Here is a 144,179-nt window from a genome sequence, read left to right as displayed (position 1 = left end):
AGTAGTAAGAAAATAATATTTCACCTTGAATATATGTATGGGATAAGTCAAAAAATTCCATATACATCTTTAGTTCTCATATGCTATAATTTTACATCAGTGTATACACATTAATAACTAGTAGACGGTCACTTTAGACTTAGCAACAGATAGATTTTGAATAGTTTTGTTGATGGAGGAGCCTCTGGATCATGTTCAGTCTGGGAGAATTTTCTCCACTTTTCAACCACCGTGTTTTCTATCTCTATACTTTTTCTTATGACCTTTTATTATGAAAGATTTTTTGCAAACACTACAGAAGAGATCAAAGGGGTTTTGGAACACTGGGTGACAGGTGAACCCTACAAACTATCAGCAAAGTCTTATCATACAACTGTTGCAGACCCACTTCATTGGGCTTTATACTTGTTCTCCTTCTCTACTGTGGAACCAAATATTACAAATCATGCCTTTGACTCCTCTTTAACCAGATCTGTCAATTAGTTATTAGAATTGACAGTTACGGAAATCAAAATCTCAGCTAACAAACACACTGAGGTTTTTGGTGGTGGTGGTAGTGATGGCTTTGATCTTGTTTTGCTTTCTTTTTGCCTCTGAAATTAAAAAGCACCGTTATGGACCCAGACTTACAGCCCGCAAATATGACGATGGACAAATAAGGCATCCCCTGGGACCTCATCCCCACATTGTCACTGTGTCTCCAGTCTCCTTGTTTGTGTCTCAAACAAATAGCTCTGGCTCTGACACCCTCGCCCAGAGCAGCACTAGAGTATCCTTTCTACTTGAGAGGCGTAATTCATCATCTGCCAGGGTCTGGTGCAAATGATTACTCACCAGCCCTCACTGATGCCTAGTGGACTGCTGAGGGCAGCAGGGAGTAATGAGCAGATCAAGCACTGGAAGGCAGGAGGCCGGGTCCTAGCCCTGTCTGCCTCTGCCTCCCTGTTTCACCTGGGCAAGTCCCTGCCTGCTGTCTGGGCCTCACCTTTCCCATCTGAACTGGATGTTGCTTGTGGAGCCTAGCAGCTTTAGGGGAACACAGGACTCTCCTAAAAGGGACTTGGGTTAGAAATTGGCCTCGTAGCCTCCGAGAGTTTTGTGGGCCTCGTGGAGTAGTGCCTGCAGAAGCAGGGGTGGGGAGTGGTTCAAGAGAATGGAAGAGCAAGTCCACCCAGAAGACTGAAGCGAGAAAGCATGCTTAGGCACGAGCCCTTCCATGACCGTGATTGGTTAAAAGCAGAGGATGCTAGGAACTGAGAGTGCCTCCCAGCTTTGCCAGAAGTCACGGCTCAGCTTCCCTCAGCAAGGCCCCCACCCACCCAGGCAGAGGAATACAGTTTGACTGCAGGAGTCATGGTTTTGTTTCTATAAATGGGATCAGACTTCACCTAAAGTCCTGCAACCTGCTCTTTAAAGTAATGACTATGGACATTATTCATTTTTTATTATAAACATCTTTCCGTATTTGTATATAGATCTACCTCACGCATTTTAAAGACTGAGTAGTACTCCATTAAGTGGATGCATATAATTTGTTTACATAATCTGCTCTTCTTTGACATCTGAGATATATCCAAGTCCTTCCAAAACGACAGTGACAATCCTTATACATATATTTGTGTGCAATTCTGTTAGCATTTTCTAGGATATGTGAATATCTTTCTTCATATGTGAACACCTTTTTTTATATATCTCTGAGCATATGTGTAGTATTTCTAAGAATATATCCCTTGAAGTAGAATTGCTGAATCAAAGGAGATGAATCTTTTTAAAATTTACTGTCAAATCGTCCTCCTGAAGAACTTACCAATTTATGTATTCTCACTAGTGAGAGTATCTGCTTCCTTCATATCCACTTTATTTTCAGTTTTTAAACTTTTTAATTTTTGCCAATTTGTTAGGTGGGAGGGGGACTTTAAAAAAAAAAATGCATTTTACCTGGTTATTGGTGACGTTGAGCATCTTTTTATATCTTTGTTGATAGTTTTATTTCTTCCTCAGTGATTTGCCCATTAAGAGTCTTTGCTGGTTTCTCTTTAGAGTTGTCTTTTTTCATATTGGTTTGGAGGAGCTATTTATACAATTATTACTTTATTAATACTTTCTGTTTTATATACTACAACATTTTTCTCCTGGTCTGTCACTTACCTATTAATTTTATCTTTGCCCATTTTTCTCTTGACTTTTTCAAATTTTCCCATTGATTTGTAAAGACATTTCTGTCTCAAGGATATCTAACTTTGTCATAAATCTTACAAATATGTCTCTGCGTTCCAATTCATTTGGACTTTGTTGAGTCAGAGGAAATTTTATGTTTATTTAGACACATATACCTTTGTATATTATAAGTCTTTAGAAAAGTTTTTCCCACTGTAAGATGAGATATTCACCAATATCTTCATTAGGTTTTCCTAGCTGTGATTCTCTAATCCATCTGGAATTTATTTTGTTGTGTGGTATGCCATAGGCATCTCACTTATTTTTTTCCAAAATAGTTGGTCAAATTTCCCAATATCTTTCATCGAATTAGTCATCCTTTCCTCTTTGGTTTGTAATCCCAACTTACTCATATATTTTTATTTGGACTTAAAAGAGGTAGAAATGATTATTATCAACAATCTTGACTTCATTTGCAGGGGCGAGATGAATTGTTATTTGTTTTGGATGGGAAAGGAGAGTGGTGTGGAATAAAATCAGGGGGAGGCAATTAAGATTGTCATGGAATTTGTTGTGAAAAAGGAAAGTCTGAGGAAGGAATGGCGAAAAAAGAAAACCCCTGAGTCATAGAAAGAATATGTTATCAAAAAAAAAAAAAAAATGATGGCCACAGGGAAAGCATAGCTGAAAGAGTTTTAAAAAAGAAGATGATGCAAACAGAATTGAGTTGGTTATACTGGGCTCCCAGCTGAAGGGAAAAGATCCGCAGTCAGTCCCCTTGCATTATAGCCTACATGGGGGTCAGAAAGCCTGCCATAGCGTGCTTGTTAGGTCAGTTTGTTAATTAATTAGCAAACATAAAGAACTGGCATTGTGGCTGTATTAAATAGCTTTAAAGTAATACACGTTCATTATTAAATCTTTTTAATAGAGAGAAAATAGAGAAGAATAGAATAATGCTAGCTACCTTCTATTAAGCACCTACTATGGTCCAGCACTTTATTAGCGGCTTTACATGTATTTTATTTTTTAAAGAAGAAAATTAAAACCTTTTGAGATTAACCACTATTAACACTGCTGTATTTCCTTCCAGTCGTGTTCTTCTGATGTTATGTAACAGTAGATAACAGCTCCGGAGCCCTTACTCCCATGCTCAGAACTAATAAAATATTTTTTCAGACCTTGTAACAATCCCAAGAGATAGGCTCTGTTATCATTTTAATCTTACAGATAAGGAAATGGGGACTAGAAGGGTTAAAAAACGTACCTGTTCTGTATACCCAGTTTTGTAGATTATTTTTTATCACTTAAGCTTATGTCAGGAATATTTTCCCACATCATTAACTATCCCAAAGAAGTGTGATCACTTAATAGTTGCATAGTATTCCATTACATGCGCATGTCATCATTTATTTAACCATTTCAGTATTTCTGTTCAAATACTAGTGATGATTTTTTTATAGGATAAATACTGATGTTGTGAACACCCTTGTACTTAAAGCTGTACATATTAAACACTCAGATTCTAAAATAAATAACAGTGGAATACCCAATTCAATTTTTTTCGGGTTCTTACTACATATTTTCAAATTGCCTTCCAGAAAGGTTCTACCATTTTATACTCCACCAGCAATAAATGAAAGCATCCATTTTATGCCCTCGCCAAAACTAAGTATTATTAATTTTAAATCCTAACCAATTTAAATGGGTAAACAATTATAAATCATAATTTTAGTTCATTTTTGTCATAAAGGAGAAACAAAACAGACTGATTCTTCCAAAATTTTTAATTCAGCCTCTCTCATATGCCAGGCACTCTTCTGGGGGATAAGGATGAAACAGTGAACAAGACAATCCCAACCCCTGCCTTCTTGGGACTCGCAACGTAGCATAAGAGGTACATTCAACACATCATGAATGAATTCCTGTTGTAAGTTCTATCATAAGCACTTACTAGCTCTTAGTGTTTATCAGCCCCTTTTAAAGTAAAGACTAAGAATTCATTTAATCCTCACAACAACCCTCTGGGGTAGGTACTATTCTTAGTCCCATTTTACAGATGAGAAAATGGAATCACCAAGAGGTCAAGCAACTCAAGGTCATACAACAATAAGTAGCAAAGGCAAGATTCAAACTCAGCCAATCTGGTTCCAGTGCCCACCATGCTGCCTCCTCTCTCCTGGAAGGCAGAAGAAGTACAGGGTGTGCTGAGACATTAAAAAGAGTGAAAAGAAGATACAGGAAAATAGGAAAATTAAAATGGATTCAAATAGCAGTAAAAGGATCAAAAATGGAAGTTCATTTGGGTCCTAAGTATTACCATGAGGTGCTAAACTGTATCTTTCCTCTCTTTTGTTCAGAGGAGTAGGTAAAGACGACCCATGGCAAAAATCAGCATTGTACATACATTGGACAATAAGCCTGGAACAGTCTAAAGGCAGGGGAAAGGAATGATCTAAATTCCCCTGCTATGAGGCAGCAGAGGAGGGAAGAACAGAGAGGCCGCTGCCTTCCTAGACTTCAAGAAATAGGAAATATAAAGGACTCAATCCTAGCAGCATTCCAAACTGAGCAGATGAGGAGGAAATGGAAACTTGTACTTTTCCTGCATGTCTGGCCAAGTGATCTCCCAGCTTGGCCTGAGGCTACCACCCCCACTATTGGACCTGTGCTTTTTCAAGGGACCAGGGAGCAACATTCCTGTGGGCTGCAGCGCCATCTAGCAGATGTGACGGAGAAATGACACCAGAACCACTTGGGACATTCTGGAGTCCTTCAAAAGACAAGCACCCACTGTGCTAAGTGTTGAGGTCATCGTGAACAAACAAGTGTCTGTCCTTGAGAAGTTCCATCCATCTGGGGAGACAACCACAGGTTCTAGAGGAGATTTATGCAAGCATTTAGGGAACAGGGAGGAGTGAGGCTGACCTTCTCTGGGGTTCTTGAGAAGGTTACACAGAGGAAGCAGCATTCAAACCAGGTCTCAAAAGATGAGTAATTATTTGTCAAGCAGTAAAAGATGGAAGAAACTTCCAGGCAGTGGGACTGGAGACTCAAAGGCCCAGAGGTGTGAAAGACTTTAGTGCATTTAGGGAAGGTTGGAACATTCAAATCATAAGCCAACAGCAACTTTACAGACCAGCTGGTTTAACTGCTTTGTTTTTAGGCAAGGAAGGGAACTTACGCAGTCATACCACAAGTTAGGAGTGTCCACAATGGAACTCATGTATCCTGATTCTTGGTCCAGTGTCCCTTACACTGAACCCCGGGAGAACAAGGCCTGAAACCATCTCTAATGATGCCTGGTAGGGTCCAATGTTAAGGCTGTGCACTTAGAAATTAGACCTTGTACTCAAGAAGACATGTTAGGTTTAAAACCCACCCTCACCAGTAGCTATGTGTCTTTTGTCAAGCCTCTTATTCTTTCAAAGTCTCAGTTTCCATATCTGTCAGATGGGAATTATAATCATCCTTACCTCGTACAGTTGTTGTGAGAGTGAAAAGAATCAATCCATATTAAATGCTTGGCACAATGTCCAGCATATACTAAATGCTCAATAATTGGATATCAAAGACTGATTTTAATTGTAAAATGACAAAAATTGTCACTTTTTATTATAATATTACTGGTATTTTTCTTATTTAAAATTATGTATTATTAATTGATTATTTACTCGTTTTAATGTTTCTTAAGTATTGAGAACTTACTGAAGCTATTCTGTCTGGGTAAGAACAAACACAGAAGCCACGATCCTGTTTTCAAAACTTGCAGGAACAGAAGGAGTGGAGGTGGTCTGAAGGGCCCCGGTGGCTGAGCCAGACACAGTGGTTGAGATCTGCAAGATGACAGATTTTACTTCAATGTAAAGAACTTTCCCACCCTTCGGGCAGCTTTGGGAGGAAGGTTTCTGCTTGTTATTGGAGATGCTCATGCTGAGACCAGATGACCGTTGGTCAGGGCCGCGCCCTACCTTGCGTAGGGCAGGAAGTCATCTAGTCCATTCCACTATCTGATGCCTTAAACATCTAATTGAGCTCTGCTTTTCAGGGGAATATGATTTGGTAGGTCATCTGGGAAGATAACTGTCTGTTTATAAATTTCAAAGTCATGAGCAATGCTCAAAGAAGTCAGGATCCAAAATGCATAACCTTGTTTTTCAGAGTAATTCATTTGATTTTAGCTGGAAATGTGAGGAAGAGGCTGACATGCCCATGTCAGACTGGAGACAAGGGGAATGGGCCAGAGGGGCAGAAGGCAGCTCAGCCTTATTCCCCAAGCACTGCCTAGAGAATGTGTCTTCATTCTGAGAAGACAGGAAGGGCTTTTGCAATCCTGATAGCCATATAGGGTGTAAAGGTATCGCCTTTAAATCATTACATAACTGAATACGTCAAACACTCGCTATTCAAACATTTATTCATGGCCTGCTGTGTACAAAGCAGTTGGAATATTAAAGTAAATCCAAAAATCAGAGTCTAGATGAAGCAAGGAGGAGTATACTCTGAAAAGGTAATAAGACCTGCGCACGGAATAACTGCAATCCAAAGCCAAAAGGTCTGGTGTTAGAAAACAGACACATGGGGTTGCATGACTCTCTCAAGAGGCAGCACTGGAGGAAGCTTTTATGGAGAAAGTGAGCTGAGTTGGGCCTTTAGTAACACATAGAATTTGGACCAAAATGATAGGAAGAAAGAACTTCTCAGGGAAAACAGCAGTGGGGGCAAAAGCATGAGAGCCTGAAAGTATGGGCTGTGGTGGGGGGGGAAGGAATAGAGCCCCACTTTGACAGACTAGAGCATAGGGAGTGTGAAGAGATGGTGTGATATAACATCAGAGACGTAATCATCCAGCAATTCCAATCCCAGGGATGTACCCAAGAAAATTGAAAACATGCCTCCACATGAAAACTTGTACATCAGTGCTCATAGAAGCATCACTCACAATAGCCAAAAGTGGAAACAACCCAAATGTCTATCGGCTGATGAATGGATAAGTAACATGTAGTACATCTGCACAACGGAATATTACTCAGCATCTGGCAATAAAAAGAAAGTACTGACACATGCTACAACGTGGATAAACCTTGGAAATGTGCTAAATGAAAGAAGCCAGACACACACAAAAAACCCCACATATTATATGATTCCATTTATATGAAAGGCCCAGAACAAGCAAATCTATAGAGACAGAAAGATTGGTGGTTGACTAGGGCCAAGGAGAATGGGAGGATTAAGAGTGATGGCTGAAGGGTATGGGGTTTCGTTGAGGGATGATAAAAATGTTCTAAAATTGATTATGGTGATGGCTGCATAATTCCATTAATATACTAAAACCATTATACACTTTAAATGAGTGACATGTGTGGTATGTGAACTATATTTCAATAAAGCTACTTTTTTTTTTTTTTTTAATGATCCTGAATACAGAAGTGCTATAGCTGTGTTCTAGCAGCTGCCATTGCCAGGTAGAAAACAAAGCCACAGAGCCTGGCCACTTCCCCGCACCCGCCCAGAGCTCACCTCCCTGTCCTCCCAGAGCTAGCAGTGGGCCCCAGAAGAAACTGCAGTAAGGGTCAGGTTACAAAGCAGAATGCATACAGTTCTGAGAAGTGGAAAGGCAGATCCTGAGCAGCAGACTCACACTGGGGCTGAGCCCAGTGACAAGGGTGAGGATATAGAGGCGAGGCAGCTGAGGTCTGGCAGTGACCATTACTGGGAGGAGAATAAAGCCACAAATACACCAGTAGCTTTTCCCAGTCCACCCTGCCCCCACCCTTCACAGCTGCAGGGTCAGCACTGGGATTTCAGGGGCTCAGAACCCCATTGCTCACCACATTCTTCCAGAGGTGGTGGAATGTGAGGGTGGTGACCTGAGAGGTGACCTGGTCACAGAGGAGACACCCACTTCCCCAGGGAATACAAGGGATCTCCCACCACCCAGCAGAGATCTGAAAAGCCAGTGGAAGCAGTACATGAGAAAATAAAATGCTCCAGCACCACTTACTGGAAAACAAATGAAAGACCTCTTCTTATCAACCTGCTGCAGAATTCACTCCCACAGATGCGTAAGCAGAGAACTACTCTATTAAATAACATGAACAACCAACGTAATAAGGCAGCTCAGAAAGAAAATTAAAAATCTCCAAAAAATAAACTTAAAGGTATGGAAATATGTGACTTAAATGACAGAGAATTCAAGATTGCCGTTCTGAAAACCTCAATGAGATGTAAGAAAACTCATATAGGCAGTTAATGGACTCAAAAATAAAACCAACAAACAAAATCAATACTTTACCAAAGAGATTGAAATTTTAAAAAAAGAACCAAATAGAAATTCTGGAGCTGCAGAATTCAATAAAGAGATGAAGAATGAAATAGCCAGCTTAGGAAACACAGCTGACCAGATGGAGGAAAGAATTAGTGATATGAAAGATAGAAATCTGGAAATGATGCAGATAGAAGAGAGAGAGACTTGAGAGCTAAAAGAAATGAAAGAACTTTACAAAAAGTATCTGACTCCATCAGAATGAGCACTATAAGAATAATGGGCATACCAGGAGGAGAAGAGAGGGTTAAGAAAACAGAGAGCTTGTTCAAACAAATAGTCCACCAGAACTTCCCAAACCTATGGAAAGAACTGAACCCTCAAATCCAAGAAGCAAACAGAACACTTAACTATCTCAATCCAAAAAGACCTTCTTCAAGGCATATTATATAAAAACTGTCAAAAAGTAATGACAAAGAAAGAATTCTCAAGGCAGCCAGGGAAAAAAGATGGTAAAAAAAAAAAAAAAAAATCCTATTATAAAGAAAAGCCCATTAGATTATTATCAGATTTTTCAGCAGAAACTCTATAAGCTAGGAGAGAATGGAATCAAATATTAAAACTATTAAAAGAGAGAAATTACCAGCCAAGAATAATTTATCCAGAAAAGTTGTCCTTTAAATATGAAGGAGTAATAAAGAACTTTCCAGACATACAGAAGCTGAGGGAATTTTCCACCAAAAGGCCTGCGTTACAGAAAATACTGAAGGGGGTTATTCTCCCTGAAACAAAAAACAAAAGTATACAAAACTATGAGTAAGATGACTAACAGACAGACAGAAGTAGGAAATGGCAACCCCTATTCAGAGTAGGGCATGATATATGTAAACACACATGAAGGTTAAAGGACGAAAAAGGAAGGAAGGAAGGAAGGAAGGACGGAAGGGAAGGAAAAAAGAAAGAAAAGAAAAAGGGATGAAGAAGATAATTGTTATTGCAACTAGAAATGAACTCACAGCATATATAGGGATAATTTGTGACAACAAAAACATAAAAGGGAGGGTGTAAAGAACTGAATTTGCAAAGGGGAATGGAGATAAGATGCATGCAGTGAAAAAGGACTACTGTATATATGAAACTTTCTTTTACATAAACTTAATTAATGGTAACCACTCAAAAAGAAAAAAAGAAAGAAAGAAAAAAAGACCTAAAACTGAGATACATAACATAAAAAAAGAGGAAACAGAGGGAAAAAATCATAGAACATTACCAAACTGAAATAAACAGAAACCCAAAGTCAAAGAAACAATGGAGGCCCTGAGCTACCAGAAAATGAAAGATAAAATAGCTATAGGAAATCCTCATATCAATAATCACCCTAAATGTAAATGGTCTGAACTCAACAATAAAAAGACACAGAGTAGCATTTTGAATCAAAAAACAAAACCCAACCATATGCTGCCTTCAAGAGACACATCTCAGTCTCAAGGACAAATATAGACTCAAAGTGAAAGAGTAGAAAATGACACTCAAAACAAATGGCAGAGAAAAACGGGTATAGCTTGCTTATATCTGATGAAGTAGACTTCAAGATAAAAAAGGTAACAAGAGACAAAGATGGACATTTCATGATGATAAAGGGGACAATACATTAAGAAGACGTAACACTTATCAATATATATGCTCCCCATCAGGGAGCACTAAAATATATAAAGCCCTACTAACAGAACTAAAGGGAGAAACTTGCAAAAACATAATTATAGTAGGGGACCTAAATACCCCATTGATAGCTATGGATAGATCATCCAAACAGAAAATCAATAAGGAAATAGCAGCCTTAAATGACACATTAGAACAAATGGACATAATTGACATTTATAGAGCTTTTCCTCCCAGAACATCAGATTACACATTCTTCGCTCATATACATGGAACATTCTCAAGGATAGACTGTATGTTTGGACAGAAAACTAGTCTCAACAAATTTAAGAAGACTGAAATCATACCAAGCATATTCTCTGAATGCTTTAAAATTGAGATCAATGGCAAAAGGAAATCAGGAAAAACCACAAATATGTAGAGATTAAACAATATGCTACTAAAGAATGACTAGATCAAAGAAGAAATAAAGGACAGATCAAAAGATAAATAGAAACAAATGAGAATGAAAATACAACATATCAAAAAATTTTGGATGCTCCAAAAGTGGTAATAAGAAGGAAATTTATATCATTACAGGCCTATCTCAAAAAATAAGAAAAATCCCAAATAAACAACCTAACATTACATCTTAAATAACTAGAAAAAGGAGACCAAATGAAGCCCAAAGTCAGACAAAGGAAGGAAATAATAAAAACTAGATTAGAATTAAATAAAATAGAGAACAAAAAGACAATAGAAACAAATTAATGCAATGGGGCGGCCGGATGGCTCAGTTGGTTAGAGTGCGAGCTTGCGAGCTCTGAACAACAGGGTTGCTGATTCAATTCCCACATGGGCCATTGAGCTGTGCCCTCCACAACTAGATTGAAGACAACGAGCTGCTGCTGAGCTTCCAGAGGGGCTGCCGGATGGCTCAGTTGGTTAGAGCATGAGCTCTCAACAACAAGGATGTCGATTCAACTACCACATGGGATGATGGGCTGTGCCCCCTGCAACTAAAAGATTGAAAACAGTGACTGGACTAGGAGCTGAGCTGCGCCCTCCACAACTAGATTGAAGGACAACTACTTGGAGCTGATGGGCCCTGGAGAAACTCACTGTCCCCCAATATTTCCCAATAAAATTTATATATAAAAAAATTTAATGAAACAAAGAGTTGCTTCTTTGTAAAGATTAATAAAGTTGACAAACCCCTGGCTAGACTCACTAAGAAAAAAAGAGAAAAGGCACAAATAAGCAAAATCAGAAATGGAAGAGGAGAAATTGTGACAGATACCACAGAAATAGAAAAAATCATAGAAGAATACTATGAAAGACTATATGCCACAAAAGTCAATAACCTAGAAGAAATGAACAAGCTCTTAGAACTATATAACTTTTCTAGACTGAATCACAAAGAACTAAAAAAATTTAAATAGACTGATCAACAGTAAGGAAACTGAAACTATCATCCAAATCTTCTCCAAAAACAAAATTCCCAGACCAGATGGCTTCACTAGTGAATTCTACCAAAGATTCAAAGATGATTTAATACCTGTCCTTCTCAAACTCTTGCAAAAAAAACGAAGAAGAGGCAATACTTCCTAACTCATTTTATGAGGCCAACATTACACAGCTACCAAACACTTGTAAAGACAACACACACAAAAGAAAACTACAGAACAATATCTGATGAATACAGATGCAAAAATACTAGCAAATCGAATACAATAATACATTTAAAAGATTATACATCACAACTCAGTGGGATTCATTCCAGGAACATAAGGATGATTCAACATGTGCAAATCAATAGTTCAACATACACAAAATGATGCACCACATCAACAAACTAAAGGATAAAATCATATGATCATATCAACATATGCAGAAAAGGATTGACAAGATACAACATCCATTTATGATTAAAGCACTTAATAAAATGAGTATATAAGGAAAGTACCTCAACAAAATAAAGGCCATATATGACAAACCCTCAGTTAATATCATTCTTAATGATGAAAAACTGAAAGTTTTCCCTCCATGATGAGGAACAAGACAAGGATGCCCCTCTCACCACTGTTATTCAACTAGTGTTGGAAGTCCTAGCCAGAGCAATCAGTCAAGAGAAGGAAATGAAAGGTATCCAAATTGGGAATGAGGAATTTGAATTGTCACTTTTTGCAAACGACATGATTCTTTATATAGAAAATCCTAAAGATTCCACCAAAAAAACTATTAGAAACAATAAACAAATACAGTAAAGTTGCAGGATACAAAATCAATGTACAAAAATCCATTGCATCCCTATAAACTAACAATGAAATAGAATTTCAGAAAAAGAACTGAAAAAAATGATTCGTTTTGCAATTGCAACAAAAAGAATAAAATACCTGGTAAGGACAACACAAGAATAAACTTAACAAAGGATGTTAAGGACACTGAAAACTATCAGACAATATTAAAATAAATTGAAGAAGACACAAAGAAATGGGAAGATAGTCCATGTTCATGGATTGGCAGAATCAACATGGTTAAAATGGCTATATTACCCAAAGCAATATACAGATTTAACGCAATCTCCATCAAAATCCCGAAGGCATTTTTTAAAGAAATAGAATGAAAAATCATCAGATTTGTATGGAATCACAAAAGACCCCAAATAGCCTAAGCAATCCTAAGAATAAAAGAAAAAGGCTGGAGGTATCATACTTCCTGACTTCAAATTATACTATAAGGTGAAAATAATCAAAACATCATGGTATTGGCAGAAAAACAGGCACACAAACCAATGGAACAGAATTGAGAACCCAGAAATAAACCCACATATATATGGGCAGATAATTTTCAACAAAGGGGCAAAAACATACAATAGAGAAAAGAAAACCTCTTCAATAAATGGTGCTAGGAAACTTGGATAGCCACAAGAAAAGAATAAAACTAGACTGCTATCTGTCACCATATACCAAAATTAATTGAAAATGGATCAAAGGCCTAAATATAAGACCTGAAACAATAAATTGCATAAAAGAAAGCATAGGTACTAAATTTATGCCCTTGGGTTTAGGAAAGACTTTATGAATTTGACCTCAAAGGCAAGGGAAGTAAAAGCAAAAATAAATGAACAGACTGCATGAAACAAAAGCTTCTGCACAGCAAAAGAAACCGTCAACAAAGCAAAGAGGCAACCAACCGAATGAGAGAAGATATTTTCAAACAACACCTCCAAAAAGGGGCTAATATCCAAAATATATAAAGAACTTATACAACTCAACAACAAAAAAACAAACAGTCCAATTTAAAAATGGGCAGAGGACATGAACACTTCTCCCAAGAAGACAAATGGCCAACAGATATATGAAAAAATGCTCAGCTTCACTAGCTATTAGGGAAAGTAAATCAAAACCACAATGAGATACCACCTCACACCTGTTAGAATGGCTATTATCAACAAGAGAAGTAATAACAAGTGTTGGAGAGGTTGTGGAGAAAAAGGAACCCTCATACATTGCTGGTGGGAATGGAAATTGGCACAGCCACTATGGAAAACAGTATGGAGATTCCTCAAAAAATTATAGAATAGACTTACCATATGACCCAGCAATCCCTCTTCTAGGTATCTACCCAAAAAATATTTACCTATAAGGATATATGTACCTCTATGTTCACTGCAGCATTATTCACAGTGGCCAAGACATGTAAACAACCAAAGTGTCCTTCAATAGATAATTGGATAAAGAAGTTGTGGGATACACACACACACACACACACACACACACACACACACACACAATGGAATACTATTCTGCCATGAGAAAAGATGAAATAATGCCATTTATGACAATGTGGATGGATCTTGAGATTATCATGCTAAGTGAAATAAGTCAGACAGAAAAAGTCAAGAACCATATGATTTCACTCATATGTGGGATATAAAACTGAAAGCAACAAAAGAACAAGACAAACAAAGAAACAAGCAAAACTCAGACACAGACAACAGTTTAGTGGGTACCAGAGGGTAAGGGGGGGGAGGAGGGTGGTAGAAGAGGGAAAATAGGGTCCAATATATGGTGAACACACAATGCAATATATAGGTGATGTATTATAGAATTGTACACTTGAAACCTATATAATTTTAGTAGCCAGTGTCACCCCAGTAAATCTAATTTTAAAAATAATAGTTTAAAAATGGTCCTTCTAATTTTAAAAACAATAGTTTAAAAATGGTCCTTCCCTACAATCAGTGTGAGAAACAATGAGATGGACCACAGAGAATGCCTAGTCTGACCCCTGTTCCGGTAAAGAAGGGGACATTAAGGCCCAGAGAAGAAAGGATTTGTCCAGTGTCCCTCAGTGAGTCAATGACAGAGCTGGGACTAGAACACAAGACTCTGTCTACTGCCTCAGTGTCCTCCCCTCACAGGGTATAATACTGTTGCTTTTCCACTCTTAGAAACACATCCATCAAGCAAAATTCCTAGCCACACTGCCTGAACCTAGCCGGAAAAACAGGAAAAGATACATGGAATTGTTTTCTAATCTCACAGTTGGAATGAAGGCCATAAGGGATACATCCCCTTTGTAGTATTACAATCCGATGGTCATCCAACAAGCAACCTTTGAACATCCTTGATGACAGGGAGCTCAGTACCTCCAAAATATCCCTTTCATCTTTGAGCAGCTTTGCGGTAAACAGAATTCTATCTCCCTTTAGCTTTCTCATTATGAAAGGAGATCTAAGGGGTATATTTTAGCCAAACCTCTGTGAGAGGTCTTAAAAGGAGCTGCAATTGTGTTTGCATCTCTTTCCCTCACTGAATCAAGAGTTTCTAAGGGCAGGGGCCAGGTTTGATTTTATATCCCTGTCTCCTGAAATATGGCCAGACACAGAGAAGGAAATTCTGAAAGTTTGGCGTAGGAATGAATGAGTGAACCAAGGAGAGAAACCATAGGATCTGCTGCTTCTAACCAAGGCCTTCCCCCTGGAGAGTTTCTCTTTTCTCGGTTTCAGTGGCATGAGCCTATCTTGATCCTCTGTGCATTTCTGGGGCCCCTCCACTGCTTTCACCCTGTCTTCTGCCCCATGAATGATGGCATTTTGGAACATTAAACTTCAGATTTTCTAGCCTTCCCACTGTCAGAGAATTCCTCTAGTCTCAGCTCACTCCAGGACTCTCCAGCATACTTGCCACTCGGATGAGCTTGGATGGCAGTTCTAAGTGCCCCGGACATCCCAACTGAACATCCCCCCATCACTACAGCTGTTCAAAACGGACTCGTCATGCATTTAGCAAGAGCGGCACCCGCCTTGGACTCTCCTGCCTCTTGTTAGTAGCAAATATGGCAGAAAAATATTTTGATCAATTAACAAGTACATTTTCATTCTCTCTCTCTCTTTCTTTTTTTTTTTTTTTTAATACACATCCTTTGCTCATTAAAAGAAAATCAGGAGGCTAAGACATTCAGGACTTATTGCCTCCAAACAAAGCTGGCATCGCTGAAAAGTAGTGGGAAAGCAAAGAATCAAATTCTTGGCTTTTGAAGTGGGCTTTTGAAATTCATAGCAAAGAAGTCTTGGAAGCCAAGATTCTGGTTTGGAAGAGGCAGGCGGCTTTTTCAGATAGAATCGGGTTGTGAGTTCTAGAAACATGGTTTTGGGCATGAAAAGCAGCGCCTAAGGAATTGGGGCTTTAATTCCAGCCATTTGTGGGTTTTCCTTTTCCCTTGAAACACAACCTCATCACAACAGCTCAGGACTCCCACACCTTTACTCCTTCCCTCTTGCCCTGTGCCCCGGAGCCCTTATCCCTCCAGGCCTGCGATACTGTAAGGACTTACGGAACATCATGGGGTCACCTCACGCTCCCCTAGCCATGTACACAGCCTCCCAAGGTGATCTTTCTGAAATCCTCCCTCAGAGCCCACCCTCCAGTGTTTCCTCTTTGCCCTCTAGAAACAATTGATATCAACTCAATAAATACTTATCACCTGCTAGATGCTAGACATTGCACTAGATTGGGGTCAGCCAACTATGACCCCTGCGCCAACTCAGGCCCGCTGCCTGTTTTTGTAAATAAAATTTTATTGGCACACAACCCCCTCACTCATTTACATATTATCTATGACAGCGTTCATGCAAAGAGGGCAGAGTCAAGTAGTTATGACAGGGGCTATATGGCCCCAAAAGCCTCAAATATTTATTACCAGGCCCTTTACAGAAAAAACTACACTGACTTCTGTTTAGATACTGAGGCTACCATGGTCAGCTAAATAGACAGGGTCCACTGCTGTTACAGGCCAAGGCCTTCCACACCCCTCCTTTGCCTGCCACTCCTGCCCTTTCTCCCATCACACTCTCTGCATGAGTCCTCTGAGGGTACTCTGGTTCCTAGGTTTTTGGAATTCATCTAGCAGTAAAAATAATTTTTCTAATGACAGAGGATGGACGTAAGTTTGTCAAGTAGGTACATTTAAAAAAATCCACCTACCATCTAATATCACTCTTATTTTATAAGGGGGGGAACGTTTTAACATTAGGAAGTAGCAAGGATATCTCTAAAAATGAAGCATTCCTCAAGCTGCATTATTTTTATGAAATTCATTCTACTGGCTTTATTTTTCTCATTTTGCTATGAACGATAAACACACTTCACGAATCCTCAAAGGTTTGTGGTCAGCCCCTTAGGAACTTTGGATCGAATCCAAGCAAACTGGTTTGCTTTGTATGACGCAAACTGGTTATGAATCTGCCCAGGCCATTTCGCATCCAGAACACACTTCCTCCTCCTCTCCTGCTCACCGCTCAAGGCCCAGCTCCGAAGGGGTAGAAGTGGAACGTTCCCTCCCGCCTCAACCTAAAGGCCCAGTGGCTCAAACGGGCAACCAGGCTGTTGGCAGCACAGATGAGTGCTATGGCTGTATCTCTGTCAGCCACAGAGCACAGCGACAGGGGTGCCAGGAGGGCTGCCTAGAGTGTGGCCCTTCCATTGGCACATGCAGGTGAACCCATTTGACGGGCATGCTGACAGCTCCATGGCAGAGGTTCTCACCCAAGTGCCAGAGAAGTAAGTACTAGCTTCCTGACTGGCCTCTCACATGACCCAGGAAGCCATGAGGGCCCCGGGTGGCCGCAGCCAGCTCCCAATCAGCAGGTGGTGGCAGCAGCCCCAGGACACTGGATACTCGTTGCTCACATGAAGCTTCTGGAATCTACTTAAAATAAGTTATAGTTCACCACGAAGATAATCCCAGCAAAGCCTGGTGCCAAGCACACTTTTCTGCCTGACTTTCATTCAGGGACAAACATTCTCCAAAAGCCCCACTCACCCAGCCTCGTTGCGTGTGGGTGACTGTGTGTGTGTGTGACCACTCGTGAAAGTCTTCCACCACGCCTGAGATATGAACATTAAGCATCCTATCATTTTGCAAGCAGGGGTCGGGTTAGCAGCTCTCTAAACACCCTCCACATTAGAAGTTAGAGGTTTCATTATCTTTTTGAGCTGGTCTATAGCCAAGTTGTTCCCATTCTTTGTCATTCCCATTTAATCCATTTGTGAGACCAGGAGGAGGGGAGGTTAAATTTCCAAGGGGAAATTAGAGACCCTGAGACAAAATTGGAAAGAAATTTTGAGATCACCTGGCCCAAACCCCTCACACTACTAAGAGGGAAGCTGAGGCCCAGAAGGGAAAGAAAATTGCTCTCAAGACCCCACCGGTAGAACTGGAACTAGAAATAAGACCTCCTTGGTCAGTCCAAACCTCTTCATCTATATACCGAAATGTCCAGTTTATCATTTCCCGTAATCCAGAATGAAGGTCATTTTCCTTCTAGAAAATGAGAGGATGGGTACCAGCTCAGACATAGGACATGGTGAAGAAAGGGGAGGCTGCGGTGAAGGGGAAGAATGTCCAATGCAGCAGATAGTTACATACCACGTACTCAATCTTCATAGTAACATTTCCATTAAAGGCGGAGAGAACAAGGTCCCCACAATTTAAGTAAATACACCAAAAATTTGTTCTTTTAACACCTTCGCATTCAGACCAGATGGGGAAGTTGAGGTCCCAAGAAGGGGCAGGCACAAAGTGAAGGTCACACACAGTCAGGAGGAGGGTGGGGTGAGGGGCGTGGCCTCAGAATCCAGTTTAGCTATTTCCTTGGCAGTAGGTCAGACCATCAGCCAGCCCTGTCCTGAGGCTACCAGCCAATCTTGAACTTGGGGCTTCATCTCAGCTTTCCCTACAGAGAGTCAGCTGTTCTTTCAGGCCAGTTGGTGCCAGGTTGATATTGTATTTCTGTCTTTGGTGCCAGAGCCAGGGACACTCTTTCTCCCAGCCTGTGGCAATCCCCCACGGCGTGATTTCTGTGTGGCCGCCCAGGGAACAGCTGGCTCAGGAGTTGGCAGGCTGAGGCTCTGAGTCAGGCCTGGCAAGCTCCCTGAGGATCACCTGCCTGCCAGAAGGGCTAGGTTACTGACCTCTGGCCATGTGTCACAGTGGGACATGCTGACCTCTCCCCGTGACTTAAGCACATGGGTTGGGCCGTCTGGGGCAGGTAGAGCAGGAACTCTGAAAGTAATTCAGGAAGTACCCTTTCCTGAGGTGTCTTCATAGCAGAGAGGCACCGGTCCCAGCTCTTGCCCTCATGCAAGGGGAGTGGACAGTCTTGGCCTTGGAACCCCCCGTTCCAGACCTGTCTCCAGCATACCCATCTTGTGGGGCCTGTCTAGGAAACCAGCAGGTCAGCTTGGCAAAGGGTGAAGTGAAGGAAGATGCCCTTCCCCAAAGAAAGAATCAAGAGCATCAGAAAATAACAACCTGCCCATGGCCCAGATCCCCCAACTTCTATGGGCTGAAAGACCTTGAAGATCTAGCCCAAGTCCTTCATGGTACAGGAAAGAAAAAAGAGACCCAGAGAGGGAAAGAAGCTTGCCAGGGGTCACACAGCACCTTAGAGCAGGCACTGAAATCTGGTTCTGCAGCCCAGCCCTGTTCTCAGCCCACAGGTGCTTTCAGAGCATGGAGGTGACAGATCTCACTCAGGCCCCCAAAGCATCATGAGGGAAACATCACCAGGAGCTACCAGGTGCTCTCACAGGGTGAGTGTCAAGTGCAGTTGTAGTCATTGCATTTTACAGCATCAGGCATTGCACAAAGCACTTAGATACAGTGCCTTTTTAATACGTTCAGCAATTATTATCATCATTTGCATGGAAATTAACCCAAAGACCCTCATGACTGTCTAGTCATCGCTGGTCCTTGTTTCCCCCTCACTATTAAGGCCAGTGCATACAGCAGTAAAGCCAGCCATCTCTAGAGGACCGCTGCAACAGGAAAGGAGGGAGCTGTAAACAGAATTCCGGGGAACCAAGGTCCTAAGGGCCACAGTATAGACTTAGAACTATCAAACTGGGAGGAGGTGGGGAGGGTGGGTGGACAGAAGGAGGAAATGTATAAAGGGCAACACCAGCTCGAGATAGACGTTAAAGGGGAAACTGCTTTCCAGACCATCCCAGCTCCCAGCCCTGTGGTCCTGTGGTCACCCTCCCAGTGCTGTGGTGAGAGTGACTCATGGGGCTACCACAGCAGGTGGGATTCCCCCGAAAATGAAACCAGGGCCAGATGCGTTGGTGGGAGCTTTGTGCAAGAAGCTCCTCTGCTGTGTCATTCTCCCTGCACGGTGCCGGTGCCATCTGTTTGGGTGATGCCCTAGAGATGATAGGGGCGGGGGCGGGGTGTCTCCTTGCAGACCCACCCTGTGGTTTCCACCAACTCACAGAAGACACATTCAGCTGCTTGAATGTACAAATGGGAGTAAGGAGTGGGAGGGGGCCTTTGTGAAGTCTTTGAATAAGTCCATGTGGGAAATCCCAACTCTTCAACTTATAAATGATGACCATGGGCAGTCCCACGTCTATATGTGGGTCTTAGTTTGCCTGTCCATAAAGTGAAGGCGTTAGACCGATAACTCCATTGTTATGCCCCCAACATGAAGAAGGGCGGGACATTAGTAGACACGTTTTAGAAAGCAGATGATCCAGTATGCGCACAAGATGGCCCAGAGGATTCCCCCTGAGTCTTTTTGGTCCATGTTTAGTCTAGCTCTGCGACCTTAAGTGAGTGTCCCCTCTGTGATTTCCCTTCTCTAGCTCCCTCTCTCTAGTCCCTTAGTTTCTTCCCTTTAAGGTTTTTTCCTCTTATGAGTGGGGGGCATTATAGGGGGCTTGGCAGCCCATGGATAGAAGGCGAAAAACGAAGGCAGGTCCTTCTCTATCAAACCACAGGGCAAAACATCTGCAAAATAAATGTATGAGTAAAATCAGCTACCTCTTAGTTACAACTGCTGTGTTATTCTACTTAAAGGACCACTTGGTCTTTCCAAAGGAAGCAAACCATGTGAAAAAAAAATATATATATATATATATATATTCTGAAAATTAAGTTCACGAACTTGTTGCAACGATGTTGCTCACCTTTTTTGGTATCAGAGGGATTATTCATTATGAATTTGTACCAACTGGACAAACAGTTAACCAAGTTTACTATTTGGAAGTGCTGAAAAGCCTGTGTGAAAAAGTTAGACAACCTGAACTTTTCACCAACAATTCATGGCTCTTGCAACAGGACAATGCACCAGCTCACTCAGCACTGTCTATGAGGGAGTTTTTAGCCAGGAAACAAATAACTGTATTGGAACGCTCTCCCTACTGACTTGATCTGGGCCCCAATGACTTCTTTCTTGACCTGAAGATAAAGGAAATATTGAAAGGAAGACATTTTGATGACATTCAGGACATCAAGGGTAATACGACGACAGCTCTGATGGCCATTCCAGTAAAAGAGTTCCAAAATTGCTTTAAAGGGTGGACTAGGTGCTGGCATCTGTGCATAGCTTCCCAAGGGGAGTACTTCGAAGGTGACCATAGTGGTATTCAGCAATGAGGTATGTAGCGCTTTTTCTAGGATGAGTTCGTGAACTTAATTGTCCGACCTCACATATCCTCAAGGAAGAATCTGCTGAAAACAGGATTGTCAAAAGTCAATTTGCCAAATAAATGACCGATTCCCTGCCTTATTGAGAATGCTCTTCACATGACGTAATTTCACGACCGTGATAGCAAAATCATCTATGTCCTCGTTAGGGGGGCTTAGCCCCAAGATAACGCAGACTCTGCCAAGGTCACCAACTGACTTCAAGGATTGCTCTGGGAGTCATTTCCATTCCAGCCAATGGGAAGGGGAGAAACACATGGTTTAGCCCAGGTGCGAGGTGCCCATCACCACCACTCACATTCCATGGCCTGGCTCCAAGTCGCATGTCTGCCTACGTACAAAGGGGACTGAGCGTAGAGTCCCTGCACAGGCAGCCTCTCCCCAGTGACAACTCTGGAAGCCCTGCAAAGGAAGCACTTATCCCCACTGGGCAGCCAGCTGTCCCTGCCACATATATGATTCAGACAGCAGCCTCTTCTCAAATGCTCCATCCTACGTAGCCACGTGTGGGCCTGTTCTTACACACAGCTATCGCCTCTGTTTGGGCAGACTTACATCCCGTACCTGCCCCTGCCCCAGACGTGGACCATGTGAGTGGGTGGACTTTTCCTTAAACACCACCCACATGTGTCCTCGTGCTCAGCTCCAGCTTTGGCATTTTATCTGCCTGGCCTCAGCCTGCGTTTCCACCCAGGCTCTGAGTCTGCCTTGGCATCTCCTCTGGCCCTTCCAGTCCATGAATGGGTTTCTCCTTCAACACAATCTACTCTTTTCTCTATTTTTAAAGATTTTTTTCCCCATCCACCTTGAAAGGGAAGGTCTATAGAGCTCTAGGAAACACAGACTGAAGGCAGAAAGCTTAGCCCTGAGTGGCTACCCAGAGAGGCCACATTTTGAGTTTTTCGTGGTGACAAAGGAAGAGGGAGCCCTTGCTCTTTGAAACTGGGAAAGCTGTCCTGGCCTTTCTTTGCCCTCACCACAGAAAACTCCCTAAACAAATCATTAATATATAGGAAAGACAAACAAAAAACAATGTGGAGACTTCTGTTTCTAGCCAAGATGGAATAACAGGGATTGACTTATCCTCCTGCCTGAAACAAGAAGAAGAAGAAAGGGAGGGAGGGAGGGAGGGAGGGAGGGAGGGAGGGAGGGAGGGAGGGAGGGAGGGAGGGAGAGAAGGAGGGAGGGGGAGGGAAGGAAAGTGGGAAGGAGGGAAGGGGGAGAGAGAGAGAGAGAGATGGAAGGGGGCAAGAGAGAGAGAGACAGAGAGAAGAAAGAAACAATCAAGACACAAAACAGTGGTTTTCAGGACACTTGCAGTCACACTACAGAGGACAACCATGCCTGAGAGACCAGAGCAAATGAGATGAGCCTTATGGTTGCCCCAACTCACTACCTTATAAGAATTCTCTACCTGTGGCATATGAGGGGGAATTGAGACAGAGTTGGCAATCTCCCTGAGTTGAAGAGATGGAGCTGAGAGTCCAGGGGATAAAAGCAACCAGAATTCATAATACAGAGCACCAGAGAAGAGATCTCTGGACAGAGAGAGAACCTCAGAAATCTGCATAGGACTCTCCAGGGACCCATCAACCACATCATGACGAAACTATCGGAGGTGGAAGAAAGAACCACCCAAAAGGATTAGAGGAAACAGAGCCTAGCACTCACGTAAGGGTAGGAACAGTGCCCACAGCCACCAGTCAGACTGGAAAAACTCATAATTCACAGGGCATAGAGTACAGCACTCAAGAAGGTCTTGCCTCAGTAGTGAGGAATAACCAGCCCTAAACTGCACTGCTTTAGACTCACCTAGCAAATCACAAAGGGGAGACCTGAAGGAATCACGCTGTTTCCAAGTCTTAACTGCATCCCCGAACAAAATTCAAGACTTATAAGAATACAAATACCCAACACCAACAAGATAAAATTCACAATGTGTAATATCCAATCAACTCTTACCAGGCATGCAAAAAAAAAGGAGGAAAACATGACTCATAATGAGGTCAATCAATCAAAATGAACTCAGAACTAACACAAATGTTAGAATCAGCAGAGAGGGACCTCAAAGAGTTATTCTAACTGTACTCCCAAGGTTCAAACAGTTAAGTAGACATGGAGCATACACAAGAAGACCCAAATCAGACTTCTAGAAATCAAAACACAATGCCTGAGATGAAAAATACACTGATGGGTTAATAGTAGATTGGAGAGTACAGAAAAATAAAAAAATAAATAAAAAAAGATTTGTAAACTTGAAGGCATAGCAATAGAATCTATGCAAAATGAAACAGTGAGGAAAAAGAACTTATAAAATAAGAAGAGCATCAGTGAACTATGGGACAACTTCCGGTAAAGATGGACCAGCTTCCCTTGAGCGTTCATTCTTTCAGCCTTCGCCTTTTAGACCCTCAAAGGCTAGAGAATCACCATTGAGGACGGCTTCGTCCTCCCAGTGATGCTCTTACTCAAAGGGTTTTTAGTGTGTGTGCGTGTGTGTGTGTGTGTGTGTGTGTTACATTTTTAATGTTTTCTTTAAGTGAAATACACCTACAAATAAGTACACATATCATGAGTGTACAGCTCACTTCTTTTCAAAAATATTTATAAAAACTTTTCATTTGGGAATAATATTAGATTTGCAGAAAAATTGCAGAGATAGCACAGAGGTTTCTTGTGTACCATTCCTCCAGTTTTGCCTCATGTTAACATCTTACATAACTGCAGTGTATTTGTCAAAATTTAATTGGTACATTACTATTAATGAAACTACCAACTTTATTCAGATTTTGTCAGCTTTTTCCATTAACGTCCTTATTCTGGTCCAGGATCCAATCCAAGACACTATGTTGGATCTGTTCCTTAAAAGATTTAAAGTTGAAACCCTAAACCCAAGAGTTGCCTTATGGGGAGTCAGACATCAGTGGCCCTGTGGTACCACTACTTACGACCCACACTTTATACCCACAAGATCAGACACAGACTAGGGTTCTGTCTTGGAAATCCCCTAATATGCATTACCAGAGTAGCATGAGCTCATCGGAAAAAGCAAAAACAAAAACAAAAAAACCCTAATTTACATGGAAAGTAAGACTACAAAAAAATAAATAAATACAACAACAAATACAGCAACTAGAGCACTATGTACTATATGAAACAGGAAAATAGACTAAGAATTTAAAATAAATATAATAAACATTTACATTATGAGATATGGACAACAAATTGATTTTAAAAATCAAGTGGAAATATTCACATTACATCAGCAAAATGATAGGATAGATTCAACTAAAGAAGAGTTGAACTAAAAGATTAGATTGAGGGATCCTCCAAGATGGCAACAGGAAAAAAAAGTCCTAAGAAATAGGGACATTCGAAGTAGAAGTTCCAGCATGCAAATAATAGGAGTTCTAACAAGAGAGAGAAAAACAAAAATAGAAAGGATAAAATATTTAGACAAATAAAAGGACATTTTCTAGAATTAAAGGTGAAAGCCCTCACATAGAAAGTGGACAAAGAATAAAAGCCCACATCTAAACACATTACAGTAATATTTTCTAAATTGTCCCAAAGACAAAGGTGAAATTCTAGAAGATTCCACAGAATGCAAAATATCTACCTAGAGAAAGAGCAGAGAAATGCCTAGAGAAAAAGTATCTACAAAGATTGACAATAGTCTTTTCAAAAGAAGCACTGGATACAAAAAGACAATAAAAAGTAATATTTTTAAAAAGAAAAAGAAAATGGGGGAGGGGGTTGTCACTTTGTGGGGGTTGAAATGTCTGGTTATTGCATTGTTTTGTGCACCTGAAACTAATAAAAAGAAAAAAACGAAAGAAAGAAAAAGAAAATACTTTGGAAGTTTGGACTTTATATCAGAAATTGGCATTAAAATATGAGGGATAGGGGCCAGCCCGGTGGCTCAGGAGGTTGGAGCTCCGTGCTCCTAACTCCAAAGGCTGCCGGTTCGATTCCCACATGGGCCAGTGGGCTCTCAACCACAAGGCTGCCGGTTCAACCCATTGAGTCCCGCAAGGGATGGTGGGCAGCGCCCCCTGCAACTAAGATTGAACACAGCACCTTGAGCTGAACTGGCACCTTGAGCTGAGCTGCTGCTGAGCTCCCAGATGGCTCAGTTGGTTGAAGCGCGTCCTCTCAACCACAAGGTTGCCGGTTCAATTCCCGCAAGGGATGGTGGGCTGCGCCCCCTGCAACTAGCAACTAGCAATGCAACTGGACCTGGAGCTGAGCTGCGCCCTCCACAACTAAGACTGAAAGGACAACAACTTGACTTGGAAAAAAAAAAAGGCCTGGAAGTCTACACTGTTCCCCAATAAATTGCTGTTCCCCTTCTCTGATAAAATCTTTAAAAAAAAAAATATGAGGGATAATAAAATATATTCTCAGGCATACAAGGTACCTAAAGTGTTACCACACAAAGACACACTGAAAAAAATTTTGGAGAAAGTACTCAAAACTTAAGAGATATAAATGCAGGAAATTTTAAAAATCTAGAGTGATTGAGAAAAAAAGAACAGAAGACAGCATTTTCACATAATAATCATATAGGGAGAGGGGTGGGGAAGAGACTGAAGGACATGAAAACAGACCAAAGTAATTGTTTTTTTAGGGAAGAGACTTAAATACTGATAAGTTTAAACATTAACAGGAGAAAATATTAATCTTAATATTTAAACGAAAATATTCATCTTAAATTTAAAGCAATCATCAGATGTAGAAAATTAGATATAAGTTTTAAACCATCAAATAATAATTCAATATATCCAACAGAAAGCAAGAATAAAGAATAAAAATAAATAAAAGAAGGTATATAAATAGAAAATATGAAACAAGATGGCCAAATAAAGCCAAATATAAAATATCATAAATGGGCCAAACGCTCCAATTAGAAGACACAAACTCTCAGACGGCACTTCTTAAGAAGACCCACAATATGCTATCTACAAGAGACCATTTAAACAATAAGATACAAAAGGGTGAAAATAAAAGAATGAAAGCCTCTGCGCTAACGAATTTGAAAACCTATATGAAATTGATAAATTCTAAAACATATAAAATGCTAAGGCGAGGGTCACTTTTGGAAACTGAGGCAATCCATTCCATATTGATCTCCCAAGACCCCAGCCCACAAATTCCATCTCCCATTTCCCATGTAGTGTCCTCTGAAGCTGAGTTTTAAATTCTCGTCTATAAAACTGATGTCATAAGAAACTTACAACAAGAAATGTGTTTATCCTTGGGATGAATTACAAGCACATGCCATCATGGGGACAACTGTCCTCTTAATCCCTTCACTTGAAGACCAGGAAGCAGTCATGTCTTTTAAGGACAATTGTGATCTCTTGCTCCTACAATGGCTCAAGACTTCAAGTTTTAACACTGGATGGTAATCAATTCTCAAACCAGGATGAGTTTAACGCTGGGACAGTGAAAGTACAAAATAAGCGTGAAACACCTTTTTGTACCAAAAGTAAGGATATGCTCAAAGAATAATGAGAACATTCCAAAAGAACACAGGAGCCAGAATGAAGGGGTTTCCGATAATCAAATTCAGTAGAGTCTAGTCATCAAAACCCATGGAATAAAATAAAAAACTATTGACTACAATAAGAATCCATGAGACTATACTAATATAAACTAATAAATGAAAACACAAATAAATGGAAGGGAGAGGAAAGTCCTTCTTTGTAGTTGAATGACAATTATTAAGTATAGAAAGAATTAAAAAACAAATACTATAGATTTGGAATATGAAGGAAAAAGAAAGCTTTGATAGCATGAAAGACAATGGTAAAAGGGACCCAGCATGCATGCTGATTGGAAAACAAAACACGCACCCTGTTATCAGAAGATAACTACTTCCCAACTCTACGTTGAGAAAAATCCCTTTTCCTATTGAGCCATCACAGCGTTTTCACTTGCTGCCCCTCCCAGTGACTAGCACAACTCCACCCCAATTTAAACAAAAAATTGATGGACAGACCTCCACGATGGGGAAAGAAGGCAACGTGGAATTGTGGGATTCATATTTACCTAGACTGAGAAATGGAAACTGGCTATGTGATTTTTCTGCTGTGAGACCTTGGAAATCTCACATTCTTTATGCTCCAATTGTCTCATGTGTACCATTATTTTCTCTATTTCACTGGGTAGTGATTAGAATCTAATTATTCACATGAGAACATGCTTGTAAACCACCACGCCAGCAGACACTGCCCATATCACAGAATTAACAGAACTTCTTAAGAAAGGGCTGGGGGAAGGGACGACCCGGTCCACCTGCTAGAGACTAAATCAAGGTCTGAATCATGTTTTAAACTTGAATAATGCACTGAACCCCTTTTTGTTAAATAAATAAATAAATAAATAAATAAATAAATAAATAAATAAATAAATAAAAAGATAAAATCTCAGACTGCAAGCAGTGACTTCAATTGCTCTTATTGTAATGTTTCTTATACCTGAAGAAACCTAAGACTGGGTTTCGATTTCTTATGCTTCCTACGTATATAATATATAGGGAGAGCATCTTTTAAAGAAGCATGTGAATAACGGCATCTAGTGTACATCTGAAGCTGAATAATAATGAATGTCAACTATAATTTAATATATATGTATATATACATATATACACATATACACATATAGATATATAGATATCTTGACATGGGTAGTGGAGTACAGCATAGGGAATAGAGTCAATGGAATTGCAACAGCTACGTACGATGTCAGAGGGGTGGTAGATTGCGGGAGGGAGGTTATCCCTTTGTGAGGGGTGTAAATGTCTAACTAGTACATTGCTTTGTACACCTGAAACTAATAAATAATGATGATAATAATAGTAATGGCCTCTAGGAGCAGTGAGCCAGGAAGTTCTGGATCGAAGGCCTGAGGAAAAGGAGAAGTGGAAGGGCAGCCTTCTGAAAGCGATTAGCTAACGTCCTCTTTTTCCTCTCTCCCTGGGAGAATACAATTAGCTGTATGAAGATCAACATACTTGCTATGGGCTGAACTGTGTCTCCCCAAAACTTGTATGCTGAAGTCCTAACCCCCAGTATCTCAGACTGTGACTGCATTTAGGAACAGCCTATGAAGCGGTAATCAAGGTAAAACACCGTCATTAGGGTGGGCTGTCTTCCCAACTGAAGACGAGATTAGATCACAGAGGAGCACACAGGGAAGTTCATTGTATGTCAGTTACACATCAATAAAGCAGTTTTTGAGGGGAAAAAACAGAAAACTTCCCTTTGCTTTTTCATATGTTTCACATGGTCTTCAATATACACACATTGCTTTGAAATGAGGGAGATGTTTTTATTTATTTATTTATTTATTTATTTATTTATTTATTTATTTATTTATTTTTAAAGCTTGTAAGAGTTTATGTGAGCCAAGAGGAAGATGTTTTTAAATCGAGAAATCTAAGTAAAGAACTGGGATGCTGTCTCCCACAGGGTTGTATGTGTCTTTGGGTCAGTTACGGCATTCAATTACTTTATCAATATAGTTCTCTTCTGCCTTTGATGTTAAAAGGGCTCCCACTCTCCGCTTCTCTTCTCCCACCCTGCCCCTCCTTCTTACTCTATTTCCTCTCTCTCTCTCTCTCCTTTTCTCTTTGGCTCTCATTCTTGCTCTCTCTCAGAAAACCCTTTTTCTTCACCAGGCAGGCAGTTTTAGGAGACATGACAACACTCATAATAATGATAAACGATCATTTCTGTCACTGAATAGCATTTTATAATTTATAACACGCTTTCTCATATCTGTCTGTTGATGCTCACCAGAATCCTTGGGTGTGGTAATAGGAAAATAAAAGGCAACCGTAACCGCTTCTGCCTTCTAAGGAGGGTGGTAAATTTCCTATCAGCGGGAAAATCTATTTGCTGCCCCTTCCACTTTCAGACACTGTTCGTGCAGACAGCAGATCAAAGATTCAGCCAGTTCTTTCACTCCAGCTCCCTCCCTTCAGCAGTGTGACGGCCTCTTCGTTTTAATGGAATGAGTCACTGGCTAAGCCAAGACAGGTCCAGAGCTGAGTTGGGGGTTGTGACTGGCAGTATTGGTTGCCTACCCAAAATTTATTCTTCTTACTTACAAAGGACCCTCATTTTGTTGGAGGTGGCAATGTGCCCAGGTGAAAAATTAGATTTCCCAGCCTCCCTTCCAAGTAAGAGTGGCCACGTGACTAACTTCTTTCAAATGAAATGAAGGAATACACTGTAATATAGACATTCTGGAAATGCTTTATGAAAAGGGGACTGACTCAGTTGGCAAGTTCCTTGTTAGCCTTCCCTCTTCCTCTTCCTGAAACATGAATGTAATGGCTGGTGCTGCAGCCGCCATTTTGCAGTCCTGAGGTGACCTTGATTGAGGACAATAGGCTTGTGCTAAGTAAGGATTGCAAAACAGAAAGACAAGAGGAGATGAGGACATTGATAAGATCATACTAGCCCTAATTCTAGGCTTTTTTTACATGAGAGAAATATTTAAATCTTTTTTAAAGCATTGTTTTACCAATGTCTGTTGCAGTAAAACATATTAATAGTTCCTAAATAATAGAGAGTTAATGAGCTAAGTTATTCTGTTTTGAATAGCTGAAGTGAGAGACAGGAAATTTCTGGGATGAACCATGCAGAAGAGTGCTCTAAAAAGGAGAAACAAGCAACATGGTGCTGCAAACCTCTCTGTTTCCTCGAGTTTTCTATAAAGTCTACACATATGTAGATGTCTTGTGTGCAAGTGAGGGGAAGTCAAGGAAAGAGGGTGTGTTTCCTCATCAATGTGTGAGCCAGGGACAGCACCTGTGAGACAGCAAGTTGATCCATCCACCAAGTTAACTCAAAATAAACAAGATCTGGGAGCTAGAGAATGAGGAAACATTAACATTTCTCTTTTATACCAGAGAGACTGCTAGAGAAGCTTATCGCACTACACGTGGGGTGAGTTCTGGCCAATACCAATTGCACCCCATAAAACAGGTGCTACATTTGTATTAGGATTGCAGGAAGCAGGAAGAAGTAACCCCATTTTACAAATTAGGAAACCGAGGTGAAGTGACAGCTGGCGTCAAAGTGGCTGTTCCAAAGCAAGGCTTGCCTGTTTTTTCTTATACCAGAGCTACACGCAGGATTCATGAAAAGCAGTAAGGGAGACAAGAGAACAGTCACCTACGCCCTGGATCGACCATGGGAATCCTACAGGCCAACGGTAACAAAGCTACAGCCAGATTCCCTTCCCATAAACACATTTACGTACACATACTGCCTTCTCTGTCCCCGGGGAGGGATATATAGGAAAGCCAAGTCCATACAGTGCTATCCTATGTAACAGAAGGGATTGGCCACATTAAGTTCTAAGGCCCAATTCTGCTCTAATCTTCTATGAGCCTATGTACAATATTATCATTAATGTCAGAGTAAATCTAGTAAGAGCTACATAAAAATAAATTCAGCTTTACTTAAATATGTGCTACCTGACAATGGTGAATCCACTATGTCACAAATCACAACTCTCAGGAGAACAGTGTGGATACGCAATCAGATGAGCCATGAATTCACAGCTGGTCATCCGTGTACTGTACGCTCCTTAAGTCCTTCCCTTCCTGCCGTGCTACACATCAGCACATTTCTAGCTCCTCCCACAAGGGACATGGGTACGTTTACGTTAGAAACCCTGCTTTAAACCTTGAAAAGCATTCCCTTTAAATAAAAATTGAACAGACACAATGGGAATTTTTAAAATATATTCTGGTACTGTCCCTTCAGCTACAAGAGCATGTGACATGAAGCTGGTTAACATCAGCAGGGCCGTGGGAAGATCTTATCAGATAAATCAGGTAGCTTATTAAACACCCCAGGGCCTTCTCATCATAAATGCAGCCATGCCCCCTTGGAGTAATGGGGATGGAGTCCATTGTGAGCGCTAAGCTCTTCAGTCTGGCATGTAATAAGCATGAACAACCAGAGATGGATGGGAGCATTTATGAGTCCTCATGAACCCAGGTAGAGTGTGATTTCAAAGGTTCCTTTGGGATCATGGAGGCCTTGTCTATAAAATATGTCTGGATTCGCTGGGCTCTTCTTCATCCTCAGGATCTTGTCTTCAGCTAGACTAGACTCCCATGAACTGGGTAAGGGGAGAGTCTAGAACATTCTAGAACATTCACCTGTGAATATGTCATTGCGTTATTTGCTGAATTAACCTCTAAATGATCATTTGGTCCCAGTCTTTGGCAGCCTATATTATTGTTGTTCAATCAGGAAAGGCTTCCTTGAAAGTGGAAAGCAGTTTAAACACATCAGACCTGTAAACAGAGCTACTACTTGACATTTATAGTGGCCCAAAGAAGGCAGGCATTCCCAAAGAGCAGTGAGCTTGCCATCACAGGAGGTATCCAAGTCAGAGAAGATTTCATGTTCAAATTGGAGGTGGGAGGGGTGGCCTAAAGGACTTCAGTTTTCTTTTCAGTCCTAAAAGTTGGGGATTCTGTGACATATAGGACCAAATGCTACTCAATGTGAAAAGTACTACTTGTTACTTAAGGCTTATTACACGCCAGGCACTGTGCTAAATACTTTACACAAAGTCTTTCCTTTAACCCTGACAAAAAATAAAAGTCAGCTCTGTATCCCTTTCACATGATACTATACCTGAGTGTTCGCAGGCTCAGAGGCAGCTGAGCAATGAGATCACACAGTTGCTAAGTGCTAGGCTGGGTCTCAGCCCACAGAGCTTGTGCTTCCTGCTCTCAAGGGTGCTTCTTTCTCACAGGGCAGGGGTTGCAGCAACTGGATCACACAGGAACCCGGCTGGAGCCCCATCTGGGATCGTCCCTCCTCCTCTGGCAACCATTTTCCGAGTTTTGTACACAAAGACAGAGGAGATTCAGGGTAATAGAGCTGTTTGAAGACTGGGGCAAGGTTGGTGGTGGGGGTGGGAGGGTCTCTTAAAGGTCAAAGGGTTGCTCCACTGAGAATTCAACAGGATAGTGAGAGGGTAGAACGCTGAAGCTTTGGTTTCCTAAAAGGGACACTCCAGGGAAGGGAGTGTTTCTGCTCCTTTGAGCTACAGCCATAGTTCCTCTGAGAGACTTTAGCTGGGCAGGATGCTTGAGGCCAGAGCCAGCCCCTGTTCCCCTCCTGACAATGCCAAGCCCCCCAAGGCAGAGAGCCATCATCTCTTAAGACTGGGCTGCTGCCCCGAGAGATCCCCAACCTGTCCATGGCCTGAGCCCTCCTGACGAGCCTGGGGTTCTCTGGCTACTCTCAGATCCTGAGATTAAAATCAGTAGAAGGGAAAATAAAAACGTAAGAGACTTGGCTTTCTCTCTCTCTCTCTTTCAAAAGGCAGCCCCCAGCAGTGTTCATTCTCAGAGAGGCCCTGGGAAGAAGGATGGCCACTTTCCTTTCTCCCAGAGATAATTGAAGAGAAGTAAGAAAGTACCTGTGTTTAAAGGCAAAATGACGACAATTAATCTCTAAGCACTGGGCCTCGCCATTAAATTCTTCTGAGAAACAACTTTAGGAGTTTAACGACAATCTAGAGAATGAAATTGAATTAAGAGGAATAGTAATTAAATCAGGAAAGAAGTTTTTGCAAAGGGGATGGTAAAGGAAATTAAAACCAGTAATGCTGAAAAATGTGGTGAGCAGAGCTGGGAGAGGAGAGGGCTTGGTGGGGAAGAGCAAAGAGCAGGCAGAGCATTTGGCACTGAATTTGGAAATGAATTTGGAAATTGTTCTCCGTGGGAGACCAGGTGTCTGACTCTTCCAATTTGGGTCTAAGTACCGTATGCCCAACTCCTAATGGGACAAGCTCTCCTTTAGGAAAATAAAACAATCCAGTCAAATGAAGTATTAAAATGCCACAGACTTTAAGTAGAGAGTGACCAACTGTCCCCGTTTGCCCAGGACCATCCTGCTTTCAGAACTCCAAGTGCTATGTCCCAGGAAACCCCTCAGTCAAAGGCAAACCGAGATGGTTGATCCCCCTAACATCAGATAGCCCTGGTTCCCAGCTCTGCTGGGCAGTTCGCTCCACGACTTTAGGTGAATCACTCCATCTCTATGGGCCTGTTTTCTCACCTGTACAATGAGATGTCAGGGGTACCTCAAAAGATTAAAGAAGTTGCTATATGTCAAGATGTCTAGAACAGTGGGCATGAAGTAAAAGCTTGACAAATGGGAGTTGAACTGAAGAATAATGGTAAAGGAAACATAAAACATTAGCAAACACAATTCAATAGCACATTAGAAAATAGTAAATTGTGACTGCTTCAGGGGTCCGCCAGTCACGCACATGTCCAATGGTTTTCTAGAATGACTCACAGTTGTACTCACAGCTCAGATGTATTACAGTGAAAGGATATACAACAGGATCATCAGGAGAAAAGACACAGGTGTAGTCTGCAGAAGTTCCTCCTGGGAGGGGACACATCAAGCCTGTTCCTTTCTCTAGCAGTGAAAAGTATATGCAGTGTTCCTGCCCAGGAAGCCCGAAAGACTCGGTGCTCAAGACTTTCACTGGTGGTGGTTACATAGGATCTTCTACCTGGAAACTACCAAAATCCCAGACTCTTGGGAGAAAAGTTGGTGTACAGGATAAACTACATGGTCAATCACTCTTCAGTTAGGAACAGTTGAAATGCCAAGTCTCCAGACCACTAGCCTTGCAAACAGACCTTTCTAAAAATAGCAGTGTCTGCCCTATGTTAACTCACAAGTGGAGTTCATTCTAGTAATGCAAGGGTAATATACAGAAGCGATCATTTGAATCTGGATCCCCAAGCTGCTGTGTACACCATCGAATACCAGCTGGCTGTGCCAGCCTTCGCTGGTCCAAGCTTCTCTGGAATGCCATCTGCCCTGCTAAACAAACTCTGGTCACTACCAAACTCCCTGCCAAGATTTTACCACCAACCAAGTTCTTCTTGGTCTCTTCAGTCAGAACACTAGGTTTTTCTCATGCATCATGAGAGGAACAAGTCTCCATACTAAACAATCTAAAGAGAAATCGTGCTCACCTTGTGCATAAATAGAGGCCACTTTTTTATTTACAGTGGGGGATATCCACTTATAGTCACCCGAAATGCCTGTGTTTCAGGTCTGGGGCACCACCTTTCCCAAGATTAAGATACCAGAGCAACGAATCAGAGTCTGATTTCTTGCTCCCTAAGGGGAGGTGATAGGAAAATAAAAATCATTCAGGCTAGTGATGGGGAAGGGGTTTTGGAGTTTAGAGATCAAGAGTTTCCATAGCTGCCCAGATACGAAAGAACCAGGAGACCGAAGGTGGGATTTCTAAAAGCACTGCTGAGAGTTATGGCTGCCTTTCCTTTAATATATTTGTGTATTGGCTCGCAAGGGCTGCCATGACAAAGTACCACGGACTGGGTGGCTTAAACAACAGAAATGTACTGTCTCACAATTCTGGACGCTGGAAATCCAAAGTCAAGGTGCTGGCAGGTTTGGTTCCTTCTGAGGGCTGGAGGGAAAGAGCTGTTCCAAGCCTTTCTCCTTGGTTTGTACACGGATCTCTTCAAGTTCACATAGCATTCTTCCTGTATGGCTGTCTGTGTCCAAATTTCCCCTTCTTACGACACAAGTCATAATCAGATGAGGGACCATGCTAACGGCTTCAACTGAACCCTGCTTCCAAATAAGGTCACATTCTAAGGTCCGAGGAGTTAGGACTTCAACATACGAATTTTGGGGGAACACAATTCAACCCACAACAACTTGGAAAAATATAAGTGAAAATCAGAATTACTTTCTAATAAAAATAATAATAATAATAAACAAAAAGAGAATAAAAACAAAACAAAAAATAATTACTTTTAATAACTTTCATTGGAGGATTGTTTGCACACTTCATTTGCACACACAACAGCCCAGGAATATTTGAGCTATACAGAAGAGAGCAATGGAGGGGTGGAAGGGGAGGAGGATGGGAGGAAGAAGAGCTAGAAGAAGACAAGAAGGAAGAGGAGAAGGGGAAGGAAGAAAAGAAACAGGAAGAGCAGTGAGCTAGGTCAGACCACCAAGCCTGCACCAGGTTCAGAGATTGGTGAGAAAGACAACTCACCACTCACCTAAGTTTGCTTTCATTTTGGTTTACTACTAAACCCACCACCAAGCAATGCAAAGGAAGCATCACTACAAATGCTTCATGGCTCCCTGACGCCTTCCCTGCTGTCTCAGGGGTGCACCCCACACAATCCTGGTAGATTAGTGGCTCTTGTGCAGTGAGACAAGGCCAAAGAGCACAGAGCCATGGCTCCCACCTTCTGTACCATCAGGATAGAGTGGGGGATGCCACACAAGTATTTAATGGTCCACCCAGTGAGGAAACCCTTGCCTAGCATGATCATTACATACAAGGTCTGACACTTAAGTTTGAGAACTCATCCTAGAAAAAGTGCTACATACCTCATTGCTGAATATCACTACGCTCACTTTCAAAGTGCTCCCCTTGGGAAGTGATGCACTGACGCCAGCGCCTAGTCCACCTTTCAAAGCAATTTTGGAACTCTTTTTCTAGAATGGCCATCAGAGCTGTCATCATATTACTCTTGATGTCCTGAATGTCATCAAAATGTCATCCTTTCAATATTTCCTTTATCTTCATGTAAAGAAAGAAGTCATTGGGGGCCAGATCAGGTGAGTAGGGAGGGTGTTCCAATAGTTATTTGTTTACTGGCTAAAGACTCCCTCACAGACACTGCCCTGTGAGCTGGTGTACTCTTGTGATGCAAGAGCCATGAATCGTTGGCGAAAAGTTCAGATCGTCTAACTTTTTCATGCAGCCTTTTCAGCACTTCCAAATAGTAAACTTGGTTAACTGTTTGTCCAGTTGGTACAAATTCATAATGAATGATCCCTCTGATATCAAAGAAGGTTAGCGACATTGTTGCAACAAGTTCGTGAACTTCATTGTCAGGCCTCGGGTACTTGCACCTTTCATTTCTTACGGCCTCCTAGAGCCAGCTGAAGGTCTCAGGGCAGTAAGCCTGCTACAAAAGAAAGTCTGACAAGAGTTTGTTGTGTTCAGTCATCCAGAAAAAGAGGCACTGCTGAGTCAGTGAGAGAACTGAAGGGAGAACCAGGGCTCTGCAGCCTTTCCAGGCCGCCCAGCTCCAGTTAGCTGACCATGCATACCGCCAGCGTATGAATACACAAAATGCAAACTCACAGGAGCGGGGTGAATTTCCCGACACCGTGCAGAGACTGCAAAACAAACAGTACCAAAGTCAAAGCTTCAAAGAAGAGCAGGGGGACAAAATTAGCCCTTGTGCATGTGAGCAAACATGGCCCTACGTTGTGACTGCTGTTTTAGAGCCAGGACTCCAGTCTGGTGCTGGCCAAATCAGCTAGGTAGCAGAAGCAGGGTCCCTCCAGGTAATTCTGATGCTTGCTAAAGCCTGAGAACTGCTGATTTAAATTCTACAACCCAAACCAAATTAGATAGGGTCCTAGGAGAATGAGTTGGTTTTCTTACCAGCAACTATAGTACTGAGTAACTATAGTACTGAGTAGGACAGGTGAGACAACAAGGACATTGCCTACAATGGGAAGAAACGTGTTTGCAGGACCGGTAACCCTTTTATGTGTCATTCGAGTTCTTCCCCGCATGTCTTCATTTGCTTTCTGAGTACAAACTTGTAGCTCTTTCCCCAAAATGGAGCGATTGAAACTATGTGTGACTACACCTTTGATTCCTAGTTAATTTGCATATTTTACCTTGTTTTAATGTCTTTAGCATGAGAAAGAGACTTAGTTGCCAGAGCGACCAGGAATAGTATTTCAACCGGTTAGCCTTACCTTACCCCTACTTGGTCAATCTCACTGTGTTCTTGGCTCACGGAACATTTGTGGTCACAGGAATGCAAAACAGAGCAGTTCTGTGGGCCGCTGTTCCCTATTTGGTCTCTCCATGGTCTCACAAACCTGTTGACCTTCTCCTAGATTTCCTAATAGAACTCATTTTATTTTTACCAGCTAACCTTGCTGCCTTTAGTCCTCCCCCTTTGATTAACCCTGCCCACTAAGCAAAGCCCACCACTGGGTTTATCTAGTTCCAGAACCTAGCCTCTAAAGAAAGGTGGCCTGGCTTATGCACAGGCCCAAAATAGAGCTCAAAGTGCAGCTCTGGAAAGGAGCCCTGGCATGGAAGCAGAAAGCCTAGTTCTGGCCTCTCTCCTCTGCCAAGAAAACAATCTTGAGCAAGTCCCTGCTCCTCTCTGGGCCCCCATCTCCTCTGCTGTACAATGGGGGGACACAACGAACCCTCAGCCCCTCCAGCTAGGGCATCCCAGGGCTCCCCGGCTTTCGTCTGTTGGACAAGTGATCATCCAGTATGGATTTCCTGGGTATAGTGTGTTTTGCAATCCTTGGCACCCCACATACCATGAGCATACTTACTACCTCTTAAACTATGGTCCCAACTATTGATTTCACTAATAGTTGAGGGGGTGTTGAGAGGGTTTCCTCTCTGGTTTCTCCATAACCACGTAACTATTTAGAACTTGTAGCCCCGGGTGGGACTAGGAGCCTAGTGTCCAAATGCCCAACCCTTTTAAGCTTTGAGACCATGCCAGGTCATCTGTAAAACCCAATAGAAGGGCATGGTCCACAGTGAGCAGTAAATGTTGAGCGAATAAACATTACGCTTTCTCCACAACCACAGGAGTCCCACACAATGAACCAAGCTCAGAAGGACTGAAATAAAGAAACCCAATTCCTTCTGCAGAACCGAAAAGCTCACACTAAAGCTATGTGTGAAGAACACCAAATGATTTGAGTGGCACTTTCTTGGAATTGTGTTGTATTTAAAAGCTATAATGTGGCCCACCTGGCCCCGCCCATGATTGTTGCAGTGTTGTTCAGTTCCGTATGCTTTGCTTTGCATCCCCGTGACTATTTTGTGGCTACCAGTCTGTACTTCTTAATCCCTCTCTGGACTCTGTATTTCAGATTATCATATGAAACTGAAAAAAAAAAAATCTCTATTGTGGAAGCTCTAATGCTGTAACACCCTCCCTCACTCTCATCCCAAATTCTTAATAATCCATCTGTGTGACTCTAGTGGGTAAGTCAGACATCTGGAGTTAAATCCCAGCTCCTTCACTTACAAGCTAAGTGGTTTCAGCTTCACTTTCCTCTTGTGCAAAATGGGACAAATAGTAAATTCCTCATTAGATTGATTAAATAAGAAACATAAATCTGTAAAGTTATTGAGACTAAGCACTTAACTGTTAGCTAATAACAAAGCACTGTTGGATCCTTTTTTCCCGTTTAATCCTCCTATTTGGTGGGAATTATACCCATAGTCATTTACACATAAGAAAAATGAGACCCAGAGAAAGGAAGTGAGTCTCCCATGTTCTCACAACTGGTAAATTGCAGGGCCAGTAGTTGAACCCGTCATGCGCACTTTGAAGCCTGGAAAATGGGTAGGAAGAGCAGTGAGTTTGGAAGTCCTAGTGCACCAGAAAAGCCAAACAAACCTGTTGGGGCCTGTCCTGACTCCCGCAGCACCCGAGGGGAGGGACGATGCCACTCTGAAAGTCCGGGAGGGCAGCTATAAGGGAATCAAGAGCATGGCACCACGCACACAGGAACTCCACATACTGTGTTTCCTGTTCAGTGAAGCCAGCTCTCTATACGTTTTCATCCATTTAACTAGATGCCGACACTGCATGATTTCAGAATGGCTTTTTCAATTCTTCCTATGAGGACATTAGTACCTGGAAAAAAACAACTGGAGTCTAGACTAGGACAGGTGTGAAAAGAAGCTATGGCATGTTTGCCTCTCCCAGGAACAGAGCCCTCAGTTACTGTTTTACTGAAATGTGTTTGGGGCACCGCTGTGCCCAAAGATCCTAGTCTTTCCATCCCTGACTGATCTCAGAGACTCACGCTTTCCCTAACGTGGCTGTTCCCCAATGACTCAGCCCAAGCTGCAGTTTAAGTGGAATAAATCAGTCACAAAAGGACAAAATACTGTATGATTCCACTCATATGACGTACTTACAGAGTCACATTCATAGACAGAAAGTAGAATGATTGCGCCAGGGGCTGAAGACACCGGGGAGGGGGAGGGGAGTTATTATTTAGTGGGGTTTCAGTTTTGCAAGATGAAAAAGAGTTCTGGAGATGGATGGTGGTGATGGTGGCACAACAATGTGAATGTACTTAATACCACTGACCTGCACACTTAAAAATGGTTAAGATGGTAGGTTTTATGTGCATTTTACCAGTTTTTAAAAACTGAAAAACAAAAAAGGAACAGCTTAAACACTTAAGATTGTATTAACATTGTGCCATCAGAACCAAAAGTAGATTTTATGCCCAACCCCAATTTTCCTTCTGCTAAATGAAGCATCTCCTTGCTCTGCCACCGAAAACTAACATTTTCTTATAAATCACTAGCTCGGGAAATTCAGTGACTTTCTGTTGTCAGTCCACGAGATCACTGCTAGGCAGATAGGGCTAACAGGCAGCCCTGTGCAGTAATGTACCCCTGGCAACCTAACAGCTCCCCCAAGTGGCCTCAGCAGCTCCCCCAGAGAAATACAGACCACTCCAGACAGAGGAAGTTTTCTTTTCCAATTTAAAAGCGTAACTTTTAGCTGTTATTAGTAACTACCAATCTGAACATCAGAAAAAAATATCCATTATAGATATTATCATCTTTAATTTCTTCCAAATGAAATTGAGACCTTTCCCCAGAATTTCAAAATGAAGATACCTATTTCATGCAATAAACAATTCTCAGTATTCAAGGGAACCAGTTTTTCTTTTTTTCCCCCAATAATTTGCCATTCGTTAGGATTTACAAAAGCACACTCACTCATATATTGCCCTAGGAAACCTTTTTTAAAGATATATATTTTCATCATTTAAATTTGGTACTTTAGATCTAAATTTACTTTACAGCCCAGACTTAAAAAAAAAACACTAATGAAACTGCTTAACTGTTCTAGGAATTTTTCTTAAAGCTCCTTTTACAAGAAAGGTCTTTTTTAAATTATCTGGTTTTTAACTAATTTATCTCTTTATCACGTTGTGATTCTGCTGGTCAACTAGAGCATTTCATGGACCTTTTACTCCTTATAAATTATGGCTTACTGTGTTTCCCCGAAAATAAGACCTAACTGGAAAATAAGCCCTAACATGATTTTTCAGGATGACATCCCCTCAACATAAGTCCTAATGCATCTTTTGGAGCAAAAATTAACATAAGACCTGGTCTTGGGAAACACGGTAGAGTCCTAGACTCCTGGAGCATGCACCTTTAAGCTATTCTTGGTATTTCCTAGGGTCTACCAGAAACTGAATACTTATGTCCAGAATGGCCGCAGAAGCTTAGTGAAACTTCAAAAATTTCTATTTTTTGTTGGAATTATATCAACTCAGTTTAGAAATGCTGATATCTCACTCTGATTAGAAAGGTCGTTAATTTTCAAAATGAGAACAAAATTTTATTTGATAAATCCAATTTATCAAATGAATTCTTTCAAAATAGGTTTAGCAACAAGTGATAAGTAGGTAGAAACCTCTGGTCTACATTCACAGAATTAAGAACTGGGAGAGAAAAGAGGCAAAAATATTATCTATGGTTTTAGAGACAAAAAACACATCTAAGATTTCTGATTCATTACTTCTACGACTATTCCCCTGGGTACCAAGTGCCTTTGAACGGATTTGCCTGCTGGAAGAATCACAGGCACACTTCTTGACAACCTCAGATCACCCAAAATGACAATCGTCAGAACAGAAATACCTAGAAGAAAATAAGCCAATGCCAATCATAGTACTTCAGATTTGAATGATTACATGATCATATAAGGAACTGTCAATCCAAGAAAGAAAACAATCTCCACAAGACATGTTTAGACATATTATCTACATATTTACTTGTCATCAAAAGGCAGAGAGACTAAGGGCCCTGGCAGTCAGGCATCAACAATCAGACTTGGTATAAATGAATTAAAAAGTTTATTAGCCATAGAAAAACAGTGATTCCTTAAAACCAATTCTCATTAAGTTCCCTGGAAAACAGTTAAGCTTACAGAAAATGTCTTTCTCATGAACAGAAAACCACTATGCTTTTGGTCCAAGATATGTTGGGTTTTTTTCTTCCTTCTTCTTCAGATGATAGACAGATAGATGGATGTAGCCAAATCTATGAACGAGTGTACTTGCCCCAAATGTGCAACATGAATACAGAAGCAATGAACAGAAGACTCATAACCAACACTGGAACAGGGCCACTGAAAATAAGAAGAGAAGGTGTGCTTACTTTTAGTAAGAATACAGTGTTACCTTTACAATAGTACAGATTGCCTGGGGGAGGGGCAGGGGGGGGAGAGCACCTCTGACACCCAAGGATGTTATTTACATTATTTAAAAATATCCTCAAAATTATTATTGTGGCTATTTTGAGGGTGTGGTGACAGCATTGTGGTTATTTTGACAGGAGAAATCCTGATCTTTTAGTAAAACATACTAAAATATATGCAAATATATAGTCTCTCTAATTTCATGTATTTGACATTTTCCATAAGAATAGGTAAAACTTCCCAAAATTCTTTCAGTGCAAATGATCCAATTATCAAACTTTTATTTTAAATTAAGATTTATTAAAGAAAACCTATATTGTCTAAAAACAATATACTAGGCATACAAAGATGAGAATCACATTGTAAGTTGAAGTGTTTTCAAATATATGATCCCATTTGATCAACAAATTCATGATACAGGCGAAACAAATATTAATCTCATTTTATAAATATGGAAAACCGAAGCCAGAGACTATCACTTGCCTAAGAACACACAATCAGAATGAAAGGAGAGATGTGAACTCGAGTTTTCTGATTCCACACATATTGCTCCTTTTACTGCTTTAAGATTCCCATCTTCAGGGACCAAACATTCTAGGCAACATGTGGTTTTAAGTTTGATTTATACTTATGAATTTATTGCACAAAGGAAATACAGTTTTACTCATCAGCCCTTCCCTGAATCAAATGCTTTTCAAGTTGAGAATTAGTACATAGGTATCTTAAGGGGAGAACTCCTTAACTTCACACAACCTGCAAACGTTGACTTTAGCGAAATGTTAAAGGCCCCGCCTTTCTGACTCTTCCTGACAATACTGGTTTTGGAGAATTCAAGATGCCACTTCACCTCTCAGCTACAACTAGGGAGGGAACAGTGGAAAAGACCCCAGAAATCTTTACAATTACGGCAGCGGAGTAACCCAGGGTGCAGCGGGCTAACAGAGTCCACGAGTGGACAACAAACAATACAGAGATCAATGTCCACGCTGCACTATTTTGTTCTTCCAAAATCTCTACAAGTACAGGCACAAACAAATTTAAACGTACATGGGAAGAGATCTTCGTCACGCTGCTTGCACTTGATCATACCCCCTTGATCATAACGCTTAAAGCAACGTTAGAGGAACATCAGCCATAGAGCATAAAGCTGCGAGTGCATCTGTCAGCGTTCAAGTGCCAGAGTCTGGAAACCACCTTCATCACTTATGAGCTGTGGCTGTGGTTCCATTACTTACCTTCTCGAAGCCCGTCTCCTCGTGTGTAAAGTAGGAATGATCATAGTACCTCTCTCATAGAGTTACTGAGGTATTAAATAAATTAATACACACACAATGCAGGCTTATCAGCAGCTCTCAGGAAATGCTACTATCAACCTGAAAAAAATTCGAAACTCCTACAAAGAGCAAACAAGCTCTTAGATGTTCCTTGACTGCTCCAAGATGTGGTTTTATGGATACAAATTCCCAACTGTGTCCTATCACCAAAAACCTCTCTCCCTGGTGTGATGAGACTGTGTTGATGACCCCTGAAGGAACAGCTTCTATCGATTCCTGGGAAAACTCAAGCGGTAGCAACAAGCAAGCGTGGCTGCACAACAGCAGAAAACCCGGAGAGAGCACACGTCAGACTCCCCCACAGGAGAGAACAGCTCTTACCACCTTCTTGAGAAGGGTTTAAAATGAATCCCATGGATACTCTAAGGGGCAAGGGGCTTCAAAATTTCTCTCGGAAACTCAGAAAAATTCCCTCTAACAAAGACCAAAAGGTTGTCTGAATGCTACCAACTTACATATCCCCAACCCCAAGAATTACTTCCTAAATGCATCTCATCTTACCACACAAGTCTTCAAGAATTCTGGGGAAGTCTTCGTAAACTAAATTTGTGATCCAAGCCAAGCTATTGGTCAAGGTAATCAAACTAATCCAAATAAACCTCATTTGGTCTCTTTTCTACCAGCCAGGCAATGTGGAAAGAGCACGGGATTGAAGAGTCAGAATATGTGGTTCCGGTTCTTGCTAGCTGATGTGACACGCAACTCTCCCTCCCTAAACCTGACCTTGAGCCTGTGGTGCCATGCAAGTTGCTGTCATTATTCCAGTCCCTCATCCACTGGGGTTAGTCCGGAAGCAGCAGGAAGCAGTGGCATCCTGTAGCCTATTGGATCAGAAACCTGTGGGATGAGGTCTGCTACACAGTGCCAGCAACCCCGGAAAGTGAGGTGAGCAAGGCCTGGGGACAGGGGTCCCCCAGATGCCCATTTCCTATCACCGAATGAGCGCTCTGAGGCCTAAGAACTTGGAAAGTGGTATTTTCACCCTCCGGGGTCTACTCACCACCCAGGAAAGGCAAAGAAGCCAAAAAACTTTTGGTAACACAGCCTAATGCAGAAACTTCCGTTAGGCTGTAACACCATCAGCTTATGCCTCCAGGAGAGCTTTGAAAAATCAAAACTCCTATTCAAATGGTTACTCCTATTTCTCAGCATGGGACAAGAACACCAAATGAAGAGCAATTTCATCTAATTAAGCAGTTTTCTCACCAGTTCTCTCTGTTCCCATAACTTATTTTGGCATAGCTAGATGAAGATCTTCCCTTGCTTTCACTCAATCCATAAAGAGATGTCATTCCAGGCCCGAAATTAATTGGTTGATATACAGACAAACCAAAGCCAGCCCACCTGGCACAAATGAGGCTACTGTGTATTGTCAGTTTCATCAACGCAAGCACCACTGGCGGCAGAGACGGTGCTGCCAACCGGCTCTGTGGTGCTGGACAAACACAAGGTCTGCTCCTGAGACTTACACTTTGAGGCCCGGCGAATCTTCTGTGTAGAATCGCCACATCCCCCCAGTGCCGGCTGAGGTCGTACGGCCTGCACTCCTTGTTCCGCAGCTGGCGTTTTTCCTGTAAGAGAAAAACATGTTACAAACGGCCTTTTCTTGGAAACCCTTATAATGGCATCATAACATATGCTACCAACACATTGTTAAAGAACCAAAACATGAAAAAAACTTTTCTGTTAGTACACCCCAAATTCTTGCTTTTACCCCACCACTCATGATAACCACTATGAACTGAGTACCTGTCACACGCTAATGCACACAATAACCCTGGACAGTAGTTACCATTTCCATTTGATACGTGAGGAAAACGAGGCTCAGAAAAGGTTAAGCAAAGTGCCTAAGACCACACCGCTAGCAGGTGCCCGAGCTGGGCTGTGGACCCAGTTCTGACTCCGGAGCCCATCCACTAGACCACACATACGGGCCACCTCATTTGGACAATTCAATTTCTCTTCACCTGGATTTCTGTGAAGTCAAGTAATAAACCCCTGCTTTAAAATGCCCTGAATCTAGATAGTTGACCCTTAAACAACATGGGTTTAAACTGTGTGGGTCCGTTGATATGGTTTTTTCCCCCCAATAAATACCATAAATGTATTTTCTTTATAATTTTCTTAATAACATTTTTTCTCTAGGTTACTCTATTGTAAGAATACATTATATAATACATATAACATACAAAATATGTGTTAATCAACTGTTTATGTTATCTGTAAGGCTTCCAGTCAACAGTCGGCTATTAGTACTTACATTTTTGGAGAGTCAAAGTTACATGTGAATTTTCAACAGGGGTGGAGGGGGCAACCCCTACACCGTTCAAGGGTCAACTATAATCTGATATTTAAAGGACTACTTTAAAATGTTTTTAAATTACTGTATTGGCTATAAAAGAGACAAAAAACATTAAGCTTCAATTGTAATCCAGGTCCCAAAATGGAAAACACATTTTACCAAAAAAATTTTGTACTCTGTTTTTACTATCTTGATAGACTGACCATAGATCTTGGACAGAAAGGTAGGATGTGAAAAAGTGCAGAAAACCCCCAACCTAAATGTACCCCTCACGAGGGGATCAAAGGCTTGTGCCATGAGCTGTGTGATGCTGGCAAAGCAGCTGCCTAACAGCACGGACGCCACTGACCAGGAACAGGCCCAGGGAAGCCTTGCCCTCCTCTCCTCAGCTCCTGGGGACGCCCTCTCAGCAACTATTCTCCTGTGCAGCACGACTCCAGTCCCGCGTCCCCTCTCACCTCAGTGCTACAGTGCTACACCACGAGAGTAAGTAGTAAGTGTGAGAGGAGTCAGAAGACATCTTCAGCCCACTTATCACCAACTCAGAAATCCTAGGTAAGGGGAAAGGAAGAGGCGAGAGGGAAAGCCCTGTCCCATCACTCCCCCTAACCATCAACCAAATCCCAGTACACCATCCCTTAAAATCCCATTCCAATTATCTGTGGGCTACTGATTCTGAATTTTTGGAAAAAGAAGGGCACACAGCGAGAAACCAGAAGTGAAAACCTTATCCTCCCCATCTCTGCTCACTGCCCTCCCAACTCTGGTCCTAATCCCCACCTCACATCACCCTGCCATGGCCTTTACCCCACACTCTAATGCAAGAAGCACTGGTTAGAATTCAGGGAGCTTGCCTTGCTGCATGGAATGGAAGAGTGCAGTCCTGGCTCCAGTTTGGGTTCCAACAAATGAGCTGTGTACATGCTAGAACTTTGAAAGCAATCAGTGTCAAGCGATGACTTGGGCCTACTATGTTACAAAGATTATATTTCAGACACATGAATTACACGTTGCGTGGTGGCATGGGAACTTACAACTCCATTTGTGTAACTGTTTCTATGGAAAAACTGATTGGAAATAACAAACACACTGTACAGGGGTTTACAGAGTAATTCTATAATTCTTAGAAGAGCTTTCACATACAGAGATACACATCATTTAATTTGTGGGGTAGGTACCTGAAATTTTCCTCTTTGTTTACTAAAGGGAACTTGAACTAGATGGTAAACCCAGTGTGGACATGGTACATCATGGGCTGAGCTAAGACTAGGACCCATGCACTTTCCACTATTTCCACAACCTCCAAACTCCAAGTCATGTCTTCAAAGTCTCCTGGAATTACAGGAGCTCTGAAGGAATCAGTCTGGCCTCATAAGATTTCTTATACTTGCTGGTACATGGAACACAGAAGAGGATTTTAAAGTCAGGGTTCCTAGAAACATCAAAATGTTCTCAAAATGTCTCCCCTCCCCCCAACTGGGAAGTAGGCAGAGGTTAACAGAGCCCATTTTAATCTCTTAAATTTCTATTTGGGGTCTATTTTACCCTTTTTTTCTGGCCACTGTGTAACTGCTTCCCTCTTCCTATACCTAACACGATGGTTTTTATAACTGTCCTTTCACATGCTTTGTTCTAACATGCTGGCCTTCTGGCTGTTCCTCAAAGAAGCCAAGCTCATTCCCACCTCAGTCTTTACACTTAACCACTTTTTGTCTAGGAAGCCTACTCCTCCCCAGACCACTGCGTGATTTGCTCCCTTGCTTCTTTCAGGTCTCCACTTAAATGTCACCCACTCTGAACACCCTATCCAAAACAGCTATCCTCCGACACCCTAACCCCACCACTCTATATCCCCCACCCAGCCTTACTTGCCTACATTATTTTTTTACTTGCTTACAGTCTCCCACACTGGAATATTAAGGTTCATGAGGCCAAACCCTGCCTATCTTGTTTACAGATCTATCCTCAGAGCTGGAGAGTGCCTGGCATGTTCCCTCAGTAACTATCTGATGACTATCTTAATATCCCTGGCTAGTCCATCATCTTACTATCCCTAATTGCCATTAATCCTGCTTGAACACGGTGGAGCATTGTACAGCTTTACAGTTGAGAATGCATTATTGCTCCTTTTCATCCTCATAGCAATTTCCTTTTATACTATATTAAAAAGAGCACAGACTCCAACCTCGACCTGACCTTAAATCCCATACCATTTCTTCTCCAGGGTATTACCTTTATTACTTCATTGAACGTGAAGAGAGAGTGCAAAATGCAGACTACATAGTCCAAGCATTATCTTCAACTTTTTAAACTATTAGCTTCAATTTTTTCATACAGACTTACAAAGCAGGGATGTATTCTTAGACAGCCAATACCTATTACATTACACTGACTCAGTAACACTTAAAGAGTGCCAAAATTCTAGAAGGGAACACTACAGAATCGCTCAGTACATACAAAAATGATTTGTCTAGTTACACCAGCCCCAGCCATACTGAACCCTAAAAGATGATATCAACACCCACAACTGCTTGTGTCCTCAAATGTTTAAATTTCCCCATTTCACTCATACAGCAGTTATTTCATTTTTCTTAAGTAAATATGTTATTTTGTTGTCTTATTTATATTTGATAAATATGTGATTTCTTTTTTTTCCTTTAAAAATTTTCAGATGGCCAAAATGCCCTGCCACAGTTTTACCAATTTTATTAACTAGGCCCATTCCCCAAGGAACCGTACCTACAGAACATGTTTTCCATTCCAGCACAAAGAATCTCTGATACCCAGGGTGGAAATGGGACAGCAATCCAAACCCATATAACCTAAACCACAGCTTGACACACTTTCCAGCTGGTTCATCCCAGCCTTCCCTTGAACATCTTAATGACAAGGACACTTAACCGTTCAGGATAATCTTATCATTTCTCACAATTGCTTTCCTCCAAGCTGAAATCTGCCTCGTGTAAGTTCAAATTATCAGTTTTAAATTTATCCACTGTAGCTAACAAGAAAAAGTTCATCACTCTTCAAGTCCTTAGGAACAGTTTTCATGTATCCTCCGTCAAGGTCTTACTTACTCTCTCTAGATAAAACCCCACTAGTTCCTCCAAAAATGCCCAGACAACAGGGTAGCTTGATTCCTTCATTCATTCATCATTTACTGTGCCGGGCTTCACAGTAGCGACTTAGGCAGTTTCTATCCAAGTCTAATGAAGGAAATAAATACAGAAATAAATGCTATTGCCATGATATGAATGAAATGCTTTGGCAGCAAAAGACTAGTAGCTCCTGCTGCTTTCAGAGTCAGGAAAGGCCTTCAGAGGAAATAAACCTCTGAGCTTAGTCTTGGGAGAATAAATAGAAATTTATGTGGGGGGTGGGGTGTCTAGTGAGTTCAGAAAACAGTAATAAGCTCATTTTTGCTAGATCACAGGAGCGAGGGATAAGAGAGGCTTTTATGCTGGGGGAAAGAAATCACCAAGCATCTTTGTATCACTCTTTTTAAAAAAGTTCAGCAAAAAGAAACTAACAGAGGCACTAAGCAGAAGAGTATAAGAATCAGAGCACAGGATGGATCAGAGTGGAAACGACCTGGTGAATACAAGAGTTAGGTAGAAAATGCAAAAGTCTAGGTGAGAGAACTTAACGGCTAAACTAGAGAAATAGATGGAGACAGAAATGATGAGAAGATTTTCAGGTATAATTTAAAGTCTGACAAATGACTGGATAGAGACAGAGCATAAGCAAAATCAAAGGTGACGCTGAAGTTCTGGTTTTGGCTGAAGGAGTGTGTATCAGCGCCATATGGAATTACGGAAATGTAACTGGGGGGGCGGGGGGGGGGGCAGGGCTGATCCAAGACTGAGTAATGTTAAACTGAGTGTGTATGGGACTTCCAGGTAGAAACGTGAGTCCAGAGACACCAATTCAATGACATCCGTTTTCTCAAAGTTGTCTCTGACCCTATTCCAATTTAACTTTCCTTTTTTAAGTGGCAGCCCGAAACTGTGCAATGCAAAAAAAATGTTACCTCCCTCTCGGGACACCTAAGACCGAAAGGCCATTACTCCTACCGCCACATCATTGTGCCCTCGTGAATCTTAATATTCCGGGGTCTCCTCTTCAGGGCGAGGGGATTCTTGGGCCCCACTTCTCCGACCCACAGCCTTACCCTTATCCCTTCCCAGGGATCCTTACCTCTGGCGGACCGTGGAACCCGCCGCCCGGGCGGCCACTGCTTTACTAGGAGACCGTCCTGAGGAGCCCACGTTAGTGCCACTGGGGGTCGGACCAGGCTGTTGGGGGAGACAAGGAGAGGAAGTGAGCGCTGCCCGCCGGCCCCCCGACCCCAGGTCCTGACAGCCGAGACCAGCACCTGCACGGGAGAGTGGGGAAAGCAAGGGAGCCACGGAAGGAGGGCAAGGCATAAGGTAGAGAAGTCGGGGCGCCTGGGAGAGGCGGGGACTAAGGAGGGACAGCTAGGGTCGCCATACCATGCTGGAATCTGGAGGGTGGCAGAAGGCTGAAACACACTGTCGGAAAGCGGTGGAGCCCTCAAATGCCCGGCAGCTGGAGAAACTGGTTCAGGCCCCGCCCCCAGACCTGCTGGCAGGGTCCTCGCTGACTCCAAGGACGCCTGGGTTGCCCCACTATATGCCTGTACAAATTTTGCTACAGGCGACTTGCTCAGCTGCTACGTGAGAAGTACAGACCTTCCGTCTCCTTACTTTGGATTATAGCTTCCTTCATAACGTCCATCCCTACCAAGGTGAGTACATAGCCACAGTCAGACGAGAAATTTCCTCCGGCAGTTACCAGGCGCCCACACATTAGCGCTGATGTGGCCTAACTGACGCACGCGCGGCGGGGCGTCGTCAGCCCCGCGTCGTCAGCCCCGCAGTGGACCTCTGGGAGTCGGAGGGAGGAGCGTGTGTGCCAGTCCCTCCGGGCGCGGGGCGCCGGCGCGACTTGCGGGCCATGGCGGAGAAGCGGGCTCAGGACGGGGAGGTGGGTCCCAACCCGTCGGTGCTGTTCCTGCACCCAGACCTGGGCGTGGGCGGCGCCGAGCGGCTGGTGCTGGACGCGGCGCTGGCTCTGCAGGCGCGCGGATGCAGCGTGAAGATCTGGACCGCACACTACGACCCGAGCCACTGCTTCGCTGAAAGCCGCGACGTGCCGGTGCGCTGCGCGGGAGACTGGCTGCCGCGCAGCCTGGGTTGGGGTGGCCGCGGCGCCGCTGTCTGTGCCTACGTGCGCATGATCTTCCTGGCGCTTTACGTGCTCTTCCTCGGCGACGAAGAGTTCGACGTGGTCGTGTGCGACCAGGTGAGGCCAGTTCGCCGGGCCCTCGCCCCGCCTCCTTTTCTTACTGTGGAGGGCACACTGCGTGACTTACGATGACCCTTCCCGGTCTGCGGTTCAGAAAGATTGGAACTGATCTGGAGACATCAGAGCTGGGAGTGACTGCGGTTCTCGAACTTTGGTGTGGACACATTAAAATTGCACATTACAGGGCCCCACCCTCAGAAGTTCCATCCAGGAAACCTGAGGTGGGGCCCCAAAATCTGCATTTTCATACTGGCTCGTTGGGTGATTCTGAAGCAGATGGGCTTTGGGGTCGCTCTAAGAAACACAATCATTAGAGAAGTCAGCCTTCAGTCACCGTTTACTTATGAGTAACTCCTATGTCTTCCCTCTTTGCATTATTTCTGTCGACCCTACTTCTAGGCCACGTGCATCCCACTGTATGTAGCCTTTGCAGCCAGCCACCCTTCTCAGCAGTGTCATGTGTTAAAATACCAAGCTAAATATATGTCCCTATTAAAACATTTAACATGGCTCCCCATTAGTCTTTGTAGAAAAGTCCAGATTCTTTCTCTTGCTAAAGAATGCCGACCTGGATCTGGGCTCTAGCTGTTCTAGACTCCTTATGTCTTCCCCCCCACCCCCACCCGGAAAAAAATACTATTTTGAAAAGTAACATTTACTAGAACTAAAAAGTCAAATGATTTTGTAAGAGTTCCGTGCCAGTTCCACTCCCTAAAGATAGCCACTGTTAACAGTCTCCTGTGTCTTCGCAGAAATTGCCGATGGCTACACCAGCATGTGTGTCTGTTCATAAATAAATCTTATTTGTAATAATTAGGATTATTACACACCTATTAGACAACTTGTGTTTTTCCACCAAAAATTTCTATTTGAGATATCCTTATATATCAATATTAGAGATGCACTTCATTCTTTGTGGTGGTTGAAAATCCACCTTTTTCTCACTGTACCATAATTTATACATTCTTCTGTTAAAGGACACTAACAGTGTGACCAGTTTTTGTGAATAGATGAGTGTTGTAATGAACACCTTGTACCGTTTTTTTTGTACTTCTGCAAGCATGTCCTTCGAGTGTAAAATTAGTAGGTGAAAGAATTGTTCCTTTTCAACGTCAATAGCTGTTGCTGAATTTGCCTTCCAAAGAGCTTGTGTCACTTAACTCTCCCACATGTATGACAGAGCCTGTTGCTCCATTCTCTTGGGCACATTGGATGTTATCAACCATTTTAATCTTTGCCAAACTGATTTGGGGGAATGCTATCACATTTGTATTTTTGTTTCTTTAATTATTACTCCTGAGTTACTTTTGATCATCCTTGCTTGTGTGGAAGCTATTTCTTTTAAGAATGTGAAAATTTACCAGACATTCTGCATGTCTAACTAGTCAATAAGCATGAGGCAGCTGAGACTGCAGCAGGTAGAGAAAAAACTGAGCTCAGACATAGGATACCTGGATTCAAGTTCTGTTTACCTGCTACTTTCTAACTAAATAACTTTGGATAAATACCTCAATATCCATAAAGCTCACCTCCGTCAGGTGTTAAGTGAGCTGGAGATTAAGTGGTTTGTAAAGATTACCCAACGGGAAAGTCTAGTAATGCCAGCATGTAGTTCATGTTCAGTAATGATTATGGTTAACATTTATTGAGCACATACTATGTGTTGAATTGTCAAGCATCTTACATGTCCCAAACCATATAGGTTTTTTGGTTCTTTAATTGTCACCATGTTACAGAAGAGGAAACGGGGGCCCAGAAAGGTAGATTACTTGATCTTGGTCACACAGCTAGCTAGTAGAGCTGAGATTCAAACTCTGGCAATCTTGATTCCAGAGCCTGCACTCTAAACTACTATGGTTCATTCATTGAGTTACTCAGGAGGAGAAAGATCCTAGAGCTCTGTCTAGTGTGGCAGCCACTAGCCACATGTGGTTACTGAGCACTTGAAATGTGTCTGGTCTGAACTGAGATGTGCTGTGAGTATAAAGTATATACCTGATTTTAAAAATTTAGTGTAGAAAAAGTAAAGTATCTCATTAACCGTTTTAGTATTGAGTGTATTTTGAAATGGTAATATTTTAGATCAATGAAATATATTTAAGTTAACCCTTAAAACATTTTTAATGTGGTTACTAGATTTTTATTTCCATTAGACAGTGCTGTTCTAGAGGAAACCACTGGACTTGGAGTTGCAGCTGTAAATATTTAGCACACATCCAGAAAACGTCTACCAGCCTTCAGTTCACCAAGCATTGTACTGGGTGGGAGTCTAGGGGAACACAAAGCGGAATCATTGCCCATGAGGAGCCCACAGACTAGCAGGCAGGGTGGATGTCTGTGCTTTTGATTTAGTTGAAGCTTAGTTGGCCAGTCACTTTATCTGTTGTTGATTTTTGCTTTGGCTAGGTTTCTGCGTGTATCCCCGTATTCAAGCTGGCCAGACGGCGTAAGAAGATTCTGTTTTATTGTCACTTCCCAGATCTGCTTCTCACCAGGAGAGATTCTTTTCTTAAACGCCTGTACAGGGCCCCAATTGACTGGTTAGAGGAATACACCACAGGCATGGCAGACTGCATCTTGGTTAACAGCCGGTTCACAGCTGCCATTTTTAAGAAAACATTCAGGTCCCTGTCTCACATCGACCCTGATGTCCTCTACCCATCTCTGAATGTCACCAGCTTTGACTCAGCTGTCCCTGAAAAGCTTGACGACTTAGTCCCCAAAGGAAAGAAATTCCTGTTCCTCTCCATCAACAGATACGAAAGGAAGAAAAATCTGACTTTGGCACTGGAAACCCTAGTAAAGCTGCGTGGAAGGTTGACATCCCAAGATTGGGACAAGGTTCATATGATCATGGCAGGTGGTTATGATGAGAGAGTCCTGGAGAATGTGGAACACTATCAGGAATTAAAGAAAATGGTTCAGCAGTCTGACCTTCAACAGTCTGTGACTTTCCTGCGGTCTTTCTCAGACAAACAGAAAATCTCACTCCTCCACGGCTGCACATGTGTGATTTACACACCAAGCAATGAGCACTTTGGCATTGTCCCCTTGGAGGCCATGTATATGCAGTGCCCAGTCATTGCTGTTAATTCAGGCGGGCCCTTGGAGTCCATTGTCCACAGCGTCACAGGGTTTCTTTGTGAGCCTGACCCCATGCACTTCTCAGAAGCAATAGAAAAGTTCATCCATGAACCTTCCTTAAAAACCACAATGGGACTGGCTGGCAGAGCCAGGGTGAAGGAAAAGTTTTCCTCTGAAGCATTTACAGAACAGCTCTACCAATATGTCACCAAACTGCTGGTATAATCGATTTTTGTAAGGTCTTTATGCTACATTCATTGTAGATTGTAGACCCAATTTTGAAACCATAAAAGAAACCTAGAATCTAGTGTAGAAAAGTTTTTCAAATAAAACACTTGAGTCTTGAATCTGAGCCACTTTCCTATACACCGCACCTTCCTGTCTACTTTCTCAGAAAAACAATATCTTTTATGCTATAATAATTCTAAGTCTTATCAGTGTTAACATACAAATATGGCATGATTCCATGTTCAGCAGAATAAATATATTTTCTCTAGATTATTGCTGCTCTGCCTATAAATCTTGAGTCATATTGTGTCTTACTTGGTTTTGATAGTTTAAGTGTACCATCATCCCAGTTGATTCATTTGGCTTCATTGCATAATGAGAAGAGGATCACTACTTCCCAGAATCATTCCCCCTAAGTGTTCACTGTCCTCTGTTGGGACATTTTTGTTCACCATACCTTTGCCTGGATCCAAAGCCAGAATGCTCTGTACTTTTTTACAAAGATGACTTATTGTATTTTTGCACACTGAGACATGACAGTAAAAAATGTTTCTCATAGGAAAAGACAATAAAATACAAAATTTGGGCTTCCGTGATCGGTATGTAGATATGACAGCCAAGCCTGAAGTCAGAAACTAGAATCAACTGGATATTGAAATGAAGGACTGTTGTCACGTGTGGCGTGCATCTTGTGCAGGGTTTATTTCCTAATATGATTTGTCAGCTGTGTTCATATTGGTGTTGTATTAGGTAACCTACTAAACGGAAGACACAGCTTTTTTACCCTTCGGGACCTGCCTCCCGCCGCTGCTGTGCAGCCTTCCTTGACCACCCATCTCCCAAGGTGGAAGTGACCTTTCCTTCCTTGGAGTCTACCCCTTTTGTGGCACTGACCAGCCTTATAGTTCATTATTGATCAGTTGGTTGAAGTACAAACAAACATAAAGCACTTTTCAACACACCGTTAAAGCTAAATTCATTTTTAAAAAATAGCCAGGATCACTAGCCAAAGGCCCCACATGAATCCATTCTCAGAGCACAGACCTGAGAGCCTGACAGCCTAGGTAACCTTGGGCAAAGTGCTTCATCTCTGTGCCGCAACTTCGTCATTTGTAAAGTAGGATCGCTGTACTATTCTGCTTTCCTCAGCGGGTAGTTATGACATTAATATGTGTAAAGTACTTATAGCACATAGCATAGCCTCTCTATGTAAATGTCAGCTAGTCTGTAATTTGGGGATATTGAAAATTACTGTAGAAGTTCCATGAGTTTGTGCTGCACTGCTATACTGTTTTGGGGTTCTTTAGAGGATGACATTTTCGGTTACAATTTATCGTGTAAATCTGTATCACTAGAGTGTTTAAATGAAATGACCGTACCGAAAAGGAGTTCTTTAAAACGAGTGTCAAGTATATTGAGTCTTTTATAGAAGAAACAGTTCTGTTGCATTTTGTTTTCTCTGGTATTGTGAAAGCTTGCCTTCCAGTAAAGTAGGTCATGCCCATTGTGTAGCTTGGTGCATGGGTTTCTTGGGGAGCTACAGCCTCAGAAAGGCCTGGTGGCTCCAACCGCTGGGTTTAGGACTGACACACTCAGTTCTGATCCATAACTGGTCGTGCTCTGGTGCTTACGCATTCCCAGCACTACACCTTCCATTTGACCATTTTATGCAGAGCCTTCCAAAATGAGCTACCTGGATTCCTGGGCCTTACGTTTAACTTCCCTTCATTGTCTTAGGCCCGAGCAGGCGACAGTGAGACCACACATCTGGGGGAGATGCAGAGCCTTACCTGCCACGAGCTTCCAGCCTCTGGTGCATTAACCCCTGGCTCCTGGTCCCAGTGATGTGGGCCAAGGGAGTACCCCCACACACACACTGAAAAACTTGTAAGTTTTCTTTCCTATAGGGATTTTAAGTTCCCCTTTCCTTAAATTTCCTTTCCCCCAGTTTCTTAGTCCCTAGTTCCTGATCTTAATCAGCTTTCAAATCAGCTTTTTAATCTTAAACAGAAGATTATTCCTAGCCTGAATCATAGGAAGTCCCTTACCCCTGCTCCAGGCCATTCCAGGCCCAGCTCCTGGGTGAACACCATGTGAGTGACCGGATTAACCAGAGGAAAAGACCATGGGCTCCATGAAGCTAAACAGTTTCTGTCACACGGCCACCTTGAGTCAATGGCTTTGGGTCTTCTGTTCAACCAAAATCTATTTTTCCTCATTTAGGGGCCTTGGGGATACAGATGATACCCCAGCAAGATTGCCAGTCTCAACCAAAGAAGCCAACGCGTTCTTCCAGGCGAATCTCAAGACCCCTTCCTCTCATCTAAGATCGGATGGGGTGAGAGTTCCATGAATCCTCCAATAGGTAGGGACAGCTCTGTGCCCCTGCCCAGCAGGAAGCAGATACAGAAGAAAAGACCCCCTGTTCCTCAACTTCCCATAGAGATTTTGTGGGGATCATGTCTCAAGGGGAAAACAAGGCAGGCAGGTAGAGATAGGCACCGGGTCTCTGCATTCCTGCACAACCCACAGAAGGCAACCTCCCAGAAGACCTCCCCTCTCCTCCAAAAATTTCCCCTTTTCATTGTAATTATCTACCCCTATGAGGAACAAATGGGTAAACAATACCCAACTAGATTAAACCAGCTATTCACACCTGTGCAGTAAGTAAAGGCCACAACGACCTTCATTTCACCTGAACCTCAATATGCCATCATTATACTATCATGCATATGCCCGGAATATCATAACAGACTGAATTCTGAGAAGGAACATGCGTAGTCTAAAAAGATGCGATAATAGCCTCTTGTCAATCACGGGTGTCAATCAAGTGGTCCCATGCCCTGAAAGGAACAGCTCATTCTAGAGAAAAAAGATAAAAACTCCAAGTCCTTGCCAGTCCAAGCCCTTTTGAGCCTCTTGAGCCTTGCCTTTGCTTGGGGGCTGCTCCAAATCCTTTGGAGTGTACTTTCTCTTCTAATGATGGCTGTTGAGCCTTTCTCTGTTGCTCAGGTCCGCTCCTATTTCTTTGGAGTGTACTATCCCTTCTAATAAACTATTCTTTCACCACTTTATTTCTGTGTCTCATTCAATTTGCTCGAGACCAAGAACCTGGCACCACATAGAACAGCCCACTCTCCGGTAACACTTCTGTCTTCACATTAGTCCTCTGACCCTAAAAGATGCTGATGTCCCCCCACCCCATCCCATTGCCCTATCCCAACCCCTGTGAGAATCAGTGTGAGACCATGCTGCCTGCCCTCCCATAGCGGACATTGGGTCATTCAAAGTCCTAGTGGAGTTATCAGGGTCATTTACCAGCACAAAGCAGAAATTCAAGCTAGCTGAAGCCAAAAGATTTTGAGTTGGGGTTTCAAAGAATCGAAGCCAGAAAAGGCAGTCACACTCCACCAGGGAAAGGCGAACTGGAGATAAAAGCTTCCTTGATGTGGTCTCTGTCGAGGAGGTCCTTGCTCGCCTGGGTCAGCTTGCTCACCTGTGCACATGGGTGCAGCCGCTGTCCCTTCTTTGCCTTCCATGGATGCAGAGATCTCTACCAGTTAGCTGAAATTACACACACACACACACACACACACACACACACACACGCAATGCGGTGGGGTGGAGCCGTACTATTGAACCCCTGTTCAGACAGCCTTTAGAGTTTGTGAAGCTCTTTTGGGGTTGTCTCATTTGCTCTTCACAGTATCCTCCCAGGTAATTATTACAGTCCTTTTTACCGTAGAAAAGCTTAGGCCGAAGTTAAGACCTAGCCGGACACTCAGCTCTAATGCGTCTTTTGGAGCAAAAATTAATATAAGACCGGGTCTTATATTACAGTAAAATAAAACCCGGTATTATATTAATTTTTGCTCCAAAAGACGCATTAGAGCTGATTGTCCGTCCAGGTCTTATTGTGGGGGAAACATGGTAGGAGGCAGCGGAACCGGTAATCAAGCCAGGTCTGACTCCAGGCCAACAGTGTGACAGACGCCTCTTCAGTAACCGCCTCACCACCCTCTAACCTGCCCAATACACCACTTTCATTTCCACTGCCTTGTTCCGCCTTTTCTCCTTCCATAAGGAAAATGCTCCTGAACACTTCACTATCTGCTCTGCTCGCCCCCATTTCTGTCCATGACAGTCAGCCCTTCTCTGCCCACCTCTGCCAGTACCACTGTTCTGTGACTTCCTTTCATTACATTTCCAACTCCCAGAATCAAACCATTCAGAGCTGAGAATTCGTTACATTTCCAATTCTCAAAATCAAACCACTCAGAGCTGAGTGGAACCCCAGAGGTCACCCAAACTTATTTGCTCTTACACAGATGGGAAAACTGAGTCCCAGAAAGAGAAAGGGGCCTGTATGCGGTCATACAGAGGGACAGTTACAACCTTCCTATAGCTTTTTTCTAATCCCTTACACCATCTTCACTTTTATCAAAACGCCTTATCTCCTGCCCCTTCCTTTGAACTCCTTACTCCTTCATCCCTAACCTCAGCCCCCTGCAGTTCTGTCCCCAACAGTCTGTGAGGGTGCCACCATCAAACACCAGCGCCCTCATGAATGACAGACCCAATTTCCAACCTGCCCCGTTGGGAGGGGCGGTTACCATGCTGACTTCAGAGCCAAGGGGCTGCTGGAGCCAGCACTCTATTCTTGTCAGGGGGACTGGGGGTTCAGTGGGGTTCACAGCAAGAGTGACCTAGCCTTGCGACCCAGAAATACGACCACAAGCAAATGCTGAAATATCTTGCAGGAAGCACTATCACTAGGCAAGCCACTAATGTCATTTGAGACAAATGTGGTCTAGAAGAGTCTCCCAGAATGTGTATATGTACTCACGGGGGTTAAGGGGGGAGCACAGGTGTAGCACACTCCCAAGGAGTTGCCAGGAAGGATTAGAACATTCTGCTCAAATGATGGCCTTTGCTTTTCTGTGCTACTTACCCTACAATTCCAATGATTGAGAAGGGGTCCTGTCGGTGATAGTCCTAAAGTCTGGGTTTCCTTCTCTGTTAAATGGGTATAATCAGATCTAAGCAGCCCCCACTCCACAGGGTGTTTGTGAAGAATGGACAAATGAAAGAATACATGAGACGCACTGAATCAGTATATGAATAAGACAAAGGACGTGCAGCGGATTTGTAAACTCAGAGTGCCATGAACTTGTTAGGGATGAAGGGAGCCGTTCACGGGCCTGATGAATTGCCCCAGTCTGTTGCCATTCCAGTCGGAGTAGCAGTGGAAGTCTGTCTACACCCATTTTAACACATGAGAAAACTGAGGCACAAAGAGCTAACGAATGTAAGTGAGAAAATGGCAAATTCAAACCCAGCTCGTCAGCTCGCGTGACTCGCAGCCTAACAAGTTGGCAGGTAAGGGCACAATACAGGCAACTTCTGTACCTTTCCCAAGTCTGAAAAACATAGCAAGACATCTCATCGCTCCAAAAAAGAAAAGGGAACTTTCCACCCAACAGTCTCTGTAACAGAATTTGCCGCTGAATTACAGCAAAAGCACTTTGGGAGGTAATCTGATTATCATCAGCGCAAGTGCTCGAACTCTGCTGTTGGCCAAAGTCCAAGACCCATCACTGAATACTCATCACCTCATCAATGCAGCCTCCTGGACTGACGGGCAAAACAACATCCAAATATTCATCGCACATCTGTGCCGGGCAGATTATGCATTAGCAATTCAAATCTGGCCAGTGTACTGGCCGTTCCTGCAAATGTGTCTGTTTGGGTGAGATGCCTTGTTGTCTGAGACGGATAATAAGGCAACTCGGTCTAATCTTGAAGAACAATCAACCCATCTTGTGAAGGTGACTGGCTGTGTGTGTTCTTGCCCTGGCGGCATTGGAACAATGGTCCCATAATGCACTCGACTCAGCTGGCAATGAAGTCCCATCCTGATTAGTAGCGGTGGCTGGTGTCAATCACCACAGGATGCACCATTGTCCTCTGGTCCCCAAAACAGTTTATTTACAGGAAAACAAAGGCTTTCCGGGGTTATGGCTGCTTCCCAGAGATTGCAAAATAGATTGAGCTGTCAAGCACACAAAGTAGATGAAGATTAATGAGTTGTGTGGACAATAAATATGAAGAGATGACCATGAATATGCTAATGGGCATTATCCATATACACCGTAATTGCTACCAAAATTAAAAGGTGGCATGAAGAAGATGGGTCGCGAGGTGACAGGGAGATAATCTTGGATGCCTGAGACGCTCACCCCAGATAAGACCCTCTACAGGTTTCCTTTCCCCGATTAAACCAGCCCAAAGCATCATTGTTCACAAGCTGTCTGAATAGTCTCCTTTTAAACAGGGATGTAAAGGGTGGGGTGAGGGGGGAAGCTGGAAAAGTTACTTTAGGGAAAGGTGTAATTAGAATAAGAAAGGCAAGAAGTGATCAGCTGTCAGGCTCCCTCCTCATCCCCAGTCCCCAGGGACAGAATTGATGAGGGGCATCACTTCAAACTTCAGACCCCTCACCCCAGAGTCACAGGAATGTTTATAACTATGAGAATGTTATTTAAATCATTTCAGGGAGGAATGGGTGATTTTTCAAAGTATTCCAATACTCCGATAATTTTTAAAATAAACGTAATGGAGAAGTTTGAAGAACATAATGTTTAAAGGAGAATTAAATTCTGTTCCCAGGAGTGATTTGATTTTTGGAAACTCGATGTCCTGTAGAACCCTGGCATGGCTGTGGCATGACCGAGTCTCACCCAGCCTTGCAGTCTGGCCTCAGAGTCTTCCAAGCGATGGGTGTTCTCTGACCCCATTCACCCCCTTTCTTCCTTTCCATCCTTATGTCTGTGGATGGCGGTTAAGTTAGCATAATAACACATGCAGTAATGCTATGAGAGCCCATGAGCACTAGAAAGAGAAAGGTTTTCTTGTTTCCTAGTTCCTCTCTTCTAAATAAACTGGGACCCTGGACCTCATCCCCCACAGGTCGGTGGAGCATCAACCCTGATTGTAAGAACTCACCTGTGCTACTTCAGGATAGAGACCATACATGTATCCTTGGGCTACGCTAGGTGAAGGGGAGCAGGATGAAACCAGGGTTTCAGGAAGAGGGCAGAAGGGTAGCAAAATGGAAGGGAGTTTAGGAGAAAATCGGGTCCGAAAGACTGCCTAAGACTGACTCTCTTATGGGCTGAAATCTGCCTACCAGGGAAAAAGGAATTTTGCACAAATGTATGAAACAACCTCACTGAAAGGGGTGGTGGGAGAGAAAGGTGGTGCCCTAAGCAATTTTGGAAATTAGTGGTGTCTATAAAACCAAAGGCAAAAGGAATGGCACATAAACACTTTAGCTGATAACTTGTTTCCCATGGGGTGAAGGTTAACAATTCTGAAACCACTATACATGTATACTGGAATTGAACAATTAAGTAAATGGATAGCAGATGGTGGGAGTCAGGTTTCTCATGGTTGGAGTGGGAGTTTACAGATGAGCAAGGAGGTACCCTATTTCCTCGAAAATAAGACCTAGCCAGACAACCAGCTCTACTGCGTCTTTTGGAGCAAAAATTAATATAAGATCTGGTATTATATTATATTATATTATACCCGGTCTTATATTATAGTAAAATAAGACCAGGCCTTATATTAATTTTTGCTCCAAAAGACGCATTAAAGCTGATTATCCAGCTAGGTCTTATTTTGGGGGAAATACGGTAAGGTTGAGACTGATCAACCAAGTAATGGATTAAGTTGGAGATAGCAGTACAAATTCATGTTTAACTTAATATAGACACAGATGGTTACATGTAGAAATATTTATAGATATGTGTATATACACAGGTTAGTGTACACACACGTATTTCCTTGCCTTCCCGAGAGGGCCCAGAAAATGGCAACAACCCCGCAGCAGCAACAAGCATACCCAGCGCTCAGAACTAGGTTTTGAATACCATTCTCCAATAAAAGGAATCAAGGCTCTTTAGAGAAATGACTGATTGTAGGATGGCACAGGAAATACACACGATGAGCCTAGAGCATCTTGTAAGGCCAAAACATAAGAAAGTGCTAAGAAAAAGAAAACTGAAAACCCACGTAGATGGGGGTATGTCAGTGGGACACAGATGAGACAAAATAAATGAAGAAGTACTGGTTTATAACCCGAAGGATAAAATAAATGTCCGTGAGTCCATACTGATGAACAAATGATTAAATAAATGGGGGAGAATGGAACAGACAAAACTCCACATGCAGAATTCAAAATAATTTATGTAGATATCCCACTCCAACAGTTCCATGAGGGTAGACATAGTTCCCTTTATAGATGAGTGAGGTTAAGCAACTAGCCTGTGTCACACAGAGGGATGCGTGACATCCCCCCTGGAGGGATGCACAGTCTCAAGACTCTCTGATTCCAAAGTCCAACCACTTTACCTTTCTTCAGTCTGCCTTCGCCCTCACCAAACTCCTGTATGGCGTTTCATCAGTGAAACTCCCTCTGCAGAAGGGGCCAATGAACCTAATTGGTTGCAGCCCATTTCATCCTACCCAAGTGGATGTTAGATGGCCCATGAGATAAGAGCCTAAGGTCTTGCTGGGTAAAGCTGGAAAGAGGAGTCAAAGAGGGCCAGCTTTCTTTCTAAGATATGGTCCTTGTTGTCACTCAGTAAGAAGGTGTAGGGCAAGCCCTGCAGAGCCTGGTGACTTTCTTTTGAACAGGACTCTCCAATGCAAACAAACCCTGTGCAATGAACAGAAATGCCATTGACTTCACCAATCAAAGGTCAGTGTTACTCCAGGTAATTAAAGACGACAACAACAAAATCAGAGTAGATTAAAACAAAGCAACTTTTAAAAAATCCATTTTAGAGACATTTGAATACAGATTTAATATTAGATATTATAGAATTTGTATAATTTCCTTAGTAATAAAACATATGGTGATGTAGGCATGTCCTTATTCCTAGGAGATTTATGCTGAAATGTATAGGGATGGAGAGTCATAATGTCCTGAAATTATTTTCAAATGGTTTTGCAAAATAATTTAAAAAGAAATGGAAAGCAAAATGAAGCAAATATGGAAAATGTTAAAGTAGATAATAAGCTTATTGAAATGGGTGACCTTGACTTATTCATTTTTGTGTTTCTCTTCATCCACTCACCACTCCCTACCCAAATACATTCTCTCGTCTGCCTGGCACATGGTAGACACTCAATATGTTTGGTGAATTAATATTAAAAATGAAATTCTTTTACCTGCTAATATTTGCATAACTAAGGAAAGACATGGTTTCAAGCCATTTGCAAAGTAATACCCACAACTAATTGCTTTCTTAAGTAATCATAATCTCCTTAAAATCACAATTTAACATTGATTCTTTCCTCCCAGAGTCTAGTACCAAGCAAGAGCCTCCTTGCCCTCTGTCCCTAGATGCTCGAGCCTGACCCTCCACTCTCAGAAGGCCCTGCTCCCTGCACCCAACGCAACTTTCCCTGAGGCTGTGTTGCCGCTGCCCTCACTCGGAATCCCTTCCACATCCAGACCTTGGGAGTAAACGATGCGGGCAAAGCAATTTGATGGAAAACAGTACCTATGTTGTACAATTTTTTTAAATGATTTGAAAGAACCAGCAATGGAAAGCATTTCTTTGCAACGAGCTTGTAAACATTAAAGTAATGAAAACATTATCCAAGAAACAATGAACTCCAGTTCACTGTTGGAAATGAATTGGATATTTTTAAAACACTAAACATTTTCAGATGCTTTCATTGTTTAAATGCATCTTGTATTGCTCTTTCTTATTCCAAAGGAAATTTCGTCCATTATAGAAAAATCAGAAAATGAGGACAAAAAAAATAAAGTCATCCGCACCCTGAGATGAGTGTCACGTTGTTAAAGGTCCTTTTGTGTAATAACAACAATAGCAATAGTAATTTAAAGTAATAGATATTACCATTTAGTGGGTGCTTCCTATGTGTGTACCAGGCACATTTTAGTTCTCACAACGAGAATATGAGATTTATAGGTGAATAAAATGAGACTTATTGAGAGAATATGGCACTCGCCCAGGATCACACAGCTAGTAAGTGTCGAACCAGAGTCAGACCCCCAGATCTGCTTACCTCCAAAGCCTGAATTTGTAACCACAGCTCTGTACTCTCTCCCATAAATCTCTATCTTTTTTTTTTTTTTTTCACAAAAACAAGAGTCTATCACAAAATCCCCTATTGTTGTATCAATATATTGTTTCCAATTTGTGTTCATTTTTTCTATTGTTACTGAACAAATTACCACAAATTTAGTGGTTTAAAACACCATACATTTATTCTCCAGGGCCATGGCCTCTACGGTAGGGCATCCTGTGCTGGGATCTTCCTGGGGATGGCTGGACCTGTCTGGTCTGGGGGTATTAGGCTGATAACTAAAGACCTTCCATAGCCCGAGATTCCAAAAGCCTGCACTTTGTAGTTTCCCTGTGCTAATCTCGAATCTGTATAAACCAAATAGTTCTCCCAAAGTTTCCTCATCTTCCATCAGGCATGTGAGAAGTCCTGGATCTCTGTCCAAGAATCAGATATGCATCCGGGAGCACTACCTCTGCCTGTCTCTCTAGGCCTCTTACCCCTCTGCTGCTGCCTTACCACTTCCATGCCATTTTATAGACATAGCACCACACCAAAGGTGGACTTCTCTGAGAGGCTTAGATAATTTTTAATTCCTCCAAAATTTAGCCAGTGGTTTCCTCTATATACACTTCCTCTGTGAGGTTTAACCCCAAAGTAGAATAGTGTATTTGTCAGCTATTGTCACACTAATGCTACATAACAAACCACTTCAAAACTCAGTGGCTTCCAACAAGCATTTATTTATTTATTTATTTATTTTTTATTTTTTTTCACTTGCAGGTTTATGCTTTGGCTGGGGCAGCTCTGCAGCTGGATTTGGCTCCAGGTTTGGGTTGGATTCAGATTTGCTCCCTGCGACTCCATATTCTCCTTGGAGCAGCAGCTGCCAGAGACAGATTCTTTTCTGGAAAAATCAAAGAAGCACTAGAGAACATAAAAAACACATTGTTTCTTAAGGTCTTGGCTCTTCCATTTACATCCCACTGCTCTAAACACATGTCTGTTGGCATGTCCAGTACCAGTGAAGTACATGCCTTGTGGACAAGTCCAATACCAGGGAGGCAGGAAATATCTTGTATCATTCTGTGTTCTGCAAGGTCACAAGAAGGAGGGAGAGAGTAACGTTCAGGGTTTAGGAAACAGTCAGAAGAGGGAGACATTCTCTTCCCAGGAGCCTTGAGCAGGCTTCTGAGATGAGATAAACTTCATTGCTGTTTGTTTACCAAATGCTCAAAAAGAAGGGGCTTTCTAGGCAGAAGTTGCAGGTTAAAGACCGAGAAGTGGAGAGCATCTAATTCTGATGTGATAGGAAATGAGCCTGGAGAGAGGGGCAGAGTCAAATCACAGATGATTTTATAAGCCACAGTAAGAATTCTGAGGGTTGCACTTTGTTCTAGATGCCATGGGGAGTCTGTGACGGGTTCTAAACAGGAAGAGACTTGACCACTTTTGCACAGGACTAATAAGTGGGAGGCAAGCATGGGTCTTCTCACTTCTAAAGCAGTGCTTTTCCCAAGAGGACCACCCCCACCCAACTTCCCATCATGCAAGTCTCCAAATACAAACACAACTTCCTCTGCCCCACTCATGTCAAGACATGCCACTAGTTCCTCACCTTAATGGTGAAAGAAGAATGGTGACGGGGGACTCTTTCCTAGAAAAAGGAACTGCTCCATTTCACATGACCTACTTACAAAACTTGGATGGCTGTAGACCATTGATATAAATTCCTAGTCTCTATCATATTTATGTTAGTTGATGACTAAGAATGTTTGAACTACAAACAAATTTATGGTCAGAAAATATTAGCTCCTAAACACGGCAACCATGCCCCAAAATCACCTCTTTAAATTCAGATTGTTTTCTCATTCCATCATTTGCAATCAGAGTTTTCCTTGCACACAGATTTTTACAGGTCAGCCCTAGACCAGGGATTTATTTGTGCTCATAAACAAAACCCTGATATTAATCTCCAACTATTTCTGATTCTCGGTTAACATCCTTAAACATCTTGTGTCCCAGGGGACTCTTTGCCCTGTCACATGAAGATGATATTTCAAGATTTATATTTCCCCAAAGAAGCGAGTAGATCATAAAACATAATGTATTCCGTGGTTTGGAATGATAATTTTGCAAAGAGGTGAGGGAATATTTCACTGTGGATCATTACAACATCCGTGTAAGTTGTTAATATACTACTTACTACTTCCCTTTAAATATTCATCCAGCTCCTGTTTATGGAATGGCTCCTATGCCCCAGTGTGGGGTATGGGTGGCACATGCATGGGGGGGGGCAGGGAACTAGTCAGGACCAAGCCATGGGCAGCTCCCTGACTTGTGGTTGCAGGGTTATGGATAGAGATAGAAGGGAAGAAACTATCAGAGGCAAAATGACCAGTCATGGGCAGAATGCTGGAGACCTAGGGGGAGAGCTTTGCCAAGGAGAAGCAGGGACAGTGGGACCCAGGGCTGATGTTGGATGTGGCCACAGGGATGTCTGTCCCTGGAGACTGGGTGGGGATGAGCAGAGGCATGTGCAGAGCCCACATGCAGAGAGCTTGAGGGAAGGGGGTAGGAAAAAGAGGGATGCGATGCAGAGAAGCCACCAGAATGGAGGAGAAGTCAATTTAACCAATGTTTTCTGAGTAGCTCTGCCTTGCTCCTGTGCTTGAGTTGCTGCCAATCTAGTAACAGAGCAGAGAGGCACACGGCCAAGTGTCTTTCAAGGAGGACCTTAGTAAGAAAACCTGGAGGCAAAGATCAAGGAACTTTGAATTCTGTCCCTGGGAGTAATCTCAGAAAGTTTCTCAAAAATGGTAAACCAGGATTGTACTGTCATTAGGGGCAGTCTTCGAAAAGAAGATTCACATCCCAGCACCTGCCTTTAGAATTAGGTGACCTTGGGCCTGGGTCTCTTCTCAGTGCCTCAATTCTCCCATCTGCAAAATGCGGATAATAACATGACCACCCTCTTAAGATGGTTGTAAAAATGAAATAGAATAGCAAATGCACAGCACTTAACAACAAGCCTGGCACAGAGTGAAAGCTCAATAAATATTAGTCTTTACTATTATTCTAAGTGGTAATCGCCTAAGGGCATTGACGCCAGGCTTTATCCAAAGGCAGAGAGAAGCCACCCATATCTTTAGGCAAAAGAGTGATGGGAGCCAGTCTTCACTTCAGGAAGGAGCCTGTGGATGGGTAGTGCTGAGTCATAGCTGCGGGACAGGGAAGCCGGATTGTATCCTGATGTAAGCACAGCAGCAAAAGAAGGCTTGTTTGAAACCCGGACGAGCTGTACCTGTATAAAGCAAAGAGGAGGGAGGTGGAAACGCAGAACTTCGGAAAGGAGAGGAGGGTAATTACGGTTCCAAGTGGGGAATTTTCAGATGGATTCTTCTTTCCTATACTCCATAAACTTCAGTTTGCTTTAAATTTGCACTAAAATTTAAAAATCAATGGAAGCACTAAAAGATAAAGCTAAAGAAATATGGGCCTCACAACATCAATGTTCCACTGGCCACAGGAGCCACAAAAGGATGATGTGCCAACAAGCAACTGGCACAGCTTCAGTCTGCTGGAGATTAGGTCATCAGAGGCCGGAGAAGGGGCAGCTACTGCAGCAACTTGACGCTGGAGCTTAGCATTCAGGTCCTGGAGCCGGCATCAGGCAACCAGATCCCTGATCCTCAAGGCCAGTCTGTTAGCCCATCGTCTAGTTGAATAAAGCTTTCTATCATTTTCCCTCTGATGCACAATGGGGAGAAGAGCCACATATGTACTCCTGGTAATGTTTTCCAACCACGACTCAGCTGGAACATTATGGGGGTACCACAGAGGTCAGGAACAGTCAAAGGACAAAGTGTTTGCTTATTTAATAGAATCAGAATCAGGAAATCTTAGTACCAATATAGGCTCTGTATGTATGAATTGGGGTGAATGGGGAGGAGACAAGGGTTAGAGATCATCTAATCCAACCTGCCCATTCCACAGATGAGAAAATCAAGACCCAAAAAAAGAGAGGAATGTCCCTCAGGTTCCCGATGCATCAGGGGCTACTCTTCGCCTGCTCCCCGCAACTCCCCTCATCAGTGATCTTTCTCTCTCTGCCACCGCCTCCCATGTCAAAACAACTCAGAGGATTATAGGCTGGGAGATGCTGAAAGAACAGATCTGGAAGGGCACAGAGATCTCATCTCCTGCCCACTGTACGATAGCAAGACAGGCCTTAGGTCACACAGTGAGGAACGGTGGGAACCAGGGCCAGACTCTCACCCTGTGAACTGTGAGCAACCCTCTCCCAGCTTCCCCACCTCCCTCTTGCCCTTGAGGTCTCAGATGTAGGGACACTGCTCTGTGCCTCTGACCAGAGCGGCTGCCTTCTGTGACAAGGTAGCTCCATCCTGAGTCTCTGCCTCCCTCTCCATGACAGGAAGGATGCTGGCAACAAACACCAGGAGAAGCAGTGTGGATCAAAATCTTTTGTCTTCATATACTATGGTCCCTAATACATTTAATTTTTTAAAATCTCTTGTCTTCATACACTGTGTCCTTTAGAGCTCCTTCACCTCCTTTGCCTCATTTAAACCTCATGACCACCCAGTGAGATAGGAGCGACAAGCAGTGTTATCCCATTTTACAGGAGAGGCAACTAAGGCTGGGGGATAAACAGCCTCTGAGCAGCAGAGTTGGAGGCTAAACCCAGTTCTTTTGACTTCCCAGATCAAGTGTCCTTGCACCTAAGGAGCCATCCTTAAACTAGATGGCTCCCTAGCATTGGAATATGCCACTTTAAAAGCCTTAAAAACTCTGGGGGGTAGGGGAAATCCTCATCATCTTTCCTTAACAAAGTCGCCTTTCACAGCTTCCCAGGTCTCCAGGCGGAAGCCCAAGCAGTCCCTATAGGAACGTTTGCTGTGTGGACAACTATTGCCCTCTGGTGGCCAATGCACAAAGTGCTTTACAGTCTTAAAGAACAAAGACCAGTCAGTCTCCCCGCCTCCTCTCGCTGGCCATGTGAGAAGTGGCAGGGACAGTTTTATTATTCTGGGGGCCCTGGCTTTCACTGCCTTGGTTTAACTAATGAGATGTACATCAGCTCAGGAAAGAGCTGTTGAGGGCTTGGCTGCAGGGCTGAGTCTGAGGGACTGAGGTGAAAATTTGACTTTGTCAGTTGCTTTGACAGACATTTGTCTGAGAGCTGCTCCAGTACTCATGAGGGTGACAGCAGGAGTGTTGGTTCCCCCACAAAATTCACCCCAGCCCACTCCCTAGCTGTCACTGAAATCCGACCTCAAGGACCAGCTCTCCCCTCCTCCTGCAGGAAGTCTGCTCCCTCTGGTTTTCCTGAAGCAGGTAACAGCTGTATGCCCCCCCGCTTATGGCAGACTTCTGGTTCTGCCTGGCCACCTATCAAAATAAGCTGGGACTGGGATGATGTCTGTTCAACTTTTACATTTCTGAAGGCGGGGGCTGGTCTTGTTCAGCTCCTGGAATAAGGCCAGGCCCAGCTCAGAGCCAGTGAGTGAGTGAGCGAGTGAGTTTGTTGGATCAGAGAAAATTTCAGCCCAGCCATTGTCTTGTAGGCCCACACTGAGCCCAACAGAAGAACCAGGCTACTCTGGAGAAAGGTGGGCTTTGTAGGCATTGTACCTGTCAGAGCTTGAGGATGAGGCCACAGAAAGAATTTCCTGATAGAGTGGGGTAGACTGAATGTCTGACCTGCAGTACTTGTCTCTTCATATACTTTTGCAGCCTCCATTTCCCCAAGGAGTCCTCAGGGCAACCCCTGTTTGGCACGTGTCCTCTGGACATGCTTTGGGGAGGAGCAGGTCAGCGGGATTCTGGGGAGTTATCTTGACACCTCTATTTTCTCATCTATACAATAGGAACAAATAATGATTGACAGCTTTCAAACATTAAATGATACAATTGATGAAAACTCATTTGCATCATGGTCGGTCTTTCTAGTAATTTCTGGGTTCTGAGCCTTGGGTAGGCATTTCCTACCAAATCGCTCATTCAATCACTGCTGCAACAATACTGGATAGTAGTCCAGAGTCTAGGCGATAGAGTCAGACTGCCTGAGTTGGAGTTCTTGCTCTGACACTTACCAGCTCTAGCACCTCATGCATGTTATTTCATTTGTCTGTGCCCCAGACAGCCTAGAAAATGGAATGGTGATGGCACTCACCTCATAGGTGTACTGTGAGCGTTGAATGAGTGAATACATATAAAGACATGACACCAGTGACTGACACCTAAGAAATGCTCAGAAAAGTGAGCTCTTCCTACATTATTACGTAGAGAAGCTGCTTGTCATGAGGTTGCCTCAGCTTGGAAAGGTGTGTCTCAAAGATGGAGCTGAACTGCCTTTCACATAAAAAGTGGTCTTTCCAATGCACACACTTAGTATTAGAGTCTTCATCCTGTGGTCAAAATGCCATTGGTGTGGGATGGAACACAGTATGCCTTAAAGACGTTTGTCGCTCTGATGCTTATTAAATTAATTAATAGCTTCTATTTTTTTCTACATAGATTTGCATTGCCTGCATAGATTTGTAAATGAGGAAGCAACAACATACAATGGAAATGGGTGTGATGTCTAACCTATGACTGCACCAAGCAGAGGCCAGTGGCAGATATGGGAGCCATACATCTACTGAGAGCCCTGAAGACCTTCGTGCCAACCCAGGACCATTTAATATTTTCATTAATGACTTGAAGGATGGAATCGAGACCCAGCTAATCAGATCTCGGCATGATACGAAGCTCGAAGGGATCTTAGCTACTTTGGAGGATAAGATTAAAATACAATCCAAGCTTGACGAATTGTAGAGATGGACCTAAATCAATAAAGAGAGCAGCAATAAAGATAAATGCAAGCTGCTTGGAACAGAGCTGAGCAAATTATCCAGGTGATGAGAGGAATGAGTTTTGAGGGGGCCGAGAGGAGCTACCTGGATGTAAATTCATCAAGTCACCGTATTTGTAAAGTGGAGGCTCAGCTCTGTCACCTGGTAGATCTCAAACTTCAGTGAGTGTAAACATAACACAAAGAGCTTGGCAAAATGCAGATCTCCAGGCCAGGGCCCCAGATCATGATTCAGTTGGTCTGGAAGATGATTCTGATACAGGGGGTCCATGGGTAGCACTTTGAGAAAGCTAAGAGCCTAACAGGTAAGGAGGCTGCCTCTGATCACACCACTATTCCCCAAATGTTTACTCTGGAACACTTATCCCAGGAGATGCTCTGTAAGAAATGACTTCTATGGTCAAATAAGCTTGGGAATATTCCCTTTTATAAAGAAAAGAAAAAAAAAAAAAAACAAGGAAAAGTGAGCATATTCACAACTCCAACATTTTCTGCAGTGAAATAAATATCTTCACTTGGTTTAATCCAGAGTTTCCCAAACTTTTTGGTCATGAAGCCATTTATTCATGTAACATCCAGCAACATCTTGTAGAACATGCTTCAGAAACGAATTCCCATCAGAGCCCGGCCCTCAAGAAATTCTCCAGATTTCTCTGTCCTTTCCCTGCCCTGTATTGAAACTTATCCAGGAGGCTGGAACTTGAAATCATCTTAAATGCTGCTCTGTCTCAACTTCCCTGGGTCCGAAGAGTGCTTTTCCTTCTTTGTTCATTGTCTTCCTTTAGCTTGTGTCAAAAATTGCTGGTTGCATCTCCATCTCCTCTCCCTTAGTAACAAAATCCCCATATTGTTGAAGGTGGCCAACGCCATGCTACAAAACCACTCTTGTAGATGAGGTGATCAGCCAGAAGTATGCAGCAGTAATGGGGGGATTTCTGGGGAATTACTTTAAAGGGGGCGGACACGTTTGGAAGGCTCCCTTTTTGCTCTTCCCTATTCCCTTCTTCTTTCTAGTAGGAGCATTGGCAGCCATCTTGGGCCATGAGGTGAACTTGCAGATGGAAGCCATTCACTGAGGATGGCTGAGCAGAAAGATAGGAGATTTTGATGGCATTGTAAAGACACCAGAGCAACCCTGCACTGCCTAAGAGAAAAATGGGCACCCGTATTTTGTATAAGCCATTGTTTTTTTCAAATCTCTGTTATCAGTTGTTAAATGCAGGGTAGAACTCACACAGGGCAGAAACAGCAAAGCCTTTTTGTCACTTTCCACAAATCTCAGCCATGCTGGGCTCCCATCCTGACTGTGTCCCTACATGGCCTTGCTGGACCTCATGCGTGTGTGTGTGTGTGTGTGTGTGTGTGTGCACGTGCAACTCGTGCCCTCTTATCCCCTCTTTGGCATAAAGTAGTTACATTGCTTGAGCCCAGCACATTTCCTACGTGGCCATGTTTGTGTCTCTGGCTGCCTCTCTCTTTTCCCTTTTATTGGAGTTAACTAAAGAATGGAATTAACTCAGGATGACATTTTTGAGAGCCTTCCATCCCTCTAGAATGAACTTCTCTTTTGGAATCTCTGTCTTTAGAAAAAAATTTTTTCTAAAGTTCTGTAACCTACATTCCTGTCTGAAACCAGTGAATAAGTCCCGAGGAGAAGTGGGTTGAATGGAGACTCTATGTCAAGAATTCCCTTTATAGCACCAATGAGACTTACTGAAAAGGAAAGAAACATCATGCGATTGCAAAGAAAAGCAAGACATGAGCATAATTAGGAGTCAGATGGATACATATAATTCACTTCAGTGGAGGATCAGAGGGCAGAAGAGTCTCCTCTGCAGCCCTCCCACTTAGCCACCTCCCAGCTCCAGGGGCCTTAGAGATGCTGGTCTGGGATGCTTCTCTCCCTTAGAGGTCCCACCCGGCCTGGAGCAGGCCTGCCTTTTGCCATTTAGGTACCAAAGGAGAAAAAGGAGATCCACTGAAGTTCGTTTCTGCTCTGACCTTGTGGCCTCAAAAGTGACACAAAGGTCTTTGAACTTTTCCTCTCCTATCCTTTGACTGGGAAGTCCATTTGCAAGGAACTTTTTTCCAAGTTCAGACCTAGTAAGGCCATTGCATTTTCTGAGAGATTCAAATGGGAGACTCTCCTGGGAGAAGGAACTAACGTCCACTGAATGCCTGTCTGCTGACGGAAACATACTCATATCTGTGCCTTAAAACAGGCAGGAGCCACGTGTCATGCACGTACTCTCCATCTTCAGTTCCCTCTGATTGAATGAATGAACAAATGAGTGGATGCTGAACAAATATTGAACAAATTAAATATTTATAAACATGTACAAACTGTTACTCCTCTAGGGAAGAAGTTTAAGGTGAGACACACGAGGTTTCACTGGAGGATAATCACACTCTTACTCCCTGATACTCCAAACAAAAACTACCCGATTCTTTCCTGAATAGTTTGGAGATGATATTCTCTCCTTGTAAAGAAAACTGTTCTTCTAAAAACTTCCTGAAATAGAAGAGGTGGGTGTCTGTAAAATGTCAAGTTATTTCTTCATATACTCACTGAGTTGTTGACCGGATGCCTTATGCTTCATCTTCTGCATCCTGTGGCCAAATAAACCAGTCAGTGCTCAATTCTCCAATTGACTGGATGGCTCAGGGAACAAACCCTCAAATCTGATTACAGGAAAATTCATTACTTGAAGTCCTCCCTTAGGGTTCAGAGCTCATAAAAGAAACCTCCAGAGGCCCCTGCTTAGGGGAAGAGAGGTCCCTGTGCTCCAAATCTACAGATGGGCAATAATTAACCTGAACTAATTATGGCCAAGCCCCAGGCCAGTCTTCCCAGATCAAGGCTGCCTCCTGACAAGCAGGTTTTTAGAGCAAGAACTTTGCATTCAAACACTAAAGGAACATTCAGCAGATTTTAACAGAAAAGAGTTTCACGCAAATAGCACCCTCTACCAGCCAAAAATGGAGCCAGCTGGAGGTTCACTGCTGGGGACACAGTGTAACCCCAATAAAGTGAATGGGCAAAAATGCTTTCCCTGGAACCATCTTACGAGATTCTTAAGGATTTTAAAACAAATACTACCACAGATATCAACACATAAAGACAAACAGCAAGCTAGGAAAGCTATGTTTTATCAATATATTAAAGAAGGACATGGAAAAATCAGAAGAAAATGAATACCCCAAAAGAAAAAATAGTAAATTATAAGGAAAAATAGTTCACCACAGAAACAACGGTTAATCAACATGGTGTTTTAAATGTTCAACCTCACTCTAGTAATGAAAATACAAAATCAAACTATGAGAGAACTTTTTGTCTTACGAGATTGGTAGTTTCTTTTGTTAATGGTAATGCTCACATTTATAAGGGTAATGAATTGGGCACTTGCAGACACTGTTGGTGGGAGTGAATCATGCAACTTTTGGAAGGCAATTGGCAAAAGACAGCAAAAGTGTTAATATATGTATGTCCTTGGCCCTTTTGACTTAAGAACTTTATCCTTAGAGCAGGTGTTCTCAAGCAGAGGCAATTTTGTCACCCAGGGGACATTTGGCAATTTGGAGATATTGATTGTCAGGATATTGGGGGAGGTGTATGCTACTGGCATCTAGTGAGTAAAGGCCAGAGATGCTGTCAAACATCCCATAATGCACTGGACAGCCTTCCAGAATAAGAATTATTGGTCCAAAACATCAATAGTGTCACTGTTGAGAAACCCTGCCTTAGGGGATGAAGTCAGGTAAGTACACAGGGATATATATGCAAGTATATTCAATGCAGCATTTCATAAAAGGTTAAAAATTTAAAGACAGTGAACATCGATAGGGGACTAGTAAAATAAATCATACTCCATGCATGCACAACAATACCGTCGAGCCACTAAAAAGTGCATAAATCTGTGTTTAACATGGAAATACATTCATCATGTAGTGCTCAGTGAGAATATCTGGATTCAGAATCATACGCCTGGTGTGACAAGATTTTTTGTGTGTGCATATATGTATAGAAGAAAGTCTGAATGCTTTTAACCATCCTATCACATATTTGAAAGGTGGAAACATGATGGGTGATTTCAGTTGTTTATTTTAGCTTGGCAGTGTTACCTATTTTTCTTCCAACAGCACGGCTAATGGGGACCTTGTAATGTACAGTTTAAGACTAGAGTCGGACACCGAGCCTTCTGGCTCGGTCCTTTTCCAGTAATGTGAAAAACGGAAACCTCTAGTACCAGTGAGCCGATATTCCCATCTGCCACCAAGCAGCTGCCCCCTTAGACAACAGGTTAACTCCAAACCCCATCAAGTCACCTCATAGCACTATGTCAATATTTCCCTTTTCTTTTCCTGGAAGTCACCCCACAACAATTGTTATTGAAGCCGAGGATATTTAAAACTCCAGAACCAGTATTACTTGGAAGGGCAACCCAAAGCAGTGGAAATAAAGCAGGAGCTTGAACAGGGGTAAGAGGAAGTGGAGAGGCTGCAGACCTCCGAGAAAGGATGCAAACAATTCTGAAAATGAGGGCCACCCCCTGACGAGCAAAACTGGAGCAGTTTGTTTTCAGCAGTGGGAAAGGAGGGATTGAGGAAATTTTTTGGTTTTAAGAAGCAGGGGAGGCAGGGCTGAATGAGAGATCATCCAAACGAGCCATATTTGCAGGAAGCAGTCTTCCTCGGAAGCAACTGAGACAAGCGTGAATTTGCATAGCAAAAACAAAAAATACCACCCCCACCCCCAAAAACAAAACAATTAAAAACCCAGCTTAATTCCATTGGCTTGGGAGCAACAAAGGCTAAACAGACTCATGTACAATCCCTTGTATCATTTTTGAAAAAACAAGTCATTGTGCTGGGAACAGTGGTGGAGCAATCAGACATGATTCCTCCTGCCTTTGCAGTTCACAGTCTGCTGGGGGAGCCACAGGTCAGTCAGATCATTCCAGAAAATGCCGTATGGTGGGTAAGAGCTTGGGCTTTGGAGGCTGGTAAACCCAGGCTGGAACCCCTCTGTCATGCAGGGTGTCATGCGGAGTCTCCTGTCCCGCTCCCCACATAAGAACGCAGGACAGGGTGAGGCCAAAAAGGAACACCCACGGAGCCATAGATGGGGGAGTCACACCACTACAGTCTCGCTGGTGGCTGGGTCGGAGACACAGGAAGCAGGAGCCACACGATCTGCAACCTGCCGTCCAATTTTCTGCCAACCAACCAACTCCACTTACTAGCTGCAATCCGCGCTTGCTAGCTCGGCCACCATCTTCTGGCTAGACCCCCATTTGCTGCTCGCGTAGCCATGGCAGTTATATTAGTGGCCAATGGCTCACTGGTCACAGTTTATGGCCGTTTACTACCTGAGCCAGCACCTTTCCACGTGAGGCCGAGAGCCTAGAAACTGCACTCCTGGCTCTGTCCCCACACCCTCCTCTTTGGGAGAGTCTTTGCTCATCTGCCAAATGGGCAAGTATAATAGCTCCTACCTCCTAGGGTTGTTGTGGGATTTACCAAAGGTACTGCACGCACCGTGGCCAGCTGGACGTCGGTGCTCACTCGGTGTGTGCTACTGCTGTTAACACAGCTGACACGGTCAGTAGCAGCAGCCGCAGCCGCAGCAGGAAGAGTATGATGAAGGGAAAACAAAAGTTGTTGTAAGAACTTACAGTGGGGAGGCGAGCGGTCTCCTTGGGATCGTGCACCACGCCAGCTTCTCTAGGGAGGAGCCAGAGGAAACAAAAAGAACGTATGTCTCCAGGAAGTTACAAAAATCTTGGGGATGATTTGGACTCCGCTAGTGCGTGGCTCTGGTATTATACCTGAGCTTAGCTGGATCTCAAGGGCCAGGAGACCCCTGCTGACACCTGAACCTAATACAATGCAGAGGGCCCTCTCTCCCACCCCATTCTGCCTCCCCTGTCAGCAGGTGTGAGCGGCCTGGCAGCAGCTAATGAAATGTTTACTGAAAAGATTAGCTTGTCAGTGGAGCCTGGACAGATGCCTATTGATCCTCTGCTGTCTGTCATCCCTATTCCATCTGGGACTAGGTGAGGGAGCAGGTTCCCTCTGACCCGGAACGCAGGATGGGGGCTCAGGCCTCAGGCACACTGCAACACAGGAAAAGACGCTGGCAACGTGAGAAAATCGTTCAGATCTGTGGTGTGGTCAGATGGTCCCTGAGTCCTTGGAAGACCCGACCTCTGCTCCCAGGGATTGTTCAGCTGTGGACTCATGGAAAGAGCAAACAGAGTTCAAGTCCTGCCTTAATTATTTTGGGACCTCAGATTCTGTGAGACTCAATTATTCTCATCTGTAAAATGGGGACAATAATACCTACCCTATGGAAGTGTCGCAAGACTTAAATCAGGAAATAGATATCAAAGTTCTGAGAACCAACACTGTTGAAGGGATGTTTGCTTGACATTTATAAATTAGAAAATTGGGGCGGAGATGAGCATTCTTGTCCAAGTCCATGAATTTTCCCAAGGTGTAGTGCCAGTCAGTGGCCTTGAGGAATCTGGCTTGTAGGGTGTTCTCAAGAGCATGACCTTTGACATATGGGCAATGCTGAGCCACTAAAGGGTGTAACTTGAGAAAATACAGGTTTAGGAAGATCACTTGGGCTATAGGGAGGTTAGATGGCAATTTGTCACAGCTAAATTAATGGCAGTGGTAAGACAGAGGCTCCTTGGAGATTGAATGTATAGGGCTGGATGACTAATTGATTGATCCATTCATTGGACATGAGAGATGGGGGGAGGGATGAATCTTATATGCCTGGTGACACTTTCAATGAGACGGGAAGTCCTAGGGGAGAAGCAGACAAGGGGAGGATAATGAGCTCATTTTGAACGTGTGAGTGTGAGGTGCCTGTAAGGCTCCCAAGTGGTATGTGAACCAGGAGCCTGGATATAAGCCTGGTGCCCACGAGTCAATATAGACTCAGTACAGAGATTCAGGAGCCATCTTCATCATCATCATCCAGTTGGTAATGGAAGCCACCAGAGTGGATACCCGCAGAGAATGTGAGAATGTGTGAGGAGAAAAGAAGGGGGCTGAGGGGGCAGGCAGAAACAGATGCCTGGAAAAGGAGGAGTGTTTTCATGGAAGCCAGGGGAGAGTGAGTTTCAGAAAGGAGCGAGGGAGTGATCGACAGTAGAAAATTCTACAGAAAGAAATTTCTATTTCAAGAACCCGAAAACCTAAAACATGATTCCTGAATTTAGTAACAAAAAGGTTCTTTTGAACCTAGGAAAGGCCGTTTCTGTGGGGCAACTGAGAGTGGGTAGGAGGTGAGAATTTGCAATGAGTGTAGATGGCCATTTGGAGAAGCTGGACACCAAAGGGGAGGAGAGAGGGAGGCAGCAGCAGGAGGACGCTGGACTATTTTAGGATGGGAGTCAGCCGAGAGTATTCCAACATATGGGAAGAATCCAGGAGAAAGTCAGAGAGGAGAGAGGACAGAAAGGAGAGAGAGGAGCCAGGCCCATGAGGAGACACAGACTCAGAGCCCAGGTGGGGGACTCAGGGAACCTCTACAGCTAAAGGGTAGCCCCGTGGACTGTGTGGATGGGGGGGGGGGGGCTGTAGTCCAGCAGAAAGGAAGAAAAATTCATCAGGCCCCATGATGGTGTTTGTTTTCTTTGGGAGGGAAGTGAGGGTGTCTAATCAGAATATGGAGGGACCAGTTAGGGCCTTAAGGCAAGTCAGGAAGTTGTGAAACAGTCGCTGTGGGGACCGGAAGAATGGCCTGGGCACACCGAAGGATTGCCAGGCCAGATGGAGGCCCAGCTAGGATGGAGACCATGAAAGTGCACAGGAGGAGAGCTGGGTCTCAGTGGTGCCAAGGACCTGGGAACTGATGGCAGGTGGGGGTGAGGGAATCTGAGGGGAGACGCCTCAGATTGCTGGGCTGGGGGATTCAGGTGCCATTCAATCTAACTGCACACATGGGGAGGAGCAATGGGAGTCAGATTAGGACATTTGGGCACAGGCTGCCTGGAGACACTTGTCCAATCTCCATTTGTGAGCGGGTACCCACCCCTCCACATCCCTCCTAGAAACCTCTTGCTTGTCACCCTTCAGGTGCATGAAAGTTGACAATCCTGATTGTCTGCCGTCCGTGGATCAGAGCGGATGCTACCCCAGCATTTCAAACCACTCCAAATGCCCATGGCAGAGTGGAGAGAGGACAAGGCCGGGAAGGTAACCAGCTGTCCCTGTGACCCTGGGCATTTCTCTTCCTTTTTCTCAGTTGCCCCACCTAGACAATAAGATGATTTCCAGGAACCTCTAAGTGCAGACATTCTTCAAAGTGCAGTTTTACTTATTATGAGTATGTTTTTTATAACCTGAAGTGCTGGTGAGAGGGGTGGGTGCAGAGCAGGGCTCAGCAACACACACACACACAGTTTACAGGGAAACATTCAGTCTCACCAAGATCTGAACGCACAACGCTTCCTGTTAATTAATGGCTTCGTTTGAGGTTATTAAGTTAGACTGGGTAGGTGTATGGCCTTTCTTTCTACTGCCCTTCCAATTAACAGGCACTTTGCAGGGTAAATGTTAATTTAGAGTAATTGGGCGTGTAGAAGGGAAGTGCAGGCAGGGGAGAACAATGCTCCCTCTACTGCAGTTTAATTGCTAGTAAGTGTTGTTCCTGCTGCCCTGGACCAGAATGATTAATGGCCTTGGAGTCCAGGCTGAAACCCCTGAGGGCTGGCAGAGGCTGTGGCAGTCTTAACCCCTCGGTGACTGAGATGAGGGTCGAGAAAGATCCCAGTGGGTCTTTCTGGGCTTCGGAGCAGGACTTGTGGTGGGCTCCTCATCTGTGAAACAGGAGGTTGGATCTCTTCCCACTGGTATGTTACGAGAGTCAGGTATCCATCCAGGTAATGTTGGCAAAAATACTTCAATCCATTGACGTAAAGAACAGGTCATTGGACCAGTTGGTTACCCTGCGTCATTATCATCTGGGGAAATCAAATTGATTTAAAAAAAACTCCAGCACCCCTCACTAGATAGCTGCTGTCTGTCAATCTCTTTCAGCTGAGTCAACCTGTGATGGTCAGTTGGCCAGGCTATATTCCCAGTTATTCAAACAAATGCTAATCTAAGGATTGCCATGCAGGTATTTTGTGGATGTAATTCGTTTATAATCAGTTGACTTTGATTAAGGGAGATTATCCTAGATAGCCTGTGTGGACCTGATTCAAATCAGATGGAAGGCTCTAAGACCCAGGCTGAGGCTTCCCTGAAGAAATGCCACAGTAAGGAAAATTGGGAAGACACAAATTTGACAATACTATGGTGGCCAAGGCCTCACAAGACGCTGCCCCCACAACCCTTTAAATTGTCCCTCTGCTCTGAGACTGATCTCATACACACACACACACAAACTTTTTTCCTTCCCCCACCAACCTAGGTGGATTCCCGACTTCTCCCTTCTTTTTAGGACGGGCAGAAACTTCACAGCAGGTACTGTCCAATTTCCAGTGCTTTCTTTCACAGGATCAGTTCAGAGCACTGGAACCCCACATGGGGACATGGCAGTGAGGAAGGAGATAGGCAGAGAGAGAAAGAGACCATTCAAGAAGGCCCTCAACGATCAGCTTCATTCTTCAGTTGAGACATCTACTTTCAGGGCTTCCACAGTAAGCACAGGGCTGGGGAAATGGGTGGGCCCACTGGGCATCCATCTGGAGCACTAGCTCCTGTCATGCAAAGACCCCAGAAAGATACAAGATGGGAAGAAAATGAATTTACTGGAACTTCTCACAAGGAGATTATGCTGCGTGGCTGTAACATTTCAATAAATCTCTCTTGGGGCAAGGGGGAATGAGTTCTCTGAGCGACATGTTTCAGTAAGAAACTGTATCAGAGTGGAGTGGGTTGAGTTTTGTTTTCATTAGAGGGCAGTGTGCACATTGGAGGCAGAGCTCAGTTTGTCAGCAGCAATCCTCCTTCTCAAACAGAGCCTGGCCTCTTCTTTAAAGAACAGCTGTTTGGTACAGCACCATTTATGTGACAATGGAGAAGGGACTGTGTGTGTGTGTGTGTGCCCATGCACGTATATACGTACTTGCTCATCTACGCATGACATAACTCTGGAAGGATTCAGTAATAGGATCCCATGGTGGCCTCTATGGAGAACTGAGTAGCCCAGAGGTTGTATCAGTTGGGAGAGATAGGCGGCTATGAAAGTGACCCCAGAATACAAGGTTTAAAACAGATGGCATTTCATTTCCCTCTCACATACCAGGGCTGATATAATGGTGGTGAAGTGTCAGGGACCCAGGCTCCTTCTGTCACGTAGCTCAGCCATCCCTACAGTGTTGCCCTTCTCAGAACAGACGAGGATGGCTCCCCACTGCATCTGCATTCCAGCCAATAGGAAAGGGGAAATCAGGAAGCAGCGGAAGGCACATCCTTGCCCTTTGAAGGAGCGCAGGGATGCTGAGCAGGCCCCTTCTGCTCACCTACCATTGGCCAGAATGCAATCACCTGGCCACACTTTACGGAGTGTCCTCTTAGTGGAGCAGTCATGAGCCCAGTTAAAATGTAGAGCTTTATTTTTTTAAAGGAAGAAGGGGAGACTAGATATACGGGGATGAGTAGTCTTTATCTGGAATAGAATGAAAGAGGTATTTTCACATCATATGTCTATCATATACCTTTTGAACCACATGAATTAAGAAAAAATCTTGTTTAAAAAATATATTAGAAGTCACAAATTGAGCACATATCTCTCCACTATACCACGGACCCATTTGAATAAAATGTTATTTTTAAACAAATGAAATCATATTAGTGCTAGAAGAGAGGGTGCCAGTAGATCAGAAAGTCTGAGAAAACATGGGAAGCTAGAAAGTAGAGGGGATCAGATTGAGAAGGACCAAAGGTAAACTACAGCCCCACACACCAGGATTAGGAACTTCCCTTCTCAAGGTAATTCCAGAAAAACTCCAAATTGAGAGCGAAAAAACAGGGAGAAAGCGTAAATCAAATGGCAGACAATCAGAATAATTGAGCAAAGAACTGCATTCACAGTGGCTGGGCCCATTGGGCCCCCACCTTTTTTCTTCCCCTACCCCCAGGAGCAACTTTCTCTAGGACCCAAAAATTTTTCTCCAAAACATACGGGTGATCTATCCAGAAAGGGATCCCAATATGGGGTTGAAACTCAAGAGAGTAGAATAGAGTAATTTCTCTAGATACCCACAGCAGACATATATGGCAAGTGGAACGGGGTGTGCTGCTGCTCGCGAGGAAAACATAGTAAAATGCTCTAGTCCATTATTTAAGCCTCTCCTTACACTGGCATGCTGCAACACAGAGGGAAGCCTGCTGACAACACGGCCCAACCACTCATGGGAACCTGTAGCCAGACCTCCCCTTGAAGGCAGAGGCCTGCCAGGGAAACAGGCACTTGAGCAAAGCCAAGGAATAAGGGATGAGATTTCCAGAAACATGAGATTAATATATCTAGACAGATTCATCTAGACTTTCATTTATGAAAGTGGATGAACAGTCCTAGGTCACCAAACATTTGAGGAAAACCGATAGCATGAAAGAGTTAAACAAAGATGAATCAACAAAAGGAACCATCCTAGGGGAAAAAAAACAAAAAACAGGGCACAGTAGGGCATGTTCAAGAAGAAAACTTTAAGTATCTTTGGAGAGATTTAAGAGAACTTTAAACCTCTGAAACAAGAGCTAGCTGCCATTAAAGAGGGAACCATCAGAGACTAAGAAATCATATCTGGAAATTAAAAATGATTGTAAAGATGAAGAAAAAAAATCCAGCAAACAGAAGGAATAATAGAATGGCCAAGACTAAAAACCAGACTGGTTATCGGCAAGTCAACGAAATCTCCTAAAACAGGAAAACACAAAGCAGTGAAAAGAAAGTCCAGAAACAGAGGAAAGATCCAGGAGGTCAACATCCATTCATTCAGTAGGAGTTTGAGAAAGAAACAAAAAGGGTGGGGGGGAACCAGACGTAATAGAAACATTTTCTGAGCTAGGAGAAACACGTATCTTCAGATTGAAAGAGCCCACTGGTACCAACCAGGATAAGAAAAAGCAAGATCCATACCTAGACACTTGTAGAAATTTCAGAACTCCAGGAACAATGAGGACGTCTTAAAAAGCTTCCAGAAAGAAAAAAAAAATGGGTCAGCTACAAAAGAATAAGAATCTGACTGACATGACTTGCCAGCAGAAATACTTTCAAACCATGCCTTTAAAATTCTGATGAAATAGGAATTTGAGCCTAAATTATACCTCAGGCCAAACCAGCAATGGGGGGGAGGGATATTTTCAGCAATGCAGAGAAAGCTTATGATGGATACACTCAAATTTACAAATTATTCAAGGAGGCACTTGAGCAAAGCCAAAGGAATAAGGAGAGATTTCAATAAACACGAGATTAAAGCAAACTAATAAAAAACAGTGATGGTGAGTAAAAGTGAGGAAAATGAAATTAAAAGACAGCTTTGAACCTTGTCAATTGTGTGGTAGGAGTTAAGCACATAGGATTATCTTTATTTCTCTATAGATCTGATCACATTTTGTTCTGCAGTGATTAATATTTACATAACCACAATATGGTATGTGCTATTTTTATTGCATTTAAGTATTCAGTTTGCCTAGAAGACTTGACTATAGTTCTGAAACAGAATGTAAATGTTATAAACTGTGAAAGTGGAAAGAATGTAGATCATATATGTCGATGTAAAGGAATGCACATGATGGAAAGAAGCAACAGTAAGTTGCAGAATAATATGAATATACGTTATATGTATATTTTATATGCATAGTAAAACACTTGGAAAATTTTCATTTACTTTTACTTTCTACACTTCTATATATCTTGAATTTTTACAAGCATGTATAACTTTGGTACTTAAAAACTTTAAGTAGAATATTAATTTGAGGGTTTATTAACATGCCTGGGGGACTTAGGTTTTGGGTAAGGCCCTGAACACCAAAGACTGAGTAAAAAGAACTACATTTTGTGAAACCCACAATCTAAAGCTAGACAGAAACCTCAACTGTTCTAAATCTGATCACAAAACAAACAGCAAAACCCACAGACCAAAAATCAATGAAAGATCAACACTGCCATCTACTGAGGGTTTCTTGGAGAATAGGTTGAGTCAGGAAGGCTTTCTCTTTTATGAATAACATTATGTATTCAGACCTGCACAGACCTGAATCTGGTTTATCTTCTACCAGGAGCAGGGATTACTACAATAAAAGAAATCAGGGTCATACACAGCGGTGCTTGAGAAAACATGGGCAACAGTAGAGGAAATGGAAGGTGTTCACCCCAGCAAAGAAGTGACCCGAGGGACGTGGACTCATGGACGTTTCTGACACAGTTGTAGTGGGGCAAAGCCTCAGTGTGTGGGACCAATGAAGAGGAATGACAGGGTACCAGAAAGAACCTTGTATTGACAAGTATTACTTCCCAAAGATATATTGTCCTAAAACATAGCAAATGCACCCCTGGTCTCTGAAAATGGGTAAACAGAGAATCAGTGTAACCCTCTATCCTGGAAGTTACAGAAAGAACGCCTGCATTTCTGAGAAGTCAGATTACATAGCCATGGCAGGCAGGCATTCAATCAATACTTTGGACTGACTCAAATACAGCCAAGGCACCAGAGGCTAAGAGAAATCAAGCTCTATCTGGTGAGCCATTCTGCCAAACCCAACCTGTTTTTAGTAAGCACTGGATTTCCATCACACTTATCCACGCTTAGGACACATTCCTTCAACCAGGTCCTGCAACCTAATGAACCAAACTCTTGTTCCTTTTTACAGTAAAGGTTGAAAATACTGTGTTTCCCCCAAAATAAGACCTAGCTTGGTATTTTATATTATATATTATATTATATATTACACCGGGTCTTATAGTAAAATAAGACCCAGTCTTATATTAATTTTTGCTCCAAAAGATGCATTAAAGCTGATGGTCCGGCTAGGTCTTATTTTCGGGGAAAAACAGTAGCAACATTCCACTAAGATCAAAGCAGACTTCATTCACGTATTGGTTTAAAAAAGGAAAACAAAGAAAAAAGAAAAAACTGTATTGGATCACAAAATATTAGAACTGGAAAGACTTCCAAAATCATCTGGTTCACTAAGCTCATAGCGGGGCTGAGGCCTGGAATGCTGTAAATAAGGATTCTGTGTTTTTAATTTGGAAGAATAGTACAAGAAATAGGAAAAGGTGAGTCATAGGCACAGGATTTATATAGTCAATGCTCAATAAATATTGAGAATGTAAAAATATTCACGTTAAATTTCAATCCCAAAGCCCCAAACATCCATCTTACTATAATAAAAGGTGCTAGGTTCTAAGGAGAGCCCATTGTTTTGTTGTTTGTTTGTTTTTAAATATCAAGTATCAGAAAAACAAATTAATTAAAAGACCAACGGAAATAGTTGATGGAATAAGTCAAAAGAATTATCAAGAAGGAAGCCAGAGACCGGCGAGGCAGTTAAGGACAAAAGGCTTCCTTCTCTGAGACCTGAAGGGAAGCTGGGGCCTGGAATAACTTTCTATGAAAAGCTTGCAGGCCCGCCATCTGGTGGGGCCCCAGGGTCAAAGATTTTGCCTCTATAAAGTAAATACCCAGGCCCATAGCTGCATTCTGTCAGACCAGTTCATAATCATTTAGGATTCCTTTAACTATATGATCATTCAATGAACTCTTCTTGGGGACTGCTGAGCTAGGCAAGAGATTTACAGAAATGAATGACACGTAGTCCCTATTCTCAAGGTATCCCTTTCCAGCCTCAGACCATCCAAGAACACACTTATACAAGGTCTTAGAGGGAAGTGAGTGTATATGACATGGCTCCAGAGAGCTACACAAAGACTCCCCTAAGAAGTGGTACTGTGCTTCTGACAAGCACCCGAGACACACCACATTCCCTGAGAAGCCAAAGGTTCAATGGGTTAGCAACCAAATAATTGCAGAACCTATTCTGTTCTTGCATTAGGTGCTTGGAAAGGGAAAAGTGTGAAACCATCTGCTTCCTTCAAGGTGAAGAGGGAGAGTCCTAAAAACCCTCAAGGTGGTTAACATGGGAATAAAGTGCAACCAGAGGCTGTGCCAAGTGATTTGGAAACACTGCAGGGGACCAGTGACCTACTGACAAGCAGGACGAACGCTTGGTGGAGAAGACTTTTGAGTGGATCCTTGGAGGGTGATTCAACTAGCAAGGCAGAGGGGGAAGAGCCTGAGCGAGGAGGCAAGAGGTGTGCTGGGGAACAGGAGGGTGATTCAGCATGACAGGTGTCACGCGGGGTCTCTGGTTCCGCTCCCCACATAAGAACGCAGGACATAGTGAGGCCAAAAAGGAACACCCACGGAGCCATAGATAGGGGAGTCATACCGCTATATTCTTGCTGATAGCTGGGTTGGAGACACAGGAAGCAGGAGCCACACGATCTGCAACCCACCGTCCACTTGTCTCCGCCAACCAACCTCACTTGCTAACTGCAATCCGCACTTGCTAGCTCAGCCACCATCTTCTTACTAGCCCCCATTTTCTGCTAGCGTAGCCACGGCAGTTATATTAGTGGCCAATGGCTCACTGGTTACAGCTGACGGCCAACTAGCCACAGCTGATGGCCATGCAATCACAGTTGACGGCCATTTACTACCTAAGCCAGCACCTTTCCACGTGAGACCGAGAGCCTGGAAACTACATTCCTGGCTTTGTCCCCACACTGGCATATAAAGTGTGCTGGGCAGGAGGAGTAGCAGTTTTAACAGATTTATTGAGGTATAATTTATGTATCATTCACCCACTGTATGTGTACAATTAATGGTTTTCAGTCAATTTATAGTTGTGCACCCATCACGAGAATTGTTTTAGAACATTTCCATCACCCAAAATTCCCTTGTGCCTTTCAGTCTTTTTGTGATGCTTATTTCACTTACCATGGTGGTTTTGAGGTTCATCCACGCTACAACATTTACCAGTAGTCCATTCCTTTTTGTTACTGAATAAGAAACCACTGAGCGACTATAATGTTTTTTAAAAAATCAATTTACCAGCTGGTGGACGTTTCGATTGCTTCCATCTTTGGCTATGAAGATCAATGCTGCTGTGATTGCTCACCTACAATTCTTTGAGGAAATGTTTTGATTTTTCTTGGATCAAATCAGATTTAGCAAGTTAAAAATACAGGATGCCTAAATTTGAATTCCAGTTAAAATTTTTTTAGTATGTCGCATGAACTATTTGAGACACATTTAGATAATAAATTATTTACCTGAAATCCAGATTTACTTGGGCACCTTATATTTTACCTGGCAACTGTATTGTGCCAGTTCCAACTCTAGAAATGGAATTGCTGGGTCATATGGTAGGTTTATATTCAACTTTTTGAGAAACTGCCCTTCTGTTTTTTTCAAAGGGACTGTACCACTTTACATCCCAGTAATGTATGAAGATTCTAGTATTTTCTCATCTTCACCAACACTTGGTAGTAGTTTTTGATTATAGCCATTCTACTGGATGTGATTTCTCATTATGGTTCTAATTTCTTAATTAGTCTTTAAGAAATTGTTTATGAGCCATTCATACCTTATTGAGAAAATGTGTATCAAATCTTTTGACTCCTTTTAATTGGATAACTTACCTTACTGAGTTACAAGTGTTCTTTATGCATTCTGAATACAAGTCCTTTATCAGATATAGGATTTGTAAATTTTTTCTGTCTTTGGTTCATCTTATCTTTGTCTTCACAGTGATTTTTAAAGATTTTAAATTTGATAAAGTCCAATTTATTCATTTTTTTAAATGGATTTTGCTTTTGGTATCACATTGAAATCTTTGTCTAACCCAAGGTCATAAAGACTTTCTCTTTTTTACTTTGCCACCTTTTGTTTTTTGCCTTCATTTTTGAAAGCTAGATTTTTCAAATCTTGTAATGCACCCAACCCAGTCTCTGGAGCTTCCTGAAGGTACAGGAATAGCCCTCGAGCACCCAGTCTCTTCATTGATTTCGAGTCAGAGATCCCAAGCCGGCTTTAAGATTAGATGTAGGAATAGCGGACATTCTGAGGCCCACTGGGGAGAGTGGAAACTTACTCCAAAATTTGCAGGCCCTACACGTGAGTCACAACCCCAGGATGCCCCAGGCTTTCTGAGCTCACTAGAGGAACTTCCAGGCAGCAGGAGTCACCTTCCCTACACTCTTGTGAGAACAGTTGGAAAAGGAAGGAAAGATCTGAGCTTGGCACAGAAAAATCTGCTACGGTTCTACCCAGGTGCCCTCCCTGTACCTCCCTCATTCAGAAACCAGAAAGAAGTGAACCTGCAGGCCACCCACCGAGTGTATTCCATCAGCGGTACTGTTTATAACTGCTCTAGCCTATTTCAGATCTAGGTAGGTCTGCTACATACTGAGAACACCTTGAGTGTCCAGCGTCTTAGGCTTTTCTTTTTTTACCACGAGAAGAGGAAGATGCTTGAGAGGCCTCACTATCCTTGAGACTAAGGTGAATACCATGGCTGGCTCTGGGGCTTGGCCAGCCGCCACTGGCCCCCCAAGCTATACATCCCCAAATTAGAATTCCCACGGGGACATGCGGAGCTCCACCTTCTGGGTGAAAAGACGCTCACAAGGTAGAATAGCCAGTGAGGGAGGAGGCTACGCCTGCGGCTCCCATCCAATACCTGGCCTCTCTGGCCGCAGCCCTCTATCACATCCATGCCCAGGTTACCTTTAGCCATTCCCTAAAGGAAGGATTGCCAGGCTCCTCTGTCATGTACCCTCCTTAGGACACCTTCAACTGTCACAATGTGTCCTAGTTGCAAAAAGCAGGTGAGACATGCAAATAAAAGCAGTTGGACAAAACTCTAATGCTAGGTAATGACAAGCACAATCATCTCTCATACCTAGAATTAAGTCTCAAAAGTGTATTCAATCCATCATTCAGTGTCCACATCTATTCCTGCCTGTGAGTCCAAGGGTCTCCTGCGTCCTCGTCAGGTATCAGGAGTGCCAAACAGCAATTCTAATTTTATTTGCGTGTTCACGTCCATAACCTTTCCCCCCCGAGCTGCTCCTTTTAAAACGTCTAACATTACCAAGTAGGCTATCATACCAACCTCCCTTTGAACACAGAACTGGCCCTCCCCGCACACCATCGATTACAGTAAGATCCCGAGTGTTTGAGCTGCCTACCGCAACGTGCACATTTCAGTACTGATCCACGCTAATGCTTCCTGTCTCCTCCTATTTTGCTTACCCTCCCTCAATTGTTTTCTTTCCCCTTTTCCCCTCTTTGAAATACTTAAGTGACTAATCCCCTTTTTATTCTATCCTTTTATGATAAGGAAAATGGTTCTTATGTTTCTTCCCTTTTCTCTACAGCTCACACAATCCTTTATTTCCACAATGATTTATTATTTAATTGTATCTTTCCTGATCCTTAAAAACCAGGCATGACTGAGCCCTAGTTTTTGTAACATCAAGTTTTTCTACTCATTTCTCAAAATAGCCTGTTTTGTAAATCCTCAGTTACGAAACCCAAAAAAAGTACAGTTGAAAGATATGTCTAGCAGGTCATGTATGTAAAAATGCCTTTTCCAAATTAGGAAACACCAAAGGAGAGGTTTGTATAAAACTAGTCCTGCTATTTCTCTGAATCTATGATATTTTGAAAATAATTTCACTTTTTTCCAAATTTCAACAAAAGCCCTACATTCTGGTGATATCTTCCTTATTATGAAAAACAAAACATCCCCACATCCAGTCTTGGAGTTAAAGTAACCAGTCTTAAATGTGAGAGCAATCCAATCTACAAAAGTTCTCCCAGAGTCAGTCCAAGGTCACTAACTCCTCCAGCACTATTTTCTCAGTTCTCTTACCAGGCAAGCTCACACCCAAGATACTGATACTACTTAAAAAAGAAGCCAAATTCTATACATAAACCCATTCTCACAAATCCTTAAATTAGGAAAGAAGATGAAAATTTCTAAATTGCCGCTGAAAATCATTGAAAAACTTTAAGAATCAATGACAGCTGATGGCTCAGGTGGTTAGAGCATGAGCTCTGAACAGGGTTGCTGGTTCAATTCCCACATGAGCCAGTGAGCTGTGCCCTCCGCAACTAGATTGAAGACAATGAGCTGCCGCTGAGCTGCTGGAGGGACAGCTGGATGGCTCAGTTAGTTAAAGTGCAAGCTCTCAACAAGGATGCTGGTTCAATTCCCACATGGGATGGTGGGCTGTGCCCCCTGCAACTAAAGATTGAAAACGGCAACTGGACTTGGAGCTGATGGGCCCTGGAGAAACACACTGTTCCCCAATATTCCACCCCTCCAAAAAAAAAAAAAAAAAAAAATTTTTTAAAGATTAAAAAAACCCAAAAACTTTAAGAATCAAATTTTATACAAACTTACTCAGCCAGAAGCAAAGCAGTTCCCTGTAGACAGGTCCCATCCTGTCCACTGAGATCAACAACCCGCAGCCTGTACGAAGATGCCACCACGCACGTAGGTGCACCTTTGAGCAGGTGGTGCTTCTCCAACATGTTACGACACTGTAGCGCGTACAGGGTAGTGATCCAAAGATTCTAGTTGATCCACAGCAACTACATTTCCCAACAGTATGGCCCACTCCCATATACACACTTTAAATTATGCCATTAGCACTTGGGGGAAAAAGTAATTTATTTGCATTGCTTCCATTTTTCTACTGTAGTGTTAGGACTTGACATAAGTATCACTCTTCTACTTCCTATTTACAGTTCATTCAGTATATTACTACAAATACAATATACAATCTTTAAAAACTTATGGGGAACTGCAGTTTTTGTTTCTCCTCTTTACAGATTTCTCAAAATCATTCAACATTAATGAAAATTTATATGGACACTTTCTGTACACATCTGAAAGAACAGAGATTATACTGATAAAACCAAAAGAATTTTGCACAAATACAATAAAATACAGAAAACAAAGAATAGATGATGTTATCTGGGGTACAAATATAAACAATACAGTACCATTTGAGTAATTTAGCAACATAATACTCATACTTTATAGAAATAAAACTGCAAAACCTGGAGAATGCTCTGACAAATATTAAACATATATATACAATGAGGTAAATGTACCTTGGTCTCTTGAGAGGTAATTTAAGTTTAAAGCAATTGACATTTTGAAGCATCTCCTTGACATATAAAGAAATATCAAACACCTCATTCCATTGGCACAATGTGAAAAGAGGATATCAAAACATGGTTCATGATATTCAATTCACAAATCTTGTTAAAAAAATAAAAACAAATTCACTGAAGTTCTTTTTAAGCTTTAAGCAACAGGTTGAGTCACCCCGATAAACTTTAATTTAAAAAACAAAACAAAAAAGCAAAACAGGTTGAATGTTATTAACCACATTTTTTAAAGTTTACAATTACACATAAGATTGCATAATGGGATTGGAAAGTTTAAATGTGCTGACAATCCTCAGACTGTCCTAGAAGTCCAGCCTTCCTAGACAGAGGGCCCATGGGTATTCCAGCATCCCAAAACAGACACAAGAAGCTGCAGTACATGTCCAGAGCTGTACTTTAAGACCTCAGAAATATCTGAATTGGCATTGTCTGCCAAGTTGTAATAGAACCATTATTTGGAATCTCTTCCATTTGGAGCCAGAACACTGCCCGCCATGGTCAAGAAACAAAAGAAACAGTTAACTTACAATCATTCTTTCAGTGCAAGGATGAACTCTTGACATGACTGATTTTGTTGTGCATTTTAATGAGCACTTTGCCTTTTTTTTTTTTTTATTTAACAAAATATTCTACAGTGACAGTTCTCAGATGTAGAAGAAAAACAGGTACCTCATGGATAAGCTGCAAAATGGCCAGGTGAGCACTTTAGGTTTTGCAGTAAGAACTGAAATTTGGACTTCCTGATGACCATGGCACTGGACACCGATTCAAGGCACTTCTTGCGCACTCTCATTACAGCAGAATTACAGGCTCAGCTCTTTGGGCCTTATCTGTCCGACAGGGGCTGTAACTGGCCACTGCTTCTGGCACAAAGCCCATTGCCACAGCTGCCACTCTTGGCCAAGGCTGATAGCAGCCCCGTCATCTACCCTCTCTCCAAACTTGGAGACTCCTCCCAGCAACATCCAATGACTCAAAGAAAGCAAAGTATGTCCCACACTTCTATCAACCATTTTTGCAGCTACTCAGTCAAAAGGTTGCCGGGGGGTGGGGGGGAAGGTGGAAGGGACGAGGGGTGGCAAGGGTGTGGCCTCTGAGTCAGGGACCAGCAGGAAGGCAGGTTGGGAGAACCAGAGCTGAAGTTGTTAAAGGAAGGAGCAGGGATGTCTGCACCCCACGAGGGCATACCTCCCCCATCCCCACTCCTCCGGGGTACTGACAAAACGGATGTAAACAGGTAATAATTTGCTGGAAGGTATATTTTAGCCAAGTTGAATATTGGAAGGTGAGCCTGTAAAGACAGGCAGTATAAACAAAGGCATGTTTCTAAACAACAAAATTAATATCCTAGTCAAATTTATCTGCGGTTGATCTATTTGATCTTTTAAATTACTTTCATTTTCAATATTAGCCAATTGGAGTTTATCAAACCATCATTAGTCAAAAAAGGAATTAGGTGCAGTAATATGTAATCCAATTTAGAACTAAATTCCAACTTTACAAAAATTCCCTGATTCATCAAAAGTACATTTTATCCACTTAGGCAAGAACAGTATAATTGTAATTCAATCTTTGATTTAATAAAGAATATCTTCAGCAAAAGTTGATTACCTTATATGAAAGTGAGAAATCGTATATCACAACTTTAAATTAGACAAGAACTTTTGGTATGTTCTTAAAATTACATAAAAATAGTTTCAGTGATAAAAGACATTGGTCCCCTGACTTTCATAAAGCAGATCTGGTAGGCTTAGAAATGGGAAAAAAAAAAAAAGTACCTGATCACAGAGCTAGATTATTAAACTGGAAATATAACACAATTATAAAAACAAACCTCTCAAACTTATTCATTTGCTTTGATGAAATTGTGGTAACTAGAGAAAAAACTCAAATTTGGAGTCAAAATATTGACCTCTAAGCACATTTTCCCCATGATGTTTTTAAGCACATGAAATTGACACTAAATTCCTATGTAATATGTCATTCATTCTAAAATTACTTTGGCTTAAAGACCAAATAGTCTTTCAAATTTATTCTATGTATACGAGATAAGACACTATTCGAATGCAGCTCAGTCAGCGTAAATGGCCACTACCTCTTAATGACCAAAATACTGTAAAAGTTATTCTGACCTTTTCATTGAGAAATCAATAGCACTATAAAGTCAGCGTCTTGCCTCACAGCTAGGATAGTTTCCCTCCCCCTCAGAATAAGATCACAGTGATAAATAGAACTTTGAAAATTGTAAAAGTCCTGCAAAGACTTTTAGCACTGGAAGTAAAATCCAGTTATTATACGCCAGCTTCAAGTTGATGTGATAAGACCACGACAAGTTTGCTTTAAACATTTAATTTGACCAAAAACATCTGCAAATGGAGAACCTATACTCAGAATATGCTGTAGCTACCACTCTTCCAAATATCGAGAGTGCAGTGAATTCATTACCTAACCATGTAGATGAAGCAGTTAAAATATCTGCACACAGAAGGAAAGACTGAATTAAAAGCTGCCTTCCTCAAAGTGTAGTGAGACCTCAAAACCACACTAACTCTAACTTTAGTTACAAAGACAGAAAATCCACCAATGACTCCTACATAACAAATATGACTCGCACATACCTGTTACCTACTCAAATTATTAACTACCCTTAACTTCCTAGAAAAAAGCCTATTATTTAACATCAACCATAAGCTAACTTTAAATGTAATTCATTTCTTAAAAAAATAACACTGTCTTTGATCAGATAAACAAAATGGCTTACAGAACGCCACACAACTTTTCACAAGCAGCTAGACAAATTTTCCCTTTTAAGAAAAATTAGTCTGTATGCTACAAATTTTAAATTATTAAAGTACTGTAAGCATCTAGAGTGCCACTTGATGTTTTTTTAAAGTATACTCAGACAACACAACTAAAATGTAAAAGCTTGATGTGAGACTATTCAAACAAGACCATGATAACAATTTACCAATTAATGCCACTTCATTTCTTTAGTGGTTTAAGCACATTCTGGTAGGAGAAAGGCATTTTGAAAATGGAATACCAAATGACATACCACAAAACTCTTCCAAAAAACGAAACAGAAAAGGTCTGGGTTACCCAGATAAATAAGCTCTTTGAATTGAAACACTACAAGTTTTAACACACACAGACTTTAAGCGATTCTACTCATTTCCATTAGAAAGACACAGGAGTGGCACTTACTGGTATAGTACAATCCCATTTTGAAGGCATGTAATGTTCTAAATATGTGAAAGAACAATAATAGTATACAAAATACAATTGCATAAATTATGTTCCTCACTACCGTATGAGGTCATTTTTAGACTCAAGATAAGAGTTTTATAAGTGTTACTTTTAAGATCCTGAAAATTATAGAACAGTACATTCAAAGTCTGAATCAAGAAAACTCTTTAGTGGTTCAGAATCCTCTGAGAATGTACTAACCAGGAGTAAATCACTTTCTTTAAAAATAAGAAATGTTCCGTATTAATTCAGCATCCAGCTCCTTTACCCTTAAAGATGATCTTCAGCACAGCAGTTACCTAAAGTTAAGACCAGCAATCATCTTTAAAAGAAAAAGTTTTGTATTAATAAAAAATAAAGGTAGACTACACAACATTTTGTAACCGACCTGGGAGAGAAGTGTCCATAGTGCACAGAAAGGACCCACTTGGATGTTTCCTGGGTCCAAAGAAATCCTGGGAAGTTTTTCATTGACCTTATTACAGTTGCAAAAGGAAGCAATATCCTTCTGTTCCCTCTTAGTTGAGGTAGAACAACTGACCTCCTAAATTAAAACCCAGGAGCAGATCTGAAGAAAATGTGGAGTTCAGGCAAAGCCGCAGAATTACATTTTGATGCCTTCCTGTTGACTGAGTTGTGACAATGTTTTCTTAATCCGCAAAGCTGTAAGCCTCGCTGCTCCATTGGCATACCAACATTCTCTCATAATTTTAGCCATTACTCTCAAGGCCTACAAGAAAATACAAGAAAAATAATTAATGCACGCACCACTTCCCATTGATCTGGATAAGAATCTTTACCTGCAAGTTTTCTTTCTAAGGGACATATGCACAAGGTTTTTTTGCTTGTGCATTACTCCTAATAGGAAATGAATAGAAATGACCTAAATTCCAATCAGTAGGATCCTGGTGCCAGCAGCTGGAAAGCAGATAGACACGGGGTGGCTTACTCAGCTAACCCGATAAAGCAGAATCCTAAACCAGAGGTGTGCAAGGCAAGGAGGAGCCTGACTTGTACTGAAACCCCCTAAACTCAGGGGTTAACTATACCGAGTACCTCTGCAGTGAAGCTCAGGCCAAAAATAAAAGGATCAGCCAAAAGAGTTGGAACCCCGGACACCAAGACTAGAGGTTTGTATCTGAGATGGTAAAACAGAAACTTCTGACTTGGGAAACGTGAGCACAAAGTGCTACACTGACAACACACTAAATGCCAAGCCCACAGGTTTTCTCCTCAAAACACAGGCACCAACTTGTACATGGTCCTCCAGGCAAGAGACTGGCAGAGTCTTCTTGGGGATTGTGAGCAGCCCAGGAGGAAAGACGTGAAGGGACTGACATCAGTGGTTCCTCAGGGCAGCAACCCAGTTAGATCACCCTAAAGATCACAGTCCTAAAGCTCCACTCACAAGCACGAAGCTTCTATGAGCTTTCAGTGCCCTGTTTTCATAACAGGAAGAGAGTATGAGTTTGATCACACATTTGGGGAAAGTAATATGAAACACAGGAGCTGACACAAACAGAAAAAAGCAACTTGGAGAAAACAGAAGCTGCACAGAGAGAAAAAAATATCAACAATCTATCACTAATATCCTCAAAGAGATAAAAGAAAATACTGACACTGGATTTATCATTGATAAGTTTTTGTTTCTTGTTTGATTTTGGAAAAACTTTACAGCAGAACTAGAAGATAAACCTGATAAAAAAAGATAAAAGCTGATAAAATACCCAGAAATTGGAGAAAAAAGACAAAGAGATGGATAACAGGGGGGAGAAAATAAGAAAATTAGAAGGAGTTCTAACATTCATAATCAGAGTTGAAGAAAGAGAATAGAGAAAAACGAAATCAAAGAATTACTTCAGGAACATTTCCTAGAAGTGAACATTTGTTTGCAGATAAAAAGGACCAAGTACCCAGCACATACATAGATTCATTCGACAAATATTTACCGAGTGCCTACCATCTACCAGATACCATTTTAGGTACTAGGGATACAGCAGTGAACAGACAAAATCCTTGTCCTCATGAAGCTTACATTCTTGAGGGCTGAAGTATGCAATTAATAAGTAAGAATGTGGACTGTCAGTGGGTAAGTGCTAAGGAGAAACACCATTTAGGGAAGGAGATAAAATATGCTAGTGAAGTCGTAGGATGCTATTTTAAATAGATGGAGAAGTAACATCTCACTGACATGGTAACATCTGAACAGAGACCTGAAAAAGGGGAGAAATGAGCAAACCAAGAAACAGGCAGACAAGAGATCCAGGAAGGAGGATTCACCTCAGAAGAGGCTGAAGGAATCTGGGGGTGAAAGGTAAGGGATATCCTAATAGGAAAGCTGTGTAGTTGGCCTAACCAGTTCAGAAGGTTCTGGAAGAAGACACTTCTATCAGTTTCATATTCTTGATGTGTTTCAACTATTGAGGGGAGATTTATAAAACCCTAGAAAAGTGAAATATTAAATTAGTGATAAGTAAACAGAAAACTAAATGGAAAAAAAACAGCGATGGCATTAATTCAGCATGATGTAATAATAACTGCAAGTTGCATGGGTGCTCTTAATGTTAATTGCTAACTTTTCTTCATGCTCAAAAGCCATCTGTTCAAGAATAATCTGCTCTAATTATTGAATGATTGTATGACTGCTTCAAGTTTGTACTTTGCAGTATCAAGATCAAATTTTTAAAAGACAAAATATAGCCTAATTTCATTGTTACACATGCCAGTTCCTTGAGGACATGAGATGTATTTCATCTGTGCCAGTACGTGACTTTTGTTGGAGGTAGCTAAGGAGCTCTCCTGATATCAAAGGTTTTACTGAATCCTCCATTATTTTAAGATGTAAAATCAACTACTTAAATGACCAGCTTTTCATTCCTCCTTAAGGTACAAAACTTCGAATCTGGAGGCAAATGTTCTGCCTCACCAACACTATAATTAGCAACAGCTAGCAATTAAAGGTAGTAGATTAAATAAAATTTGTCTAATGAATTCTTTAAATTTACAACTACAAATACACGTCTAGAACTTTTTGTAAGCATGAAGATTGAGAAGCTCAGACACTGCAGGAAAACACTGCCCCCAAATTCCTGGTGAATGATCATACAGGCAATCAGATGAGTAAGATATAAAATCACCTGAACCATCTTCATAATCATCTTACCCAAGTCCCTCATTTTACAAAACAAGGCATGTTAAGATCCAGAGAACTGGTCCAGAGATCTGAAGTGACCTGCCGCCGTCACTTAAACAGTAGCCGGGCTGGTCTAGTATACAGGCCTCCCCAGCTCCCATCTGCACTCATGCCACCGTCCTGGGCTGCCCTGACCAAAGGGAAGCATTCACTTAAAATTTAGGTGCTCTGGTTACTGGTAGATCTGAACACCGTTCTGATACCTTGACGGCCATTACAAATGCTCTATGGCCTTTTCAATGTGCTGAAAAGTGAACATGAAAACCAAATTATTCTGTTTTTATTCACTGGTTTAATTGCCATGAAAAAAAAAAAAAAAAAGAGAGAGAATTCTTGTGTCTGTTTTCCTTAAAGAAAAGTAGCAACTTTCCACTTACTAAGCAGAAGCAGTTTAAAAACTTGAGTAGTATCCAAAAGAAATACTCACTTCACAGCTCTGCCATCTGTTTGGAATATTTGGCCTTAACTTCTGTTCACAAACAACTTTTCTCATTTCTTCAACTGATGGATCAGAAGGTACAAGATCATAATAAGGCAGCTGGTAATCCTCATGAATTCCTATATTGGTTTTAAAAAAAATCTATTATAAATTTACTCAGATAACGTCAGCCCATTCTTTGAAAAGAAACAGCTAAGCGCCCTATCCCAGGGTGCCCTTACTAAAGTAGTGAGTGGGCAGGGCTCACAGCTTGCTACCTCACTCACACCCACATCCACAACCCACCTCCCCGAGTCCATACAGGGCCACACCTTGAAACTACGTATCCCCGTGGGATCAGTAAAGGCTATTTTCATGATGGTGAACTATGAGCTGTGATGACCAGAAGGACATTTTCCCCTAGAGCCCTAATGTGCAAGAAACGAGCTTTTATTCTGTGAGTGCACAGCCCCTCGCTCAGTACCGGGATATCCCCTCTATCACCGAGATGTGACTCCTATAAGACAAGCCTGAGGCCCAAGTCCCTTTCTGTACTTTCATCTGTCAATCACCTGTCCTCTTCGCTACAATGCACAAAATGCACAGACATACTCTGCCCCTCACTCACTGCCTCAAAAACCTGAGGCCCTAGTCTTAGCCAAGTGTGGGCCCCCAAAGATAACTTTCTCAAATACATATCAAAAATGTGCAATCAAAAATAAAAGTTAAAACAAACTTACTTTAAAAAGTAAAGTGAGGACAGTTTAATTGCACTGTAGTCTTTGTATCTGTTTTCCAGCTATCAAGTTGGAGAAAATAACCACAATCTCGGGGCGGGAGAGGGAGGTCAGTTTGACCCTGGTACATGCTAGAAACAGCTTCCAAGGTGGCCTCTGAAGCAGTCATCCGCTCTAAATAACTATAGTCCAAGATAATAAGGGGTTGCTTTCTGATGCTTCCTAAGATGCTAGTGGAAACAAAAAAAGACTACACTAGGCTAAAGCCACGCACTGGGGTAAAGCACAACATGTCTTTCTCCCCTCACTACAGGTTTCATCTGCTTTTTCCTCTTTGGCACTCTCAGTGATCACGTGGTAAACTCATTTCACACTGTTGGTGTGTTTAATTTCCTTCAATAAAAAAGAAGGCAATTCTTAACCTCTATTCATGACAAACTGTTGGGGGAAAGGGAAGCAAATTACCACCAATGGAACATCGTCGAGCTATTTCCCAGAAAACTAATCCCATTGCATAGATGTCGGCACGTTTGAAGGATTCAAAGTGTTTCATATTTATGGAATCATCTAGAACTTCAGGGGCCATGTACCTAAAAAAGAAGTCAGCATTTTATTGTATGGAATGGTGGCCATATTACTTTTGAACTGATTCATAAATTTTCTTTTACTCCTGAGAAATTAAAAGAAAAAAAAAATCAATATTAACTTTAAGACTTCCCCCCATTTCAGCATGGTTCTGCTGTTTTCTAAAATGACTTACACTTCTTATAGAAATTTTCCCAAAGTACAAAATGAAAAATCATCCCATTACTACCACAGTGGTAAGCATTTTGGTGAACATCCTTTCAGACTCTCTCTAGTCATATACATACAATGTCACACAACTGAGATGATATTAGACTCAAGAAAAATATTATATATCCATACTGGTTTGCAAATTAATGATCAACTAAACCCTATGAAAAGGTGAAACAGCAATTTCCTGGTATCTATTTACCTTATGATCTTAGTTTCCAACGAAAGACACTCAAGTTAGAACTGTAACTGTTACAAATGTCCTAACATACACCAACCACTTAGTCAGAAAGACACTCAAGTTAGAACTGTAACTGTTACAAATGTCCTAACATACACCAACCACTTAGTCGTGTACTTTGCAGGGACCATGTATTAATATTTTAATCAATAATTCTTCTCACTAAAACAGGATGAAAGGAAGGGCGGGGACATATGCCAGAGAAGAAAAGATCAAAAATGAACACCAGTCCTCCCACTGATACCACACTGTAGGGTTCTGAAGTTTCAAAAACCCTCTTAAGGTTACAGATGAGGACTCACGAAGACCTGCAGCAACCACTGTCCTGGAACCTAGGGTTGAGAGCCCTGAAAGTCCCTGCAGAATCCAGAAAACGTAAAGACAACTTCGAATAACGCCGGGCTCTAGCCACGGCTGAGGCGGTTTAAAGATATGTTGTGGCAACATGCTGTATACATAGGGCAAGGCCTCTGTTCACAGATTCAAATCTCATCTCTTCATCTTACCATCCATATGAGGTTGGCCACATTACTTAACCACCATGAAGTAGTTTCCTCATCTGTGAAATGAGGGTAATGACATCTACCTAGTTAAATTCTTTTGAAGCCTTGTGGATTCAACCAATATTTACTGAGGACCTACTATGTTTTAGGCACTGTACTGAATGCTGGGAATACAGGCTGCTTTCAAGCAGACCGCAATCCAACAGAATTTACATACAAATAAGTGGACAGTTACAATGTAACGTGGCAAGTGCCTCAATATTCAAGTTCAGTGTGTTTATGAGAACGCTTGGTAAGAACACCTAACAGTCCGGAAAAGGCTTCCTATAAGAAAGGGTGAATACAAGTTAGGGAAACAGTAGAGGCAAGTATGCTCTAGGATACAGCACATGTAAAAGTTCTAAGGATGGGAGAAAGGCATATTTTGAGGGACTGAAAACATGAAAACAGTTGGGCTAGCTATAGTACAGCATTTGAGGAGGGCATTAAATGAGGCTACATAAAAAAACCATTAAAATGATTGGCACATAGTAGGTATCCTATAAACATTAGCTACTATTGCTATTATAATTAACATAACTAATGATAACATTTTCTGAAAGAGCCACTTTTCACCAGCAGATATCTTGTTAAGTCAGGCAACCTTGGCTTCAGAGCAGGCAAGATCATGAGATCTTCTACCTGTGGGCAGTCTAATACAGTGTAAGTCTGAGTTTCAGAAAAGATACGTGTATATACACATAGAAAGGAAAAGGAAAAGAAACTGCTTTCAGAACATATGAAATACTTTTTATTCACAAGTGTACCTTTTTGTTCCCACTCTGTGGTTTGGAGCAATATCAATTGTATCTGTGGCTGAATCATGTCTTACTGCCAGTCCCAAGTCTGCAATGCAACAAGTTCCATTTTTCTTTACCAAGATATTCTTTGATTTCAAATCTCTATGAGCAATGGCTGGTTTTCCTAAGGGGGTAAAAAATTAAACATGACTGCTTAAAAGGCAATACCATCACAATTCTTACCTTTAGGTTCCAAAGTCTCTTCTCCCATCCCAGGATCACAACATTTCAGCCCACATCAGCTGCAGTACCTGGGCCATTACTTAATAATAACCTCAAGTGAATCAAGTAGCAAGTGGATAATAATTGCTAGAGCATAGAGATATATTGGCATCTGACATCCTACACAGCACAAAAATCATAGCATATATATATACATATATGTCGTAATTAAAATTTAGTATTTAATTTTCCAACTGTAACAGGGTTTCATGCAGTCTCATCGCAAAGTCAAATATAATTTTATTAGATGGCCATATAACATTTACATCGCATGCTGATGCTTACAAAACAGTTTCACATTTCATTTGTACACATAAAAATACACTCTCCTAGACTTGAATTCTAAAATCAAGATTCAAAAATCACAAGACTGAACGCTACTTTTAAGAACTCACAAAAATATCAGTGTTGATACAATGACTAGACAATCTAAATGAATTCCCAGATTTCTAACTCTATCTGAGATTTTTCAACAGAACAATTAAGCTGACTTCTGCCAAAAATTTTCTGAATATATATTAGATTTATGGGAATTTAAAGCTTAAATAACTGGGTTGCTTCAAGTTACCTTGGGTACCAACAATCTCCATGTGAAGATGGGCAAGTCCACTTGCTGTGGACAGAGCGAGTTTTATCATTCCTTCCACAGTAACTGTATATCTGTTCAAATAATCAAAAAGGGATCCATGCTCATGATAATCTGACACCAACCAGAGCTGAGTCCATGTACCATTATCTGCAAAGTACAATAACGATGTTTCAGATGGGCTGTAGAACATTTATAATTCATTTGTTCAAAAGTTATCACTTTTACTCTCAATCCTGAACCCCACAACTGCAATATGATGGTACCTTAAGTTTGTACATACTTCCTTCGTATCTTCTTGTTTTTTCAGTATGCCTTCTACTTTTACACACACATCCTTTAGATCCTCATAGTAAGCCCCTGATTCTTGAGATAAAGGTAGGATAACAAATCCCATTTAAGAGACAAGGAATCATAGTTCAAAGATAGTAATCTTGAATCTACACAGATTGTAGCAGAGCTAGGAACTCTTTAGTGCCTAGAAAAATGCCCGATTCAGATTAGGTGCTCAATGACTGTTTCTGGAAAGAGGGAGGGAAACAATGAAGGAGGGAGGCGGGAAGACGAGAAGTGTCTGGAGCCTCGTGTGGCCACAGTGGGCATGGAGGAGTAGTATGGACGAAACTCAAAGTGAGCATAAGTGAAGAAATGCAAGCTTTAATGACAGACTCTGTGTAGTTCACAAAGAAGCCAGACAAGATGATTAGGATTCCAAGGTTCCCGCTTAGAACAACATAAAAATAGTGTGGTACCACTGAATCATGGGAAGCTGAGATAGGAACTGAAATATCAGGAGCAGAAACGGCTAGGACTAACTCCAGTTTTACACAAGATGATTTTGAACCTCACCAACTAGGAATATGTGTTCCATAAGTTCATTTGTAAGCTGAGAACATGAATTTGAAATGTGTTTTCCCATGAGAATCAAGGTAAAGGTTCTGCCTAGGCTGGTCCACAACAGCCAATATAACCTAGAAGTAGCTGGAAATATATGGAAAACCATACATTTCATGAAATCATGGAGAAAAAAAAAAAAGCATTACAATAGTACAAGGAAGCAGCACAATTCAGCACAAGATACACACCTGGAGCCATTCTGACCTGGCTCGGAATCCAGGGCCTGGCTACTATTGACTAATGATCTCAGACAAACTCCTTACCAATGAGCCTCTGCTTCTTCTTTTATACAAGAATACCTTACTTTGCAAGACCATTAAGAAGACTTTACAAATAGAATAACAGATTTTTTAAAAAGCATTTAATACAATGCATGCCATATTAGAACTTAAAATGTACCATTTCCTTCTTTATCAGTTGTAAAAAGAAAAATCCCAGATTGACATAAAACAACTTCTTTATTTTGAAGGTTGTTATTTGAAGGAAAGCCAACTCTGCTTAGAAGAAATTAAAGAAGATGTTTTCAGAAGATTCTGGATGGGATTTCTGGGTACTTTCAAAAGGATTTACAGATTCATGATACTACTTCTTTATAAACTTGTTCTTCATAAACTTTATAAACTGATTCTGTTCACACTTGTACCTTTTCTTTTCCTTGATACAGATGCATCACTAGCTTTATCTGCATGCTTGTTAACCATGACAGAATTCTGAAAGGCTCTCGAACACAAGAAATAAATAGGAACACAGGCAGATGGAAGACAGGCAGAAGGAAGAAGTCTATCTAAGAGGCTGTGCACATATAAAGGGTTGTCTGGGTGGAATTAACTAAATAAATCAGGAGGATGAAGATAAAGGAAAAGGGAATTGGGGTGGAGGGGCTAGGTTTTGGGCAAAATCCATTAATCCCTGACAAAGAAAGGACGGGGTAGGAACTAGCAGGGTCAGCTAGTTCCCATGGTGACCAGCAGATGACAGCACCAGCTTGGCTGCTGCTTAGGCAAATGCCAAGGGAAAGCTCAGGGCACAGCGGCGGGAGCGTTTTGTGCCAATGTGCCTCGACTTGGAACATGACTAAAACATGCTGAGCTTGGGGGAGGTTTGGGCCTCAAAATGCAGATTTGAAAGTCACCACAACAGTACAGTTTGAATCCATGAATGTGGGTAAGTTCTTTAAGGGAGCAATTACTATTTGTAGAATTGGACTGTTCATAGAAATCAGTAAGAAGAGTTTCAAAAAACAAAGATAACTATTAAGAATAAAGTCTAGAATCACAGAACATAACAAAGGTGGTTTAAAGAACTGGGGAGAAACTAAATAGTGTCAAAGATAGAAGAAAATGAAAACTAAGGACTTGGTCTTACTATAATCACTGCTTTTGCTTTGTTTTAAAATTAAGTGATATTGAACTAGTAGTAGCCACTGATAATCACTGCCTACATCCATCCCATCCATCACTACCCCTAAGTCACAAAAAAGAGGTAATCAAAGGTTATATGCCTCCTAATGTGATACAATACAAAATATACAATATATAGGAAGTATACAGTACTTTCGGGAAACCAGTAAAACTTAATCAGATTCAGCGTCTAATTCTACCAGTTTTCAAATAATACAAGGAGCAAGTTCAGAGATACTATGGGAATTCAATTAGCAAAATCCATAATGTGATAAGTCCTACAGGACAAACAATCCAGTTTCTTCAACAAATAAATTGCAAGAAGCAAACAAACGAACCAAAAAAGGTGGAGGAGCCTGTACCTCTTAAGGGACTTGAGATAAATATCAGCCAAATGCAATGTGTAGACTTTGGATCTTAAAGTGAGTAATTGTTAAAAAATAAATAAATAAATAAAATAAAATAGGAGACAATTGCAGAAATTTGAAACTGACTAGATATTTGATGACATTTTAAAAAATGACAATGGTAGTGTGGTTATGTTTCATAAAAAGATTCTTCATAATCTAAAAACACAAACTGAATAATGTTTGTGGATGAAAGATGTGTTACCTGAGATTGGTTTCAAATAACTTAGTTAGGGACAGTGTAGGTGAAATCAGAGCTCAAACTTGATTGGCAGTGAGCTAACAATTGTTGAAGGTGGGTCATGGAGGTTCACTGTATTATTCTTTACTTTTCCATATATTAGAGATTTTCTCTAAATAAAAGTTAGAAAAATAGACAATAAATGCTTGTTGTAAATAAATTTGAAAATACAGAGAAGCAAAAAGAAACAGCACAAAATCACCCATAATCACCAACTGAGATTAGACACTGCGGAAGCAATAGATACTATGGAAGAAAACGTGGACGGCAGAGAAGGACAAAGACGACTGTGGTTACGGACAAGCTAAAAAAGATAATGATAGCATTTTTTTTTTTTTCAATAGGAAGGATGGGAAATACATTTGATCCAGGGTGGGAATGACAGAAGCTACAAAAGCAGGAATTGTGGGCACAAAGGCAGTAACTGAAGCCAAGACAGTAGATGAAGCACAGTCTGAAGTCACTGCCTGTAGTCACCACACATTTTGACTCTCGACTGACACGGCTTCCTTGTTTCCTCAGCATGTGATCTGACCCAGGCCTTAAGCACCTGCTGGGTGGGCGTCAAGCAAGCACCTGAGCTACAAGCAAGAAAATGTCCCCGTGGTCACCAATGGGAAGGTGGTTTTAGAGAAACCAGGTCTCTATTTAAGTGAGTTTACTTAAAAGATTAATCTGCTCAGCCCCCGGCAACTCAAAACACAGAACACATGGAGAAGTTATTTTCACTTTCCCTATGAATAAGGCCACTAGTATAGATCAGAATGCCCTAACGGCCAGGAAGAGATGAAAAGGAAACAGATATCTGGGCCCTATCCTACCTTAAAATTTTAAGCAGTTTATAGTTTTTTCTGCATTATGACTGTACTCAATAAATAACTGCCCAAAAGCAAAACAAAGCACATGGCTTTTTTTTTTTATATAGCTCTTTACATTTTATAAAACAATTAGAGATTTAGGAACATGTTGTCAAGAGTCAAGAAAATCTTTCAGAAGTTCCTTGTTCTAAAGGCTTTTCTAATATATTCTATTTGACCTAATGGGTCTAATCTATTTGACAAACATCTATTTTTGCTCATCAAATTTCATGATGTTTAGTAGCTGTATCTGTAAAAAGGCTTAAATAGACTCTGTTACATGCAGCGGAGAAGCCAATGTTACTGACCTTTATTGTCTGCTGCTATAAATCCCAAGATGTTTTCATGACGTAACATTACAGTTTGATAAATCTCTGCCTCACGGAACCATGAACGTTCTTCTCTGGAGGAGAATATTTTAACAGCAACTTCTTCTCCTCTCCACTTTCCTCGCCAAACTTCTCCGAATCGACCTTTCCCAATACTTTCTTGTAACACAATAGTTCTCGCAATTGTTCTCTGAACAAGCAATGGTAAACCTAAAGATAAAAAGAGCACAATCAATCAAGACAGTATGGGTTTCTAACATCACCATAGGCACATTAAAGAGTGATCCCGAAAGGCATATCTCTTTAAGCTCTACTTTTAAGGAACTTACAATCTCAATGAGGAGATAAAGACCACATTTGCAAAAACAATAATTCATGATAAAAGGAAAATAATAAATACAATAAAAGAATCCAGAACCTCTTGCCTAGAGGTTCAAGGTAGGCTTCGTGATGTAAGCTGAGACTGTCCTGTACAGCGGGATGGGACCCAAGGAGGAGAGGAGGTAAGGGGAAGGTGGAATACGCAAGCAGAGGTAGAAGAAGGAAATGAATGGCATATGTTTCGGGAACCAGTTTACATAAACAGAAAGGGAATGTATGTGGTAAAACAGTGGAAGCAAAGGTTAAGCTGTCACCAGAATATGAAGAGTACTGAATACCAGGCTCAACACGACCAATGACAGCTGTGGGTAAAAGAGGAACTGCTAAAGATTTCTGAAAGGAGGCCATGAACGGGGAGAAATAATTTTAAAATCTTATTTTAGAAAGATGAATCTGGTAATGGTTTTATGGGTAGAAGGAGAAAAGTATGTGAATACAAGACATATAGAAGTAAATGCTGACCTATTTTCTAATAAATCAGTGAAAATCATCACAGAAACCAAGTTATCACAGACAGGCAATTTATTGCTAGGAACTGGCTACCTAGGCAACACAAGTATCTTAAAGCACAGTGACAAGTAACTTACCTTAAGAGGACATTGGAGATGGGGGGATGGAGATAAGGGGGAAGGTGAGGGGATTAGAAAGCACAATCGGTAACCACAAGATTGCCACGGGGATACGAAAGTCAATTTGGGGAATGTAAGCAAGACTTTGTAGGGTATCTGATGGACACTTAACTCATTAGGGAGACCACCTCAGGGAAGATGTAGATGCCTGATCACTGCACTGTACACCTGAACAATAATGAATGTCAACTACAATTTTATATATATATATTTACAAGAAGCGGAGCACAGCATTAGGAATAGAGACAGTGGAAATGTAACGGCTGTGTGTGATGTCAGAGGGGTAGTGGATGGGGGGAGGGGGGCTATCACTGTGTGAGGGATATAAATGATAACCATCTAACTATTACATTGTTTTGTGCACCTGAAACTAGTAACAAAAAATGTTATATATAAAAAAAGAGGACATTGCGTTTTTTCACCAATTAAACTTTACTCTAACATACATATTTTAAAATATTGCCACACTTATTTCATTTACAGAAAAGGATTCATTAACCACCTACAACATTTAAGTAACACTATATTTGGGACTAGTCCAATTCACTTAAAATCATATCCCCCATGGATTAAGCAACTGCCATCTTCAACTATACTGACAATGACAATTAATGACAGTGTATATATCATGTTCTACAGTGTTTTATGTACACCATCCGTTACATATAAATCTGTGTCATTTATAACCTATACCGAGAGTTGCTTACTAGATTAAACTAACCCAATGATACTAGATGAAATCATCTTTGGTTCCCTGATGTCAAGTGCTTATAAATCCAAAAGTTAATCTTTAAAGTGATCGGAAGTTTTTCTCCTTTCATCTTGTAGTTTCTCAAATGGTTCCTTTCCTCCCCTTGTTTCATCTATCCTCCCACCTCCTGAAAAGCAGTTAGCAGTCATAGTATAAACAGTTGTTTTTATGTTTATAAGGAGATTACTAGTTAACAACAGATTTGCGAAAAATCCTTATTTAAATCAAGGATCTCTTCTGGATTATGAAAAATCAACTCCTAATTATACCATTTACTGTAGATGCTAATTTACGAAATTTTCTTAAAGCCTTTGACCAGGAAGGGCCACACCATGTACTTAAAGATGTCAAGTGTACTTCAGGTGTTAATTTCAGGTGGCTAATCGGAAATTAGACAGGCAAGGAATAAAGAAGAAAGGGGGCTGCAAATGGGAAGTGTGAAAATGCCCGGCACACTCCGGGTTCGTGTAAACGGTATGATCCAGAAAGGCTGATGGGACAAGGGGAGTGTCTGCCTTCCCCAGTACCACTGGATTCTAGATGCAGACCTACAACGAAAAACCCAGTCTAGATTCATCATATTATCTATACTTGGTTACTATAACCCACATAAATACCTGAGCATTTTTAAAAAGTATTAATTTTCTCCTAAAGCCAAAAACAAACAGGCCTAATTTAGCTACATCTCTATATTTTCCGCTGTACTCTTTTGTACCTTTAGAACTGCTTGAGAGAGACTTCAACAGGGAAACAGCTTCACAACAGTGAATAACAGAAATACAACCTGAACAGCATGCACACATTACAAGAGGTCTTAGGCATGAACAAAACATAAGGAACACTGGCCTAAGACACTCACTCTCTTTCAAAAACTGGCACACATGCGCATGCTCACACACACTTTACGATCTAATGACAGCTTAAATACGGGCACATGCACAGCCTGTGATTCGAGCTACTGCAACAGGGATTAGGTTAGCTGGAAAGGTTAGAGCTGCCAGAACCCAGCTCTCCAATGTCTCTCCCACAGTTCCCAAGTTAAAAGCACAGTCTTTGAGAGAGAGATGAGGCCTTTCCTCAATTATGGTCGTGGTACTGAGTAATAAACATGTGCATTCGTAACATGAAATGTTTAGTTTTTACCTTGTCCTCAATGAGTGAAAGAACTAAAAAGGGAATTATGTATAGACAGCTCACTTACTCGCAGGCATGAGTCCCATGCATGAGATGGCATTAAGACTTTATAATGAGTAGAAGGGAAAGAGATGGTATTTTCTGCTATTTCAGTAGGAGACAGCTTGTCTGGATAAATGTGAAGGCCATTCACACAACTATGACATGGCAGGGAAAGGAGGCCTAAACTAAGCTTTTTTGTACAATGCAGCAAATTGATACTGTGTGTCATATTTTTCTTCCAAATATCTTTTCAATAAGAGTAACACCTTTCATTTAAACACACATTTACAGTTTACCACATGCTTTCACACAAACATCTTGTCTCACTTGAACCTCCCAACAATCCAATGAAATGCACAGGGAAAAGTTCTTTACATTCATTTTAAAGATGAAATAATTCAGGCATGAGACATCAGCTAACTGTCTAAAACCACAGGTAGCAAACAATGTAGACAAGTGTTTGCAGGGTAAGCATTAAAAGAGAGAAGCTTTCAGACAACAGAGCCGTGATCCCTGACGATCTAGAAACATAAATAAAATAGAAAAAAAAATAATTCCACTCTTTACTTCATGTCTATACCTTAAAAAGTACCGTGTTTCCCCCAAAATAAGAACTAGCCAGACTATCAGCTTTAATGTGCCTTTTGGAGCAAAAATCAATATAAGACCCAGTCTAATATTATATAAGTAAAATATATATTATAGTTAAATAAGACCAGGTCTTATATTAATTTTTGCTCCAAAAGACGCATTAGAGCTGATTGTCCGGCTAGGTCTTATTTTGGGGGAAACACTGTAAATAAATGTATTCTTCTTATTTGGAAATCAACTGCCATCCAGACAGAAACTGCCATCATTTCTTTTGAACCTTAGGTGGGCTTGTTTCCTTGAGGCATGATACGCACCACTGTGCCAGGGGCAGGAGCTGCTTTGATTCCCCTAGGTGTAAGTCTGGCAATAAGAGAACATGTTAATGGCTCTCATCAGAGAGCCAATCAATGACAAAACTTGCACTGGAAACTAGGTCTCTTGATTTCTAGTTGTCAAATTACACATTGTAGAGGATAGGAGTCTTCCTCTCTTAGTATCCTTCTAAAGCAAGAAGTAAAAAATAAATCCCTTTGGTTTAAACATAAAGCACTGCTATGACAAAATCCAGCTTCAGGGGATAATTCTGGCAATTAGCCAATTTCTGATCCCACAAAAATCAACAAACAGTACTGAGAACAGCAAACATCACAGAGGCCATGGACCCAAAAAGCTATATTAACTAATAAAGTGGATAGATTTTTTTTCTAAAGTGAGAGAATGACTAAAAATTCTTATTATTTTAATAAAAAAGTAGGCCTGGGCAAAAGACAACAATTTCATATGTTAAAAAAGCAAATAACTTTCATAATTCCAAACACATTTTCTGCTATGCCTGTTTCCACAATCCTGAAGAGAATGGGTAGCTGCAGATAACTTGAACATCTTTGAACTTCATCCTCACCTATGAGAATAATTATCCTTAATCTTACTACCTCACAAAGTCATGAGAAGGTGAGAATGCTTTGAAATTTATATACCGTATTTCACCGTGTATAGTGTACACTTTTTTGCCCAAATTTGTGATGGAAAAATAAGGATGCACATTATACATAGTAGTACTAATTCTGTATCTATATAAATGCTTGTAATTCTTTTATTTATGCTTATGAGCTAAAAGTGGAACTCTAGAAATCAACAATGATATCTATATGCAAAACAATACCCTGCAATACGATAATCAGTTTTGTTGAATTTAGGACGAACTTGCAACCACGAAGAGCTCTTGGCCTTCTATGATGTGTAAATATCGTAAATTTGTTACCAGTACATAAAATTTCTTGTACTTTGTATCTGTTCTTGTGTTTGTAATTATTTGTTACATAACATTTCTTGTATGATAATGTTAAAAAAATAAATGCTAAAATTCTTTTATAATACAAAAAAAAAGTACCTAAATGTAAACAAATAAAAATTTGAATTAAAAAATTAAAACGAAAAGATTTTTCCCCCTGAAAGTTTGGGCCGAAAAAGTGGGTGCGCATATACACGGGAGCAGATTATACATGGCAAAATACAGTAGTAACCAGGAAGCTGTCGAACTGACTTATTTCAAAAGTAAGAATTTTAACCCATCTAGCCACCATCAGATACAGATGAAGCTTAACGACCTTCATCAGGCTCAAAGCTGGAATGGCATCCACACTATCTCAAGTTTTAAGAAACTAAGCCAAGTGGCTCAGCCAACTAATAAAATAAATAATACAGTTCATTTTAAAAAGATTTCTTAGGAAAAAGGAAAAACAATTACGTTACCTGATCCAGAACCTGATGTTGTCATATCATAAATTAAATCTTTTAACGTAGTACCCTCAGAAATAAAAGGGCGATCTAATGAAGGATCTTCTTCATTTGGCACTCGATGATGAATGACAGTGCGGTTATGGCAGATGTAGACCATCAACATAAGTAAGATGCAGACGAAGCAGACTGGTCCAGCGATGACAGCTGCCAGTTCAACAGGACCAAGGCCAGGTGATGTCTTTCCTGAAAAAGGGCCTCCAGTGAAATAAACAACAACAGAAACACTGTAGGTGGCATTCATAATTTCCTAATCCTCCACATTTCCTGCAGTTGGCCCCTACCACCCTTAGTCCTGGAGCCTCATTACAGCAGCTCACAGGGCTCAAACCCAGAACAAGCGAATCACTCAGTCTTCTCGCACTGGCTCTCCTTTTATGATCACCAGCTGGGTCAGCACCCACTTTTTCTTCCTGTATTCTTCAGCCATCATCTAAATAACAAGGCCATTGACCACCAACATTCTAGAACCTCCCCGTTTATCACTCTCAGGTCACTAATAAAAGAAACAATAATCTGGAACAACTCTCATTAAAGTCTTATGTAGATTTTTTTTCTTTTAAGTATAGTTTTGGCTTGTGTTCTTATTACAGGCCAGTATATGCTCAGAGCGGAGCCAGGGGTGGTGGTGGTGGGTGGGGGAATGGTATAAAGACAGATGAGCAAAAGTAAAAAGAAAAATTGTATACAGCCTCACCTCCCCCAAACAACTCACATTTTAGTGTATGTATGTACGTATGTATGTATATATGTACTACATACCCACCAATTTTGTTCAGGCAATATATATCCTTTGTTTTTTTTAAATAGAGTGTATGTGTGTATACCTTCTAGTCTATTTTAACAATTTGGACTTTTAATTCAAGAGCATTTATTTTCTTATAATCTCTTTTAAATAATTAACGTTTTACACTGTTTCAGAAACACATTAATTATTTTGGCATTCATCCTGAGCCTTGTTGGTTCACTGCTCACCACCATTTTTTCCATATCACACCTTCTCCAGTCTTGAGATCTTTATTTGGAGTGATTTCTTATACAGAATCTTAATTCTAGTCATTTCTTTCAGGAAGAGTACACGTGTCCTCCTTATACACTGAATACTTAATTATCTAAAATGTGCATTGCCTTTATATATGAAAACTCTTGCCTTATCGAAGGGATTTTAGATGTTCCTTTGCCTTTGGTATTTAAAAAAAAGCAAAAAATCTAAGCTTTTCCCCTGTTATAGTGAACCAGTGTTCACTATAATGCATGTACAATTGTTTTTCTTTATTCTTGAAATTGATATCTTTTTCATCATATGAACTTGCATAAGTATTTTTTCATTGATTTTGCACAGTATTCTCTCTTCTGTCTGCTCTTATGTCTTTTTCTGGAATTTTTATATTAAGTATATTGGATCACCTAGATCTGTCCTCTTTTATCTCTTAATTTGCTCACCAACTGTCTTTTTCTCTGAAGTGTAACAAGCTTGTCTTGCCTTAAGCTTGTCTCACACTTGATTATAAAATTACAGTATCCAGTCTGCTGTTCACTTTCAGTATTCCATTTTAAAAAATATAATTCATCAATTAGGCTTTGCATCTGAAAGTGATCTTGAACAACTGTGAAATGTTCTCATTTCATCTGAACAACTGAAAATAGACCTTGGAATGTCTGAAAGTTTTTCCCTATCATGTGCTAAATCTGTTTCAAAGGATGCATCTACTTTGATTTACCCAGTTCAGTTTATTTCTTTTGAACCACTAAATCTTTTCATTTAGTCTTTTTTTTTTTTTTTTAACTGTTTGCGTATCAGGATCTGGGAATACAGGATTTATGTATGTTTAGCCTTAAAAATAAAATGAATCCTTCACAAGGTTTTGTGAGTTTCCACTCAGATATTTCAAGCCCAAACAATGGAAATGGGAAATTCTGGAATTATCATTTTGTCCCTATTGGAATTTCACATGACTACATAAAAATTCAGAGTGCCAGAGCCTGGCCACGGGAGCTTCCCTATGTGCTGCGACCCAGTTCTGCTTTGCTGCCACCACTAGCACTAGGCGGAGGCCTGCCTCCTCCAGTCACTGGGAGGAACGGCCCTCTCGCCGAGCTGCAGCAATGCTTCCTACTGTAATGAGCATGGTGCCCGGACCAACTCTGCGTGGAAAGTGAGCGCTGGGGTCTGCCCCAGTACGGAAACCACGCGCTTCCTAAAGGAGAACTGAGTTTGCACCTGTAGCCTAACCCCAGCTCCTCAGCATAAGGTATTGGGGTTTTGCAAGAGGTCCTTTCACTTTTTTTCTGATGGTTAGTCGATTCTTCACTCATCTGCACAAAAACCGCGGAAGATCCTACAAGTTTAGGCACGGGGTGGCATTCTTCCATTAATTCTCTGAGCTTCAATACAGGCTCCCCCGTTTCTGTGTTCCTTGATTATTATAGGAAAAATTTGGAACTTGAGGAAAGTGATAGAGAAGTTAAATACATGTGCTCGGACTGACATCTTAAACCAGAACCTTGAAATTAATCTAATCCTAAGAGTTTATCCTTGAAATTCCTGGCTCTGTCAGGGCACTTTAAAACGTAAACTACGGTGAAGGATTAAAAACCTAGAAACCACATATAATAATTTAAACATAAAGATCGCAAGGCACGGGGAAATCACAAAAGAAAGGCACCTGGACTATTCAGCAGTGCTCGTGCCCCCATTGCTGACGGCCGTAAGACTGCACTTCACACAGGGAGATGACATTTCCTCTGAGGACGAAGTACTGACACTTGAGGACACACTGCTGCAGTGGGCTTTGTCAGAATTCACTTTCAAGAGGCTACCCTTTCAGCACAACAGACCTCAGAGAACGTCTATCGTGGAATCACAGTCTCAAACAACACACACCCAGCAGTCAGGATCTTGGCTACTCTTACGATTCTACAACCACGGACAAGTTCCTTCTTGCTCTAAAGTGAACAAGCTACGGTAGATGATTTCTAAGATCCCTTCCACTTCTAAAATCATAGTCTAAGAGCTTTGGTTATATTATCAAGAAAAAAAAGTCTTATATAACAACTTACCAACCGTTGGGAGTTCTATTTTATTGCAGTGGTCCTGATTGCAGCAATATGTTGTAGTAACGGAGCCAGTTTTTGAAGACGGTGCGCATACAAATGGCCGGTCTCGAGGAATTAGGTCGATTTCAGCTATACACATGCTATTATGTATAATTTTGTCTGTGGTCTCCGTGACAGAGACAAAGCACAGCCCATCTGTGACACAAGTAAAATTGTCTTTTGTGCAAAGGTGGCAGAAACACTGTAATGCTGGTAAAAGAGAATAAGATTTTATTAGAAAAATTTCTCAAAGTTAACAATTTGATATTATCCCATATTCACTATAAGAATACATTCCTCATCTTATTATAATGTCTTCTGTTCAAAAAACAACACTCTTTGTTCCTCTTAGAAGTTACAAATCCTGTTGAGAAGCATACGTAGGAGCCAAATATGAAATTTGAACACAGGTTTTTTTCTACAACTTTTATGCTTCCAAGTACAGAAAAATTGTTCTGTGTAATTTCATCCAGGTAAGGCAAGCATTTGCCCTCCCATTTGAAGCAAAGTACACTTAAGTTTTTAATGGTTATACTCATTCTTCTTAGCCCCAAACTATGCACTCAATACTCTCCCAGGGGGGAGCAATGTGTGAAAATACTACTACCTTCCACTGTAGGTTGTAAATGTCATTTGGGCGGATTTATGGTAATGGAATAACGGAAATAGATTTGTATTAAGCCACTTTTTCTCTTGTACAAACCCTGAGAAAGACATTTAACTTCCAGCTAGGATTAGGGTACTTTCTCAGGAAGCGAAGGAAACTGTAGCAGTAACAATACATATATGCTCCAACCACACAGACAAGCTGGTTACAGAAATGACTGGAGAAACACCAGCTCCCATGCCCACTTGTATCTACTTGATCTCTATGGGTCAACTCACAGAATGATTCCTTTAGGGAAGTCATCTCCTAATTACTGCCAACATCTTACCGTACACACATAAACGCACCTTCCAGCAGGCCCTCCAAGGAGGTTCATTGCTCCCCAGAGCACACTGCTTACCAGACTTGCTACTTTTGTTTTTCTCTCCCCTATGAAACTCTAAGCTCCTTGAGGGCAGAGGCCCACATTAATCATTTCTGTAAATCCACATTTAGCACTAAGTCTGGTATATAACAGCATTCAAAAAATATTCGATGATTGAATGACACTATATGATCTCATGAAACTGCAAAGCACATTTATTTCCTTAAGTCCAATCAAACTTTCCAATTACTCACTGGCAATGTTTTCTAAGCATTAGCTTTTTTTAATCAGTTACTCTATCAAAAACTTAGAATAAAAAGATTAATAACGCATGGTCTTAGTCCTTGAAGAGCTCCAACGGCTAGAGAAGGAGAACATCATCACAATACAATGTGGTAATCGCTATACATAAAAAATACTGCCAGGACTACCCCTAAGATCTTCACAACGCCTTTAGAGTACATGAAGGAACAGTGACACACTTAGTCTAACAATTACAACGTTCACTTTTGGGTTCCAGCTTACCACTCACATTCCCAATGCTATCTGGGGCCACATACGTCTCACCCTTATGATAATCATGATTTTCATAACCTTGGTCTTTACACAAACTATCTCTGCCTGGTTTAAACCCACCCTCTCATCCTTTAAGACACTATTCAAACAAGATCTTTTCCATGATGTGCTTGCTCTAAACCTCTGCCCTACCCTTAAGATAACTGGGCAGCTCCTTTCAATTATGTTCCCATAGCCCTCTTAGCGTAACTTTAGGATAGCACAAATCAATCTATTTATAGTTTGCCGTTAAAGTGTCTCTCATTACATTAAGAAGGGCCAAGTTTCTTCCTTTCTTTCTTTTTATGTTTTGCTTTCCCATCTTTGAATCCTGGACTCCTAGATAATGATCAGAAAAATATTTGCTAAAGCAGTGTTTCCCAGACAGGAAGTCACAAATACGACGGGAGAAGAAGGGGAGTCTAAAAATTGAGTACAAACATTTTAAAAAATATTTCCATTTAAAAGACAATCTAAAATAAATGATAAACATTCTGGATCATGAGTAACCACCATCTAAACAAGTACTGTCAGTAGGCTTTCACTGCTGCTTCACTGTGTTAAGATCTTCTTATTCAAGCAAAGGTTGCACAGCGATTGTAACTGAAAGGGTGAAAAAATACAGGGAACTTGAATCATCAGAGCATTTGGAGATATTGGCATGGTATATGCAAAAGCCAACAGCTAACAGCCAATACCATATATGTGCTACAAGTATTACGTGGGTCCTATCTTTGTATCGTAATTTGCAAAAGTTTATTAGCAGTAAATGTAGTTGTAAGTATGCAGTGACATTTTTTCCTTTCTCACTCCCGCATTAACTGGTTTAGAGAACCATTTAATAAAGATTTCACTATTGTCATAATATTAACCTCATCTTCAAGTGAACATGACAGCAGGCATCTCATTACACTAGTATTTGCAGAATGCTTGCTTGCTGGCAAGTGTTTTGCTTAGGTATCAGTTCTGATTATCTTAAACTTACAAAGCCTTGAAATCACTGATACCACCTTGCACAACATAACTTACGTGAATGGGCACTGGCAGCTTTTAGTGTCACTGAAGTTAAAATACAGAAACAGACTTAAAATGGAATCAGACCTAAGGCTATTTTTTTCTACTGTGAAACCTAAACATTATCTGTCATACTGAGTAATTGTGTTAATTTGAATTTTGTTGGTTTTGTAGTTGTCTTTGTATTTAATTTGCAGACTTGGTTTATAGTTATAAATGAGCCAAAAACATAAAGGTTTTATATCTAGTTTCATGTATATACAATTTAAGTAACATTCTGATAAATAAATTCTGTGCTTTTCCTTTCAAAGGGGTCATTATATTATGGCATGATGGTAGGTTCCCTGGGTATAGGCTCCTAAGGAGGGATTCTGAACCAGGAATCCGTAGACTGGCTACAAAGGGACATGAATCTCATCAAACTGTCGGCCGGATATTGTGTGGATTTGCATTTTCACCAAGAAGGTTTATAGCTTCTTTGAGAAAGTCAGTACCAAAGGGCTTCTTTTAACAAATCTTTCAATAAGAACGGGGTACTTGACAAATATAAACATATATAATGCAAAGCTTAACCAGTTAAGGGTTTATTTCTTGGGGGAATTTTAAAATTCTATATGACCACCCTAAATCGAGTCTTGATTGCATACAAGATTGATGTTAAATGTATATGGTATAGAAATATTGTGTAGGGAAAAAACAGAACAGGAATTTTGAAATTCTCAATGAATTCATGAGCTTTCCTTCCCATTAAAAAATTCACAATTATTTTATTAACAGATCTGACTACTAGCTAACTCCCGTTTATTAAAGTGTTTTGTTTTGTTTTTTAAATGCATGTACAGGGCAAAACTTCTACCTAAAAGAGGTATACAATGATGTCTTCTTCCTACTCCAGAGCCCAAGTACCATTCCCTATTCTGTTGCATTTTAATACCAGCCCATTAATCTGTCATCTAATTCTGCAATTTTCCATTGAGCTTCTCTATATAACAGGTACTATACGGGCTGTGGAGTGTAGAACCGAGTAAGACAAGGCATCTGGACTTAAGCAGCGCACTAGGGTGGAGGGGTAAGGCAGTAAACAAACATCAGTAAGATCCAGGGTCCTGAGGACAATGACCCACCAAAGCAGAAGATATAAAAAAGCTTCACAAGACATTCAAGTCAGAAGTTGAAAAATATGTACATTTGCTAGAGAGAGAAGATGAGAAAACTATCCTGACAGTGTTTGCTCAGTAGCAGGATTTCATCCTTGGTGGCTAGCCTTCCAAGTGTTAACAAGACCAGCAAGTTGAAAGAACGACTTAATTGCTAAATAACCACAATGGTTTCATTTCATCAACAAAATGCACGTCTACCTTCCTGATCTATTCCATCACCTCACTGAGATGGCCAAATGAGATACTGTATAGTAACACATTTTTAAACCACTAATATAAATTATGTGAACATACGAAATTATCACATATAATAAACAGCATTGTTCAAAACATGGTTTTGATTTACAGGCCACCAAAGAAACACCTCTTCCCAAAAGTAGTGCCGGAAATTCCACTGTAGCATCCTAGACCAACTGAACCACATGAAACCTTGAAGATCTAGTTCTAACTCAGTTCCATCATTTTATTAATGAAGAGACCAAAACTTAAGAGTACCAAAACGATTAACAATAATATTCTACCCAGGATGCAGGTGGATGTGAATCCCCACTATCTGATCATCAAAACACAAATAAAATACATGTGGCTGTTTTCTGTACAGGTACCCACATGCTAGCTCGGGCTTTTCAAGTCTTCCAGGTGGTGCAGGGGTACAGGTCTGGATCCCTCGAGTTTGACTCTTCCGCTTGATAGCAGAGATAAGAACCAAACTCCCTGTTTAGTACCTTTCTCCTTCCTTGGCCACCTTTTGTTTCTGTACCCCAATCTATCAGTAGCCACAGCTTCTTCAATTCTAACATGCATACTTTCCCACACGTTAACATTTTTTTAAATCTGCATACACTTCAAAAATCAAGGTCAAAACAAAACTCCAGCTTCAGGACAGAAAAGGACTAAATCACACAATTTTCAAAGTTTGAAGATGCTGGTGTGATGTGAAGACTGTCAGAAACCAAACATCTAGCTGCCGGAGGAAGTGAGAAGAGTAAAGAGAAACAGCAGGACCCGGGCGGGGGCTGTCATCTTCACAGTGTCCCACGTTGAGATTCTGGCTCTTGGTCCCAAATACAAAGGAAATCTCCATCGTTGCCTATTTCAGGCTGTCTGGAGATCACACATCAAAACACTTACTACTCCCTAATGCCAGGGCTACCAAGAATTGAGGCACAAGCCCATATACGGGGCTGGACTAATGGAGAGGTAGTGAGCCTGTGAACAGTACATGGAACAGACATTTCTATGAGCCTCGTTCATTAGATAAAAATTAGCACCAGAAACCTTGTCTTCCCAGGGCAGAGGGACAGTGTCTGTATAACTCATTCTGTTTCTGCACACATTTCAATACTCTTTCCTTTTCAACTCGTCTTAGCTAGTCTTCTATCACCCATCACACCCATCAAGAACTTAACTGAAACACTTCATTTAAATTCACTAGTGATGCCCTTCTGTTGAATGGAATGTTCTTTTCTAAACTTTTTCAGAATGAGACACGACATATCTTTCCTTAGTAGCTTACATTATACTACACTTCCCTAACTTACACCACTCAGTTCCTTTGCTACATCTCAAATCTACATCCCAACTTTCCAGCTTTGCATTTGTGCTAACTTGTATTTTAACTGCCTTCCTTGAAACATTCTGCTCGACTTGCCTTTTAGTGCAAAGTCAACATTTTCAAAACCAAATACAGTTATCATTCCTCTAATAGTGATACCTGTACTTAAAAAAAAAAAAAGCCCCCGACAGGGCTCCTAGGTTCGCTCTTGCTGAGACAGCTCAGCAGTGAAAAAGGAAGAGGGCAGTGAAGATTTCTCTCAGCAGCGACTACATTCCAGTCTTTTCACCACTGACTTTGCTGGTGATGACACTTCTTTCCCTTACTGGTCCACTATAGCACAATTATACTTGACTACACAGTGAGAGTAATTCCAAATACTCCAATATGCACCAACCTGCAGGTAAAGGGCCTAACAGCATAACGCCCTCTGTTCAGCCTGCTTAGCTACGGTTAAAAGCTGCTCACACCCCTGTTGGCATTGGCCAAGGCAAAAGTTACAAGTTGTAACAAATCCTTTCAGGTTCTAAGTCAACCCCTATTTACCACCTAGTGTATTCCTGCACTCCAGTTCTGGATAGTCTGCCTTCCCCTCTTCTCTCCAATCCCAACACCAAGGCCCATCTCAAAGACGCGAGGCCTCTCTTCTCATTCTCCTACCTCTGGAAAAAGCACACCATACAGGTTTTCTTCTTTAAATACAGAAGGTGCCAAACAAATATATACACATTTTAAGAAAGGAAAAACTGTATTAACATTGCGATACTCAATATATACCGATAACAAAACATGAGTACAAGTCACGTGTATACATTTTTTTGCCACCCCCAGTATGTATGTATGTGTATATGTGTACACACACACACATACACATACACACACATTTTATATATTGGAGGTGCCAAAAAAATGTATACACATGACTAGCATCATCCTTTGTTATCAGTATATATTGAATATTACAATTTTTATAGTTTTTTCCTTTCTTAAAATATGTATACATTTTTGGGGCATCCTCTGTGAGAGTGTGTGTGTGTGTGTGTGTGTATACATGCTGCATATATTTGTAAACAAGGCCAACAACCTGACCACCAACTCCCTCCAGCCTACTGCCCTGGGTTTGCTCCTCAAAGGACTCCAACTCCACCCCATTGGGGTTACCCTGCAGCAGCGATGACAAAGGGAGCTTGTCAAAACACCATGCACCAAACAATGTGAAAATAAATTCTCCTCTAGTCTAGATAACATTTCACTTTCAAATTTAGAGCTTCAAACACCTTTAAAGCCCTTTAAGAAGCATAATTTATAATTCAACACACACCTCCACCTTGGAAGAATGGGGGCTCTCCTAAATCCTCAATCACTGTTTTTCCACAATACCTCCATTTCCTAGTCTCTTAAATTCTATGGAATTAGCTGGCACAACGTTGTTATCAGAGCAAAGCACACTAAGAACAGGTGCCTAAATGGCAAGATGAGATTTAATGGGGGAAATTAATACAAAGGCCTTCATTTAGGTTCAAAATCAAACTGCACAAGTTCAAGATAAAGATTTGCTTAGCAGATTTGGGGAATCTGTTTAACAACAGATTTAACAAGAGTCAACAGCATTTACTGTTAACTGTAGCCATGGTGATGGGGGAGACAGAGGGAGAACTGGGCACAAAATCCCACAAATGTCCAATATAATAAGTAATCAGTACGTGTTACTTGAATATCAATCTGCCATGTAAATATGAGTCAGAGATTCAAAGAATTAATTACAAAGTTTGATCTGAAAGGTAACTTAGCTGTGGAGACAATCAATCACCTGATTTTATAGCTTTTGCAACTGTCAATTTATCTTACCCATATACTAAATCAAATCATGAGGTCAGGATGTGGTAAATTTTGTTACATAAAAAACCATTTCCTAACTACAGCTCCTCCCTGCAATAAAACTGGATGCCTCCTCACAAGGTTCTGACTTCTCTGTCACTGGAGATATTTAAGCAGAGGCTTAATGACCAAGTCAGACAGAGATCATGAAGTAGGAATCTCCTGCATTAAATGAAAGGTTGGTCTCTAAAACTACAATCTTTTAAATAGTAACATTCTATTATTTTACAAGTTACATCAAATACTATGTTTTCAGTTTTTGACAAATTCAACTTAACATCTTCAAGGTACAACAATTACAGCAAAGCACCTCGTGTTTTCATTGTTTATCTATTTCCTCTATTAAACTGCGAAGTTCTTCAGCTCAGGCACTAGGTTAGAGCTTTATGCATTTCTGCATCCCTAGGCCTTGGCACACAGGAGATCCAGTATGTGTTTCTTGAATAAACATCCAAGAAATAGCTCTTTAGCATGTGGGTGGTTGTTATCACCGGGTCTTATATTAATTTTTGCTCCAAAAGACGCATTAGAGCTGTTGGTCCGGCTAGGTCCTATTTTCGGGGAAACACGGTATACACCCATTTGTACTTTCTGAATTTTGAAAGATATTAGTGTATTACAGCTATTCAAAGTTATAAAAAAATTAAAATGCCTCTTTTATGCTCCATCCCTTTTCCCTATACTGTCTTAAAACTCCAATTCAGGATATTTACCCTATGGAGTATAGTCACTTCATGTCAGTTTTAAAACTTTAAGGTTCTTTCTGGAAAGTAATTTGCCAAGATATAATAAGAGCCTTAAAAAGGTCTATATGTTTTAATCTATTAATTTCACTTCTTAGAATTTTGTCTAAGTTAACAATAGGAGATCAGAGCAAAGACATAAACACACAGACGTTCATTCCAGTATTGTATGGTCGAAAACAACCTATATGGATGGCAGTAGGGCAATGACAGAATAAATTACGACACAATCATAAGTGGAATACTATGTCGCCACAGAAGCTAATACTTTAGAAGCCTGTTTAAGGACAGGAAAATGGTCATACGATTAAGGCTGTCTGCAATGTGATTACAATTCCGTTCCTATCAAGTGATCTTGTTTTCGTTGCACTTCCATGAGGAGCGGTGGTGTTAACACACCGAGCAGACATGTGTACTCTGCCTTACCCTCGCCTCTGTAAGTAAATGGAGAAACTTTTATTTCTGATGATGAGTACTAAAACAAGAACTGAATTTCTTAATTTCCCCCAATCTAAACACACGTTTACCACAGTTTATTAGATTTTACATTGACTAATGGATATTACAAGAGTAGGGTAGTTAATCTCACAGAATTCAGATACAAAAAAGCTTAAGTGTGAGTCCTATCTCTACCAGTCAGCCTCTAAGCAATCCTGAGGACGTTGCTTAACGTTTTTGAGCTTGCAAATGTATAATAGCAATCCCAGAATGTTTGAGGGTTAAATGAAATAATATTTATAAATACTTAGCATAGTGCCTGGCACATAACAAAATGCTCAAATATTCATTTATGCATTCATTCAACAAGTTTATTTAGCACCTACTATGTGCCCGTCTCTGTTCAAGAGCTGTACAGAGAATCAGAGTTAATCTTTATACAGGGCCAGGAGGCAGTACCAATACAGAATATAATGTGAACAGTGTGTGCATAAAGCAGTGAACATCCACGGTAGCTGCTTCTCTTTCTCCATTCATAGATACCCACACGGAGTTTTCTAGCAATATGACAGTTTGAACAGGGTTAGCCCAAGAACTTCACTGTAGTAGCATCAGAGGGACCTACAGGGAAGTCTATTTTTAGTTCCAACCCAAATTAACAAAGTGTTGAAACACATGCCGTGTGTACATTTGTATGTAATAACCCTAACTAAGGAAGAATCATAACTCATTAACCATAAAATGTTCATGCTCAAAGGAACCTAATAATTACCTAATCCTAACCCCTTATTTTATAGACGAAGAAACAGAAGGGCCCTAAGAGTCAAATCAACATAATTTATTCTAAAAACCAGAAAGAAAAAAAAACAGATTGTGAAATAATCTACGGTGATCTCTCCCAAGTAAGACAAGACAAAGCCTTTCCCTCTGGGAAAGCAAGGTGGCTGTAGGAGATGTTGGGACTTGGCTGCATAGATACTAAGGTCTAGTGATGAACGCAAATGAGTGGCAGATCATTCTAGGCTAAGGGAAGGAAGGAACTGTGGTAAGAGAAGGAAGTGGTAAACCCCACCCCACCCCCGCCCCAGCTGCCTTTGAATTAAGGGCAGAGGAAGAGTTACACCTGGGCCAGCAAAGGGCAAAAGAACTACTGGAGCCACAGTTGAACAAATGAGCTGACAGCACCGAGCAGTTAGTAATTTTAGAAGCAGAGAGCAAGGTCTGAATACCTTTTACCAGAAAAGAGCAGTATCTGTTCCCTGTGTAGGAAGAAAGAATACCGTTAAGAGGACAGGATTCGAACTCTCGAGAAGTTCACAATGTAATGCAGAGAACAAACGTGCCACGGACACAGGGTGATGCAAAGTGCAGAGAGAGCACAGAAAAAGGAGACTTCTCTCAAAGATTAACGCTAAACTGAGGCGTAAAGAAGGCTAACGAAGAAAGGAAGGTCATCCCTGGGAGATGATTTACAAAGATATTGTATCAGGAATAAAAGAGTTAGACAGTTTAGGAAAATGTAAATAGATCATATACTCATCTTGATGAAACAAAAACAAAAACTGATTAAAATTCAACACCTATGGTAGATAAAACAAAAAAAGGAACTATACAAAAAGTCATTACCTTGTCTCAAACTAGCAACAAATAGAAAACAAAAATATATTATTTTCAAAGGCATCAAAAATAATCAAATACCTAGAAATAAATCTAACAAAAGACATGTAAGACCTCCAAAGAGAAAGCTTCAAAGCCTTATTTGATAGAAATTCTAAAAGATATAAAACAAAATTTATTTATTTATATATGAAGGAACATATCAGCCTCATTAGAAGATTCAATACTGTAAAGATGTCGATATTCTGCAAAGTGATCTATATATTCAAACAAATCAAAATCCTACGTGTGTGGGCCGGCCCGGTGGCTCAGGCGGTTAGAGCTCCATGCTCCTAACTCCGAAGGCTGCCGGTTCAATTCCCACATGGGCCAGTGGGCTCTCTCAACCACAAGGATGCCAGTTCAATTCCTCAAGTCCCGCAAGGGATGGTGGGCAGCGCCCCCTGCAACTAAGATTGAACATGGCACCTTGAGCTGAGCTGCTGCTAAGCTCCTGGATGGCTGTTGGTTGGGTGCATCCTCTCAACCACAAGGTTGCCGGTTCGATTCCCACAAGGGATGGTGGGCTGTGCCCCCTGCAACTAAGATTGAACACGGCACCTTGAGCTGAGCGTGCACCTTGAGCTGAGCTGCTGCTGAGCTCCCAGATGGCTCAGTTGGTTGAAGTGCGTCCTCTCAACCACAAGGTTGCCGGTTTGACTCCCGCAAGCGATGGTGGGCTGTGCCCCCTGCAACTAGCAACAGCAACTGGACCTGGAGTTGAGCTGCGCCCTCCACAACGAAGACTGAAAGGACAACAACTTGAAGCTGAACGGTACCCTCCACAACTAAGATTGAAAGGAGAACTTGAAGCTGAACAGCACCCTCCACAACTAAGATTGAAAGGACAACTACTTGACTTGGAAAAAAAAGTCCTGGAAGTACACACTGTTCCCCAATAAAGTCCTGTTCCCCTTCCCCAATAAAATCTTAAAAAAAAAAAAAATCCTACGTGGGTGTGTGTGTGTGTAACAAGCTGATTCTAAAACTTAGATGGAAAACATTCCAAGAACAGCCAAAGCAATCTTGGGAAATGGTGCTGTTGGAAGGCCTACTTTGTTAGACATCAGGACCCACCACAACAGCGTGATAATGAAGGCTGTGTGGTATTGGTAAATAGACCAGTGGGGCAGATTCCAGAAATAGACCCTCACGTAGTCCACCACTTGATTTATGATAAAGGACACTATAGGACACTGGGAAAAGGAAGGTATTACCAGTAAATAGTACTAGATCAAACTGGGCAAACACACCATTGTAAAAATGGAAAAAAAAAAATGGCATATAATAAAAAATCAGCTCTTGATGGACTGACTACATATCTCAATGTGAAAGGTAAAAGAAGCCTTTTAGATGAAAACATAGGACAACATCTTCAAAACTTTGGGTCCAGAAAGATTAATCAAATAGGATTCAGGAAACACTAACCTTAAAAAAAAACAAAAAAAAACAAAAACACTGAAGTTGAACTACGTTAAAATTAATTAAAAATACACCATTCTCTTTTGTCATTTTTCTATTCAGGTCTTTTCTGAGATTTGCCAAATATTTGTCTATTTTAATAATGTGTTTACATTATAACCAAGTTAGGGCTTTATGGATCAAAACCATTTTTCCTAATCTTTTTCTAAATCCTTATTTTCTTTGTATTTACTTACTTATTCCTTCTCTAGCTTGATTTGCAATCTTCTTGCTTTCAAATTTTCCTTTGGGTACTGCTTTAGCAAAACTCCCACTGATTTTCATATGTAGGGCTCTTGTCCATTTCTAAATGGCTTATAATTACAATTGTAACTTCTTTAACCTAATAATTCTTTAAGGAATTATTTAGAAGAATAGTCTTATTTTCCAAGTAGATATGGTATTTATTTTGTCTTCTTTTTCTTCTTTATTTTTTTTGGGGGGAGGCATATGTTGTTAATTTTCAACTTGGGTTTTCTTTTTAGATCTCCCTATCACCAATTTCCTGGGAAACTCCAGAGTATTTTAAAAAGATAATGTTGATGATTACAAAATTGGAATGCATTAAATCTTTACTATACTACTCAAATATTGCTTTCTTAATATATAAACAGTGACATTATCAATTTCTTCTTGTATCTTTAAGTTTCACCTTATGTATTTCAACACCATTTTATTAGTTGCATAAAGATTCATGACATATCTTGTGAGATGGTACCTGTTTAACAATAAAAAATACACCTCTTTCTTCCCTTTCATGCTTTTGTGGGTTGAATTTTATTTTGTGAGGTATTAATCTTACCATAGCTACCTTTTGGGTTTTGTCAGATATGCCTTTTTCTATTCCACTATTTTCAACTTTTGATGTCACTTTAATTGTCTCTTGAAAAAAAAAAAAAAAGTTGGATTTGCAGGACTGTGTGTATGTGCATATTAATCCAATCTAAGAATCTATCTTTTCAACAGGGGAATTCAACCCTTCAGATTTACCAAGCATTCATGAACTTGTAACTGCCATTATTTACCATTAATTTTTTAACTTAGATTTTATTTTTATCGATGTTACATATATATATATACAGAGTCTAAGGTGCCAAATAGTTCTATGAGACTGTTATACTCACTTACACACACACACATACACACACACACACACACACACACAGAGCAATTCCCCAACATTCAACACTTCCTATTTCTTGCTCCACAAAAGCAGTCACACTTTCTTCTCTCGAGTCTCTTGGTATTTAACTTGATGCATTTCCACCCCTTTGCAGAACAAAGAAAAAATTACTGAATTTAGCCAAAAGACGGATGATAGCTACTATTAGAAATCTCAGAGGCTTGGTGAACCACATATAGTTACACAAGCTTTAATTTTCTTGCCTTCTCTAGTCTGAAATGTTCATCTTTCTTGTCAAACAAAACGTCAAAGCAAGAAGTTCAATTCTGATTGCAGTCACCTAGAGGAACGTAGCTGAATTAAAAACCAAGCAAAGACAGAAAAACCCAACCCAAATAGAGGGGCTTTTATAATACTTTATAATATTTATATTTTGATAAAATTTTTATATTTTATAAAATTTCTAACCATTGAATTCATGGCCTCCCTTGGAGCATGAGAAAGCAAGCATCTAGTGTCGCCTGAACTCCTTTCAAAGGAACACTTACCCTTTAAGACTAAACTGTGTATATTAAAAACTGGAGCTTGGAAGGCACTGTAAACAACCTAATGAAGTTTCCAGACTTCAAAATCTAGATGTCCAGAGACTTAGCATTAGGAATATGGGTTTCGAATTGCAGCATTGATGCTAGCTAGCATTTTGGTGACGGAAGAAGGCCTCTAGTAGGAGGCTGGTTATTAAAAGGGTCTGCCAATGCTTGATGCTACTTATGTCTCAGAGAACTGAAGCTACAGCACAGAACTATGCTGCACAGAATTCTGCAGCATATGTAATATGCAGCATGGAATTATGACATCTATATACAAGTCAATAATTACTAGGCCCTAGCTATGATTTAGAAGGGCTCATAGGTGATTACACCCATTTAACTCTATGAGACTTTGTTCCCAGTTCCAGGATCTCTAAGCAAAATTAGATGCAAGCATTTAATTGCTCAGAGCAGCTATTTCCTTAGGGCACACCATCTGTGTGCTATGCACAGATAATTCTGAGTCTGGTGGTGCTTCAAGAGTACCCTCCGAGGTTTCTGCCTGACTCCTAAAACCCCATTTATTGAAACTCTTCCCTCCTTCTCCTCCCATCATAAGGCCAGTGGAGACTGGATCTGACAAAACTTAAACGACAGATGAGAGTGGAAAGGTCCTAGCTAAAAGAATATTTATGTGGCTTTCTTTTTTCTTTTTCCCTCCCTCCCTCCCTCCCTCCCTCCCTCCCTCCCTCCCTCCCTCCCTCCCTCCCTTCCTTTTTTAAGGATAAGGTGGAAGAAAACAATTGTGATCTTGGAGAGAAAGACTACCTGAGAACAGAAAGACTCAAGCTTATAAATGCATTAAATATAAGAAGGAAGACAACAAAAACAAGTTTTACTATGGGAAAAGAAAAAGCAAAACAATGTAAAGAAAAAAAAAAAATACAGCATTTGCTCACAGGAAAGTGACCTACAGTGCTCACTGGTTTGTTGGCGGGTTAGGGAATTTCAGATCTGCAATGCCCAACTATCATTTGTATTTTTTTTTTTTTTAAGGGAGAGAGAAAAGAAAGAAAAGGCAAAGTCAAGGCAGACCCATGGTCTCAATCCTTGAGATGTCAAGGAAAGGGCCTAGAATGTGCACTCCTGAGGGCTCTGCTCAGCCCCACCCCCACCTCTGCTTGTATTTCCTTTAGCTGTAGCAAGTACTGCTGGTTTCTCTGTTTAGAGAGATCAATAACAAGGACACATGTGGCGCGAGAAGATACTATAGATTGTTTTCAATTTCTCCCCTCCAACATTTTATTATGAACATCTCAAATATTCAGAAAACTAACAGAACTGTGAACACCTATATACCCACAACCTAAATTCTATCACTGGTTACTACTTTTCTATATTGACTTTATCATGATTTATCCATCTTTGCATCCATCGTTAGGGGGTCTGATTCGATAGTAAAGAGATCTTCCATAAATTTAAGCGATTTAAAAAAAAAATCATTCCCCTAAAAAAGGCCTGAGTCAGAAAAGGGACAATAATGAAGTTGTAAGTGAGGAGGAAGCTGCGTTCCTGTTCAGCCATTAGCTGAATTACTATCCTGATTATCCTGAAATACGACATAACTTCGGAGCCCCCGTTTCCTCACCTGTAAAAGAAAGTCAGGTGAAACGATAATCAACCTCCCCTAGTTATGGCCCTTTGTAGTTTACAAATTCTATGATTCTATGAAAAACAATTTTCTTAATAATATCATTTACTTCGTTTTATGTGCCAGGAAATACGCCACAAGTTTTATGTGCACAATCTCATTTAATCTTCACAGGTCCCTTAAAATTTTTGAGATATCTCCTCCATGAAAACTGTCAACTGTTTTTAGTAGCACTTAGCACGAAGCGACTCTCCAGCACACATTTCAGTACTCTTCACTAGCATCAATTTCACAATGCTTTGGTGGAACTAGATGAAACTAACAATCAGAAATTATCTTTCCTCATTGATAAACATGAGCAAACTCTAGCCCCTGGTTTGTAATTTTTTTTTCCCCAAATGTGGAATGAGATAAAATAGCTAAGATTACTTTAACTTGTTTATTTTGGTAAAATAATTACATATAATTATTGTTGAAAGAAATCTACAATACACAATCTTGGTGTTTTTATTTAAATCTGTTGCACATTGAATAACAAAATTAAAATGTCAGTTTTTCAACTGGAGAAAGTACTCAAATCAACAGCCATGTGCTAAACAAAGAGACTCAATTAGAGCACATTATGGTTCAATCTGGAGATGAATACATCAAGCAAAAAAAAAAAACACACACAAAAAAAACCCTCCATACATATATTGTGTTTGTGTGTTTGTATAAATAAAAAGCTAGTTACTGCTTTTCTATCTCTATGCTCCTCTCCAGGTTTAACTATTTCCTCGATGTTCAGTGCTCCCAAATACGTGTATTAGTCCTCACTTCTAGTAGAAAAAGCCATGCTTTTGTTTTTTTTCATGGGAGCTATTTGTATTTCAATGCATATTTAAAGATCTTATATTGTAAAAATGTAACAAGATGCCTGCACGAGGTGTCCTAGAACTATAAATATACACTATTATGTAAGCAGTGAGTTCACATCTAGAAAATCTAGATGGAATGAATGGTGATCCTGAAGCAAGTGAACAATAGTCGGGAGGTTTCACCCTGTTGGTTAGAGCAAGGAAACACCGGAACAAGGCCTAAAGGAGTTCAGTAACTGCAGAGTAAGAAAGGAAAGTGAATCCGCTCAAGTCACAAAGAGTGATAAACTCAAATTCTTCACTTTATTTCCCAGTGCCCTTTATACAAAGACTTCTGTAACAGATGCTGCTCAAGAGCAGGGAGAAACTTGCTTTTCCCAGTGAAATCAGCATATCTCTAACCAAAGCATGTCCTTTGGTAACATACGTGGGTATCTTTTACATAAATATTGGGGTTACTATGCAATCCACATACGCAGAACCACGCTTTCTGAGCGTGGTCTCTCCTAAGGGAATCATCATTCCCAACATCCCTCACCCACAAAGGCGGCAGCTCTTCAAACAGAAACCCTGGCTGTCTTGGGCCTGTTTGAAGAAAGGCAAATGTCTGGCTCTGTTCACCTTTGCTTGCAGGACGCAGATGTCTGCCAAATGGAGACAGGTCGAAAGCTGAGGACATGAGGAAAACCGTCTTTGTTAGCCAGGTTGAACAGTTTCATGTTACTCTACTCATTATCCTCTAGCTTTTAGCAAAGCTTGATTTAAACGTTCCAGCCTTACATCAGCTGTTCCATTGGCATTAGGGTAAGACTAGTGTGTTCATACTTGGATCAGAGCCTTAGAGTGGAGAAGAAAAATGGAGCAGCAGTACTAAATTGCACCCTCGATACATGGTAAAGAGGAAGCCTGAGAAAACAAGACAGGGCTGCCAGGTCCAGGAAGCTCTAAGCACTTGGACATTCTCCCTGCATTGCAATCTTCACGTTTGGGGCTCCATATTAGTAAGGAAGGTGCAGCCGCCTCCGGAATTCTCAGTGACAGGCAATGAGATCTATGCAAACTAGCAAGTTCCCTTATTGCCCTCAGTGCTAGAAAACTCAGCGGGTTAAATATTGCGCTCAACTACTAAAGCTTTCCTCAGCTAAAATTTATAATCTTTCTCTCTTTCCCCCTTTTACTTACTGGTTCTCATCTTTCTGGTCATTATTCTTCGTCTTCCTGCACATATTTTTATTTCAAGCTCCCTAAACCCTTTTCTGAAAAATGGCCAGGGCACACAAGCCAATCAATAAATAAATTTCTCCCATATAATAAGGAAAAGTTACAAAATAGTGCTCTTCTCAAAGCCATGAATGCTAAAGAAGTTGAGAGCCTGTGTGCTGGCTAAAAACAGTGAGCAAGGAAACTTGGATTACACCTACAAGTACAGAATTCTAGAGCAGAAACAGAACTTGCAGTTAATCAATTCCAATCTCTCACCTAACACAAGAAATTCCTTCTACAACTTCTGACAGAAGGTCATCCAACCTCTGCCTGAATACTTCCAGTGACAGGGAACACAGTACGTTACAATGTTCCATTTTATGAGGGTTCCCATTGATAGAAAGTCTTTCCTTATACCCAGTGAAATCTGCCTCTCAGTGTGCCAATTAATCACAGTTCTTCATTATATAGACATGTATTTCTCTTCCAAAAGACGTTCCTTCACTTATTTAAAGATGTAATAATTCCCATTTACTGACTACCTGCTGGTATCAGTCTATGTGCTAGGTACTTTGTAGCCTCTGTGATCCAGTATCTTCATAACTATCACTAAGCTAGGTGTCATCCTCTTTTGAAAAGTGAGTCCCAAACAGACACACGGGTTAGATTCTAATTCCAGACAAATATGTGTGGTTCTTATATCTACTCCCATAAACAAAGATTGTATTCAACTTCTGGCAACCAAATCACATGATTTGAATGCCTTCAAAATAGGAAGGAAAACAAACAAGTCAGATCAATCCAAAGAGAAAAATAAAGATGGTCTAGAGGTACAACTGCACCAGTGTTTGGTTGGTGGAGAAGAATGACAGCATGAAAAGCATGTAACGAGATAGGCATCAGGGAGCTCGAGGACACAGTAAAGGTGACACCTATAAAATCCCACCTGTGACCTGAAGCCAGAGGTGTAATGCAGGCCCCACACAGGAAACCTCCTCTCTTCTCCTTCCGTCTAAAACCAGAGCACATTCCCCACAGGTCAATCATCTCACTGCGGAGAAAAGCAGCACAGCCTTTTCTGTGCTGAAGGTTAACTTCAGTACAACCAGAACACGAAGAATTCTGCACATCTACTTCTACGGCATTGGGGGCTGGGGAGGGGGGTGGCGGTGGGCGGGGCACAAAGCATGGACCCCAAAACACAGGAGAGAAGAATATCCCAGTGAACTGAGCAAGATTCCAGATCTAAGCTAGGAGTTCAGGGTCAGAATAAAAACAACTCCATTGACGGTGGCAGGGCACCTGAATCCAAAAGAAAGAGGATGAGATGGAAGGCGAATGCCAGCAATCATTTCTTAGCCTGACCTTCTCTCCCATTTCCAGTAACGCTCAAGTCTTATACCTTTGCTGCCTACTGAACGAGTCCACGTGGCCATCCTAGCACCTCAAACTCAACATGCTCAAACTGGAGTTCACTTCCCTCTTTCTCTCACCCAGTTCCCTACCAGTTAAAGGCATTATCCAGAGCTAAACACCGGGAGGCATCCTTTTTTTATTTCATAGAGTCCTTAATTTTTGTACTCCACTTTTTACAGCTAAAAACTACTGCTATGCAACAAATATTTACTGAGTGCCTAGGATGCACCAGGTACTTTCTAGGCATTTGAAACACACTGGTGAACAAAACGAAAATATCCATATTCAAGAAGCTTATCTTCTAGTAGGAAAGACACAATAAATATAGTAAATAGGTAAATAAATACAGAATTTCAGAAAGTAGCATTACAAAAAAGGAAAAGCAGAGTAAAATAACGGCAATTTTTAAAAGGGTGATCAGGGTAAAGCTCATTGAGAAAACGGTGACATTTGAGCAAAGATGTGTTAGAGGTGAGGGAGGCGGCCATGCAGATATGTGGGGGAACAGCACTCAGGCAAGGACCCTACGATGGGCTCCTCTGTCTTTCCTGAAACGCCATGGAGCCATCCTTCCACTCCATTCCCAATGCCATCACACCAACTCCACGATCTCCTAGGCAGCCACCCCGCTCTATTTCCTCTTGGTACAGTTAACATTCCTTTTCCACGTTAAAACCATCCCCCTGATTTTCAAGGCCCATAATCCTCTGAAGCCACCCTTTATATCCTGAATTTCTGTTCCTCTCCCAAAAATTCTTGAAACTGAGCATGCTCCTTCTTCACACACATCCTCCTCTCCTGCCTGGGAGTGCTTTCCCTCCCCCCGGCATCCATACCTAACCCATTCCGTAAGGCCCGGAGAGCAAGTCCTACCACCTCTATGGTCCCTGCGGTTGCTATTATTGAATCGCTAGTGATACTTTCCCAGCATCATATTGCTTGAAAGCAGGTCTGCCTCTGTTTCTATACTTCCCACGTGTTGATCACTACTAAATATTTGTTGACTAAGATTAAATATGAACTATTTCTTCTACAAGCTGAAGTTCTTTACCAACTTAAAAACACTTTTATCAGCTTTGATAAACTACTGAAAGAGATAAAATTAAATAATGGTTTTATTATACTAATAAAAATGCACAGGGGCTGGGATAAGAGAAAATGCTAATGATGGACAGTGACAGCTTTTTTCTTTTCTGTAATTCAAATTTTCAGTTATTTTTCAGGTCTGTGCTTAAGTTACTCTGAGAAGCAAAGAGTTTGCTGTGAATCTATATAAATAAATACAAATAATGAATGATCAACTATCATTAGACTCAATGGAGAGATTCAAATTACCAACCAATATAATGTCAAAGAAAGACTGCAAGTATCTGAGTAACTTGCAGTTGCAAAGAAGCAAACTGTAATTAAGACAAGCTGAAGCAAATTCTCATGCGTTAAAAAACCATTTTCTTGATGAGGTAGCCATAACAAGCTATTTACTGTATATGAAAGCAGCATGATGTACAGAAAAGAGTACAACCACTGGAATGTTCAAATGCAGGCTCTACCATTATTAACACCATGACCTCAGTTTCCTGGTCTGTAAAATGGAAACAGAAGCCCTGCTATTTACAAACTTTCACAACACAATCTATGTTCCAGTCCGAGCAAAATCCTGTCAACGCTGGCAGATGGAGTCGATGGTAATGCAGAATCATGTGTCTCAGGTGACTGGAAGACTGTTAGTCTCTAGTACATACCTGTTCTATGTGAAGCAGTGTCTTCCTTTTATAAATATATTTATAATTAAAAGATGAAAGAAAAAATATTAACATTTTTGGATAATGTAAGAGCTAAAAGAATCCTGGGTTAGAACCAATGTCATCAAAAATCTCCAGTTCTCTTCTGAGCACTGGTCACCTCGGCCTGGAGACAAACGGACTTAAAAAGAGCCTCGTGGATGTGAACTGGTACATTAGTAAGAAGCTTTTGGACTATTATACAGCTACTATCCAGGGTCGGGTATGAGAATTACATGAGCCAAGGCAGGCAGAATGCCTGGCATATTCTTCAAATATATTCCTTTCAGATTGATAAAATGGTGCAAGGACTACTGAACCTTCAAGAAACACCAAACCAACTGTGTGTCCACTCTGCAAATCATATTTTTTTTTAAGTTAGAAACCATTCTTTATAATGTGTAATGCTCTCACATTGCCCAAATGAGGGAACAGCTTTACAAAAATGCCAGACCTGATGTATAAAACTGGACCCATAAAACCAATCAGACTTACCCCAGCAGTGTTTGAGAAAAGTGTTTATTTAAAGCAAAAAACCTACAGGTCAACCAACTGTAAGTTCTTATCAAAAAGAGGTAGCCATAAGAAACCTATCTGCACTATCTGGGCCAAAACTGTACTGGATTTAAGTCAGAGTAGCAGCAAATCTTAATGTTTAGGGAAACTGCTTGGATTTGATATTGAGAAAATTCAGTTAAGAAAGGCACTAAATACTATCCTGAGTATTGGAGTTAGGCTGGGTCAAGACAGATCATTAATTTTGAGAAGATTCCAGAAGTTTTCTTGAGCTAGTTCTGTGGGTCAAAGCATGAAAATCCCTGAGAAACATGCCAGCATCTGCCCTCAGTTCCAGAAGCAGGAAGCAAAGATGTCACCAATCACATGATGCCAAACCACAGTCCATCTGTTCTGAGAACTTGCATTATGTAAGCCATGACCAAGAAACAACAGCAAAAGGCATTCGGTTTGTCAACATGTGCTGGGGGTTCTGTGGTTTGAAGAGACATGTTCTCTCTCACATCAAAAAGGCCATCCATAGGATAATGGCATTTTCAAAACCCACTTCATTGGACATGAACATATCTGATGCAACACAACGGCTCCACAAGAATGGTGTAGAGTTCAGATAACTGTTTCAGCTAGGCCTAGAAGAATCTTTCAAAAAAGGCCCTCCCCACAGGAACAAGATTTATCTCCCTCTTGATTATTTTGATCATGTCAGTTCCTGATTTAATTTTAATAACGAAGCAGATCACCTAAAATTCTAAACCTAACCATGTATCATAAGGCCTTTCAATTACACCCCATTTCCATTAAATTCAAAATTGTTTCACCATCTTCCAAACTACAGTAAGCCTAGTTTACTCAATCAATAAGCTCGAAACGAGGTCCTTTTATCGGCAATATAAAAAAGATACTTACTTTCTCTTGAGGACTTTATATAACCTGTAATCATCTACCTCTCCTCCCCACTTACAGAAGTCATTTTCCGTAAGTTCTGTAACATTCAAGACAACTTCACTTAGGTAAGTCACTCCATTAACCCTGTTCCTCTCCCACTCCAAATCCTTCATATTTGAATGGGGCACGAGATTTGGGGGGGGGGAGAAAATCAAAGTTCCTGTCTCAGTTCTGCCTAACTCTGAGAAATCCACCTAACTCTCTGTCATGTTTTCCCATCTGTAAACCGAAGTGACTTATGACATTCACCATTAGAATGCCTAGTCTGGTGGGCAGTCCATAATATAATTCTCCCTCACTTATCCCACTTACATTACCTTTCTGATTTGTCTCCAGTCACATATTACACTTTTTATAACTGCAAAACACACACACACACAGTGGTTAATACATCCAAACCACAGTATAGAATAAGGAATTAACTCTAAAGAGTAACTTGCAAGCCAGTCAATACAAGCTTTGGTTCCTGCCCTGCAGTAGGCCCGGGGGCAGTTGGGGGACACAGCTTACAATGAGAGAGCTTAATACTCATAAAATTCCCCTCTGCCCATTTGAATTCTAGCCACCTTTCAAAGTCAGTTGAAGTCCTAAAGTGTCCAGGAAGCCTCCCCAATCACTTCAGCCTATGTTAATCATTTCCCTCTTTGAATACTGATACTTCTCTGCAGGGGTGATATTAAAAAAATATTTAACTAGCACACAATGGCACCCACCAATCAGAAAGGATGTCTGACCAATAAAAACACACGTGGCCCAGTGGGAATTGCTGGTTGAACATCATTCCTCCCTATTACTGCCAGTGCCAAGTAGCAACTTCAAACTCCAACACAACTGTCTCATTTTATCTTCAAGATCTAGTAAATTAGAAAAGGTAAGTATCACTCCCATTTTCTGCATAACTATTGTGTTTCCCCAAAAATAAGACCGAGCCGGACCATCAGCTCTAATGTGTCTTTTGGAACAAAAATTAATATAAGACCCAGTATTATATCATATTATATAAGACCCGGTATTACATGTTATATCATATTATATTATACCCAGTATTATATTACACCTGGTATTATATTGTTAGACCCAGTCTTATATTACAGTAAAATAAGACTGGATCTTATATTAATTTTTGCTCCAAAACACGCATTAGAGCTGATGGTCCGGCTAGGTCTTATTTTCGGGGAAACATGGCAGAGTTGAAGTTGGGACTAATAACCACATGTAATACCCTCCTGCTTCTTTCACATCATACAACTTGTCCTGAATATACACACAGAATTATTCATTAATATTGCATAAACTGTACTTACATATAACAATATAAATACTAAATGAATGCCAGTCAAGTGGCATTTAGTCAACAAGCATTCAAGTGGAACTGAATATAAAACACAATGCTAGGTTCTGAGAGCAAAGCGGAAACAAACAGCATGACCCTGGTCCTCTGAGTACCTGTACCATGTTCAAGAGCATAGTCAAATAACAGTGCAGAAGACAGCAGACATAGACAACACAAACAGGAAGTGTTATGCATACAGTTCAGGGAAATACAGAGTTCAGGAAGTCAAGATTGAGAACTTCTTTCCTCAGACTCCCAAAAGGGGCAAAATTAAGTATATGGTGAAAAGGTTGAAAAGTCAGGAGTCAGTGGGAAAACAGAAATCGCTGGAATTGAGGGTTTGCAATAGTGAGAAGTGTTGGATACTCAGAGATGACCTTAATCATAAGCTTCAAGTGGTGCTCTCGGTGCTGAATACAAATGGGAAATCTTTTAAACCCTTTATAGGGATGGCTGAGGAAGATTAGCTTGGCAGTAGCCTATAGAAAAGCCCAGAAGAGAGAAACACTGGAAAGCAACTAGATTTGAGGGCTAATACAGGCAAGATTAAACTGGTAGATGCACACAAAGAAAGGAAGAGACACTCAAGAGGCATTAATATAAAGAAGAGTTGGATTTTAGACATGTTTTCAAAGAAAGAAGTTATGAAATGGCAGAAAGGAAGCAAACGGCATTCTCACATGGCATATACATGTAGACACAGTGGTACTAAACTGTGTACTAGAGCAAGGAACCAATTTCCCCAGAGAAACCTATGTTGGAGAGAGCAGAAGCTAGGCAGAGAATACAAAACTGATACCCAGACAATAAGGAACTGTGAGCTCTTAAAAAGGAAGCCAAATTATAAATTTAAAAAAGCACTCAGCTTCTTGGAAATGTTATGAAAGGATGGAGTGAGACATCAACATAACCACCCAGGGCAGGCAGACCAGCTGAGGTAGTCTAGACTTAAGAGAATTAGCACTGGAATCAGCTTTGTATCGTATGCATGCAAGCCTGTGGAGTCCGGTAGTCTGTAAGCAACTCCAGGGCACGGACTGAGAGATGTTCTGTACATCAATTATTCCAGTACTGTTATTTGAATCCGTGAAAACTTTGTGCTAGGTGGAAAAGAATGAACTGTTATTCAAGTTAATGGTGGTGTGGAAATGTAACTTATGCTTGAGACGTAACAGTATTGATTCTCCTACCTGTCGGCACGTTTATCTTGCCAATGTCAAAAATCCATTGTTTCCTCCAAGGTAGACCCAATGTGAAGGGAGTCCAGGAAAGTACTAGGAGTCAAAAGGCTAATCTGATTTTCAAATTGTGAGGGCAAAATCGAAAAGTGAATAATGAAGATCAATTGCTCATCAGAGGACTGAAAATGGAAAGGAATGCTGTTTGCTTCCTTTCTGCCAGACAGTTAGGTGTATATATTAAGGTGTATAGGTTTTGAAAACACTGAACCCTGGGTGCAAATCATAACTCCACAGCTCTCAAGTAACTGAGTACAAAACCTCTCCACACCTCAGTTTCCTCATCTACAAAATAGGGCAAATGCCACTAGCCCTCAGGGCTCAGTTGTGGGGATTAGATAACAGTACTTTGGTGTACTTTATGCATCTACATCATAGTAAGCTCTTAGCAGACATCAGCTATTAGTAATAAGTGGTACCCTCAGTCTTGAATTTTTGTTTTTTGAAACACTGGGTATTCAATTTCAGAAGCAGAAATGTACTTTCACTGTATTTTAGACGCTACCACTAAGGCTCTATGGTTTAGTTTCTAGTGTTTTATTTTAGATGCTAACAAAGTTTTTGACTCCACAGGGTAAGTGATGACCACGTACGCCATCCTGATTTTACATTTCGGAAAACGGAGCAAATACTCCCTAGAAAACTGGCTACACAGACAACTGATTCAAACTACTAGCTGTCACTCAATAAAAGGAACATCACCAGCAATGTTCCTTCGAGGAAATAAAAGCGTTTGATCAATTCCCATAACCATTCCCATTCAAACATTCCAAACGTCGCAGAGTGTGCAAAAGTTCAAGTTTCTACTACGAAAACAATCTGCAGCCTTCTGGTAACTGGATTCACTTCAACACTTCCCAGACGCACGAAAGAAACATTCCGCTCATCTTCGTGCCTCCTGCTCCTCACACAAAGCTTTGCAGTTCCTCTTCCAAAGCCACCGCTGGTTGGAGAAGCAGTCCCTCTCGGCGGGGTCCACCTTGCTGACCCTGGGGTCTTAATCACACGTCGCCCCTCCCACTGCTCCGGGAAGCCTTGGAGGCTCAGAGCTCACACCCAGCGCGGGAAGCCTCCTCCGACCCCAACCCCGCCTCGGGCCCTGGGAGCCTCGCGCAACAACCCGCTTGGGGTGGGGTGCCAGGGACAACGCCACACAGCTCCCTAGAGGGGGAGGCAGGGAGCCGCCCCAACTCGGCCAGTCCCGGCCACCCTCATGCCCCTGGGCCCGCGCCCATTCCCTCCCCAGAGGGCAGCCCCCGACCTCAGGCCGACGCCACCTCCCCAGGGGAGCAGAAACCAGGGCCAGACACCGGCTGCGGGTCACGTCCACCCACGCTCGGACACACGCCCCCTCCCCGCCTTCCCTCCCCGCCCGCAGCTCGCGTGGCAGCAGGCCGGCCAGGAAAGCCCGGCCCCGGCCCGGGCGCCGCCACCTGCGCCCCCGGCCCCGCGCCATGTTTGAGAAAGAGAAGGAGCGAGCCAGAGGCCAGGCCCGGCCCGCGCGCCCCGCAATCACCCACCACCCCCGCCGCGCGGCTGCTCACCCGTCGCTCCCGGGACCAGCGTCGCCGCCGCCGCCGCCAGCACGAGGAAGAACAGCCGGGGACGCGGAGCAGCGGCCGCCGCCTCCATGGTCCCGCCGCCACTGCCTGTGGCCCGGCCCGGCCCGGCCGCCGCCTCGCCTTAGCAAGCCTCGCCTCGCCCCACCTCCCCCGCCGCGGCAGCGGCCTCGCTTCGGCCCTTTGTAACTGCTCCGGGGCCGCGCATCCATTGGCTGCCGGGCTCCCGCCGGCCCCGCCTCCCGGCTGTCGGCGAGCAGCTGAGCGGGACCCAGTCTGGAGCCCCGCCCGCGGGCCCGCTGGGCAGCCAATCCAGAGCCGCGGGCGCCCGCTCATTGGCCACGCCCTCAGACTCCCCCGGGGCCGGGCCGCCGGACCCCTACCGGAGCCAGAGTCGCTCGGCGCTCGCTGGAGACTAAGAGGGGGCAGGGTCCAAACTGGCCGGAGCCCTGCTGATTCTCCAGTCCAGGAGGGCCTGGGCTTGAGCGATGGGCGTGTCTGAGTGCGAGTCGCTTTTGGGAAAGGCTGTGGCCACTCGACGATCCTTTCTTCTAGCCTCCCTAGGCACCTAAGATCTGATATTGACCCCCAACCCCACCCTGACCCCCATTCACCGCTCTGTACCACCAATCCCCAACAAATTCACCCAGATCCGCTGTAAGGTCAGGCAGACTTCGACTTCCCCTCCCCAGATCCATGCCTCAACTTGAAACATCCCCCGCCAACCTCTGTCCTCAGAGACCTTTACAGGCGCCTCTGACTCCAGTTTCCTCCGGCTGTCAGCGTCTACCCCCAACATAGGCAACGCGCCCCCCTCCCCCAAATTCCAGGCCCAGAAAGTCCCCAAATCCTGGCCTCAGATCCCAGCCTCAGACTTCAGATCCTGAACTCAGACACTCCTCTGAACAGCCGCCCGCCTCCCTCCGGAACTCACAGCAGACCCAGAACGGGATTCCAAACTACCCTCCTTCCCTCTCACCCCTTCCGGATCCAGGTGGGAAAGGGAAGGTCCCCAAGTCCACCCCCCGCCCCCAAATAGGAGGATTCCCCTTCTTAGCACGCAGCACTCCCGGGGCGGAGGGAGAGCAGTCATTCTTTGAGCTGCCTCCGACACGCCTGCACAATAATTCTGAGGTGTCACTAGAAACCCAAATAAACTCAACTACGTTTTCATTACGAATTTCTAATTTGCTGTGAGACGCTCCACCCACCTTCCCTCTGGGACGCCCAAATGAGCTGCAGATTTGTAATTCTTCCTGTCAGACTAGTCCTCTCTTCAGACACAAACAGGAGGCTGTTACATAGAACAGAGAACCTTTTCCCACAGAACCTTTTAAGGAGAAAACTGTCTTTTCTGTGTGGTTCGAACTTGGAATTAAATAAACGTGGTAGCTGGAATCAGAACCAGCCTCTAGTACTGGTTTGTAAATCATTTTCACCTGCCTGTAAAGACGTCCCTCCTGAGCTAAGGAGGGGCAGGGTGGTAGTGTTGGAGCTGGAATCTGAGACCCGCCCTATTCCCCTCCTGGCTAGGACACTTACTGGAACAAGCCAGTTAACCTTTCTGAGCTTCCATTCCTTCGTCTTTAAAATGGAAATATCTATTTACCTTCCAAGGTTAGTGAAAGAATATAAGATTTGGGGGTTCCCCCTTTCAAGTTCTACTTTTAGGCCTTCCCTCCAGACCCCTGATCTGCTCCTGTCCTCCAGACAGGTAAGGGCCTGATTATACACTGACTCACGCGACCAGGGATGCAGCTGTTGGTAAAACCAAGGACAGCCTGCTCTCTGGGGCTGCCAGAGCCCATCAGTAGCAAGCACTCCTCTTAGTCCCTGCAGCAGGCAGACCAAGTCTGGAGAGACTGCTTCTGACAGGCACCAGTCCCCATCTGCCCTCTCATTTCCAATTTCTTCAATGGAGACTTGATGGATAAGTAAGTCAGGGCCTTGTGACACCTGAGGTCTCTAGGTTGCTTCTTCGCGGCTCTACTCTCAGTGTCTTACATAAGAGATATTTATTGTATGAATGAATGAATGAATGAATGAATGAATGAATGAATGAATGATTCACTTCAGACAAGTGACTGTTCTCTCATCATTAGACTCTTCATCTCTTAAATGGAAATCATAATAGTACCTACCCTGTTAATAAATAAAAGGGATTGAATCACATGTCCTAAGCCTCTTAAGTGACATAATGTGTCTGCATGAATATCTGGAACAAGATAAATATTAGTTAATGTCATTTCTTTGCCCCTCCCCTTTCAGCTCCGTAGGCTAGACAGTCAGCATTCATGTTCAGGGTAACCCGTGCCTTTGCCTTAGAGAGCCTCAGTTAGTCAGTGTTAGGATATCTTCTATAACACATTTCCAGTTCCTTAACATTTTCCATGGACTTGAGTGTGTTCATTAAGAATTTGAGGAACAGGAAGGAGAAACAGACTATTTATGAATTTCATTTTCCTAATGTTAGGAGGAAATTTCCATGAGCCACGGATCTATAAATAAACTGCATTAGAATGGAACAACAAATTATACGTTTAAAACCATGGTTCTCAAACTTTGTAATGTTTTCAAATTACCTGGGGAGCTTTTAAAAATGCAGATTCCTGGGTGCCAGCCCTGGAGAGTCTGCTTCAGTTTATCTGAAGGAAGTCCAGGAGTCTGCATATATAATAAATACCCCCAAGTGATTCTGCAGCAGGTGTCACCAGGCCACACTTCTAAAGGCACCATTTAGAAAGTGTGACCTTAAAATTCAGTAAGTAATTTCACCTTTTGAGAAAGGATGGGCAATGGAAAGAAACTTCTGGCTTTGAAGGCCTGCAGACCCCAGCTGGAATTCTGCCTCTGCTATTTACTAGATCCGGATCTATCCACACAACTGGGTATTTCCCAGATTTCTCATCCCCGGATGTAAAGTGGGATAATGACACTGACTCATATTTCTCGTGAGGTCCAAATGAGCTACTGCACATAAAGAATCATAAATGTTAATTCCCTTCAGTCTCTACAGGCTCTCAAAAAGGCTTACAGGTGTTTACTCCAACCTCTTGATTTAAAGGGAAAAAACTGAGGACCAGTCCCCAGCAGGTCAGCTGCAGAGCCAGGACTAGATGACTCTCGTTCTAGTCAGTGCCTTGCTCCCTGCACAATGCTACCTCTCAGTCTTTATGCCTAGTACATTGTTTCCTTTTCCTTTTGGATTATCCCCTTAAGTAAGGTGTTTTCTCTCAAATAGAGAGTAGAGACTGCTAGTTGCCTAATTTATACTTATATCCATTCCTGCGCTCACTTTGTAATAGAATCCTCATTTCTTTTGGGAAAGCAGTTCACCTAGCTAAAAATCTCAATTTCCCAGGTTCCTGGTGGGTATATATGGCTGCGCAACACAGTTCTGGCTAGTGAAATCTATCAGGTAGAGCTTGTGGGAAAGATACTGTTTTCCCCATAAAGAAGAAACAGACTCATTAGCTTCTCACCTTCTTTCTGTCTGGGTCACAATTGCAATACCTGGAGACGCAGCAGCCAGATTGTGAACATAAGGATTATGGCCATAACTAGAAATAGTAGAGAGAAAAAAATGGAGAGCGTCTGGGTCCTTGATAAATTCCTTGATCAACTGCATCAGCTCTAAAATGCTTCTCCCTGGAATTCCTATTACATGAAAAAAATAAATGTTTTTCTTAACTTTAGCACATTTCAATTCTCATCACATGCTATTCTTGTATATTTTATTTCTATCTTATTTTTTAACCAAGATGTTATTGATTTATACCATATATATCTATTGCTAGCTCTTGGTGCTTCTAGCTGAATAATAAATTACCTCAAGACTTAGTGGCTTAGAATAATAACCACGTATTATGTCTCATGAGACTGTGGGTAGGCAGTGTTTCTGGTCTAGGGCAATTTAAGCTGATCTCAGCTGTGCTCACATAGGAGTCTGCTGTCAGGTGGCAGGTCGACTCGGAGCTAAACAGATCTATAACGGTCTAGAGCAGCTCCTCTGTGTGGTTTTTCATCCTCCAGCAGGCTAACCTGGGCTTGTTAACATGACAGTTTAGGAGTCCAAGATAATAAATGGAAGTTTACAACTGAAACAACATCATTTCTGCCACCTCTCATTGCTTTGGGCATGAATTGAGCCAAGGCCAAATTCACGGGGTACAAAAATAGACTACATCTCTTGACAAAATCACATTGCAAAGGGGCATGGAGACCAAAAGAGTTAGTAAGCATGGCCACGTTCGCAAATAATTTTTTCTACTTTTTCTGATCTTTATTTATTTTCACCTCTAGACTGTTCATCTCAAATCACTCATTCTGCCTGAAGTATTTCGAATTCCCTCTAGTGAGAGTCAACTA

General features: G+C 41.6%; 3 protein-coding genes across 5 annotated transcripts; 1 reads left to right on the top strand and 2 right to left on the bottom strand.

The window, feature by feature from the left end:
• Positions 1–41,056: 41,056 nt before the first annotated feature.
• On the bottom strand, positions 41,057–49,976 carry SEC61B (SEC61 translocon subunit beta). The gene is made up of 4 exons (XM_019729221.2): positions 49,547–49,976; positions 49,251–49,348; positions 44,221–44,322; positions 41,057–41,348 (listed from the first exon to the last, which is right to left on the bottom strand). The coding sequence occupies exons 1-4, from the start codon at positions 49,547–49,549 to the stop codon at positions 41,261–41,263; spliced, it is 291 nt and encodes a 96-aa protein (XP_019584780.1). The 5' UTR covers positions 49,550–49,976; the 3' UTR covers positions 41,057–41,260.
• A 54-nt stretch (positions 49,977–50,030) lies between these two features.
• ALG2 (ALG2 alpha-1,3/1,6-mannosyltransferase) lies at positions 50,031–53,963 on the top strand. Of its 2 annotated transcripts, none has more exons than XM_019729219.2 (2): positions 50,031–50,378; positions 52,788–53,963. In XM_019729219.2, exons 1-2 carry the CDS (start codon positions 50,031–50,033, stop codon positions 53,688–53,690), a joined length of 1,251 nt encoding a protein of 416 aa, XP_019584778.2. In that variant the 3' UTR covers positions 53,691–53,963. The 2 variants fall into 2 exon arrangements, with proteins under 2 accessions (XP_019584778.2, XP_019584779.2); XM_019729220.2 differs by having other exon boundaries at positions 50,375–50,602; positions 52,788–53,812.
• Positions 53,964–90,372: 36,409 nt separating this feature from the next.
• TGFBR1 (transforming growth factor beta receptor 1) lies at positions 90,373–139,994 on the bottom strand. 2 transcript variants are annotated; one of them, XM_019729216.2, is made up of 9 exons: positions 139,797–139,994; positions 114,193–114,438; positions 111,088–111,330; positions 105,787–106,017; positions 101,659–101,826; positions 100,836–100,992; positions 98,956–99,080; positions 97,763–97,893; positions 90,373–94,872 (listed from the first exon to the last, which is right to left on the bottom strand). In XM_019729216.2, the coding sequence occupies exons 1-9, from the start codon at positions 139,882–139,884 to the stop codon at positions 94,747–94,749; spliced, it is 1,515 nt and encodes a 504-aa protein (XP_019584775.1). In that variant the 5' UTR covers positions 139,885–139,994; the 3' UTR covers positions 90,373–94,746. The 2 variants fall into 2 exon arrangements, with proteins under 2 accessions (XP_019584775.1, XP_019584776.1); XM_019729217.2 differs by having other exon boundaries at positions 111,088–111,318; positions 139,797–139,992.
• Positions 139,995–144,179: the final 4,185 nt, after the last annotated feature.

Source organism: Rhinolophus sinicus, linkage group LG04, assembly GCF_036562045.2.
Source record: "Rhinolophus sinicus isolate RSC01 linkage group LG04, ASM3656204v1, whole genome shotgun sequence".
Taxonomy (NCBI): domain Eukaryota; kingdom Metazoa; phylum Chordata; class Mammalia; order Chiroptera; family Rhinolophidae; genus Rhinolophus; species Rhinolophus sinicus.
This window is presented reverse-complemented; position numbering and strand designations above follow the sequence as displayed.

Excerpts from the sequence above, each read along its gene's own strand:
- SEC61B (XM_019729221.2), bottom strand. Across the intron at positions 44,323-49,250 it reads GGTTCCACGGTCCGCCAGAG|GAAAAACGCCAGCTGCGGAA; the intron begins GTAAGGATCCCT and ends TTTCTCTTACAG. Across the intron at positions 41,349-44,220 it reads GATTCGCCGGGCCTCAAAGT|TGGCCCTGTTCCAGTGTTGG; the intron begins GTAAGTCTCAGG and ends TCTTATTTTCAG.
- ALG2 (XM_019729219.2), top strand. The coding sequence starts at position 50,031 with ATGGCGGAGAAGCGGGCTCAGGACGGGGAGGTGGGTCCCAACCCGTCG. Across the intron at positions 50,379-52,787 it reads ACGTGGTCGTGTGCGACCAG|GTTTCTGCGTGTATCCCCGT; the intron begins GTGAGGCCAGTT and ends TGCTTTGGCTAG.
- TGFBR1 (XM_019729216.2), bottom strand. The coding sequence starts at position 139,884 with ATGGAGGCGGCGGCCGCTGCTCCGCGTCCCCGGCTGTTCTTCCTCGTG. Across the intron at positions 99,081-100,835 it reads CACAGAGTGGGAACAAAAAG|GTACATGGCCCCTGAAGTTC; the intron begins GTACACTTGTGA and ends CTTCTTTTTTAG. Across the intron at positions 94,873-97,762 it reads ACAGATGGCAGAGCTGTGAA|GCCTTGAGAGTAATGGCTAA; the intron begins GTGAGTATTTCT and ends ATTTTCTTGTAG.